Source organism: Peromyscus leucopus, chromosome 20 (assembly GCF_004664715.2).
Source record: "Peromyscus leucopus breed LL Stock chromosome 20, UCI_PerLeu_2.1, whole genome shotgun sequence".
NCBI classification, from domain to species: domain Eukaryota; kingdom Metazoa; phylum Chordata; class Mammalia; order Rodentia; family Cricetidae; genus Peromyscus; species Peromyscus leucopus.
In genome coordinates this window covers 6,350,083-6,492,880 of record NC_051080.1, presented here as the reverse complement: position 1 = coordinate 6,492,880, position 142,798 = coordinate 6,350,083, and the positions used below count along the sequence as shown (strand labels likewise).

The 142,798-nt window shown below is 48.2% G+C and overlaps 3 protein-coding genes, 1 long non-coding RNA gene and 1 other non-coding gene across 9 annotated transcripts; 2 read left to right on the top strand and 3 right to left on the bottom strand.

Moving 5' to 3' along the window:
- The first annotated feature begins 1,147 nt into the window (after positions 1–1,147).
- Positions 1,148–1,214, top strand: Trnan-guu. Its single transcript has one exon. It is a non-coding gene; the product is annotated as a tRNA-Asn (tRNA).
- A 35,134-nt stretch (positions 1,215–36,348) lies between these two features.
- Positions 36,349–70,454, bottom strand: Rpap3 (RNA polymerase II associated protein 3). 5 transcript variants are annotated; one of them, XM_028891880.2, is made up of 17 exons: positions 70,387–70,454; positions 67,487–67,645; positions 65,535–65,675; positions 62,663–62,785; positions 60,009–60,136; positions 58,211–58,332; positions 57,306–57,376; positions 55,443–55,568; positions 52,415–52,542; positions 48,435–48,556; positions 46,541–46,611; positions 46,330–46,431; positions 43,845–44,071; positions 42,257–42,443; positions 41,225–41,322; positions 40,753–40,853; positions 36,349–36,579 (listed from the first exon to the last, which is right to left on the bottom strand). In XM_028891880.2, the coding sequence occupies exons 2-17, from the start codon at positions 67,637–67,639 to the stop codon at positions 36,494–36,496; spliced, it is 1,986 nt and encodes a 661-aa protein (XP_028747713.1). In that variant the 5' UTR covers positions 67,640–67,645; positions 70,387–70,454; the 3' UTR covers positions 36,349–36,493. The 5 variants fall into 5 exon arrangements, with proteins under 5 accessions (XP_028747713.1, XP_028747712.1, XP_037053300.1 ...); XM_028891879.2 differs by having other exon boundaries at positions 70,361–70,440; XM_037197405.1 differs by lacking the exon at positions 70,387–70,454 and adding an exon at positions 69,998–70,084.
- A 5,483-nt stretch (positions 70,455–75,937) lies between these two features.
- Positions 75,938–95,842, bottom strand: Endou (endonuclease, poly(U) specific). The gene is made up of 10 exons (XM_028891941.2): positions 95,510–95,842; positions 89,874–89,996; positions 86,241–86,303; positions 85,636–85,773; positions 85,021–85,192; positions 84,423–84,622; positions 79,419–79,532; positions 78,666–78,772; positions 77,856–77,998; positions 75,938–77,075 (listed from the first exon to the last, which is right to left on the bottom strand). The coding sequence occupies exons 1-10, from the start codon at positions 95,562–95,564 to the stop codon at positions 76,955–76,957; spliced, it is 1,236 nt and encodes a 411-aa protein (XP_028747774.1). The 5' UTR covers positions 95,565–95,842; the 3' UTR covers positions 75,938–76,954.
- LOC114708575 lies at positions 85,927–94,504 on the top strand. The gene is made up of 5 exons (XR_005089603.1): positions 85,927–86,406; positions 86,935–87,134; positions 87,934–88,205; positions 92,939–93,958; positions 94,329–94,504. It is a non-coding gene; the product is annotated as an uncharacterized LOC114708575 (long non-coding RNA).
- A 9,595-nt stretch (positions 95,843–105,437) lies between the features above and the next one.
- On the bottom strand, positions 105,438–127,759 carry Rapgef3 (Rap guanine nucleotide exchange factor 3). The gene is made up of 21 exons (XM_028891908.2): positions 123,689–127,759; positions 123,025–123,237; positions 117,360–117,413; positions 117,170–117,276; positions 116,875–116,996; positions 116,527–116,695; positions 115,868–115,952; positions 115,037–115,097; positions 114,875–114,951; positions 114,554–114,700; positions 114,103–114,215; positions 113,766–113,854; positions 113,448–113,526; positions 113,086–113,245; positions 112,900–112,982; positions 112,277–112,316; positions 110,747–110,828; positions 110,218–110,430; positions 107,655–107,864; positions 107,489–107,560; positions 105,438–106,097 (listed from the first exon to the last, which is right to left on the bottom strand). Exons 1-21 carry the CDS (start codon positions 123,692–123,694, stop codon positions 105,979–105,981), a joined length of 2,301 nt encoding a protein of 766 aa, XP_028747741.1. The 5' UTR covers positions 123,695–127,759; the 3' UTR covers positions 105,438–105,978.
- Positions 127,760–142,798: the final 15,039 nt, after the last annotated feature.

Here is a 142,798-nt window from a genome sequence, read left to right as displayed (position 1 = left end):
TAAAAGTAGAGATGGAAATGGAAATATCACAATAAACACAGAGGAAAGAGAATCGTAAGGACATACTTTAAAATCTGTTCTCCACCAAACTGCAAAACCTAAGAGAAATGGACACATTTCTTGATCTCCGTGATCTATCAGAGTTAAATCGAGATAAAATCAACAGTTTAAACATCCTCTTGTGAAACAGAAGCAGTAACTAAAAACCTCCCAGCTAAAGCCACCTCAGGGCCAAATGGATTCAGTGCAGAACTAACATCAATACTTCTCAAATTATTCCACCAAATAAAAACTGAAGGAATGTTTCCTAATTCTTTTTACAAAGCTACTATTACCCTGAAACCAAACCACACACAGACCCCCAAAAACAAAATTGCACTAATATCCCTTATGAACATAGACACAAAAGTTCTCAATTTGGTTTCTTGCAAACCAAATCCAAGAACACATCATCAAAAAGATCATCTACCATGGTCAAGTTGGCTTTAACCCAGAGATTTAGGGATAGTTCAACATGTATAAATTAATAAATTTAATGCACCACATAAACAGACTGAAAGACAAAAACCACATGATCATCTCATTAGTTGCAGAAAAGGCCTTTGACAAAATCCAACATTTTTTCGTGATGAAAGTCCTAGAGAGACAAGGAATAAAAAGGCATATATCTCAACATAAAAAAGGTAGTTTACAACAAGCCCACAGCCAACATCATCCTAAACAGAGAGATGCTCAAAGCATTTTCACTAAAACCAGAAACAAGATCATGTTGTCTATTCACTCCATACATATTCAAGTCTTAGCCTGACCAGTAAGACACCTGAAGGAGATCAAGGGGATACAAGTTGGGAAGAAAAACAATCAACGTATTCTTACTTACAATTGATATTATTTTATACATAAAGGACCCTAAGAACTCTATAAGGAAACACATACAGCTAATAAACAATTTCAGCAAAGTATCAGGATATAACATTAGCACACAAAAATTAGTAACCTTCCTATATACAAATGACAGACTGGAAGGAAGAAATCAGAGAAACAGTGCCTTTCACAAGAGCCTCAAAAAAAAAAAATACCTTGGGGTAACTCTAACCCAGCAAGTGAAAGATCTGTATAATAAAAAATGTAAGATGGGAGCTGGAGAGATGGCTCAGTGGTTAAGAGCACTGGACTGTTCTTCCAGAGGACCTGGGTTCAATTCCCAGCACCCACATGGCAGCTCAAACTGTATGTAATTCCAGTTCCAGGTGATCTGACACCCTCACACAGACATACATGCAGGCAAAACACCAGTGCACATAAAATAAAAAAATAAATAAGTCATCCAAAACTGTAAGACACTGAAGAAAGAAATTGAAGAAGATATCAGAAAATGGAAAGATCTCCCATGATCATAGATCAATAGGATTAATATAGTGAAAATGCCTATCTACCAAAGGCAATCTACAGATTCAATACAATCACCATCAAAATTCCAACAATTCTTAATAAAAATCGAAAAGATAACAAAAACTTTCATATGGAAACATAAAGAACTCAGGATATCTTAAAAATTCTGAATAATAAAAAGGACACCTGAAGATTTCCCTATCCCATATTTCAAGTTGTGTTACAGAGCTATAGTAATAAAAACAGCATGTCATCAAAACAGACATGTTGATCAATGGAATCAAATTAATGACCCAGATGTAAGTCTACACATCCACAGACACCAGAGTTTTGACAAAGAAGCCAAAAGTACACCATGGAGAAAAGACAGCATCTTCGACAAATGGTACTTATCAAACTGGATGTCTGCATGCACAAGAATGAGAATAGATCCACTATGTACCACCCTGTACAAAACTCAACTCCAATAGAACAAAGACATCAGCATAAAACCAGATACACTGAATCTGACAGATGAGAAAGTGAAGAAGTCTTGAACTTACTGGCACAGGAAAGGACATTCTAAACTGAACACTGATAACACAGGCACTAAGATCAATAATTACTATATAGGACCTCATGAAACTGAAAATCTTGTACAGCAAAGGACATCATCATTTGAGCAAAGTGGCAGCCTACAGAGTGCTAAAAAACATCTTTACCAATTAGACATCTGAGAGGGTTAGTAGCTAGAATGTATAAAGGACTAGAAAAAAAATTGAACATTTCCAGGTGGTGGTGGTGCACACCCTTAATCCCAGCACTCGGGAGGCAGAGGAAAGCAGATCTCTGAGTTCAGGGACAGCCTGATCTACAGAGCAAGTTCCAGGACAGCCAGGGCTACACAGAGAAACCTTGTCTTGAAACACAAACACACACACACACACATACACACACACACACACACACACACACACACACACACACGCACGCACGCACGCACGCACGCACGCACGCACGCACACGCACACACGTACACGTACACACACCATCATGAAAACAAAAAACCCAATTACAAATAGGGTATAGAACTAAACAGAATTCCCAAAAGATGTAACACAAATGGCTGAGAAATACTTCTTAAAATGTTCGGCAACTTTTAAGCCATTAGGGAAATGCAAATTAAAGCTACTTTGAGATTCCATCTCACCCTAAATCAGAATAGCCAAGATTAATAAAACAAATGACAGCAGATACTGGTGAGGATGTGGAGCAAGGGAACACTCCAATTACTGCTGGGAGTGCACTTGTCCAGCCACTGTGGGAATCAGTGTGGCAGTTCCTCAGAAAGGTGAGACTCAACCTACCTCAAGATCCAGCTATCCCACTCTTGGGCATATACGCAAAAGGGTTGCTTCATCCTACTGTGGAGACGCTTGCTCAACTGTATTCATTGCTGCTCTATTCATAATAGTCAGAAACTGGAAACAACCTAGATGTCTATCAACTGCTGAATGGACAGTGAAAACATGGAATATTTACCCAGAGGAATATTATCTAGCTGTCAAGAAAAATGAAATTTACAGGTAAATGGATAGAGCTAGAAACAATCATCATGAGTAAGGTAACCCAGGCCCCAAAAGACAAACGTTGTATGTTTTCTATTATAATATGTGGGTGTTACTTTTTAAACTTTAGATAAATGTGTTTCAATCCAAATAACCGTGGAGCTTAAGTTGATAGCAAGGGACCAGGGATAAGATATTCCAAGGAAGGGGAAATAGAGTGTAGTGTTATAAAGAGACAAAGGGGGAAACGGAAGAATTAAGTAGGGAAGGGATGGGAGGACAGGGTAAAGAGGGAATGTGGAGAGGGACAATTAATACCAAAGGCTCTTTGGAAAGCCGTATGAGAACCTGCTATTGCAGAAGCTTCCTAAAATACACATAGATGAATGAAATTTAAATGGAGTCACCATATAACGGAGGAGACAACGCTCCAACTAGACATGCCACCAGTTCAAACCTCCAGTGCCAGCTTACTTCTTGTTGAGCCATTGGCCAAAGGGCTCCCATGGACCCCGCCACTGCCACCGCCCAGCATGATAAGCTACTGCCAAGGCTGTTGGATACTCTCTCCACTGATAGTGAGGCCCTAATGCTGAAGACACAATTTACTCATGTCAACGAACATGGAGAAATCAAGGTGGTACCTTTCTAGAAGCTTCACCACTTTAAATAGTATTCACGGTGCTGGAAAGTACTTTGCACACTACCAGAGGAGAACAGCAATCATCGGTTTCACCCAGAAACCAACCCTTGAATCAACAACAGAGACCTGCCTGAAAGATATATTGATGAAATAGTGGGAGCAGCCAACCATTTGTTTTGTTTTGTTTTGTTTTGTTTTGTTTTGTTTTGTTTTGTTTTGTTTTGTTTTGAAGACAGGGTTTCTCTGGTAGCTTTGCGCCTTTCCTGGAACTCACTTTGGAGACCAGGCTGGCCTTGAACTCACAGAGATCCACCTGGCTCTGCCTCCTGAGTGCTGGGATTAAAGGCATGCGCTACCACCGCCCGGCCCATTTTTTAATTGGACTTAAGACCCACTCCATGATATGGATGGAGCCTATACACAACAGCACCAAAGTGGCCAAGAATCTAAGACTAGATAGTTCATGAGCTTAGGGGGGAATCTACTACCATTATTCTGCTAGAGGAACATAGCAATAAAATGACTCTTAAGATATGTTGCTCTATTCATAGATCAAAGCTGTATTCTTGGAGATCAACCCTCATCAGAGAAACAACTTCTTGCAATAGGTGGTAATAAACACAGAAACCTACAACTTGACAACATATAGAGAGTCAGAGACCTTGGAACACTCAGTCCTAACTGGGATGTCTTCACCACGTCCCTCCTGAGGGTTCTGAGACCTATGCAGAAGAGAAGGCCGAGAGATCGTAAGAGCCAGCGGGGACGGATGGTACCAAGGAAACCGTGTCTTCCAGACACAACAGGACTGGCACACAGACGACCTCACAGAGACCGTGACAGCACACATGAGGTCTACACAGGTTCAAGCCAGACACATCTCACACTGAGAAGGGGAAGTGGACACAAAGTCCTACCCCTATTTGTAATGATACCTACTGGGAAATTAAAAACTCAGTTTTCTGCAATGGAGTGTTACTGGGTATATCAACCACACTCCAGAGCAGGTTCCATATCCAGGAGTAGTTGGCCAACATAAAACAAACTCCATATTTGTGTACCTGTGTATGCTTTTTGTTTTGTTTGATATTTTTTAAAATCATATTGGTTTCCTTTTCCTTTTTCAATTTGTTTTTATTTTCATCTTTAGTTTTCTTATTGTTTTTCCTGTTTTTTTTTTTGGGTGGGGGAGGGCTGGGTTTTGTTGTTTTGGGTTTTCTGTTTGTTTGTTTGTTTTGAGAGAGAGAGAGAGAGAGAAAGAACCTGAAGTTGGGTGGGTAGAGAGATGGAGAGGAGCTGGGAGAGGGGAAAGAATGTGATCAAAATATATTGCATAAAAAATTTAATGAAAAATATACCTGATAATCCTAATCAAGGAAGTAAAATATTACTACAATGAAAGAAATTGAAGACGACACTGGAAGATGAAAAGACCTCACATCGTTATAGATTATAAGAATTAATGTTGTGATAATGGCCATCCTACCAAAAACAATCTATAAATTCAATACAATCTACAATCCCATCAGAATTCTAAGAATTCTAATGCTACTCTTCACAGGTGAAAAAAAAAAATCTTAAAATTCACTGGAGTCACAATAGACCTTGAATAACCAAAGCATTTTGGAGCAAAAAAGAATAACACTAGTCAGGCAGTGATGGCACATTCCTTTAATCCCAGCACTCGGGAGGCAGAGGCAGGAGGATCTCTGTGAATTCGAGGCCAACCTGGTCTACAAGTTCCAGGAAAGGCTCCAAAGCTACGTAGAGAAACCGTGTCTCGAAAACCCCCCCAAGAAGAAGAAGGAGAAGGAGGAGGAAGAGAGGAGAAGAGGAAGGAGGAGAAGAGGAGAGAGAGAGGAAGAAGAAGAAGAAGAAGAAGAAGAAGAAGAAGAAGAAGAAGAAGAAGAAGAAGAAGAAGAAGAAGAATAGAGGTATTGCTATACCTGATTTCAAATCATCCTGCCAAGTCATACCAACAAAAATAACAGGGCACTGGTACAAAACAGGTCCCTAGAGCAGAGGAATAAATAGAAGACCCAGATTAAAACCCAGAAAGCTGCAGCTGCCTGGTTCATTTTTTTTGTTTTTGTTTTTGTTTTCACAAAGTTGTAAAAAAATATATATATATATATATATACAGGCCGGTGGTGGTGGTGCATGCCTTTAATCCCAGCACTCGGAAGGCAGACACAGGCAGATGTCTGTGAGTTCGAGGCCAGCCTAGTCTACATATCAAATTCCAGGCCAGCCTGGGCTACACAGAAAAACTCTGTCTTAAAAAAAAAAATGCACAGTGGATAAAGGACAAATCTCCAACAAATGGTACTGACAATTGGATATCCACAAGTGAAAAAAGAATAAAATAGTTTCCTACTTCTCACCCTGTACAAAAAAATCCACTCCAGCTGGATCAAAGACCTGAAAATAAGACTGAAACTCTGAAAGTGTCAGAGGGGGAAATAGGGGAACTGCTTCAGGATGACAGGCATTTTCTGAAGAGGACTCTAGTCACTCAGGAAATAATGCCAGCAAGTGACAAATGAGATTTTATGAAACTGAAAAGCTTTCACAGTGAAGGATGCAGCAGTTAACTGAGCAAAGAGACGGCCTACAGAATGGGAGAGAATCTTCGCTAGGCACACATGTGACAGAGGATTAGTATCTAGACTATACAAAGAACTCAAAAACTAAACAAGAAGACACGAATAACCAAAAAAAAAATGGGTTAACGACACGCACAGACAATTCCGAAAAGATGAAACACAAATGTCTAATAAGCATGAAAAATTCAAACTCACAAGCTATTAGAAAAATGCAAATCAAAACAGTGAACATATACAATAAAAACTTAAAAATAAAATGTCAATTGACTGACGCCAACTATGAGGGCTTGAAGCTAGGACCATGCTGCCGCTGTCCAGCACACGTTGGCCGTGTGATGCCCTCCGTACTGGACTCCCTAAGTGTGAGCCAATAATCTAAGTATAAGTCTCTCAGTCTCTGTGTCGCAGCAGAAAACAAAATAAGACAGGGACTCAGAGACACAGCAGCTGGCACAGGCTTGGGACTCCCAGAAAGGAAACACAGTGGCATCGGGACATGGACTCAATGTCATGTCACAAATGCCTGTTGGTCCAAACTCTGAACAAGGTAGCCAAAAGAAAGTGCTCACCCAGAGATCTGAGCTTCAGGGATTAAACCCCCCCCCATGTTAGCCAGGCTCACCACTATTAGAGGTGGCTGGGTGTGAGTGAGTTCTCCAAGGGAAAATCAAGTCGGAATACTAGTCCCGCCCCTTTTCCCCATCTGTGGGGTCCTCTCAGCCCCACAGGGGAGGTCTCTGCACGCGTCTGCAGAAGCACCGTTCCTCCCCACAGCTCCTCCAACCGGTATTACTGCTGGTGTCAGAGCCCAGGGTCAGGCTGGTAGCTGCTGGCCTTTCCCAGCATGCTCACTAGCACGTGCACATTGACCTTACAGTTCGCGCGCCTCCCCCTTGCAGGCCTTCCTTTATCGAGTCAATCTACTCATCTCCAAAAGAAGCCAGGAAGAGACTGACGCTGCTGTTATTGGGTCTGTGGCCTCAGAGTCTGTGGGGGCTGGGGGCAGGGATACCAGAACGCCTGCTGGGAAAGGGCTTGGCTTCAAGGCACCAAGTAGTGTCTGTGACTGAACAATTTCCCCATAGCAGGGGAGAGGAACATGAGCCTCGAAGCCGCGCAGATCTGGCTGAGTGTGCAGAGCAAGGGGAGCCTGGGGAAGCCCAGACGGGGCCCTGGAGCCTCCTTTCCAGTAGATTCAAACCTTGAATGCTGTTCCAAAAATAGGACCTAAAAGCCAGAGGGCTCCCAAGTGAAGGCGAGATTTAATTTAGATAGCACGGCAGAAAGGAGCGTGAAATTGGAACTGACAGCCGGCAAAGGGCTCAGATGCTTCCTCCAGGACGTGACCCGGACTCCAAATGAGAAGAGGCGATCCTCCGCCAGGACAGATTGTTGCACTCGCCAGCATCCCCGACCAGTGTGCCCACCACAGCATGGCCGCCGTACCCCCCCCCCCCCCCATGAGCCGCCGTCCTCTCGGCTGTAGGTCACGAACAAGAGCTGCCGTGGAGCAAGAGACACTTGGGGACATCCTTCCTTCTGGTGCCACATCAGTGAGGACCCTCGTCACCAAGGTCCTTCCTTCAGAACTGAGTGGCTCTGGCTTCTTAAGTCCGAGTCACGCTTTAGACATGTTCATCCGGGACAGCACATCCCCGCTCAACCCACCTACATCTCGCTGCGCTCCCCTCATCCTGGAGTGTGGACACATGGTGTGTTCCCACCCAGCGATAAGCCACGACTACTCTCATCGACTATCTTAGTTGCCTTTCTCGTGCTATGATAAACACCATGACCAGCAGCAACTTGAGAAGGACAGGGCTTATTTCAACTCACAGCTCACAGTCCATCAGGAAGGGAAGTCAGAGCAGAAACCCAAGAGGAACCTGGAAACGGGAGCTGGAGAAGGGACCACCGAGCAGTGCTGCTCAATGGCTTGCTTCCCCATGGCCCATGGGGTGGGTGCCTGCCCGCCAATGGCTTCCTCGCGTGGCTGCAGGCACAGGTCTCTCCAGTCTCTAAAGGACAAAACCTGTATAAGACACAGGAGGAACCCTCACACCTAGGAGTGTAGTCCTCATTTTGGGGCAACCGATTCTCAAATTCTCGGTGTTGCCAAGAGACCCGGGACTAAGCAGGTTCAAGAACCACGTCGCCTTCCGGATGATGGGCTTGCGCCAGTTTAAACTCAACAGTTTGCCCAATTCACGCCCTTGTGTGACAGGCCTTTCTGAATGGCCCCAAACACACATTCAGCGCAGGAAGTAGGCGCGCAGGCCAGTGTGTGCGTTAACCTCACCTTGTCTCAGCTCCCACAGCTGTCACTGTTCTTTCCAACAGCGAGGCTAATTTAGGAAAAGCACACAAAGCCTGGAAGAGCCCAGGAGCCAGAGAAAACTTCTACAGACTCTTGGAGATAGAAGTTCATTCAGTGAGAAAATTAAGCCTATTCATCCAGCTCTCTAGCCAAATTCGCTTTTATGCTAACATTAATATACGTTGTGACCGTCCGGCCTGCTCTCAACTAGCTGACAGTTCCGAGCGTGTCTCCCAGCCTCCCTCTGCGTTCCCCTTCCTGGCAAAGCTCTTATCTCCTCTCCTACACCTGGAAAGGTCCTATTCATCGTAGAAGGCCTCGTTCATATACCATCCTCCACATAAAGCTTTTCAAAATCTTCGTCCCACCCCCAACACGAAGTACATTTATTCCTTATCTTGACGCTTCGTTCCCTCCCACCAGAGGCTCACCACAGCGAATTCACACATCCTCCAAGGCCAGTGGCTCATGCTCCTGTCACTGACATGAGCTCGCGATCCGCAGGAAGGTAAGAAAAAGCCCTGCTTCGCTCATGCTTGTCACCCTGGTGACTCTGCCTGGCATACATGTGCCCTCTGGTACCGGATGACTTCCCAGCCTCACTTCCTCCTCTGTAGAGTGTCAGGGACATCCACAACTCAGCCCCTATCCCAACAGCTAGGAAAGGAGCTAATCCTGTAAGAGATTAGGTCCCCAGGATGGAGCCCTAGAGGGCTGCCTTGCTCCGTCCACACCACAAGGGGGCAGTAGGGATATGCCAAATGTGAAACACTACCTTGCCCTCCACAGACCACCTCGCTTGGAGTTGGCTTGATTCATCTCCTCAGCCTCCCAGTGTCCTAATGAACAAGAGGCAACAAACCAAATGTCATTGTCTTAGGATTTCTATTGCTGTGAAGAGGCACCATGGCCACAGCAACTCTTATAAAGGAAAGCATTTCACTGGGGCTGGCTTACAGTTCAGAGGTTTAGTCCATTGTCACCATGATAAGAAACATGGCAGCATGAGGGTAGACATGGTGCTGGAGAGGGAGCTGAGAGTTCTACATCTTGATCTGCAGCAGGAGATTGTGTACCACACTGGGCATATCTTGAGCATTTAATACCTCAAAGCCCGCCCCCATGGTAACACACTTCCTCCAACAAGGCCACGCCTACTCCAACAAAGCCATACCTCCTAAATAGTGCCACTCCCTAGGGGCCAAGCACATGAGTCTATGGGGCCATACCTATTCAAACCACCGCAGTCATCAAGTTTATACCTAAAAGGGGGAGCAGAGGCACATGCTAGCAAATAAGTAGCTATGCCAGAAAATACTAGAGACTTTGAAGGAAATGAAGCAATGTGAGTAGAGTTTCATGAGTAAGAGAAGTAGTTAGAAGCTTCCTTAGAGGAGGTGAGAAAGAGCAGGTAAGGGCAAAGGCCCCGAGGCAGTACAAGACAGGTAACGAGGAGGGAAAGGAGTATGTGGGGGCAGAGGGGTGATGCGCGGGAAGAACAGAAAAGAATTAGTGGTGGAAACAGACAGCAGGTAGATCATTGGAGACCCAGCAGACTATAATTAGGAAGCCATATTTGGGGGCTGAAGTGGTTAAGAGCACTTGCTACTCTTGTAGAGGCCCCCCGAGTTGGGGTCCTAGCATCCACAGAATGGCTCATGATCACCCATAACTCCAGTTCTAGGGGATCCAGTGCCCTCTTCTGGCCTCACGGACACTGGGTACACACATAGTATACATACACGCATTACAGACAGGCAAAACACTCATACACACACATACACAAATTAATTAATATTTAAAAAACTTTTAAAAGAAGCCATATTTTAATAAAAGTACAATGGCCTACAACTTTCAGATTCTTAATCCAGACCGTGGCAAGAACTGATTTGCGCTTTTATAGGTTTGATGATAAGTGGATTAAAAGGCGCTTGCCATGAGTTCTTTCTATCCCTCCTGGATGTGGAAGACTAACTCCATGGAGTTATTCTACGACCATGCATGGCACATTCTCTCTCTCTCTCTCTCTCTCTCTCTCTCTCTCTCTCTCTCTCTCTCTCACACACACACACACACACACACACCCCTATACATTGATAATGAATAATTTTTAAGTTTGCTCTTGCTATAGAGAACAGAATGTGGGGGGGGGGGGACTCCTAGCAGGGAGACCAAATAGGAGCATGCTGTGCCAGACTAGGGAGATTGGGAGCGCGACGGAGTGAGTTTCAGAGGGGACCCACAGGACCTGGGGCCAGGTAGGGGCTAAGGCGCCAAGGACAGCGAGGACCACCTCCCGCCATTTAGGCTGCCCTAAGGAAGTCCCGAGGCTGGGAAGTCCTAGCAGATTCAGTCTGGTAAGAGCCTGTTTTCTCGCATGGTGCCTCCCTACTGCCCCCTTGTGGTGTGGAAGGAGCAAGACAGCTCTCTAATGCTCCGTCCTTGGAACCTAACCTCTTTCTGGATTATCTCTTTTCCCAGCTGTTGGGATAGATACCCGAGAAAGCAGCTCAGAGAAGGAAGGGTTTCTTTAGAGGGGAGGCTGTCCACTGGGGCAGCCTTCACAGCCCGGCAGCGGGAACCTCGGGCATATGCGTGCTCCATGGCATCAACCAGGAAACAGCTGGAAACCTCAAGACCCATCCTTGAAGGGCAGTGGTTCCCAACCTTCCTGACGCTTCCACCCTTTAATACAGTTCCTCATGTGGTGACCTCCAACCATAAAATTATTTCATTGCTACCTCAGAGCTGTAATTTCGCTGCTGTTGTGAATCATAATGTAAATATTGGTGTTTTCTGATGGTCTTAGGAGACCCCTGTGAAAGAAAAGCTGTGCGATCCTCCAAAGATCGCGGCCCACAGGTTGAGAACCACTGCTATAGACTTTCAACTGTCAGCTAGGTGCAGTATCCAAAAAGATTCCATAACCTCTCGAAAAAACACAACCAAACGGGAGCCTGTGGGGGGCATTTCCCATTCCCGCTGCAGCGCTTCCAAAGCCAGCCTACCCCTTCGAGACTCAACATAGGCATGTATAGGAGACACAAACAATAACAGGCAGCTTTTCGTTAAGGATCAGTTCAGGAAATATTGTTAAATCATTAAAAGTCAGCACAGATTTGCATATTTTAGCTGCTAAGCACAACTGATAGGCCTGGACATTGTATATAGACCAATATAAGAAGACTCTAAAAGCCAGGCACAATGGCACGCACCTTTAATCCCAGCATTCAGGAAGCAGAGGCAGGCAGATCTCATGAGTTCAAGGCCATTCTGATCTACACAGTAAGTTCCAGGACAGACTGGGTTGCATAATGAGACACTGTCTTAAGATGAAGAAGGGAGGGGGAAGAGGAAGAAAGGAAGGAGAAGAGGAGGAGGAGGAGGAAGAAGAAGGAAAAGACTCCCAATGAAGTAGAGAAAAAGAGGCAGACTGAAAAGGGGGCCTTGGGATATAAAGAACATAGTGTTGAACTTTGTGTCGGCCTCACATCCCAAACAGCTCCAGAGGCCGGCAAGCTGGAAACACCGATGGGCATGTGTTCCAAATGAAGCACCTGCGAGCCAGTTCTCAGCCAGAAGACCAGGACCCAGTACCCAAGCAAGAGAGAAACTTCCAGAAGACACCCTCTCTACTCCAGTCCAACGCCACAGAAAGCTCTGTGGGCCTGCTGTCCCCCACACCAGCAGAGCTGGCGTAGACAGTGTGGACTCCTGCGCGGTAAGACTGTAAAGAACGCCAACACCCAAGCGGACCTGGGGAAGTCAAGTGAAGGACGTCGAGGAGCAAGCAGCGTCCGTACCAGCTGGTGAGAAACACTTCACCCGCGTCCGTGGAGAACCCACGGTGCACCTGGAGCTGTGTCTTCTCCAGTGAGCAACGAAGAACCTTCTCATCCCCAAATGGGGTGGCACCAGAGGACCAACAACCGAGACGCTGGCCACCACGTCAGAAATGAGATAAGGGATCTGGAAAGAGTAGGGGAAGGGGAAAGACTATGATCAAAACATTTGTATGAAATAAACGCTAACCCTCAGACCTGTTTAAAAGAAATAATAAGATCATCCCATGTCACTGCATCCTTGGAGACCACATGGGAAAACAGACACCTGGTTCCACCAATCACTGATGAGGAACCTATAGCCTCACCCACTCTCTCCAAGCTGAGTGGGATCGGAAACTTCCACTGCCATCTGGCAATTGCAGGGAGTGCCAACTCTTCCCTTGACCAAGAAATGGCACCTTTGTTGATTTTTACATTTCAGTACCTGTGTGTGTGAGCGTGTACACATCTGTTGTGTGAGCACACTTACACATGCCACAGAGAGTGAGGAGGGGGATCACTGACAATGTGCAGAAGCCGGTTCTCTCCTGCCATGTGGGTTCGAACTCAGGTCAGACTTCATTGGCGCCAAGTTCATTTACTCACTGAGCCGTCTCGACAGCCGGAAAACAGTTTTTTACATAAGATTTAAGTAAGTCTTTAAAGTAAAGTTTAAATATATACTATGAAAAAAATAAGCATATAAGGAATTTTTTCAAAATGTATGATGAAAAGACAATTAATAAATGCTAACTCTGTTGATTGTAGTCCTCGGGGGAGGATTTGCCCTGGAGGAGGTGGGAATGGGGGGTAGGCTGGGGGCAAGGGGAGGGTGTGGGAGTGGGGAGAATAGGGGAACCCGTGGCTGACATGTAGAACTGAATGGTATTGTAAAATAAAATAAAATAAAATAAAATAAAATAAATTAAATAAATGCTAACTCTGAGATGATGGAAATGCTGAAATGATCTAAAAAGGTTTTACAACAGCCAAGCTAAAAATGTTTCAACAAGTCAAAACTTGTATAGGGCGCGTGCCTTTAATCCCAACACTTAGGAGGCAGGGGCAGGAGGAGCTCTGCTGTGGGATCCTGTATGCTGTGAATATGTGTTATTCTCATTGGTTGATAAATAAGGTTGTTTTGGCCAATAGCCAGGCAGAATAAGGTTAGGCGGTACATTCAACCTGAAGACGAGATGAAGGGCGGAGTCAGGCAATACCAGCCAGCCGCCATATAGAAAATGGATAACAAGCCACGAACCACATGGCAAAGCATAGATAAGAAATATGGGTTAATTTAAATGTAAGAGCTAACTAGTAATAAGCCTGAGCCATCAGCCAAACATTTATAATTAATATAAGACTTTGAGTGATTATTTAGAAATGACTGTGGGACAGGAAAGAATAGATAAAAGTCTCCATTTACAGATCTCTGAGTTTTAGGCTTGGAAAAAACCAAAAGGAAAAAAGAAAAAAAGAAGTAAAAAATAGAAGCTATAAAGAACCAACTGTAAACTTAGAATTGAAAATAAAGTAGCTGAAATGAAGAGCCTGGAAAGATGGCTCAGAAGTTAAGAGCACTGGGTGTTCTTCCAGAAGACCTGGGTTCAGTTCTCCACACCCACCTGGCAGCTCACAACCATCTGTCATTCAGTCCTGGCCTCTGTGGGCACCTGGCACACACGTGGTACACAGACATACATGCAGACAAAACACCCATACACATAAAAGACGTTAACTAATTTTTTTAAATCTCAATGAAGTAGACCGTGGAGATTGGCTCAGTCAGTAAAGTCCTTGGCATGGAAACACCAGGTCCTGGGTTCAGATTGCCAGCACCCAGATGAAGGCTGGGGATGGAAGCACGTGATTATACCCCAAGAACCGGGGAGGCAGACTGGAGGAGCTCTGGGTGGGAAAACGGGTTCAGGAAAGTAAACAGAGTCCCGAGGACCTACAGGGCTTTAAGAAAAGAGTCCGGGGCTAGAGAGATGGCCCAGGGGTTAAGAGCATTAACTGTTCTTCCAGAGGTCCTGAGTTCAATTCCCAGCACCCACATGGCAGCTCAAAACTGTCTGTAACTCCAGTTTCAGGGGACCCGACACCCATGGCAAAACACTAATGCACATAAAAATAAAATAAAAAATATAAAAAAAGAATAAAGGTAAAGCATTTAAAAAAAAAAAGAAAGAAAAGAAAGAAAAGAAATGAGTCCTAAGTCATGTCTATGGGGTTTCAGGAGAGAGAAAGGTAACAAGACTGAGAAAATACTCAAAGCAATAATGGCTGAAATGACTCCAAATTCAAAAATATGAGCAATTCTCAAACATGATAAGGCATAAGAAATCAGTGCCAACATACATCATGATTAACTGAATTAATTAAACTTACTAAAAAAACAAAAGTCTATTGAAAGCAGCCAAAAAAAGACGGCAGCTCACCCCTAGGGGCAAAACAAGATTTCTCATTAGGTGCCAAGGCTCAGACGGCCCCAGGATGCCAACAAAAATGTTCAGCATTGAAAAAGAAAGCTGTCAATCAAGAATTCTGTATCAAATCAAAATATAATTCATTTAACACGTTTGTTTTGTTTTTGTGAGCCTTGTAAGTCCACATATTTTTTAAACTTTGGTGGCTTTTTAAGTTTCTATTTTGGTGCCTGAACATCTAGCATCATATTTGATTGATAAAAGTAGATCCTTGTATGTGTGTGTTTGCATAAAACACGTAACTGTTTTTCATTTTGTCTTGTGGGGTTTTTTGTTGTTGTTGTTGTTGATGGTGGTGGTGGTGGGAGTGGGGTTTTTTTGTTTGTTTGTCTGTTTTTGGTTTTTTGAGACAGGGTTTCTCTGTGTAGCTTTGGAGCCTTTCCTGGAACTCACTCTGTAGACCAGGCTGGCCTCGAACTCACAAAGATCCGCCTGCCTCTGCCTCCTGAGTGCTGGGATTAAAGGCGTGCACCACCACCGCCCAGCTTTGTCTTGTTTTTCAATACTCTTTAAAAACTGTAGATGAAAACACACGTTGATGAGATTGCATCATTGTGAACATTTTCACGATACCATAACCTTTCAGATTAAGTAGATGATTCTGTAATTTATTGGATAGTTTTAAAGCAACCACATCAGAATTTATGTATATCACATAAATATAGTAGTTTATTTACAAAATTTTGTCCTTACACACTCCCCCTTCAGAAAATGGAATTAGACAACTAGCAGTATGATTTAATAACAAGACTTAGGCTGGATGTGGTGGTGCATGCCTTTAATCCCAGCATGAAGGCAGACGGACCTCTGATTTAGACTAGGTCAGCCAGGGCTACACAGAGGATCCTTGTCTCTAAAAAAAAAAACAAAAAGACTTAAATGGGCATGTAAAGGTTCCTCTAGCGAACCATTCCTTTGTAGGAAGTTGAAATCTACTAAAAGGTTATGATTTGTGGTTTGCTATGGAAATGGAATTGTGGTGAGAGATGATGTTGGCAATTTTAGACCCGCTGACATAAATGAACAAAATTTGGTAGTATAAATTAATGACTCGCATGTTTTTTCTTTACCCTGACTCATTCCTTGCTGGTAGGATCAATCTTTTCAGTATTTGGGTTCTGGTTCAATGAGCCAGAAAAGTAACTTTGCAGTATCAGAATGTTATCCAACTGTATATTTACTTTGTTGTAAATAATGGTGAACAGTGGTCAATAAATAGTTTTATATTCTTTTAAAAAAAATAAGTTGATCCTTTTTCAGTTTTCCTAATGTTTTGATGTAGTGTAATGTCAACAGACAGTTATGGAATGCAGTTCACAGTGTACCTATGTACTCAAGAGTTTATGGAGTAAACCAACCAGATTAAATGAAATGCACAGCGCTATCTCCTGGTCAGAGGCGAACAGTGCAGCCGTTTAAAGGACACAATTTACTCTAAAGAAAACAGTACCAGAGTGATTGAATTAATCATGAAAATTAGAGTCTTTGATTTCATAATAGCGCAGGTAGAGGACAATGTAATTAAAATCAGTGTCTAAACTGAACCAAGCTCGTATAAACTTTAGACCAACCTCTGTGGCAGCTGCAAAGGACTGGACTAGACCCTCTGCATACGGGAGACAGTTGTGTAGTTCGGTCTGTTTGAGAGGCCCCTTGCATTGGGATCAGGCTCTATCCCTGGTGCATGAGCTGGCTTTCTGGAGCCCATTAGCTATGGTGGGATGCCTTCCTCAGCCTTGATGAAGTGGGGAGGGGCTTGGTCCTACCTCCCCATGGGAGCCCTTACCCTTTTGGAGGAGGGAATTGGGGGAGTGGGGGGGGGAGCAGGAGGAGGGATAAGACGGGGATCTGCGGTTAGTATGTAAAATGAATAAAAAAATTCTTAAAAAAGAGAAAGAAAGAAAAATCAGTGTCTATCACTATAGTATAAAAATCTCAGTCCTGAGTTCAGGGTGTCTTTAGCTAGTTCCATTAATCTGTTAATGTAGGATAAGATCCTCAGACTTGAATCAAATCCTTTGGTAACAGTGTGTCATAAGGTTGGCTCATGAAAGCTTTTTGCTGGTGCCTCAGACTATCTCTGTGTGTCTCTTTGTACAAATTAATAATAATAATAATAATAATAAATACTTTTAAAAAACAGGCCAGGAAAAATGGTTCAGCAATTAAGAACACTTTCTGCTCTTGCAGAAGACCCAAGTTCAGTCCCAAGCACCCACAATGAACAGCTCACAATAGCCTGTAACACCAGGCTGATACCCTCTTCTGGCCTCCATGGGCACTGCACTTACCCAAACATGGACACACATACACACACATAAACACAAACAATTACTAAAAGTAAATAAACCTTTAAAGAAAAAGTTGTCTTCTGACCATACATACACCATGGGACACTTGCACCTACAGCTCAAATACACATACATCTCACACACACACACACACACACACACACACACACACACACACACAAATAATAATAATAATAATAATAATAATAATAATTTAAAAAGAGGATTGACCATGATGCAATCAGAAAAGTCAGATCAATGACCACAAAATTCTAACATCTTTTTATTCTCTTTTGGCTGTTTGTAATTTTAAGTGACAACCTTGCCATAATTCATAACCTGCCTACTTATAATTTGGGTCTGATAAAACACATATTCAGTGATCTCAGTGGGGATAACAAGTAGCAAACTTATCGTATTTTATTATCTAAATGGGCCTCATAAAGTAAACATCACAGCAGTGTGCTGCTGGTAAAGTTGGGAGACAAGGGAACCAAAAGGGAAACAGGTGTTCCTAGGTGACCATAGCAAGGAAGCCCTGACAGCCACAAGAGACACTTGGCCACCATTCAACTCCACCACCACCACCACCACCACCACCACCACCACCACCACCACCACCACCACCACGAGAAGAGCCTCTTCCACCTGCTCCTTCCTGCCTGCCTTTTCATGATCTCTCTTCTTTTCAATGTTCAATCTGATACTTGTTTTAAATCTGAGGGGCAGAGCACACACTGAAATACTGGTGGGAGGTGGCTTCCTCTAAACTCCTTCCATGTCCTTGGAAAGCCCTGATACATGTCTACCAAAGAGGTGGCCTTTGGGGTGGGCAGATGGCATGCCACCCTAGCCATGGCTGGACACTGGCTGTGAGCTGTGCGTCTGTCTGGATATGCCACCATGAACCCGGCTTCTCCGTCTGACCTGCCTGAGGTCCAAGGACAGGGTGAATCCCACAGAGTGCTGACTGTTCACTCACGCCACGACAGTGGCTGGCGCAGAGGCAGCCTCCATGAGATGCCTCTTGTGTGAGAGAGTGCACAAACTGTGTCTGCCATAGTCCTCCCAGTCCCTCCACTCCCCATGTCCTCTTCCCAGGCAACACATTCAAAGATTACATCTTCATTTTTGCTATATACATGTGATGGCTAATCCCGTTTGTCCACGTGACTGCATCTAGAATCAGCTAACGCCCAGGCTACTGAGTACTCCTGTGAGGGAGTGTCTTCATCAGATTATCTGAAGCAGGAGGGCCCACCCCAAATCTGGGCCACATTTCTGGTGGCAGCCCCCACGAAGGACACGGGAGAAGGGAACTTGCTGTTTGCCTGCTTGCCCTCGCTTTCCCTGACAAGCTCACCTAGCCGTTTGCTGCTGCTATTAAATCCAACTTCTTTAGGTTTTCAACAAAGGCTGAAGACCAGCAGCTCTCCAGACCCTGCAGGACTCCAGCACCAGATCAGAACTGCAGAGACATCCAGCCGCCTGGACTGAATGACTGCGGATTTTCAGCCCTTCCATCAAGAGAGCCGTTGTTGGACTACCGGGACCACAGCTTAGTAAATCCATACATATATACTTTATAAGTTATCTTCCTTTAGAGAACCCTGACTAATGCAACACACTAAAGTACAGACCTACAAATACAGCAACCAGTATTTACTTAGAAATTAAATTCACTTTCACTGTCGCTATTAAATGTTGACATAATGTGCTGCTGTTTTCTGAAAGGCCAGCAGGTGGCAGTAGTGCCAATGGAATACCAACTGCCAGAGCGAGGGCTCCAGCCGACTGTGTCTGCGACCTCATGAAGGTCGTTTGTCACCCAGTGAAACAAAAAAAAAAAAAAGAATGAACACACATATCTAAATCACAGTAACCTCTGCTCGACCCCCAGGACAACCAGTCCCTCGCACTCTTTTCTGAGATTAGGTATTGTATGCAAAGCCCCGGGTACAGTGCCCAGCACACAGTTAGGGACTGTATAATGTCATCATTAAGCCCGTTTGAAGTGCTGTGACCCACGAAAGAGAGTTCCACGGAGAAAGTGGAAATGTAAATCCTCTTCCTTCTTACTCACTCGGCATTCAAAACAGGCTTGAGAGGAGCTCCCTGAGCACGATCTTGTAAAAGAGAATTGAACTAATATCCCTTAATGACGAGAAAGGTCTTTAATGTTCAGACAAGGGCTTCGAGTAAGTTCAAAGGCTCTCCGTCTGGAGACCTCATTCTCATTCTGCAGCGTTTCCATTCACTCGCTATTCATTTGTTTCGCCAATTGCTAACTCCAGATCACAGCTAAGCATTGCCCTGTGGAAGGCACCTTTTCTATGACTTTCTAACCACACAGAGAGCAGATCCGTCCTAGTTCCTATTTGCCTTAGCTTAGGTTTGCTTTAAAATAAATAAACAAGGGGGCTGGAGAGGTGGCTCAGAGTTTAAAAGCAATGGCTGCTCTTCCAGAGGTTCTGAGTTCAACTCCCAGCAACCACATGGTGGCTCATCACCATCTGTAATGAGATCTGGTGCCCTCTTCTGGCCTGCAGGCATACATGCAGACAGAACACTGTACACATAATAAATAAATAAATCTTTTTTAAAATAAATAAGCAAATAAGTGGCTTAAGAAGTGAACATTTTTTCCTCTTCTAGGGGCTGAGAAGGATAAGGATGCTGCGGACCCTGTGCCTGGTGAAGGTCCCCCTGGTTACAGTCAACCATCTCACTGCATCCCCACAGTGTAGAGGAGAGAGTGAGCACAAGAATGAGAGCAGAGAGGAAGATGTCTCCTGTCCTCCCTTAAGAACACTTAACGTCATCAGTCCCGTCTCGTGACAGGTTACCTCCCAGAGGCCCCATCTCCAAATGCCACGTTGGGGCTTTTGGGTTTCAACATACAGATCTGAGGTGAAGGAAAGTATTCAGTCCACAGCACCGCCCCCCTCACTCAGCAAAGCCGGTGTACTTCAGAGCCTATGAGCCGCCTGAAGGAGGTTTGCAAAACACAGAAACAGAAACTAAAGTTACTCGACTTTGAGCAACAGTTTAACTTTTCCAGATGTTTCCTGTGCGCATGGCAACTGTTGTAAATGCCTCCCTGGACGCTGCCAAGAGGCTAATAAGATACAGTGCCCGGTCTGAGGATTTGTCTGTTTGTGTGTTTGTCTGTTTGCACTCTCCAGCACAGAGCATGTGGTTGCCATCTCCCGCTGTGGCCTGATTCTCTGGGACGAACTTCCCACTGTAGTTCAGGGCATTGTGATTGTGTTCTACAAGATCTCAGTAGCCACGGAGACATCTGCATCTGGCTATGGAATGGTGGGGATTGGGGGGTTGTTTTGTTTTAATCTACTTTTTTTTTTAAAGAGCCAATTAATTTAGAATTCAAATCACGGTGGCGGCTGAGGTAAGCATTTCTTTCTGGTCAGTAAGTACGGAGAGTCCCCTACAGCTCTGCCTGGGCAGCTCGGTCTCCATGCTGAGGCTGAGAGGCAAGACTCCGTTCCAAAGGGCAACCAGGACCAGGACTTGGAGACACATCAAATATATTTCAGTAGCAGCTGAGAACCTTTTATTATTGATGACATCTCTACTCGGTCTTCCATTTTTCTTATAGTCTCACCCAACCTTCATTAATCTCATTTTCCCCCTGATTTTATCTTCTTCCTCAACCCAAGGATTGGCACAAATTTCATAAAATAACATTTTCCCTCGGCCTTGGGGTGATCGCTCATTAGTATGTTCTGTGTCTTGAGGGATTTAAAATGCCAGTTAGCAGAGCAGACCAGCAAGCAGCAGACCGAAACAGTCCTGGAACTTCGGCACACCCCCACCCGCTCTGCCAGAGACCGTAAACCCACAGGCCCAAATACCGACCTTTATCTTAACTGCACGAATGTCTTCTCTCTTAATCCCCACGCCAAGCCCTCAGTTTGCTATTTCTGAAACAGGAAGCTGAAATGCTGAAGTACCCTCACATAAAATACAAGATCCTAGGAGACAGTTGTGTAGCTGGGTCCGTTTGAGGGTACCCTGGCAGCGGGATCAGGATCTACCCCTGGCGCATGAGCTGGCTTTCTGGATCCCATTACCTATGGTCAGACATATTGCTCACCTTTGAGGCAGGGGCGAGGGGCTGGGTCCTGCCTCAACTGAATGGACCAGGCTTTGCAGTTCCCCCCATGGGAGAACTTACCCTTTTGGAGGAGAGGATGGGGGGGCGGGAGGAGGGATAAGAGGGGAATCTGTGGTTGGTATGTAAAATGAATAAAAAAATTTTTTAATTAAAAAAAAAAAAAAAAAAAAAAAAACAAGATCCTCCACCCGGGACTGGTAAGGCAACTCTGGGTAAAAACACTTCCCAGGCAAGCCTGGCCACCTGAATTCCACCCCTAGAATCCACATAAAGGTGGAAGGAGTTAAATTTTCCATAAAGTTATCCTCTGACCTCCACACCCACACTGTGGCACATTCACCAACGCCCCCTACACACACACACACACACACACACACACAATGTGCATGCACACATAACAATAATAATTTTCTTTAATCCTCCAGGAGACAAACCAAATGACCACTCTAGTACAGTTCTCTCCCCGCGATGTCTCCTGCGTGGACAGCCCTGAACTTTACTGCAGCTAGGGTGGTGTCCATCCCACCTTAGGATTGATCACACAAGAGAGAGGGGACCCCCTCCCCCCACCCACCCAGATCCTAGCTGCCCTTGCCCGCTCACACGGACCACCTCTTCTGTGTGTTTCCAGAAGCCATCTCCACACCCACCTGTCAACAGCCCTCCTCCATGAGTCTTTCCTCACACAGCCCAGCTTCACCTCTGAGATCTACCCAGAGCCAGTCCCTGGGAAGTGCCAAGACTACTGAACTGGTCTTCCACGGGAGCCAACCGTCTCCTGGCCCCAGCATTGATTGACTGGCTGTGACCAGAGAAATCAAACTAGCAATGGAGCATTCTCCTTACCTATGCTCCTGGGATGTGGAAGGCCAGGGAACTCAAGCTCCTGGAGCCCTCCCCGCTCCCCCCCCCACTGCTAATGGTAAAATCTTCTGCAGAGCTGCATGCACTCAGTAGACCAGCGCAGGGGTGCATCCCTTGATGTTCGCTCCGTTGGCCATTATAAAATATAGTTTTCTAGAATTATCTTTATCAGAGCGGCTGCTCTAACAAAATACCATAAACTGAGTAATTTAAGAGCGACGGAAATTTCTCACGCTCTGGAGACAGGGAAGGCCAAGCTCAGGGTAAAGTGATGTCAGGTGAGGGCCTGCCTTCTCTCTGTGAATTCACAGAGCAGGGGTAAAGCAGCTCTCTGGGACCGCTACGAGGACAGGAATCCTAATCCCGAACCCTGGTGACCCCGATGTTCAAGCTCTGCCTCGACCCGACTCCTCCCCATTCCAAACCCTGCCCCTCTCAGAAGACCCCCACCAAGGCGGTGGCTCCTCCCCCAGAGCTGTAAAAGACCACGCCTACAGGGTATTTAAGCCGCCTTCTTGTGAGCGGCCACGAGATTTTTCCGGTCCCCCACCCCCTACCACCATCTCTGGGGGTTGGAAAGGTCACCCAGAACAGTTTGCCCAATAAACCTGGTCTTTTATTTTTAATTTGTCTTGATTTGGCTTACTGCGTCAGTGGAGAGACAATATCGGGGTACAGAAGCTGTTACCAAGGTACTGCCACAAAGCACCTTCCTCACAAGAACATCACTTAAGTACTTGGTTTTCAATATATGGACCCGGGGACCCACAATTAGACCGTGATAAGCACATACATAGCAAATGAACATTGATTAAAATTAACTACAGACCTTGGCGGGGGGCGGGGGCTTATTTTTAACTGTTCCCACTCATTTTTAAGTTACCTTTTAGTTGGAATATAAAGAAATGGGTTTTCACACAGATGTGTCATTTATCGTCACACTGTTCCCGTCTGCTCCGCTGCCTCTCATCTGTCCTTCCCTCCACTTCTGCAGGTCCCTCTCCGCCCCCCTGACAGCTCTCCCTCCACTTTATGACATAACTGTCCCTACCCTCTCTTGTCCGAGCCTTCTCCCTCCCTTTAAACCTCTTTCCCCTTCCCACGGCCCCTTCCTGACTTCCACGTGTGTTCATTTAAGTCTAGATTCGGTAGACCAGAGAAAACACACAGGATTTATCTTTCTGAGTCTGACTTATTTCACTTAAAAGTGAACTACATACAGCTCTGGACAGTCACCGTGAATTTCACAACTTCAGAGGAATAAAATCCCCATTGTGCATGCGTACCACGTTTTCTGTATCTATCCACCTACTGGTGAACATCTAATCTGGCTCTGTATCTTGGCTACAGTGAACAGAGCGGCAGCGAGCATGAATGCGCAGTCTCTCGTGGTATGAGAGTGAGTCAGTCCTTGAGTGTATTCTAAGGAGTGAAGTAGCTGAATCACGGCTGCTGGCTTCTTGAAGAATTACCTTGCTGACCTCCACAGTGGCTGCACCCGTTTCCGATCTACCAGCAGTGAACAGAGGTCTCTTTCTCCACAGCCTCGCCAGCATTTATTGTCACGTGTTTTCTTGATGCCAGACGTTTGGACTGAGATGACATGGACTCTCAAAGTAGTTTGAATTTGAAATTTCTATGATGGCTAAGCATGTTGAATGCTTTTTCAAATGTTTGCTAGCTAAGTGTATGCCTTGTTTTGAGAGCTATTTAATTTTTTAGCTTTTTTTATTTGCTGGATAATTTTTTTTTTTTTTGGTTGGAGTTTTGATTACAGATCTAATTACAGATTCTAGCATTGATCCCCTTTTGGAAGGTACAGGTTGGGAGAGTTTCTCCCATTCTGTAGACTGTCCCTCTAGAGATGACTTCATGAAATCCCTCCTCTCGGATGGCTCTAGCTTGTGTCAAGTTGATGTAAAAACCAGCCAGGGCAACTGTCCTCTTGTCCATTTGATATACAATCACTGTTTAAGCCACAACTTTTCCTTTCTTATTCATCCCCTAAGTTAGGTATTAACATCGACATCACACTATAAAACTTTCAAAACTTACAAAGTCCCACGGTCTTTTTAAAATTCAACGTCTCTTTTTTTTTATAATTTAAGTTTTAAAGCATAAATACTTGCAGCTTAATCTGCACTGACAATGATTGTCGAAGCCTAGAATTCAACATTTACAAATTCTCATTCACACACACAAAACACACTATTATCACACAACTTGTGTCTTGAGAGAATCTTCTGCTTTTGAAATCTTTGGCCTCCCAGTCAATCCCAAGTTCAACCAACTTTTCTGAGTTCTGGTAGTTACCTGGACCACTGAGGCATTGCCACAAGACTTCTTCTCTTTTGAAACATCCTTTTTCTCTAGATATTAGGATAGCTACACCAGCTTGTTTCTTCTGTGGTGTATGTTGGTGTGGGATTATCTATTGCTTGATTTTTCATGGATGTGTTTAGCTTCTTTGGGTTGAATTTTCCCTTCTAGTGCTTTCTGTAGGGCTGGGTTTGTAGACAGGTATTGATTAAATCTGGTTTTATCCTGGAATATTTTGTTTACTCCGCCTATGGTGATTAAGAGTTTTGCTGGGTATAATAGTCTGGGTTGGCATCCGTGGTCTCTTAGTGTCTGCATGAGATTTGTCCATGATCTTCTAGCTTTCATAGTCTCTATTGAGTAGTCTGGTGTTATTCTGATGGCTTTACCTTTATATGTTACTTGGTCTTTTTCCTTTGCGGCTCTTAATATTTTTTCTTTGTTCTGTGTGTTTAGTGTTTTGATTATTATGTGGCGAGGGGAAGTTTTTTTTGGATCCAGCCTATTCGGTGTTCTGTAAGCTTCTTGAATCTTCATATGTATTTCTTTCTTTAGGTTAGGAAAGTTTTCTTCTATGATTTTGTTGAATATATTTTCTGTGCCTTTGAGTTGGTATTCTTCTCCTTCTTCTATCCCTATTATTCTTAGGTTTGGTCTTTTCATGGTGTCCCAAATTTCCTGGACGTTTTGTGTTACGACTTTTTTGTCTTTAGTGTTTTCTTTGACTGACGAATCTATTTTCTCTATCGTGTCTTCAGTGTCAGAGATTCTCTGTTCCATCTCTTGCAATAGGTTGGTTATGCTTGTTTCTGTAGTTCCTGTTCGTTTTGTCAGGATTTCTATTTCCAGCATTCCCTCAGCATGTGTTTTCTTTATTGTCTCAAATTCATTTTTCAGATCTTGGAATGTTTCTTTCATCTGTTTAATTGCTTTTTCTTGGCTTGATTTGATTTCTTCCCATTTTTTGTTCGTTTTTTCTTCCATTTCTTTAAGGGAGTTTTTTATTTCCTTTTTAATGGAGTTTTTCATTTCCTCTTTAAGGGAAGTTTTTATTTCCTCTTTAAGGCAGTTTTTCATTTCCTCTTTAAGGAAAGTTTTTATTTCCTCATTGAGGGAATGTTTTATTTCTTCTTTAAGGGCCTCTATCATCTTCTTAAAGTCATTTTTAGGGTTGATCTCTTCTGTTTCTTCTGTCATGGTCTTGCAGGTGTAGAATCACTAGGTTCTGATGTTGCCATATAGGTCTTTATGTTGTTGCCTGTATTTTTGCACTGGCGTCTACTCATCTTTTCCTCTGTGCGGTGCAGGTGGTGTCTGTGTCTGAGAGTGCCTCTCTTGTTCTAATTTTTAGTCTTGGTTTAGTAGGGGTTCTTGGTTAAATTGGTGCTATTGGGCTGTTTCTTCAGGGACAGCTGATTTCAGTCGGTGAATTATATACTTATGATTCTGGTGATCTGGTTTGGTGTCTGGGTAGCGCCTTCTTCTGTGTTCCCAGGTCACGTTTTGTTCATTTGTCAACTCCTCAGCTGATCTTGTTTCTTCAGACTTCAAACTGTAGGCATCTGAATCCTCTCCCAGATGGGTTTCAGCTGAGCAGGGTAGTCTCACCAACACCTCCAAGTTGTTGGGTTTCACAGGATCAGCAGCTGGCCCCTGGGCTGTCCCCAGACGGAGTGTCCAGACTCGCCCTGGTTCTGACCCACGGAGATAGCCACTTCCCCAGGCGTTGGGGCTAGGGGCGTCCCCGCTCCAAGCTGCGTCCACCCCTCTCCGTCCCCGGGCCTGTCCACCCCTGCGGCCCGCCGCCACAGGCCCACCTGGGTCCACTTGTCTCTGCCGCTGGGCCTGTATGTCCCTGTCAGCTACCGCTGGGTCTGTCTACCTCTGCGGGCGGCCAAGGGGCCTGTATGTCTCTGCTGGCTGCCACCATGGGCCTACCTACCTCTGCTTGTCACTGCTGCCGGGCCCATCCACCTCTGCGAACTGCCACCGGGCCTGTATGTCTCTGCCAGTTGCCGCTGGGCCTGTATGTCCCTGTTGGCCGCCGCCACCGGTCCCTTCCACCTCCGTGAGTCGCCAACCTGCGTCTGCCTGTCTCCGCCGCGTGGCCTGTCTACTTCTGTGGGCCACCGCCGCCGGGCCTGAATGTCTCTGTCGACCACCGCCGGGCCCGTCCACCTCCGTCTGCTTTTCTCTGCCGCAGGGCCTGTCCACCTCTGTGGGCCGCCGCTGGGCCTGAATGTCTCTGCCAGCTGCCGCCGGGCCTAAATGTCCCTGTCCTCAACGTCTCTTTTAAAACCTAAAATCTCTTTTAAAATTCAGTCTCTCAACTGTGGGCTCCTATAAAATAAAAAATAAGTTCAATACATCCTTACTTCAAGAGGGAAGAACCAGGGCACAGTCACAATCTGAACAAAGCAAAACTAAACTCCAACAGTGTAAATAACTCAACACCCAGTATCTGAGATCCACTCACAATCTTCTGGGTTTCTACAAAGGCCTGGGTCACTTCTCTGGCTCTGCCCTCTGCAGCACACGCAGCTTATCTTCTAGGTTCCAGCTGGCTGCACTCCACCAATGCTGCTGTTCTTGGAGGTCATCCATGGCACTGGCATCTCCAAGACGCTGGGGTCTTCTGCTGCAACTGGGCCACACTTTCACCAGTAGCCTCTCATAGGCTCTCTTCATGGTGCCAAGCCTCAACTTCTCTGCATGACCCCTCCAACCCTGGGTCTTCAACTGAGGTTTCACAGTCACCAAAGGCCTCTCCTGGCCTCTTACAGTGCCAAGCCTCAGCTGTTCTTCATGCCCCTTTCATGCCTTCAAAGCCAGCACCACCTGGGTGACTCTTGCACTACTAAGTCTGACGGCCAGCATGAGGTAGGACCTTGGCCACCTCTGGAACACAGCTTCTGTGTGCTCATTGTCTGGAAACACTTCCCAGAAGATTTCACCTTAGTAATGCTGGTCTCTTGTCAATCATGGAGAATTTCTTGGGTAGAGCTGACCAGCATCCATTCACAGAAAAACAAAAAAAAGGTACAGTCTTTACTTCCCTCTGAAACTTCACAAGCCAAGCCTCCATCCTCTGCATTGCTCTCAATGTTCTTATCTTCTAAGCTTCTACAGAACATCCACCAAACTCTCAACACTCAGTGACTTTTTTAGTCCAAAGTTCCAAAGTCCTTCCACAATCCTCCCAAAAACATAGTCAACACTGTCACAGTAATACCCCACTATGCTGGTACCAGCGTGTCTTAGTTGGGGTTCCTATTGCTGTGATGAAACACCATGACCAAAAGCAAGCCGGAGAGGAAAGGGTTTATTTGGCTGACATTTCCACATGCTAGTCCGTCACTGAAGGAAGCCAGGACATGAGCTCAGACAGGGCTGGAACCTGGAGGCAGGAGCTGATGCAGAGACCCTAGAGGGGTGCTGCTTACTGGCTTGCTCCCCCATGACTTGCTCAGCCTGCTTTCTTATAAAATCTAGAACCGCCAGTCCAGGGATGGCACCACCTACATGCAATAGGCTGGGCCCTCCGCCATTGATCGCTAATTAAGAAAATGCCTTGCAGCTGGAGCTCATGGAGGCATTTCCTCAACCGAGGCTGCCTCCTTTCTGCTGACTCTAGCTTGTGTCAGGTTAGCATAAAACTATCCAGTCTGCCCCACAACCTGAGTGTGACCCTCACACCAAAATGAACGAGGGCTCCTCCCTGCTCATTGACCTGGACCAGCCATCTCGGGGCTCTGAACAGAGTCCTGAGTGGGAGGCGGGGATAAAAGAGAAAGAGTCGAAAGCTGGGGCCAGGAGAGCTGAGGGGCTGATGATCCAGACCAAGTCTGTTAACGACAGTTCTTTTTATACTCCTCACATGGGGAAGCAAAATGTATGTGACTAAAGAGCATCAGACAGTAGAATTACAGGGAACTTAGAATATCCCAAGATTTCCCTTAGCAAGGTGCATTATGGGAAGGCAACCAAAGCATGTCACACCTCAGTATCTGGAACATTTAACCGCATGTATTCGAAGAAAACGTCAAGTACCAGTTCCCAGACGATTGCCCCCGCCCTCCAGGCTCTAGCATCAGTCCACAGCCAGCCTTGCACGGCAGGACTCTGGCTAGGCCAGGGCAAGATGCCCACAGCCCGTCACGAGGGCCTCTGGGCAGTCTCCAGTCCAGTCTAGGCCCCAACAGTTTACCAGTCCTAGAAAGGAAGTTGCTTTCCTCACAGTTCAAGGGATAGTCCATCATGAAGTAGTTAAGGCAGGGGGAGCCTGAAGTAGCTGGTCACGGGACATCCCAAGTCAAGAAACAGAAAGACAATGCGTCTGCTCCTTGAGTCCTCTTTCTCTGTGTCCACAGTCCAGTAGCCCAGCTGGGGAACGGTACAACCAAGAGCAGGTGGAGCTTCCCACCTCAAAGACTATAATCAAGATAATCCCCTTGGGCAAGTACCTGGTGATACGAGGACCTGGCCAGCAAGACCAAGATCTATGATTTTTTTATTTTATGTGTGTGTGTGTGTGTGTGTGTGTGTGTGTGTGTGTGTGTGTGTGTGTGTGTGTAGTGCACATGTGGAGGTCAGAGGTTGTCCTGTGAGAGTCAGTCCTCTCCTCCCACCACGTAGGCTCTGGGGATTGAACTCAGGTCGTCAGGCTTGGCGGCAAGCACCCTTACCCACGGAGCCATCTTGCCAGTCTTGCCTCCTAGGTATTGCCTTGAACAGATGTGGCCACGGATCCAGAACATCAAGTACTGAGGTCCTCCCACCGACCAGTGGCCGGGATCCCTGTTTGCTCTACTTGGAGAGAAACTGTAGGTAGACAGGAAACTCTTCAAATACGGACTTCTAGCACCTGTCGCCTCTATTAATGTTTGACAGCAGCGGGCAAGCAGATGTGGTAACAAGCAGTGCCCTCTATAACAGCCCCCGAAAGTCTGCAGCACCAGGACCCTTGGCCTGACAGTACTATCACTCTATGCAGGATTCCGGGGCTGGAACGCTTGACTACTGGTAACCAGTGATCCAGCGCTCAGTCTCGAGGGTGTGCCGCTCTGTGGACTGCTTCCGGCAAGAAGGGCTGTAGATTCTCTTCTCTGGCTCCTCAGTCTGCCCTCTCTTGTCATCTCCCATCTTCTGTTTGCTCTCTTCTCCCTTCCTGACCTCTCTTCAAGTCTACAAATGCTGTGCAGTTGCTAATGGCCACTGCCAAGACTTATGGGTACGTGCCTCTGTGGAGACAGCACAGGAGAACAAGGGTAGAGCTGGCAGGATCTGAGGCATCCAGGGGGCCGTTCAGGAACTGGATGATGGGTGCGGTTAGAGTCAGTCAGGCATCCTCTACCACAGTGAGCAGGAACCCAATGGACAGAAGGAATTCCTGGGAAGAATCATGTTCTTGTTTGTTTTTTCTCTTTTGCTCCTAGGCTGTTCCTTTTCTCTTACTTCTGTAAATCTTACTCGTACTCCGTGGCTTGCTGTGTAGCTGGGTGGCTGGCCCCTGGAGTCCTCCTCCTTCTCTGGCTACTCCTTTCTATCTTCTTCTCTCAGATTTCTCCTTCTATTTATCCTCTCTGCTCGCCATCCCCACCTATTTCTCTCTCCTGCCTCACTACTGGCCGTTCAGCTCTTTATTAGCCCATCAGGTGTTTTAGACAGGCACAGTAACACAGCTCCACAGAGATAAACAAATGCAACATGAACAAAAGTAACACCCCTGAAAATAATATTCTGCAACAGAATCAGAGTAGTATGAGGCAGCGGCAACACACAGGTGCCACGTATGGATTTGAGCCCGGGGGTATTTCTAGTACTGAGGCTTCTGAGGGCACCTGCTTCTGCTGTCACATGGCACATGGCCACAGGCCTCCAAGGACGCTGTCCCACCGCATCTTCAGCAGTTCAGCAGCAGTCGTCAGTCCTTTGTGCTGGAGAGCCCGATCTGAGGCTCCTGAGCTGGGCAGCATCACGTCCCAGAGCTGGGTCGGTACGGGCAGCTCTGCACCATTTTCAGCCGTCAAGTTGTGGGGCAGCGTGGTAGGTATCTGTGCTGTTAGGGTCACAGCGGCCCCTGCAGGACCCCCAGCTGTCAAGTCATGGCCCAAGGCCTGAGCTTTTCCAACCATCAAGCTGCTACCTGAGCCCAGTGCCAAGGCTGGCACGCGTCCTGTCCAAGCCATGCCTGCTGCCACCGTCTCCATGGCAGCCATCCTCTGCTGTTTCCTCTGCTTCTTGTTACCAGCTCAGCCCTCACGCCCAAAGGAGACAAAGAAAGGCCACTCGAGAGTAGTCTTCATTAGACCTGATGTTGCAACCCCAGGGGAGATGGTACAGGAGAGTCCCCAGCCGCCGAGAAGGGGTGCCGAGACAAGTCACAGCCTGATGCAGTAGCCCCTCCCCCAGGGGAAGGGCTCCCTCTCTGGACAAGGTGAGAGTGGTTAGGTAGGCTGGTGATGGCTGAACCCCTGGCCCACGCTGTTCCTAACAGCCTTGGCAGAGGCTGAGCCTTCAGGAGCCAGGGCAATCAGCGCATTGCACTCTCTTACCTAGTTGTGTCGAGGGATGCATGGAGCATTCCAGATGGCCAGTGCTGGCACCAAGGGAGTCAGGCGACTTACAGTCCTTCTGCGCAAGGCAGTTCAGGCTGCACAGGGGTACTAGACCTGCTCACTGGACAGTCAAAGGACCCTGTGCCTAGTGTGGGTGCTTGTTTATAGGAAGACAAACGTAAGGAGTGCTTACCAACACAAATAAGAGCTTAAACCAGCAGTGATTTTTCTTTTTTACATTTCAATGGTGTTTAACAGTACTTCAGATCTGTTGAGTGTCCAAGGACAGATGGGTCCCGGTCTGTCTCAGCCCAACCTGGGGCAAGCACATAAGGTACCATGTGCAACTCAGGAACCACAGTTGACTGAGAAATGAGACTGAGACTCGTGCATCTCATAGGGCACCAGTGGCCGTAGTCCCAAAGGCCTGTCAGCAGGTCCAAGCCCTCCCTGCTCAGCCACCGCATGGCTGCCTCTGGTGACTTGAGAGACAGAATGCTCCCCATTGGCTCTCATGTTTGAATTCTCGGTCCCTGGTAAGTGGTGCTGTTTGAGTACGTCTAGGAGGTGTGTGTGTCACTAGGGACAGGCTTTGGGATTTCAAAGACACACATCATTCGGTTTATTCTCACAGCCTCCTGCTTGTGATACCACGTCGGCTCTCAGCTTGCTGTTCCCACCACAGTTCCCTGCCGTGCGTACTCTAACCCTCTGGAGCTGTAAGCCCGAATAAATTCCTCCAGGGTAAGCTGCTTGGTCGTGGTGTTTTATCACAGGCACAGAAAAGGAACTAAGACAAGGTTTGCCTCCTCGAAGAAACCTGCCGACAGCGCGGTGGTGGAGCCTGTTACGAGCCAGGTGTGTGAACTGTTTTGATTACATGAGCCATTTGGAACTGCTGCTTTCTCCCCCTCCCCTCCCTGCACATCCCAACCCTTCTCACTATGTCTCAGTGAGAAATCACTGAGGCAGGGGGTTTGTGAAGTGGTATATGGCTCCCCCTCATTTTCACACATGGTGTTGGGCCTCTGCGTGGACCCTGCTGTCTTCAGACACCCACTCACACATTCACACATGTACATGAGAAGCAGCTCACCCCACACGCCTCTCAGCTTTGTGCTGTGGATATCGCTCTATATAAATAAAACACTGATGGCCAGTGACCAGACAGGAAGTATAGGCGGGACAAGGAGAGAGGAGAATTGGGGAAACAGGAAGAAGGAGGGAGAGACACTGCAGCCACCGCCAGGACAAGCAGCATGTAAAGACGCCGGTAAGCTACCAGCACGTGGCAAGGCATAGATTTATAGAAATGGGTTAATTTAAGATATAAGAACAGTTAGCAAGAAGCCTGCCACGGCCATACAGTTTGTAAGTATTATAAGCGTCTGAGTGATTATTTTATACATGGATTGTGGGACTGTGGGGCTTGGTGGAAGCTGGAGAGAAGCCCTCCGCCATGTAAAGATGGCTATCACACATAAAATCTGGATTATGTTGTCTTTGATATTCGTAACTAAAGAAAAACATTTGATTGTAAAAGCTGTTCACTTATGCCAAAATGTAAATTTTAAAGGTACCTTGACTTCAAAATTTGGATATAAGGATATGTTACTTTGGAAAAGAGGTTCTGCTTTTATTTCCACAGAAAGCCAGAGGCTGTGGATTTGTTCCAGATTAAGATACATCAGGTTTCACCAGCCAAGACCCCCTGAAAGGTCTCCGATGACACCATGGCCCAGATGATCCAACATCCAGAGCAGTTTCAAGGCAACTAGTTCACACAATACAGCCTCACAGACTACCCCATAGGCCTAAAATTTTCTTTGTGTCCCCATAAGATACAGCGCCCCCCTCCAGCAGGAAGTAGTAAGAGATGCTACGCCCAAATTCCCAAATATACCAAGCTGGCTTTAGAGATGGAATTGGCTCACTCCCCTCTAAACCCAGACATATTGCTTAAAAAAAAAAATGGTTAAGAGATTCTTGTGTCCCAAATCAGAAGAGCCCTCTGGTGTGGGACAGAGAAAAAACAGTATTTTTATTTAAAACATGTTGATTATAAATGTGATCTCTTTCTAAAAAAGAAAAGGGGATATGATATAGATATATAGGAGGATATAGAGATGATAAAAGGGTAGATTAATGAACCTACTTTTAAAGAACAACTTGTTTAAAATGTTTTACATTGGTATAGATTTTAGTTTATGTTTAAAATGTTTTACATTGGTATAAATTTTAGTTTATTGATACAAACTTAAAGCTAATTTTGTTATACTGTATATATATATATAAATATATATATATATATTTCTATTCTTGTTTGAGGTATTATGTTTATGTAACTCATTTAAAATTGTAATGGATAATTAAAAATAGATTAATAATTAGTCATCTATGATAATCATATTTATAGCCATGTTAGTTAAGTCTTCTAGGTATACATAGATATATTTCAGATAGATAGGTAATCTTCAAACACTTCATAGACCTGGAGAATATGGCATTTAAATAACTTAGAATTCTGTGGACGTGAGACACAATTGCTCCTGGCTGCACCAATTGATCTCGAGAGAATGTTGGTCTTCTAGACATTTCCATTTGGAAGTTTGTCTTTTTGGCACAAAATGGCCTACTGGGCAAAGAACTGCCCTTGCCTTGAAGGCTGACAGTACAAATGCAATGCTGCCCTTTCTGGACAAGCGGGACACAAGGAAAGCGGCCACTGTACTCTGCCAAGACAGGGTAAGATGGTCTCTCAGAATTCCTGCTTCTGAAAATGGTCTGTCAGATACTCTAGGCCTGTAGAAAATTTGAATACACCAACAATGCTGAGAAACATTAGGTGACTGTCCAGGCTGCCAGCTGTCTTGGTCTACTCTTACAAGATTCCCGAAAGTGGCTTGCATCTATCTACCATTTCTCAGGTACCATTATGTTCCTTCTCAGGTCTTTGATGTGGTTGAAAACTAGATAGTTGTAATTTCCTCAGTTATGATAAAAGATAAGTTAGATATAAAATCTTAAACTTACAAATATAAGATAGGACATCTTTAATATTGTAACTGTAATTCTTGCTCCATAATTGTTTTGTTATATGTTAAAAATTAAAACCTTCCTTTTTAAAAAAAGAAGAAAAGGGGAAGTGCTGTGGATATCGCTCTATATAAGTAAAACACTGATGGCCAGTGACCAGACAGGAAGTATAGGCGGGACAAGGAGAGAGGAGAATTGGGGAAACAGGAAGGAGGGCTAGACACCGCAGCCACCGCCAGGACAAGCAGCATGTGAAGACGCCGGTAAGCCACCAGCCACATGGCAAGTTATAGATTTATAGAAATGGGTTAATTTAAGATAAAAGAACAGTTAGCAAGAAGCCTGCCACGGCCATACAGTTTATAAGTATTATAAGCGTCTGAGTGATTATTTTATATGTGGATTGTGGGACTGTGGGGCGTGGTGGAAGCTGGAGAGAAGCCCTCCAGCAACAGCTTTGGGAATGGACGAGTGAGCAGTCAAGAACTGTAAATTTTGTACTGTCTTCCTTCTACATACTAAGAGGATTAAAAACAAGACTACCTCTCTGTAACTTAGGAAAGGGCTCTTCTATCGCTCCCATATCCCTGCCTCTACCCCAGACTCCCACTACCTCCCTTGGAGCAGAGACCGCCCTCCTCCCCACCCTCCCCTGCTGGTGCCCAGGTTCTGCTGAGGTGAATCTGGACCTTGTTTATTTCCCCATTGTGGTACTGCTGCATGTCCACCTAAATCTCTCCATGTCCCCATCCCAGAAACGTCTGATAAATCCCGGGAGTCTGAGTCATCTTGAAATCAGCCTGTCAAGACTTTTTATTTTGGTGCCAAGAAGAATGCTAAAATGAACATTGAAATGTTTTGCTTTCTGTAAATAAAAATGTGCAATAAAAGGTCAATTAAAGCCACAGAAAATGGCAAAACCAATGTGCAGCGAACCAGAGTTAAAAATCATTGAGGGTAAGTGTAGAAATTATTAACAAATGAGATAATGGAAGGGGCAGGGAAGCGAGGCGGAAGAGAATCAAAGCTAAAGGAAGGATGGGAGAAGCAGGATGTTGTGAAGAGAACAGAGCAAAAACTTAAATTAGAAAACAAAAATCACAATGAGAAAACTGGTAATCAGATAAATGAAGGGAAATTAAAAGTCAAAACAACAAAACCCAACAAGACAGTCAAACCAGTTCTGAAAGTATAAAAAATGGGGAAACAGAAGGGGTATGGGGGGGGGGGGAATGGCTGCTCAATGATTTAAGTGTAAATTCTTCAAACGCATGAAGGGGAGGGAAAGATGAAAGCATTTTTAATACAGTAAGTAAAAACACTACCAAAAACGTTTTGTTTGTTTTCAAGGAGCATCAATACTAGCTGAAGTAACTGGGGCTGCCCACTGTGTGCAGGGGAGGACCAGCTGAACTGTCTTCCCTGGACTAGTGTCTCGTGTCTGCCGGGCTGTCTTCACCCTGGGGAGCCCCTTGTGTCCTGGGGGCTCCTATTGGTTACACTCGGCTCTGTAGTGTGGGGGCTGAGCAGGCTCTCCTCCCTCCCAAGCAGCTGACCATGCAACTGGGGGGCCCCCAAGTATCAGCAGTGTGCGACCACTAAGATCAGTCAACACTTGAACCCCAGAACCCCACACACAGAAGAGGTTTTGCAAATAGGCAAGGGTTACAAAATGCAAAGGCTTGCTCCAGGCCTCACCACCAATACCCATCTATGCAACAGAACCGAAATTCCACAGCCATGGCTGGACTGTAACTGCCAAGTCTAGTACGTGGTGAGCATCACCAACAGGACCCCTCCGAGGAGCTGAGGACCCTGTCTCGGCCCCTTTGTTGATAAATGGTTTTTTTGCTTGGGTGTAGAGGGAGGAAGGGAAGGAGACAATTCTGGTTTCTATTCAATACCCTCTCCACAGAAATCACTTTATTCAAGTGGTAATGAAGCAGCTTTGTGTGTGGTTACAAAAATTCATGAAAATATAAAAATGTTACAATTATGAGACACTGACTGAGGAATGTAATGAAATATAACATTTAAAATTATTTATAAAACAAAATATTGACCCTTACAAATATATCTCATTACTTACATTTTTTATTTTCATAAAAACTTACTTTATTGAAACATTTCTCGCTAGTACACTTTACATGAATTAACACCATTGAAACAAAAGTCCTCTCAGATACAATTTCATTTTCTTTCTTTTGTTTTTTTTGGGGGGGGTGGTTGAGACAGGGGTTTCTCTGTGTAGTTTTGGTGCCTGTCCTGGAACTCACTCTGTAGACCAGGCTGGCCTTGAACTCACAGAGATCCACTAGCTTCTGGCTCCCAAGTGCTGGGATTAAAGGCGTGCGCCACCACTGCCTGGCCAATTTCATTTTCTTAAAAAGTCAAACAAAACACTTGATTTCAGTGAGAAAAATAATGTACACATCAAAGACAAAGACAAAGACCACCTCAGCCACCGTGATCAGCCACCATATCTTTTCTTGAGTTCTTCAACAGAATCCTCCTTCAATTCTGATTTTTCCAAGTGATTGAATAATACATTTGTGACTGAAAAAGAAAACAGATTGTATATCATTCTCATTTTAAAAAACCATGCAAAACATAAATTCAAGAGATTAATTTGACCTCTCAAATAAAAGCAATAATTAACATTTTTCATAAATTCTAGTTTGTGTATCTTACTACCATACACATTTCCCTGACACCCTAGGTGACGTCAATCTAAGCCGTCACACTCAACACTTGGCTAACACTGTGACAGCTAGCTCATGCTTCTCAGCACTAGACTGGACCAAACTGTCCCCGACAGTGGCAACAAAGCAGGTCCCTGGAGCTAACGTTTCTGAATGCTGTCACAGCAGAACGGCTCCACGTGTTCCTGTCTCACTCAGCAGACGGGGCCCTGCTGGAGGGTGACTTGAAGAGGCAGCTCCCGTCCTCAGAGTCCGCCCTGGACTTAGGCTACTGGAGGGAAAGACACTCATGTGCTATGCACCAGCACTAAGGCCTAGGGAAGACGGCAGAATTCCTGCTCTTATGGAGCTTTCTTTCTGTCTGAGAAAAGGAAATAAATGCATATATGTAAAAGTGTCATAACCATGTATTAGAAAGAAAACCAAAGCAGGGAGAGAAGACAGGGAAGGGGACGAATGTGGGAGGCAGGAAATAACTCTAACCAGAGTCTACAGCAATAAAGTGACAGCTGAGTGAAGCCATGAAGACACGAGAGGAGGTGGTCAAGACTGGAGACACAAGGCCCTGAGGGAAAGAGTTCGGCAAACAGGCTCGGCAGGTGAAAGTACCTGCTGCCACGCAAGCCAGATGAGCTGAGTTCAATCCCCAGCACCCACATCAAGATGGAAAAGCTGTCTTCTGACCTATACATGAATGCAAACCTGCGCACACTGGTGACTTTTAAAATGCAAAGCTAGTGTCGTGATTTTTAAAAATGTCAGAAAATGGAGTCAGAATAGTAATAACAGCAATACTGATTAGGAATTTGAGAGAAATGGTTTTGATGAGCTAACGCAGAGGGTTAGGGATGTGTTTCAGCTGGCAGAGTGCCTCCCATTCATGAAGTCCTGGGTTCAACACCCAGAACAGTGAGCCAACTCCAACACTCCCAGTGACAGGAGGATCAGAAGTTCAAGGTCATCCTTGGCTACAAATAAAGGCTAGCCTGAGATGCACAAAAACCTGTCTCAAAACAAAGGAAAAATAACAATAAAAACCTAAGCCAACGATGCATGATCTGTGACTCCATGACTCATGCTCTTTAGTGAATTTACATCACTATTTACTAGGCTCCATGAAGCTGTAAGGCCAGCTGGTCTCGACATACTTTCTCTTCACATGAATCCAGAATGACTGTCTATACCTAGGTGAGTCCTGAATATCCCCAGGTTTTTCTGTTTCCTATTCAGGGGAAAAAAAAAAAAAAAAAAAGGATAAAACAGAGTCTGAGGAGATAAAGAACTTGCCAGAGATGCCTGAGGACCACATCCCCGGACTCTGCAGAATGCTGGATACTGTAGTGAACACGAGACGGCAGAGGCAGGAGAATCGCTGAGTTCAAGGGCTGGTAGCCTAGTGTATGGAGTAGCAAACAAGAGACCTTGCCTCGAGCAAGATGGAAGACAAGGGCGGACACCAGAGGCTGCCCCCAGACAACCCGCATTCATACAAATATCAACACACACAGTAAACACACTCTTACACTAACATGAAAATATTCTCAAATTATTTAAAATTCTTTTCAAAAGATAAAAGAGAAACTTTTGAGTTAGATTCCTTTTTTTTTTAAGATTCACTTTATGTGTATGAGTGTTTTGCCTGCATGTACATATGTGCACCATGTATGCCTGGTCAGAAGAGGGCAGCATAGACTATCAACTGGAGTGCAGATAATTATGCGCCACCATGTGGGTGCTGGGAACTGCACCCAAGTCCTCAAGGGCACCAAGTGCCCTTAACCACTGAGCTATCTCTCCAGCCCTAATTACTTTTGAATCCCTGCCTGTATACTTCCTGATGTAAGAGACTCTTTCTCTTGCTGCTCTTAACAAAAAGGGTTTCCCTGTTGTAGTCTAGGCTGGCCTCAAACTCAAAATCTTACCTCATCCTCCAGAGAGCAGAGACCACAGTGCATGTACCACCACATGTGGTGGTATTGTGTTCCTCGAAATATTGTGCATGCTAATAAACTTATCTGGGGTCAGAGAACAGGACAGCCACAATATTAAACATAGAAATAGGCAGTGGTAGCACACGCCTTTAATCCTAGCATTCCAGAGATAGAAATCCCTCTGGATCTCTGTGAGCTCAAGGCCACATTGGAAACAGCCAGGCATGGTGACACATGCCTTTAATCCCAAGAAGTGAGCCTTTAATCCCAGGGAGTGATGGCAGAAAACAGAAAGATATATAAGGCGTGAAAACCAGAAATTGGAAGCATTTGGCTAGTTAAGTTTTTGGCTGGTTAAGCTTTTAGGCTTTTGAACACCAGTTCAGCTGAGATTCACTCTGGATGAGGACTCAGAGGCTTCCAGTCTGAGGAAACAGGATCAGCTGAGGAACTGGCAAGGTGAGGTAGCTGTGGCTTGTTCTGTTTTTCTGATCTTCCAGCATTCACCCCAATACCTGCTCCAGGTTTGTTTTTTATTAATAAGACCTGTTAAGATTCATGCTACAACCACATCCAGCTGAGTGTGCCTAGCGTGCTGACTGAGAACCCTTGTGTATCACAACTAGAAACAAGGACCCAAGAGGAGCTCCCAAATGCTTAGTGCAGGGAACATCTGAAATGGCACATTGAAGATTGTGCTGACTTTTTCCAGACAGGGTTTCTCTGTATGGCCCTGGATGTCCTGGAACTCACTCTGTAGACCGGGCTGGCCTCGAACTCACAGAGATCCACCTGCCTCTGCCTCCTGAGTGCTGGGATTAAAGGTGTGCGCCACCACTTCCAGCTTTTGCTAATTTTTAAAACTTAAAAAGTTAGCATTCTTAGCTATGCATGGTAGTACAGGTAGTACATGCCTGTAATCTTAGCACTCAGCACTCATGAGGGCTGCTTCAAGTTGGAAGTCAGCCTAATCTACCTGGTAAATTCTAGGCCAGCCAGAGCTACACAGTAAGACCATGTCTCAAAGATAAAACAAAAACATGGCCAGCAGAGATGACTCACAGGTTAAAAGGACTTGCTGCTCTTGCAGAGGACATAGGTTCGATTTCCAATGCCTACAAGGTAGCTCAAAACTGCCTATAACTCTAGCTCTGGCCTCCCCAACACCAGGCATACATATGGTGCACATATATAAATTTTAAAAACTTTTAAAAAAGAAATCTTGGTGGTACCCGCCTTTAATCCCAGCACTCAGGAGGCAGACAGAGGCAGGCGGATCTCTGTGAGTTCGAGGCCAGCCTGGTCTACAGAGCTAGTTCCAGGTCAACCAGGGCTACACAGAAAAACCCTGTCTTAAAAAAAAAAACAAAAAAAAAATTCTTTTAATTGAATGATTTACCTTTTGCCTAAAAATAGACCCCCAAACTCTGAATAACTGAAATTTTTACAGAGTTTGATTGTTGTGCCTCACTGTGGTATAATAAGGGCTAGAATTCAGGGTCATCATCTGCCACTCTTGACCCAACCTAGAACCCAGCTGCACTGCACTGGTAATGCTCTGGATGCTATGGGGTGACTGTCTAAACCTCCAGCACATGCTGATCCCTCGACTGGAGGCTTCTGTTCCCTACTCTGTCTAACCACCTTCTGCACTTAGAACTCAGCTGAAATCACTCAAGGATGAGACACACCCAGTACCCAGTTCTGTGGCCGGAGCCTCTGCGTGCTCCACAATGGTGGCATTCAATCTCTACATTCCAATGACTACATTCCAAGAAGGGCCCACACCACAACTGGACAGCCTGGGCTAGGAGCTCCAGCATGGTTTCCTGACTCTAACCTTGGTAAACACCTTTAAGCTCCCCACACCTTGGCTGCCTTCTCTTAGAGAATGGTAATAGTATCTACACTTGAAAATACTGCCAACAACCACAATACAATTTCAACTGCATGTAATCCAACTGCACATCAATGAACTTAATTATAAGTAATTTAGAGTTGATGGTGGGTATCTTGCACATAGTAAACAGCCAGTAATAACAAATCAGCAGAGGAGGGTGAGGAGGGGCAGGAAAGCTTGCTTTCTCAGAACTTACTCTTCCTCTCAGGTCCGGACATAAACATCACTGCCATGTCAAACCTTTTCAGCTGAGAAAGTCTCTGTAAGATTTCAAAGATGAGAGACGGCTTTTCTTTCCTGAAATAGTCCAAACATAAACACAAATGATTAGTTATAGACAGCCATATTTTTTCTCATAACAACAAGTTCTTCACTTTCCCCCGACTGAAGACATTCCAGTACAATAAACAGGAGCACAGCATGGAGTATTGCTGTCTCTCACACAGGGTACTTCATACACTACTCTTCTCTAAACAGAGGTCTTTCCCCATTTAGACGGTACCTACTTAATGGTTTGTTCTGGTCATCTCTTCATTTCAGTTAACAGTAAGTCTTACTAGGAACCTAATGCTGTTATGTACACAATATTAAGATCAAAGAGAATGAATTTTCCAAATCACTGGACATTACATTACAAAGTGAGAATACAATTAAAAAATTCAACTTACTCAATGTAAAAGTCATGCAAAATTTTAATGATTTGATTGAATACATCTGGATCTAGGTTTTTCTGAAACAACTTCGGATACAAAGACGGTTCGATTTTCTTGGAAAAATAAGAGAAAGTTGAATTATGACAACATTCATATTATATGTATTATATAATAACTGCTCAGGTAAAATATTATGAATAATTACTAAACACTAATATTTAATGAGAAATAGTGAGGTTTTATTTAGACACAACTCTGAAAGGATGGAAGTGATAGGGACATAAGATAGTCACAGCTCTTAGCTGGAGAGATACTCACAGTTAAGAGTGCTTCCTGCGAATGCAGAGGAACCAAGTTCAATTCCCAGCACCCCCATGGCATCTTACAGCTGCCTATGACTCCAGCTCCAGGGGTTCTGATACACTCTTATGTGTACACACACACACACACACACACACACACACACACACACACACATACACACACAATTAAAAATTTATAATTTAAACAGAAAAATCCATGAAGAGAGATGCACCCCCCCATAAGAGCATTCCCAAACTACAATTTTAAGTAGAGATAAAGGCAGACTTGATTGAGATATTACTTGAAGTAACTGTTCACTATAAAAGTATAAGGCAGTGTTATTACACTTAAAGACTACACTAATCTATGATTTGCTGAATTCATGTGATCTAACTTCTTTTCTTGAGGCAAACTAAAGCTCACTTTCAAGAAAATAAAGGCCCAGTACTGCAAGCAATGCCTGGCACACAGAAGACACTCTGGATTTAGTCCCCACTCCCTTGGAAGATGAATATTAAAGCTTAGGCTATAAAATGTGAATTAGACTTGAAGTCACTGTAGGCCCTGGAATTTCGCACACAGTTCACGTCCCTGATTACAGCACGTCCAGGAGTCTGTCCATGTACACATAAGCATTTTCTGCAGTTTCATTACACAAAAGGCAAATGTAGCACTGCTGTATTTGCAGCCAGAAGAAAGTCTCTGCCCTGCTCCCAGGAGCGCCGCTGGCTCCCTCCGGCCTACCTTTAAATACTGATACAACATATCTGGGAAACTTCTCAGCTGCCTGAAGTCAGACTCGAGCTGGAAGGAGTTAGCAGGAACTGGAGGCAGAACAGCCGTGGCAAACTGATCCGGTGTCTGCTCTACCTTCACAGAGATCTTCTCACTGAAAGACTGGCCCACGTCCTGCTTCAAATCGACCTGTGGTCTGGAGTATTTTAGAGCATTAGGCAATCAGTTAAAGAAGAAACAGCCAAAATCCAATAAAGAAAGAGCAATGGGAAATTTCTAACTTCGGACTACGTTAATATTCCTATCTGCATTCTGACAGTGTTCAATTCTTTCAACGTGTGTGTGTGTGTGTGTGTGTGTGTGTGTGTGTGTGTGTGTGTGTGTGTCTGTCTGTCTGTCTGTCTGTTCTTGCAAACAAATCTTCACTTTCTGGCTATGAATGGCTGGCTGCAGTCCCCTGCTGGGTGATAAGCTAGGCCACTCTTTGAGAGCATCATCTTTATCTAGTACAACTCAGCCTTTCAGAAGTCTGAATTAACACAGCTTCAAGATATTTTAAGGAGGAAGAAATACTTCACTGTAAAGCCACCTAGTCAGCATTTCTGAATAATCCATACACCACCTTAAATAAAACTACTACTAAAGGTCAACAAGTAAAACAGACAAACTTTGTGTTTACTGAGTGAGAATGTAAGACCAACAGTAGCCCAAGCTGACCCGGTGGGTTTGTGTCTTCTCTACCGACATCAGTAAGGAAACAGTGTGAAATTAATTTAAGTTAGAATACAGACAGGACCGATTCACTAAGGCATTTGCATACAGACATCATTACACTGTGTTCTAATTCACCCAGCTTCCACAACCACCCTATCCCTGCCTCTATAGCTGAGGCCCCTCGTCCCTGATATAGTCTCAGTTCTAAACTATATTAAGAGTATTCAACAGTCTTCAGTATTGATGGATGTAACAAATGGTAACATTTAAACTCTTCTTTTTTTGCTTTTTTGAGACAGGATCTTTCTGTGTAGCCCTGGCTGTCCTGGAACTCGTTCTATAGACCAGGATGGCCTCAAACTCAAAGATTAACTCTTCATTTTTTTATGATGCTGACTTGTATCAAATATTCATTCTCATATTCTCTCTCTCAATAGTAAAATAAATATATACTGAAATTCTAGAGAAGAAAATAAGCAAAATCAATTTAATCAAGAATCAAGTCAGGCAGTGGTGGCACACACTTTTAATCCAAGTACTCATGAGGCAGAGGCAGGTGGATCTCTGTGAGTTCGAGGCCAGCCCAGTCTACAGAGTGAGTTCCAGGACAACCAGAGCTACACAGACCCTATCTCAATAAAGTACACACACACACAAAAAGAATCAAGATACTTTGTTCTCCTCTAAATCACCTGTAAATTCCCTCTGGTAAAGGAATGATTGTTCCCTAAGCAAAACCTCACAGTGCAGACAGAAAAGCAAACTGGAGCCTGCAGACAGTCACCGCTCACACAGCAGTGGTGAGCTCAGTGATGAGCGCGAAGGAGAAGTCTTTCTGTAGCCAATTACTGTATTAGAGACTGGCATAAGAGGAGCTACTCACTGCAGGGCCAGAGTGTCACTGATCTCTTCTATTTTCAACACTTTGGCTCTTGGAGTATCGCCTGCGGGCGAGGCGCCCCCCTGGCCTGGGTTCTTCTTGCTCTCGGTGCCCATGGCCGCGGGCGCACCGGCTCCAGTGCTCCGCGGAGCAGCAGCACCGCCGTCTGTCGCATCAACGCGCTCTATCAACCTGCCCGTTTCTTCAATGAAAATCTTCTTGAGTGCTTTCTAAAACAATTAAGATCGATTCTTTAAATCAATGTATTAAAAGCGTTCCCATCCTAAGGTCACAAGTCTAAAAAGACTGCTGTGTTCTTACAGCTAATATTCCAGTTAAAAGTAAATCAATTTGCTGGCTAGACAGATTTAGGAACATAGTATGTCTGAGAATACAAACAATAAAAAGCTATTTGCCTACCCCGGGCACCTAAATGGGAAGCAAGGGATGTACATTATAGCAGTTACAAGGTGAAAGCTCAGGCTTCCAAGAGCAGGAATGGAAAGTAGGAAAAAGGCTGCAGGGCAGACATGGGGAGGGAGGGAGGAGGTGTGGAACAGGCCGGTCGGTCGCCTGGGAGGGGTTTGAGGACGGCCAGTACAGGACCCTGTGTGCGCACCAGTTTCGACGCTACCAGGGACCGTCCTAAGGGTGTCTGTGGGTGGAGGGAAGCAGCCCAGGGGCACACAGGAGCAGCACGGCATAGGGAACCTTAAGTACACGTGCAAGTGCATGACAGCTGGATAGACCCAGGCAGGACACACATCTGCCAAACCACATTTAAAAGGTTGGTAGGGTAATCCTAAACGGTCTTCCAGGTTAGTAACATTCACAACTGACCAAGGAAGAACCAGACAGGCCAAGCTGCTCCTGAGTCTGCTGCTGTACGGTGTTCTCCAGAGCAGCTGCCCAGGAGCTTCTGGACACTGTGTCAGGATGCTGGGACCACAGACGTGCACCCCCAGTCCAGCTGTGCACGTGGATTCCAGGGACTAAACAAGTCAACAGGCCTGCCCAGCTACTGCTTTCCCTGCCTAGCCATCTCCCTGGCCCGACTGCCCGTCCTTGTTTGCATTAATCTTTTATTACATTTATCTCCTGGGAAGGTCATGTGGAGGTCAGAAGACCACGGACAAGACAGTTCTTTCCTCCCACTCTGAATCCCAGAGAGCCAACAAGTGCTCTACCCACTAGGCCATCTTATTGGTGTTTTCTTTCTTTTTTTAACATTTGTTTTATTTTTTAATTTTTGCCTTTTTTTAGTATTTACCATCTTGTACTGTCAGTTACTCTGTAACGTGTGTCTCATTGGAAAGAGCAGTTATGTCTGTCCTTCTTTTCTCTAAACCTAACAGACAGCATTTTCTCTACTGCTTTCCAACCTCCAATATTCTTCCCCTCACTCTCTACCCCTCTTCCCTGCGTCCCCACTTCCCCTCATTCACTACTTAGATGCTGAGACCCTCGACTCTGACACAAGAATGCCATGAACTACGCTTTCTCTGCCAACACTAGTGCTCCCTGACTCTCAGCAGTGAAAACCACGTATGTCAGCTTTCTCCTGAACGTAACTCCAAGCAAAGACAATCCATTAGGACAGACAAAAGCAAGGGAAAACTAAAATCCACAGGACACATACATCCCAAATGACACCCAAACACCATAAAAGAAATACCAAAAACCGGGGCTGGAGAGATGGCTCAGAGGTTAAGAGCACTGGCTACTCTTCCAGAGGTCCTGAGTTCAATTCCTAGCAACCACATGGTGTCTCACAACCATCTGTAATGAGATCTGGTGCTCTCTTCTGGCATACATGCAGACAGAACACTATGTATGTAATAAATAAATTAATTAATTAAAAAAAAAAAAAGAAATACCAAAAACCGTGAGAGCACTCCACTATGGCGTACCCCAACCAAGATGACACTTCCTAGATAAAAAAATCAAAGATGCTGACGCACCTGAAATGCCAGAGAAACTTGAGTTCTACCCCCAAAAGGACCAATGACTATATAATGGACCCAAATAAACTGGCAAGGAAATCAATTCGGGACATGGACAAGAAGTTACCAAAGTGAGAGAAATAATCAGTAAAGGAAAAACTCAGCAAGGATCCAAACGGAAATTTCAGACATGGAAGAATCAATCGATTAAAAACACATCAGAAAGCATCATCAATGGTCAATACCAAACAAAATTTCAGAGATGGAGGACAAAGTTGAGCCGATAACAAAATATAAAACTGACTCAAATTCCTTTATATAAGAAAAAGTACATAAAAATGTGTAAATGAAATATAAAGTACTCTAGAAAGAATTCTCCCTAATTTTGTCAATGTGTTCTATGAAGCATTTGTTAAAAGAGTATTAAATAGGTACATCAAGAGTTTTCAATATCTTTTAAGTTTCCTAGTTCAAAGTTTGTCTCCAATGCTAATAACGTAACAATGACATTTAAGGACAGAGAGAAATGAGAGTGCTTTACTTACAGGTGACCCACGATGAGGCGGATTATCTACAGATTTTATCACATTGTGTCTTTGTGTGGAGTCAAGAAAGACATCATCCCAATGTCCTTTCTCAATTAATTCCTTGAAAATAAATGTGTAATAGTTATCAAAATATCCTTAAGCTAATTATGTAACTAACAAATTTATGTATCAGATGATATAACGATATTTTGGTGAAGAAATACGGTACCTTTTTAATTTTGGAAAGTTCGGTGATTGCCTGTGTATTTCCAGGTTCCAGAAGTAACACAGTTTCAAAGTCTAATGAGAAGTTTAAAACACAACGAAATAGTGAAATTACTTTTATGACATTCCAAACATGCTAGGTTAAACAGGCCAGACATAACAATATGGTTGTGAGTCCACCTATGTAGCATATCGAAGATGATCAAATGTGGTCCAGTGTGGTGGCACATGCCTGTAATCCCAGCACTTGGGAGGCTTAAGAGTTCAAGTCCAATCTGGCTATACAGTAAGACCCTGTCTCAAAAAAGCAGTAATAATGGTGAAACGGGTTAACGACACAGAAAAAGAGTGATACCAGGAGCTAGCTAAGGGAAGAGTGAGGTGAACATTAGTATCTGACACACGAAGTTTGAATGAAGCAGACAGAAGGTTGCACAACACTGACAATGTACTTTTCCTGAAAATATACACCTCAAATGGTAAAAATACCAAATTTAGTGTTGTGCAATCTTACCGCAACTTAATAAAACTAAAAGCAATGGGCTACAGCTAAAGCCTGGCTTGGAAAGCAATGCCAATTTAAATGTACATATCAGAAAAGAAAAAGCCTGAAAATTTATTCTGTAAATAGTGACATCATAAAGTTGGAAGAGCTGACTGGTGGTGGCATACATTTTTAACCCTAGCACTTGAGAAGCAGAGGCGGGCGGATCTCTGTGAGTTGGAGGACAGCCTGATCTACAGAGTGAGTTCCAGGGCATCCAGCATGGTTAGACAGAGAAACCCTGTCTCAAACACTCCCAACCCACTCCCCGCAAAAAAACAGTTTCAAGAAACACTAGCACAGGGCCTGGATTTCACCCCCAGGACTCTGCCTTGGGGTTTCTATTGCTGTTATAGAACACCACGATCAAATGCAAACCGGGGAAGACAGGGTTTATTTCAGCTTAAAATCCTCAGGTCACACTCCATCACTGAAGGAAGTCAGGGCAGGAACTCCAACAGGCAGATCCTGGAGGCAGGCAGTGATGCAGAGGCCATGGAGGGGTGCTGCTTACCAGCTTGCTCCCCACGGCTTGCTCAACTTGCTTTCTTATAGAACCAGGACCTTCAGGCCCGCAGGGGTGGTACTGCCCACAGTAAGCTGGGCCCTGACACATCCATTAACAATCAAGAAAATGTACCCCAGGCTTGCCTACTGGCCAATGTGGTAGGGGATTTTCTCAACTGGGGCTTTCTCTCCCCAAATGACTCTGGCTTGTGTCAAGTTGAGATGCCAGCACAGACTTCCAAGGAAACAAAAAGTGAAGAAGAACAATCCGAAGATGAAGGAGCAAAGGGCAAAGGCAACAAAGAGACGCAAGCAGCAGACAAGTCAGTGCTCTGAAGAGAGAACAGGACAAGATCGCAGGGGAGGAGAGGAGGGGCCTCAGGACAAAATCACAGAGGAGGAGAAGAGGAGGGGTGCATACGAGACTGAGAGAAGACAGCAGTGTGTGCAGGCACACGCCTTCCATCCCGCACTCGGCAGACAGAGGCAGGAGGACACTGGCTCCAGGACAGCCCACAGGGCTGTATCAAAGACCCTGCTTCAAACGTAAGCAAGCAAAGAGAATCACTATAGCCTTCATGTTCCTCAGTGCCGGCTGCTGATCCCTTTTCTCATCCTGAACTTCTCACTTCTCCTGTTCATCTACATTTCACATTTTCCTTCCTTTCAGGCGGTGATTGACCAGAGTAGGTTAGAAATAATCAAGCACACTATGGACGGTTTTCAAACTCACCTCGATCTCCAGTGTGCTTTGTGAAATGCAGCTTCCTTGAACTGTGGAAAGCTAGAGAAATCTTTGCGTCTAGGAGTCTTATCAGGGCGAGTGCTCGAGTTATTACAGTCTTACCTTGCTTGGCCTCATTCATCTTTCCCAAGTGTGTTCTCGCAGTTCCTCTCCTGGCAAAAGCCTTTGCATAGGAGCTGTCTAGTAAGATGGCTTGTGAGCAGTCTCTTTCAGCTTCTTCATACCTGTTGAACACGACAGAATGACTCAGTGGAAAATGCTGTAGATAGCACTCTATATAAATAAAACACTGGTGGCCAGTGACCAGGCAGGAAGTATAGGCGGGACAAAGAGAGAGGAGAATTGGGGAAACAGGAAGAAGGGAGAGAGACACTGCAGCCACCGCCAGGAGAGGCAACCTGTAAAGACGCCGGTAAGCCACCAGCCACGTGGCAAGGTATAGATTTATAAAAATGGGTTAATTTAAGATAAAAGAACAGTTAGCAGAAAGCCTGCCACGGCCATACAGTTTATAAGTGATATAAGCGTCTGAGTGATTATTTTATAAGTGGATTGTGGGACTGCGGGGCTTGGGGAACCTGGAGAGAAGCCCTCCAGCTACAAATGGCGCCCAACGGCTCGAGTTTCCACCTTAAACCTGAGAATATTTAATAACCAATTCTAAACAGAGCCAAAACCAGGTTCCTGCTTCTTGTCTCATACGGCAGCTAGACTCCGCAAAACGCAGGTTTGAACACTGGCGGGTTCCTGGCGTTTGCGTTTGCCCGGCAGTATGGCGGGGTGAGGCGTCTGCCAGCGGCATATTACGCTGTGTGGTAGATTTAGTCTTTACTAGTATTTAAAAAAAAAAAAAAAAAAAGAGGTTTCTGGGCTACATGCTGCTTTGATAAAAGCTTAGACCCACTATTTCTGAGACTTGATGACTCCCAGAGCTGGCGGAAAATGTACCACTGCCATGTTGGGAAGCTGAAGTGGGCGGAGCCAGCAGCCACAGCGCCTTTTCAGTCTTATAATGGTACAGTTTAAAGCAATAGGCTCAAGGTAATATAAAACATAAACCACATAAAGATGGCTACCACACAGAGAATCTGGATTATGTTCTCTTTGATATTCGTAACTAAAGAAAAACATTTGATTACAAAAGCTGTTGAGTTATGCCAAAATGTATATTTTAAAGGTACCTTGACTTCAAAATTTGGATATAAGGATATGTTACTTTGGAAAAGAGGTTCTGCTTTTGTTTCCACAGAAAGCCAGAGGCTGTGGATTTGTTCCAGATTAAGATACATCAGGTTTCACCAGCCAAGACCCCTGAAAGGTCTCCGATGACACCATGGCCCAGATGATCCAACATCCAGAACGGCTTCAAGGCAACTGGTTCATACAATACAGCCTCACGGACTACCCCATAGGCCTAAAATTTTCTTTTCGTCCCATAAGATACAGCGCCCCCTCCAGCAGGAAGTAGTAAGAGATGCTACGCCCAAATTCCCAAATATACCAAGCTGGCTTTAGAGGTGGAATTGGCTCACTCCCCTCTAAACCCAGACATATTGCTTAAAAAAAAAAATGGTTAAGAGATTCTTGTGTCCCAAATCAGAAGAGCCCTCTGGTGTGGGACAGAGAAAAACCAATATTTTTATTTAAAACAGGTTGATTATAAATGTGATCTCTTTCTAAAAAAGAAAAGGGGATATGATATGGATATATAGGATATGGAGATGATAAGATAAAAGGGTAGATTAATGAACCTACTTTTAAAGAACAACTTGTTTAAAATGTTTTACATTGGTATAGATTTTAGTTTATGTTTAAAATGTTTTACATTGGTATAAATTTTAGTTTATTGATACAAACTTGAAGTTAATTTTGTTATACTATATATATATATTTCTATTCTTGTTTGAGGTATTATGTTTATGTAACTCATTTAAAATTGTAATGATAATTAAAAATAGATTAATAATTAGTCATCTATGATAATCATATTTGTAGCCATGTTAGTTAAGTCTTCTAGGTATACATAGATATATTTCAGATAGATAGGTAATCTTCAAACACTTCATAGACCTAGAGAATATGGCATTTAAATAACTTAGAATTCTGTTGACGTGAGACACAATTGCTCCTGGCTACACCAATTGATCCCGAGAGAATGTTGGGCTTCTAAGACATTTCCATTTGGAAGTTTGTCTTTTTGGCACAAAATGGCCTACTGGGCAAAGAACTGCCTTGCCTTGACGGCTAACAGTATGAATACAATGCTGTCCTTTCTGGACAAGCGGGACACAAGGAAAGCGACCACTGTACTCTGCCAAGACAGGGTAAGATGGTCTTTCAGAATTCCTGCTTCTAAAAATGGTCTGTCATATACTCTAGGCCTGTAGCCAATTTGAATGCACCAACAATGCTGAGAAACATCATTAGGTGACTGTCCAGGCTGCCAGCTGTCTGGGTCTACTCTTGCAAGATTCCGAAAGTTGCTTACATCCATCTACCATTTCTCAGGTACCATTATGTTCCTTCTCAGGTCTTTGATGTGGTTGAAAACTAGATAGTTGTAATTTCCTCAGTTATGATAAAAGATAAGTTAGATATAAAACCTTAAACTCACAAATATAAGATAGATAGGACATCTTCTTTAATATTGTAACTATAATTCTTGCTCGGTAATTGTTTTGTTATATGTAATTTTACCATGTTAAAGTTAAAACCTTCCTTTTTAAAAAAAGAAGAAAGGGAAGTGCTGTGGATATCACTCTATATAAATAAAACACTGGTGGCCAGTGACCAGGCAGGAAGTATAGGCGGGACAAAGAGAGAGGAGAATTGGGGAAACAGGAAGAAGGGAGAGAGACACTGCAGCCACCGCCAGGAGAGGCAACCTGTAAAGACGCCGGTAAGCCACCAGCCACGTGGCAAGGTATAGATTTATAAAAATGGGTTAATTTAAGATAAAAGAACAGTTAGCAGAAAGCCTGCCACGGCCATACAGTTTATAAGTGATATAAGCGTCTGAGTGATTATTTTATAAGTGGATTGTGGGACTGCGGGGCTTGGGGAACCTGGAGAGAAGCCCTCCAGCTACAGGAAAACATGTCCTTACAGAAAACCGGACCCTGGGCCTGATGGGACGGCCCGGTGGGTAGAAGGGCTTGTTGCCCGAGGACCTGAGTCCATCGCCTGGAATCCACACGGCAGAGAGAAAGGATCACCAGCTCTCACAGTGGTCCTCTGACCTCCACGCCGTATGCCGTGGTGCATGCACACACACAGGCCGGCATGCAAGCACACCATAGATCGAGAGATACAGATAAATGTAATAAAAATATTTTTTAAATAATATACAACAGTATACTTATAAGTTGTACAATGTCTGTCTAATAACAATGTAAAGATAATAAAACTCACATGATATATACTATGCCACAAGTACACACATTCCTTGACTCTAAATTTAACGTTAATGTAAAGCTTAAGAATCAATCAATCAGCCGGGCGGTGGTGGCGCACGCCTTTAATCCCAGCGCTCGGGAGGCAGAGCCAGGCGGATCTCTGTGAGTTCGAGGCCAGCCTGGGCTACCAAGTGAGCTCCAGGAAAGGCGCAAAGCTACGCAGAGAAACCCTGTCTCGAAAAAAACAAACAAAAACAAACAAACAAAAAAGAATCAATCAATCAGCAGTGGCTTGGCTCAGCAATCGAGTACTTCCTAGCATATGAGGGTCCCGGATTCTAACCCTAGCACCAAGAAGAAAGAAGAAACTGGAAAGAAAGAAGGGGGAAGGAAAAGAATCAAATAAAGACAGATGGCAAAAATACTAAATCAGCCAAACTTTATTAATTGGTTAATTAAAAATGCACTCTAGAGCTGGAGAGATGGCTCAGCAGTTAAGAGCACTGGCTGCTCTTCCAGAGGTCCTGAGTTCAATTCCCAGCAACCACATGGTGGCTCACAACCATCTGTAATGAGATCTGACATGCAGGCAGAACACTGTATACATAATAAATAAATAAATCTTTAAAAATAAATGCACTCTATAATAAATTTTCATGCTGAAAGCAAAATCTAAGTAATACTTACTTCTGAATCTTCAGGTAGGCCATGGCTCTGTTAGCGGGAAGCAGGGCATTGGTATCATCCGCGGCTATTCCTCTAGTGTAGCACTCAATTGCTCTCTCATATTTTCCCTCTTTGAAAAATCCGTTCCCCTATTATTTTGGAGAGAGAGATGAAAATCACAACACGTTGAAAAATTGAAATCTTGAAAGAACGTACCAAATACCAATATTAAATCAGAAATTTTATTATATTCTCACTGTTGATAACCTAGAGACAGGAGACAGCCCAGTGAGTGAAGGCTTGCTGGGTGTGCATGAGGACCTGAACCCACAGAGAAGCCAGGGGTGACGGCACAAGCTTGCAATCCCTCCTGCGGGAAGTGGACAAGGAGCTCAGGGGCTTGCCTACCCAGGCCGTCTAGCCAATTCAAGCTCCAAGTTCAGAAAAGACCGTGTCTCAAGAATAATAAGAAGATAAAGAATAACAGAGAAAGATCATCTCTGGCCTTCACACAATCACACCTCTTCAAATACATATGCGCGTGCGCGCGCGCACACACACACACACACACTCACACACTTTAAAAATACAAACATAAATAAAAATCTAGTTCATGAGACATTTAGAATCTATTAACATGGACTTTTTAAATGACACTGTTCTCCTTTCAGCACAGAAATACTACTATATGACTCTACAACGTCATCACTATTCTGCTAATTAGTAAAGGCCCAAACGTTACACTAAGCCTTTACTTACATTAGAAACTGATCAGATACGGGCTGGGGGTACACTTAAAGACAGAGCGCTTGCTCTCATGTGCAAGGCCCTGGTTTTGATTCCCAGCACTGAAAACCAAGAAAGAAGAGGAGAGGAGGAGAGGGAAGAGGAAGGAAAAAAGGATAAGAAAGCAGCAAGGAGGAGGAGGAGAGGGGGAAACCACAAAAGAGTCGTAAATGCAACCCCCAAGGGGGTGGGGTTTGTGAGACAAGGTCTCAAATCACTAGACCATCTCAAAACTCACTAGGTAGATGAAGATAGCCTTGAACTTCTGACCCTCCAACCTCCACTTCCCAAGAGCTGAGACAACAGATGAGAACTTGCACACCCAGCTCCAAAATCAGTTGCTGGGAAAGAACACAGTCCTAGAATTACACAGCCCACTCTTAAGTGACACTAATATCCTAAACACAAGATAGATCTCTAATTTTTGAGACCCATTTGTATTTTATGTGTACAGGTATTTTGCTGCATGTTTGTCTATGCATCATGTGTATGCTCAACACCCAAGATGGCCAGAAAGGGGTGTCAGATCCCCCGAAACTGGAATAAAAAAAGGTTGCCAGCCATGATATGGGTGCTGGGAATCAAACCCAGGTCATCTAGAAATCCAGCCAGTGCTCTTAACCAGTGAGCCATCGCCCCAGCCCTAATTAATTTAAACTATACTGAAACAGAGCTTCTATTTATAATCATTCAAATAAATTACAACCAATGATTCCATAAGTACTTTTTAGAAATCCTCTATGGACCCACAAGAGGCTATAAATCCATTAATTAGGGGCTGGAGAGGCGCTCAGCAGTTAAACTGGCTGCTCTTGTAAAGGATCTGGGTGTGGCTGCCAGCACCCACATGACTCACAGCTATCTGTGACTCCAGATATAGGGGCTACAATTTCTTCTTCTGAGAGCATCACGCATGTATGTGATGCACATACACATACATGCAAACAAATATGTACTTTATGATGTTTATAAACATACACAAAAAATAAAATAAAAAGATATCTTTAAATGTTAAATTAATTTTTTTTTTATTTTCTTCTTTATTTTTTCCAAGACAGGGTTTCTCTGTGTAGCCCTGGCTATCCTGAACTCACTCAGTAAACCAGGCTGCCCTCAGAGATCCAATCCCAGCCTCCAGAGTGCTGTGATTAAAGGTGTGTGCCACCACACCTGGCTATTAAATTTTAACTAAAATATAAAATCACTTCATCCCTTGAGGGAGACCAGCTCCCACGTTTCCCCCCAGGGTACTCTTGAGGAGGGAGAAGTGATAAATATTTAGATGACAGAGAGAGACAGTTAGAAACACAGGATAGCCAGGAAGGGCCTTGGACAGCCCCTTCTGTCTCTGCTGAAGGGCTTTTAAAGGAAATGCCAAGGGGTGGAACAAAAGACCTCTCCCCAGCACAGCCAAGTGCAGACCATCCCAGACATCTGGTGACCATGTACGTGGTCAAGTCGTCCCCTAATGCAGCCCTGCTGGGTAAAGCAAGCTCAGATCTCACTAGGAAGCTTTTGTGGACTCCCACACTCCCTAAAAAATGCATTAAATCTTCTCAACTGAAAATAAAGAAATTTCGATCAGAAATTTTTGTATGAATCATAAGCACATTAAGAATGAACTGTAACTTAGTTCTATATTAAATCTGTAATTATCTACATATAAATAAATATAGTTTGTTCCCTAAAACTAAATGCACTTATAATTATTTTGTGTTGCTGGAGGGCTTCTCTCCAGGTTCCACCAAACCCCCGCAGTCCCACAATCCACTTATAAAATCACTCAGACGCTTATATTACTTATAAACTGTATGGCCGTGGCAGGCTTCTTGCTAACTGTTCTTTTATCTTAAATTAACCCATTTCTATAAATCTATACCTTGCCACGTGGCTGGTGGCTTACCGGCATCTTTACATGCTGCTTGTCCTGGCGGTGACTGAAGTGTCTCTCCCTCCTTCTTCCCGTTTCCCCAATTTTCCTCTCTTCTTGTCCCGCCTATACTTTCTGTCTGGTCACTGGCCATCAGTGTTTTATTTATATAGAGTGATATCCACAGCAATTTTGCACATGATTATTTTTATGTATGTCATCAATGACTCAAATTTTGAATTAGTAGCCACCAGGTTTTAGTGTAAATAAATTTCAACTTCCTATTCCAAAAAAATTTTTAATGTTACAGACAGAAACTGAACCAACACACAGGAAACTGGAGTAAACATTTTGCTGCACAAACTCATCACACATCAGAATCCCACTGATTACCAGATCTTTCTCCGAAATGGCCTTCTGCTTGTTCTGCTGTTCCTCAATCTGTTGCCTCTCCCCCTCAGATGGTTTAGTCACCGCAGCAGCTTCCTTGGGACATGAGTTTTCTCTGGATGATAAAGCCTAGGAGACACATCACTCAACTAAAATAAAACAAGTAATGCAGATGCATCTGAATTAGATTCAAAATGTAAACTACTTCATTCAATACAGTAAAATGTCTGCTACACTCAGAAAACTGGAATGCTTCCTATTCTGATTCACTTTCTATTTACTAAAATAAAAGCAATATATGTGTAAATATGTAAAACAAATTTAATACGCTGCCTATTTCGGCTGAAATAAGCAGTTTCCAGCAAATGTAATTGGTCATTTACTTAACTACAAATATTAGCCCAATTTCGACAGAGTCTAGGCCCTATTCTAGCTGCTGTTTTTCAAACATAAAATAACTGAGATCACATCACTGCACTTCCCAAACTTATCATTCAGTTATCACTTGACCTAATATATAAGAAAATACACTTTGCAACTATAATGAAGAGGATATCACCAATTTTATGTGCAGTAAATAATATTTAAAACCAGATTTCCTCAATGATGGTCACATTTTCTACAATGTGCCAAGACTGCAAAACAACTACAGCTTTAATTCAAGGCAAAGTAACAGGAGCATGCAGCTGCTCTCTGTCATCAGACCTCCGATTTCACATTTAAATGATAACCGCTGTCTTTCTTCCTGAGACCTTGGTTTCTGACTGGCCTCAGATCGTCGTGTAGCACACGCTGGCCTCAAATCCGGGCTCTCCGTCTCTCTCGTCCCAAAAGTTAGGATTTGGTTCCCAGGTTTGTTTCCCAGCACCCACATCAGTGGCTGACAACCCCCTATAACTCCAGCCCCAAGGGATCTAGTGCCCTCTTCTGAACACACACATGCACATAACTGAAAATGAAATAAATCTTTAAAATTATTTTTAACTATTTTCAATTAAAAACATTTTAAAAAAGAAATAACAATTTTAAAACCGTCATTTGCGGGGAAAAGAGGCAAGGGTTCTAGAAATCTCAGCCAACTTTTTTCTTTAAACCATACTTTATTTTATATAGCAATACAATTTACATATAATGAAATGATTTGATGGCATTTTAAACAGAATTCAAGGAAAAAAATTATTAAAAATCATTATTCCTAAGTGAGTTAGCCAACTTATAAAAAAGCTTACTAGTTAGGGGTCATAATCTACAGTACCTCTGCCTTACCAGTTAGGGGTCTTATCTCTACAATACCTCTAGTTAGGGGTCTTATCTCTACAGCACCTCTAGTTAGGGGTCTTATCTCTACAATACCTCTGCCTTACCAGTTAGGGGTCTTATCTCTACAGCACCTCTAGTTAGAAATTATAGCTCTACAGTACCTCTGCCTTACCAGTTTGGTTAAACTACATAGTACATGAAATAAAATTCTAAAATGTGTGTGTCATTCCAGCACTTGGGAGGTTGAAGCTTGCCTCAAGTTTGAAGTTAGCCTGGGCTACATGTTGAAATCCTGAAAAATAAATCTACTGGGGGTGGGAGGCTGATGAAAAAGCTCAGCAGTTACGAGCACTGTCTGTTCTACCTACACGGCAACTCACAAACACCTGCAGCTCTAGTTCTAGGAGATCCGATGCTCTTCTGACCACCACAGGCACCAGGCAAGCACGTGGTGCACATGTGCACACAGGCAAACTGCTCTCACACACAAATAAATAAATAAATGTGCTTGTTTCTAAATCTACAGTATATACAAAATCTAAGCAAAAAGTTTCACCTTCATGATACAAAAGTCAAACCCGATGCACTTAAATGTTTATAATTTACCTGATCAATTTTCCTGAGTTCATTTGTTGCTTCAAAGTTATCTGGTTCCAGTTCTAATACTTTTTCATAATCTAAGAAAACAGAAGATAGAGACATTTGAAAAGGAGGACAGTTTGATAACTTGTAGAAAACCATGGTCATCTGCTGCATGTGACACAGAAATGATTAGTCTGCAGTAAAGTGAACTATCAACAACAGGCTACTAAGCATGATTCCCTCTCTCTCGGGCCGACAAAACCATCTTCACCGGCTCCCAGGTGGCTACGTCATCATAAAGTGTCCACCACCAAACCACACAGAGCAAAACCCACTCAACGTCAGCTTTACTCACACTTTGTAATTATTACACAGGGCTTGTTATGGAGCAAGAAGACAGAATTTACTAATAAATAAGAACACTTTGTTCTAGGTCCTGCCTCACAACAGCCAACGAGATGGCGTGGCCTCTACTCTGCGGATGAGAACTGAAGGTGAGAAGACAAGTCACACGTGGTGTGCAGTGCACATCTGTGCCAGCATGGGACACAAGTCTGATCCCGGCCAACAGCGCACTCTTCTTCCCAAACTAGACAGGGTCTCTCAATCACCAAAAGGACTGGAGAGACAGCTCAGCAAGCCTGACAGCTGGAGTCTGATCCCTGGCACCTTCCACACCACGGCGGAGAGAACCGACTCCCTCAAGCTGTTCTCTGGCTTCCACTCACTCGCTGTGGCATGCACACAGCCAAACACAACTGCATTTTTTTTTTAATTGTAAAACAAAAATTTTTTAACTGAAGAAAAGAGAAGCTGTGTTCAAAACGTTACGTAGAAAGGGCACTATACTCACTTAGAATTCTCTGTATACTATGTGTTAACTGAATGAAGAAATGCTCGGGTGATGACCTGAAAAGATGAACGAATACCTTTCCTAGCCTCCTCTAACTTCTGCAGAGCAAACCGCGCAGCGCCTCGTCTGGCGTAAGCTTTGGTGTAACTCCTGCTTAAGGCGATTGCCAAATTACAGTCGGACTCAGCAACAGCAAACCTGCGATCCAAAGAAACATTAAAACAAATGAAGTTATAAAAATCGTTTAATCAACAAAAACTTATTTATTAAAGAAACAAAAATTCATTCAAAATTTATTTTGGAAATTCCTAAGAGGAGATTTACTTCACAATTACAGGAATATTTCCCATTTTCTTTTATTTAATTAAACTTAAAAATAATCTCCCCTCACCCCATCCCAGTACTGGGAATAAAACCCAGGACCTTGTATATATGCTACACACCCAGTCCATAAAAGCAGTAATTCTTTGTGTTTGTTTGTTTGTTTTGAGACAGGGTCTCGCTGTGTAACCCTGGATGGCCTGGCCTGGAACTCAACTTGTAGACTAGGCTCGCCTTGAATTCCCAAACTCACAAAGATCTGCCTACCCCTGCCTCCCAACTAAATCTGCTGGGATTAAAGGCATATGCCACCATGCCAGGCAATTTCTGTTTTTTTGTGGGACTTCAAGAGTCTATAAGGAAAGAAAAGACAAGCTACAAAACTGTCAGAAGACAAATGTCAAGCCAGTCATGATAGCGCACAGCGCCCTGGAGGCAGAGGGCAGGGTCTTTGAGTTCGAGGCCAGCCTGGTCTACAGAGGGAGTTCCAGGACAGCTAGGGCTACAGAGAGACCCTGTCTAGAAGAAAACAAAACAAAACAAAAAGTAAAATGAAAAACTCAGAAAGCAATGTAATTTCTATTTCCAAATAACTAAAGCAGAAAGAATGTCTTTCTTCTTAATATTTGTCTTTTAAAAACTCCCATGATAGGTCAGCTATGTGCATATATATTCCCCAACATTAACTATGTACTTAAGAGTCAGTAGAATCTAAAGATAAGCAAATACTGGAATACAATTTAAGTTTACCATAGAAAAGTTTGCAGACTAAATACATGGTTTTTCAAATACAAAGAAATTAACTGCTAAAAACTTTTCATTTTTTCTTTTCCTCTCTCTCTCTCTCTCTCTCTCTCTCTCTCTCTCCCTCCCTCCCTCCCTCCCTCCCTCTTGAGTTTTTTGTTTTGTTTTGTCTTTTTTTTTTGCTAGCAGTGGATGACTGAACCTAGGGGCCTCAAACATGCTAGCTAGCCAAGTAACCCTCAGCCAGAGCAACCATTTTTTTTAATGAATTAAGAATATCATTACTTGACTTTCACAGGAGGAAGTCCTTAGCATACCAACTTTGAACACACAGTCTAAAATCCAAATGTTACAATGGATTGAATAAATTACTCCATAAGGGAGTAACCTATAAGAATTTGCAGAGTAAAAGAAATTCAATGTTCTCATCTCTCTTGAGTTTATTACAAAACTCTTTGGAAAACCAATCTCCAGACTGGGTGTGGTGGTGCTGGCCTTTAATCCAAACAATCAGGAGGCAGAGACAGGTGGATATCTGGTCTACACTGTGAGTTCCAGGTTACAGAATGAGGCCTTGTCTCAAAAAAAAAAAAAAAAAAGAAAAGAAAAAAAAAGAGGGGGGGGCGCAAAGAATAGGAGAGCAGTGATCTGGATGAGCAGCGAAAGAGCTAGAAAGCAAAACAAAGAGAAAAAAAAAAAAAAAAAAAAAAGAAAAAAAAAGGAAAAAGAAACAATAAACCAAAGGGGAAAACAAACCAGAAGCCCAGCCTCCACACCCGCAGGACCCCCCACATGTACGCGGTCCTCACTTTTTCAGGCGAAAGTGAGCCGAGGCCCTGTTGGTGGGCAGCACAGGGTCGTACGGGTCCGCGTTCATGCCTTTCGTGTAGCACTCGATGGCGTCGTCGTATTTGCCTTGTTTGAAGTATTTATTGCCCTGAGAGAAAAGAGAATCAGGCAAACCGGGTTCAGTCCAAGAGCTCTGGCGGGGGTGAAAACAGTCGGCATCACACGCTCCCTGACAGTGCCAGCTCATGGAAACCTGACAAAAGGTAGCATCCTAACCCGGGAGGGAAACAAACGGAGCCTTCAAAGCCACTGGGGCCCCCCAGGGGCTAAAAACACAGCCGCTTCTGGACTCTGCTCCCAGGTGGGCTCCGTTCTAGGGGAGCAGGGGACAACAGGATGCCTCTAAGTGTCCTAAAGCTCCCTAGGTCACCTGTCCTCTTGGTCAGAGAGGTCACAGATTTGGAGTTGGACTCTAAGCAGTTCACTCTACAAAGAGGGTCAACACCAAGAAAACTGCCCTCGATGTTTCTAAGAGAAGTCATGTTCACAAGACCCTGACCTAAGCCAAAAGATGCCACAAGTGATAAAGGAGACTAGAGAGCCAGGGGACCTTAACGGTTGATGTCTGGCCGCCTGTATGGTCTTCATTCCCTAGCAAGAAGCAGAGCTAAGAAGTACAGTGACTTTCCAAAGGGACAGACAGTAATTCAGGCCTAAGTGTGGGCTGCTAACATGGCAGGCAGGACACTCACAGCAACCCTAGCAACAATACACAGTTACGCTCCATTTCCAGTTCATCGGTGGTTACAGCCTTACTTTAGGCTTTGGTTTGTTTTACTGTTTCTCTTCTAGTCACTGTTGATACGCATCAGTGATTAGAATCTCAAGTTATTTTCCTTTTCATTTATTCCACTTCTTAAAACCGTTCTTATATTTTGCTATAGTACTGATATGTAACTATCAATATGTTCTTTTTACAGTCCATGCGCTCTCACACTTAAAACTTAAGATGATAAAAACAGATGTACCACAAAACCCAATGGCTCTTAATAACCTGAATGCTATTACTAAAGGAGCGTGTCCTAACAACTGGGACAATATGTCCTCTAAGATTTGCACACCCTAATTAAATCTCTTCCAGATTCTGCTATTGCGCATTTAAAGATTTCCTAATATCTCAGTTCTCACAATAACAGGCCCTGCTAGTTTTAGTCCTAACCTTAGGAACAGCAATTCCATACATGCTTTATTACTTATATATAATTTGATACCTCAAGTAATGACATCCTCTCTTCAAATGACAACCACCAAGCTACAGCCCAAGTTCGCTCAAGCCCCACTTAGGGAACATGGGTTGAGACTTCTGATCCTCGGATAGGGAAGTGCTTCAGTATCAGAAGCCCTGAAGATTAAGGAATCCAAGTCTCACAGGGGTTAATTGAGGTAGGACAGGAAGACAGGGAAAATTATTGAGACATGGGAAGGAAAAGGAACCTTTCACCCCAGTGTCTCTAATTAAAGCCTCACACTAGCTGAGAAGCAAAAATTCTAGGACAATTAACATTTGCTGTGAAGGTTGAGAACATAAAAAATAATACTCTCTTATGTTAAATAGCAATGGCCCACACTTAGAGCCTGAATGTGTACGGCCTTGGGTAGGGCCTGATTCCTTCCCTAGGACACTCTTGAGAATCTACCAGTAGTTAGGGAACGATCACAGAGTTAGCAACAACTGCTCTGTTACAGTGGAAACGTCCCACCTCCTGCATCCCTGCGGTCCAGATTCTACCTCATCAACAGAACTTCTGTCAGGTGCCCTCCGGAACCACCTTGTCATCTCATTTAAGTTTCTTAGCAATCCTTCAAAGACAGCTTCAAAACCCATCCAACCTTACTTCTGACTGTTGACCCACACCCACACTCTGGACTGTCAAAACCCATCCAACCTTACATCTGACTGTTGACCCACACCCACGCTCTGGACTGTCTTTCCTTCTAAGCAACCCCTTCTCTTAATTCCTCTGCTTAAGCCTGAGTTAAAGTATTTTTATTAAAACCCTCCTCTCCGGGCTGGAGAGATGGCTCAGAGGTTAAGAGCATGACTTTCTTCAGATCCGAGTTCAACCACACCACATGTGCTCACAACCACTGCAATGAGATCAGGCATCTCTTCGTATACATAAAACATAAATAAATCTTTAAAAAAAAAAAAAAAAAAAAAAAAGATGAGAGATACTGAACATTACAAAAGTAATCAAAGATGGCCTGGGATGTGGAGAAGTAGAAGGACATATTTATTCCAGTCATCACACACTCATCCCACGCTACTTCTGTCCACCACTGAGAGCATAAATAAACCCGGATGCTGTCCAAGCACTTGGAATCAACTCACTGAACACATCAACCACTGAGGATTAGCAACACTTCTGTTCTACTGTACAGCTAAGAACGTGAGCTACAAGAAGCTGAGGACTTGTCACAGAGTAGAACCAGGTCATTAATCTGGCTCTAAAGAACATGCTCCTGGCTCTATACACACTCGATGCCACCCAACAAGGATATAGCCAATTACAACTTAAAATGCCAAGGTCCCCAAAACCATGCTAAGAATTTTAGAATTTGCATAATCTTATACACAGTGTTCCTCTCTAAGGAATCCAAAGCCTAAAAGTACCTTTTCTTTCAGAACTAGAGCCTTCTGGGAGTCCACGCGCACCCCGTCATCCTCTGACTCCGACTCCTGGGACACAGAATCGTGGGTACTGTCCTCTTTGTCAAGTTCATCAAGAATACTGTCCTGAAATCACAAGTAGAGCAGCTCATAATTATGTGGAAATTAAGAACACCAATTACCTTCAAAAGAACTTAAATTGTTAAGATCTAGGGACTTACATAAACATAAGCAAAAGCCAAATAATCTTCTACAATTAAGATTACAATCAGGGGGCTGGAGAGATGGCTCAGAGATTAAGAGCACAGACTGCTCTTCCAGAGGTCCTGAGTTCAATTCCCAGCAACCACATGGTGGCTCACAACCATCTGTAATGAGATCTGGTACCCTCTTCTGGACTGCAGGGATGCATGCAGGCAGAATACTGTCTACATAATGAATGAATGAATGAATGAATGAATGAATGAGTAAATGTTATAATGAGAGGGGGCTGGATATGCTCAGCAGCTAAGAGCACTAGATGCTCTTGCGCAGGACCTGGGTTCAGTTCCCAGCACCCACACCAGACAGCTCACAACCACCTGTAACTCCAGTTTCAAGAGATCTGACAACTGTGGTCTCCAAGGGCACCTGTACTCATGTGCGCAGACACACATACCTACACAAATTAAAATAAAAATGAATTTTCACAAAAAGAATCAACTCTGAGCCAGGTGTGGTGGCACACACCTTTATTCCAGCACTCAGGAGACAGAAGCAGGATCTCTTGAGTTTGAGGCTAGCCTGGCCCAGAGTTCCAGGACATTCAGGAATATACAGAGAAAAAAAAAGAATTAACTCTAGGGGACAGTGAGATGGTTCAGTGGGTAAAGGTGCCTGCCACCAAGCCTGATGACCTGAGTTCAATCTCTAGGACCTACGTGGTGGAAAGAGAGAAGAATCACAAGCTCTCCTCTGACCTCCATATGCATGATGGCATGTGCATGCCCACAAACATGCACATACATACATAAATAAATAATAAGTAGAATCTGACTTAGATGAAGCATAGTACAGTAGTTCACACCTCTAACCCCAGTACTCAGGAGCTGAGGCAGGATTACTGAGTTTTAAGACTGGACTGGCCTGGGTTACAGAGTAAGACCCCCCATCTTCAAGACATTGTCCCTCAAAATACATAATATCTATTATATATGACTTTGAATTCATAAAGCAAACTCAGCCAAAAGAATCTACATATCACAAATAGCAAGGAGGTATTATGAATGGCTTGACAATTTATAAATTTATATACTACTGTTACTAAGCACCCAGTAACAAAGAAAGGTTTTTTTTTTTCTCTTTTTCACATTTATGTAATGAGTTCCAGACTAGGAATAGCTACATAGCAAAACCCTCACCCTCCCCACTCTCCACCTCTCCCTCTCCCTCCCGTGCGCACACACACACACACAACTTTTGAGTCAATTAGCTTTGGTTTCATTAATAAAAACAACACAATTTATTGGGAAAACTGTTCAATGAAGAATGAACTACGACCAGCAAGTCTCCTCTTGGGGCGTACGTCCTTAAACCTGTGTGAGACTACTCACAGCAGGTTTATCCATAATGGCTCCAAACCGGAGACCCATGTGCACATTGACAGGAGAATGGACACATATTGCGATGAATCCACACAACAGAATGAACAACAACATAAGTACTGCCATACTGCACTGACACAGACCAACAGCAGACAGAGCTAACACAAGAAATCAAACACGAGAGTGCATACTGTATACTATATTTACATAAACGAGAGTGCATACTGTATACTGCATCTACATAAACTCTAGAACACAGGGCGAATCTACAGTATGAGAGATCAGCTGAGCTGCACGTTTGAGGGTCCTCTGTCAGATGACAGGGAGGCTTCTGGGATACTGAAATGTTTTACAATCGGAAAAGGTTATGGTTTTTCTATGTGTATAAAAAAGTAAAATTAGGAAGCTATTCACTTAAGATTGGGAATTTATGTGCACTGTACTTTAGTAAATATGTGAAACAGAAATACAAAGATACTAACCATAAAATTAATAGCAGTTACTGTCTCTACATGTGTGAGAAGGAAGAAATGGGAATAGAGCTTCCTAGCACAGGAAAGTCACCTTTAGACCGTGAGCTCGTGTATTAATTTCATATTGTACTCTAGGACATATCTCCACTTTCTTCAAATGAATAAATACTATATGATATATGCTATTTACCTCAAGCTAGATTAGAACCCTTGACAATCCACCTGCTTCACCTCCCAAGTGCTGGATACAGGTGTGCACATCACATCTCTTATATAATACTACTTTTTAAAAGATTGATTTATTTTAGCGTTGTGTGTGTGTGTGTGTGTGTGTGTGTGTGTGTGTGTGTGTGCGCCCCACGCATGCGGACGTCTGTGGACACTAGATGAGCAGGCTGAGCAGGCTACGGAGAGTGAGTCGGTGAGCAGCACTCCTCTCCGCTCCAGCTCCGCCTCCGGCCTCCTCTGACGATGCACTCTGACCTAGAAGATGCACTAAGCCCTTTCCTCCTTGAAGGGCTTTCGGTCAGTGTTTTATCACAGTCATGGAGAAGCAAATTGAGACCGCTACTTTCAGCTGACATGGTGGTGTGGACCTGTCTGTCTATGATGTGACGAGGCTCTCCTGAGGCTGAGGCAAGAGAATCACAAGTTCAAAGCTAGCCTGCACGACATATGAACAAACACCTTCCCTATCACAAAAAAAGAGAAAAACATAGGTGATACAGACACTATAATTTTTTACAGAACCTGTGACTAGTAGCTACGCCAAGAAATGTTTATCTAATTACTAAGAAGTACATAAATAGATAAACTTACCACATCAAGTTTTGCCCAGGCATCATAATCAAAAGATTTTATTCTGTTTTTTTTGTTTTCCTCTTTGGTTTTTTTGGAAGAATCTTTAGTTTTGCCTTTCTTCTTTTTCCTAAAATTTCCATTTCGAATAGGGGGTAAATTCTAGACAGGAGAAAGAGAAAAGAAAAAAAAAAAGCTTTGAGCAGTTTGACACTTTGCTACTTTTGTGTACTAACAATGTATGAAATTATCACTAAATGATATTTTCTTTTTCCTTTTTTCCCCCTTTTTGTTTTTTTAAGGCAGGGTTTCTCTGTGTAGTCCTGGTTGTGGTTGTCCTGTAACTCACTCTGTAGAACAGGCTGGCCTTGAACTCAGAGAGCCACCTGCCTCTGCCTCCTGAGTGCTGAGATTAAAGGCATTTGCCACCATGCTTGGCACTAAATGATATTTTCAAATATGAATTTTTTTTTTCAATTTAATTTTCAAGTGCTTTACTTTATAGTATTGATTATGGGCTCAGTGGATAAGAATACTTGCTATGCAAGCAAAAGGATCTGAGTCTGAATCCCCAGAACCCAGGCAAAAGAGGCGTGGCCACACATGCCTGTAATCCCAGTGGGAATCAGAGCCAAGCAGATCCCAGGAGCTCTCACTCAGGCCAGTCAGTCTAGCCGCCACAGGCACAGGGTATATCAGGGTCCATATACAAATGGCTCCAAATACAAGGTGCTGAGAATAGAGGAAGGCCTCTCTACATGCACCACATGGGCATACATGCCTCACCACCGCCACCGCCCCCAGAGATACACACACATACAAACACACACACACACACACACACACACACACACACACACACACACACACACGGGAAAAAAGCAGTGATTTTAAGTTCAACTCATGATTTGATGAATGTTGCAGATTGTTCAATCACAAAAGTATTAACATGAGCCAGGCGGTAGTGGCGCATGCCTTTAATCCCAGCACTCGGGAGGCAGAGGCAGGTGGATCTCTGTGAGTTCGAGGCCAGCCTGGTCTCCAAAGCGAGTTCCAGGAAAGGCGCAAAGCAACACAGAGAAACCTTGTCTCGAAAAACCAAAAAAAAAAAAAAAGTATTAACATGAAATCCAAATTATGCCTTTAAATTTACAACTCTCAATTCAAACTTCAAAAGCTCCCAGATTTTCAGTTAGCATGGTAAATGAGCAGAAGTTAAAGGCAACCTGGCATGCCTCCAACTGCTACATATAACATGAAAACCTAGCCAGATTTAAACACACTGGCTTAATACAAATAGCTCAACCTAGCTAGGTGTGGTGGAGCATGCCTTTAATCCCACCACTCAGGAAGTAGAGGCAGGTGGATCTCTGTGAGTTCAAGGCCAACCTTGTCTACAGAGTGAGTTCCAGAACAGCCAGGGAAACACAGAAACCCTGTCTCAAAAAGAAAAAAGTACTATCATACGACCATCCTTTCAATAAATATCCACTAAGACTTAGAATATCTTATGATAGTTAACACATTATTCAAACAGTGAGAAGCTGAGTTTCTGAAAATATTAATGGTAACGTAAACCACCCCAATCTCAGCATTTTCATGTTTTTGTTAACAAGATCTGATGTAGCCCAGGCTAGACTCAAACTCTCTATATAGCCACGGAGGACCTTGAACTCTTGCGCCTTCTGCCTCCACCTACTGAGTACTAGGATTACAGGCAATTTCAGGCTTTTTCACAACACATCTTACAAGGTCATACTTTAACTGTCTGGATCAGTCACACGCTCAGCAGGTCAAAGTGCTTGCTGCAAGCTTGATGACTCCAGTAGATTCCCGGATCCCACAGAGAGGACCAATTCCCGGGAGCTGTCCTCTGCCTCCTAACTGTGCCCACGCATGCTGGTGCGTGTGCACACACACACACACTGTATACACACTAATAATAGATTATCGTACCAGAAACCTTCCTTTACCTCTTCAGGAACTCCGCCTTGTCTTCTTAGTTCCATGTCCTTCTGTCTAATGTCATTTTCCCAGTGCTCTAAATCCCTCATGAAATCCTGCAATTCCTCCGCGTTTTGTTTCACTTGGAGCTGTAATTCAATTGCTTTACTTGTCGAAGCCATTCTGACCTGCAAAGTTTTGAGTACACACCTCTGATAAGAATTAGAATTTACAAGGGGGACACATCCCCCTAAACCCACTGGAACTTACGGGTACTTTAGAAAACTGCATTTAAACCTGGTGTTTAAACAGAGGCATGCCTGTGAGGCTAACCCTCAAAGACTGATGCAGCAGTGTCAAAGGTTCAAGGTCAGCCTAAAGTGCTCAGCAAGGCCCCATATAGTATTTAATAATGCCTACTCTTCTAAATGCAGTGACATAAGACACTGCCAGGTGCCAGCTGTTCACTATTATGATGGTGTGGCACAAATAAATACAAATCAGAGGGTAAAACATTAGAATCAACTAAGTGTTCAGACCTCAGCTGGGTTTCAAAAAGCAGACCAGTCAAATGAGTAAGAGGAGGAATGGGCAGCAGAGAGAATTCCGAGAAAATGAAGAGGTTAGAAGTAGACATGGGACAGATCTGAAATGCCAGGCTACTGGGTGTTGTATACATTCAAAAAGCCACATAAAGGTATTGATGGGTAAAATAAAAATAATGCAATGACTGCTTAGGTTGAGGCATTGGAAAGTAGAGATTTAAATGATGCTCTAGGTTTCTGCTTGGTAGAAACTGGTAAAGTTTTGAGTCAAGAAATGAAATCTGAGGGACTGGCAAGGTGGCTCAGTGACCGAGTGCTTGCCACTCAAGCCTGACAACTTAAGTCCAATCCCTGGTGCCCACATAAAGGTGCGGAGGGAAAACTGACTCACAGAGCTGTTCTCTGACCTGTGCACCATGGCACACGCATGCACCATCACGTCAAATGCACATACAGGAAAAATAAATAACATTTTTGAAAAAGGAATGCAGCTTTCAAAGAAAAGGGCTTATGTGAGAAGGAACAAATGAATAGTAGAATGATTTCAGTTAGGAATATGTTGAATATGAGTGCTTAGGGGCCATCAGTAGGTAGATAACGGACTAGAGATAAATGTGGATGACGCCAGCACTAATTTTGTTTGTTTTTGTTTTTCAAGAGTTTCTCTGTGTAACAGTCCTGGCTGTCCTGCAACTCGCTCTGTAGACCAGGCTGGCCTCAAAGTCACAGAGAGCCACCTGCCTCTGCCTCCCCAGTGCTGGGATTAAAGGCGTGTGCCACCGCCGCCTGGTGACACCAGCATTCACAAAGGTAGACACTCATCACGTGTTTGAACATGCTTAGCCACCATAACTAATAGAATACTGAGGAGCAAGAAGCTGGGCAGTGCCTGAAGAACAGTAATACTTAAGGAACAGGAAGAGATGTCAACATCAGGAAAACTAGGCATCAGGACCTAGGGAACTGGGAGGATATGAGAGCACTGTCACCAAAGATCCGAGAACATTAGTTTGCTAAGTGGGAAAGGTTAACAGTGCCAAATGCCACATGAGCGCACAGAAAAGAAAGGGCATTACATTAGGTTTTTTTTTTTTTCCTCTGTGTAGCTTTGCCTGTCCTGGAACTCACTCTGTAGCCCAGGCTGGCCTCGAATTCAGAGATCCGCCTGCCTCTGCCTCCTGAGTGCTGGGATTAAAAGCGTGCGCTACCACCGCCCAGCATAAGATTTTCTTAAGGGTAGAAATGAGTTAGATACTTATGTCATATGGGTCTAGGGAAATTTTGTCTTTAATAATGTCAAGACTTTGATCCACTGAAGGCACATGAAGAATACAGCTGGGCGCAGTCGGCCATTGCTTTTGAGTCCAGCTCTTCTTCAGGAGGTAGAGGGTGCACACAAATTAAGGTCAACAGGACAACTTAACAGACCCTGTCTAAGAACAATTGTTAAAAGGGTTAGGATATAGCATTTGCCCAACATGTGAGAAAGATGTTGCGTACTAACCTGAAGACTGCAAATAAAAATAAATCAATGAAAAGGGATAAAGTGGTTAAGACTAGGTACCTTAAGGTGGAGAAACTATGGGGGTGAGGGGTGTTTATAACATTTTTGTTTTCCACTAAAAGAAAAGACTGTTTAGGTGCAAACGGATCTTCTATCTCAGCCTCAACAATATAGTTTAAGCGTCAAGCAATGTCCATATTTGGCTATGAGCATGCATTTCATTCATGAACAAAACTAGTATAATGCTTTGCTGGAGACCAACCAGTACAAACCGAAACAAGACCCCGAAAGCCAAGCCGTGCGGTGATGCTGCACGCCTTTAATCCCAACACTCAGCAGACAGAGGCAGCCGCCGGTTCGAGGCCAGCCTGGTCTACCACAAAGTGAACCGCAGGGCAGCCAGGGCTACAGAGAAAACCAAAAATGAGATAACAACATTAAAAAGGAACATGACATGCTGTAGGGTCGAGAGCTCTTCCTCTGCCACCCACCCGCCCGCGCGGGTCCGGCAGCAGCCCGAGCCGAAGAGACGGGAGTCGTCCCGCGGGCAACCAGACTCGCAGCAGCCTGGGGAACACCTTCACACCCGGTATTCGAGCAAACCCTGCGCGGCCTGGCCGGTCCGCGGCCTTCCCCGGACGGGGGCTCCGAGCTGCACACCACCGCAGACGGCCCGGGCCGGGACGGAGAGCCGGCTCCCGGGCAGAGCCGAACGCGCAGGCCTGGGCAGCGCGCGGAGAGCCCCGCTGCACCGCCGCCGCCGCCCGCCTCCCGGGCAGACCCAGCCGGCCCCGCGCTCCCGCCCCGCACCCCGAGCGTCCCTGCAGCCGGCGGCAACGGTAACGCGCGCTCACCCACGCCCGGCCGTCACCACCCTCACCGCAGCCAGGGAGACGCGCGGCGTCACACGCCGCCGCCGGAGGCCGGAGCCTTCCCACAGGGCCCCGCGCGCCGCCCGCGCGTGCGCAGAAGGCTCGGCTCCCGCGCCAAACCACCTCCGCTAACTTCGGGAACCGGCGGACTCCTCCGTTAGCTGAGCGTGAGAACCCGGAAAGTGCACCGGTACTCACGTCTTCTGACCTCCCAAACAATAAGGCCTTTAATTGCCCTCGACTGGGTCTCTGAAGGCTGCCTTGCTTTCGGCTACCGAGACGTTTGTAGCTTCTGTATGGAGATCATTGGAGAAAGTTACTGTTACTTCTTTTTTCTTTTCTTTCTTTTTTTTTTTTTTGTTTTTTGTTTTGTTTTTGTTTGTTTGTTTTTGTTTTTGTTTTTTCGAGACAGGGTTTCTCTGTGTAGCTTTGCGCCTTTCCTGGATCTCGCTCTGTAGCCCAGGCTGGCCTCGAACTCACAGAGATCCGTCTGCCTCTGCCTCCCGAGTGCTGGGATTAAAGGCGTGTGCCACCAACCGCCCAGCAGTTACTGTTATTTCTAAGAACTGTCTGCACCGGTCAGCCTGCTGTTTTCCCTCAAAGGCTTGCATTTGGCTGCTTGTCTTGTACTTTTTTGCTCGTGGCCTTTTTTCTTAGAGTCTCTGTGGATCTCAGGCTTGTGTCCGTCTTTAGATAGACCCTGGCTTATCTAAAAGAAAGCGTAAAGCTTGCTTCTGCTTCCTTTGTGAGTGAACGTTTCCTGCTGTAACAACTCTAAAATTGTACGGTGAAACAAACATAATTTTTAAAGTCGACAAACACAAAACCAGTTTTTCAAGTTGGATCAACTTTATTATCCCAAATTAAGATCAGTTAGTTATTCACAAATCATCCAAGGAGGTGTGTGTGCGTGTGTGTGTGTGCGTGTGTGTGTGTGTGTGTCTGTGGTGTCCCACACAGGCTGATTTATGAATTTTATCCTAGAGGTTTGACATAATTAAACGGAAATCCAGCCTCAGCGTCAGACATTTTCAAAGCATGGGATACAGCTGTGCAATTCAAGCTGAGAGCCACTAACCCAGGCAGCAGTCAATGCAACACCACCGTAGATCTTCTCTCACAAGGTCATATCACTAGAACCTTCCTCCTAACATGTGACTGTTTATTTTAAATTCATTTAAAAGTAACGAGAGGCTGGAGAGATGACTCCATGGTTAAGAGTGTTGGCTGCTCTTGCAGAGGACTTGAGTTCCCAGCACCCACATGGCAGCTCACAACCGTCTGTAACTCCAATTCCAGAGGACCTGATGCCCTCTTCTGTCCTCCATCAGCACCAGGTGTGCATGTGGTATACATACACTCATGCAGGCAAGCACTCAGACACAAAAATAAATATTTACAAAAATAGAGCATTAAAGATTGTGTTGATGGTATTGTAGAGATAAACTGGCTTTTAGCAAAGTGTGACCAAAGCTGGCCTTGAACTCATAATTCTCTTGCCTCAGCCTCTTCAGCACATTCTACTGTGTACACAACACCACAACCAGGAGGAGTCATTGCAGGGAAAACTAGCTTAAAAAAAAAATCTTAATGTGGCTGGAATGATAGAGTACACCTTTAACCTTAGCATTCAGGAGGCAGACGCAGGTGGATCTCTGTGAGTTCAAAGTCTACATAGCAAGTTCCAGGTCAACCAGAGACATGTGGTGATACCCAGCCTAAAAAATAAAAATAGGGCTAGAGAGATGGCTCGGCAGTTAAGAGCACAGGCTGCTCTTCAGAGAACCTGGATTTGATTCCCATAGGTGACTCCCAACTGTCTGTAACTCTGATTCCTGGAGGACCAACACCCTGGGCATCAGGCACACACATCATACACAGACATACATGCAAGCAAACGCTCATACACATAAAACTGAAATAAAAATATTTGTAAAAATTAAAAATTAGGGGGCTGGAGAGATGACTCAGAGGTTAAGAGCACTGGACTGCTCTTCCAGAGGTCCTGAGTTCAAATCCCAGCAACCACATGGTGGCTCACAGCCATCTATAATGAGATCTGGTGCCCTCTTCTGGCGTGCATGGATACATGCAGATAAAGCACTCAAAAATTTTTTTAATAAATTAATTAAAAATTAAATAATCTAAAATAATCTTTATGTTTAAATTAATCATAAATCTATTTTAAATAGATATTGGTGTTCTTTGAAAAGCAACTACTTTTTTATTAATTCTAGGCAGAATTGACTGAAAATAGACAGCAGAACAGGGCCAATCAGTTGCTCCAGTAAAACTCCATAGCACCTCCTCCCCCCCTCTCTCCCCCACTTGTGGAATATTAGCTTAAGATGTGTTACATTTCTTTATGCCGTGGAACATTTGTTTAATGTTGCAAAGATGTGTTGCATTCTTCTATGTTGCATTTGTTTAACTCTGTAAAGCTGTGTTACTTTGCCTGCCTAAAACACTTGATTGGTCTAATAAAGAGCTGAACAGCCAATAGCAAGGCAGAAGAAAGGATAGGTGAGGCTGGCAGGTAGAGAGAATAAATAGGAGAGAAGAGACAGGGAGGAACAAGAAAAGGACAAAGAGAGGGGGATACCAGGGGCCAGCCACACAGCCACACAGCCACACAGCCACACAGCCACACAGCCAGCCATGGAGTAAGAAGGGAAGAAAAAGATATAGAATAAAGAAAGGTAAAGACCAGAGACAAAAGGTAGACAGAATAATTTATCAAGGCTGGCTAGAAACATGCCAAGCTAGGGCCAGGCCCTTGTAAGAGTACGTTTCAGTGTATTTATTTGGGTGTTGGGTGGCGGGCCCCAAAAGAGTAAGAAAAATAAAATAACAACACCCTTCCATGTATGTGCTGAATACAATCAAAAGAATCAGGAGAAACACTAATTGTAACTGAATGATCTCCACGGTCATTGCTTCCTGATTTTGAAGCACCATTGTCCCACTTATGACAGGCCTGTGCGCTCAGACGTGACTAGCTTCTCTTTAGATGTCATGCCTCTCTGCTCCCATTGACAATTGTCTTTAAATAGGCGTCTCTAAAACTGACAAACTGTGCCTTTCTTTCATTTATTTTTTTCTGTGAATAAACTCTAGTCACCTCAATTGAATTTATTGTTAATCTCTAAGCAGTTATTCTCAAAGAAACAATCTCTTTATGTGCTTTTTATGTTGAAATCGTAATGGTGGGTGGAAATAAACACATATTTATTACCGCAAAAGTGAAATGCTGCAATGACTATTGCAGATGCTATTAATTTCATGTCCCAGTAACTGAGCACTTTCAGTTAGGTGTGGAAGGGACTCTGACAACCATTTGGAGTCTTAAGAAAGGGTAGCCAGGCGGTGGTGGCACACGCCTTTAATCCCAGCACTCTGGAGGCAGAGGCAGGTGGATCTTTATGAGTTCAAGGCCAGCCTGGTCTACAGAGTGAGATCCAGGAAAGGCGCAAAGCTACACAGAGAAACCCTGTCTTGAAAAAAACAACAACAACAAAAAAGTGTTATTAATTAAGTAACTTCTTGATTTGTTGGTTGGGTTTGTTTATTTTGTTTTTGTTTGTTTTTCAGAGCACTGTGTAGCCAGGCTTGCCTGAAACTTAATCTGTAGCCAGACAAATCTTAAACTCATGATCTTCTCACCTCACTGATGCACGTACATGGCATTCGCTCACAGACTCTGGCCTCCCAAGTACTAGGGCTGTATGGATGAACCACCATAGCCGGCTCCTGAGCACCTTCACAAACAACATGGGAGCCTTGGGACCTGGTATACAGTACTAGGGCTGTATGGATGAACCACCATAGCCGTTCCTGAGCACCTTCACAAACAACATGGAGCCTTGGACGGTATACATACTAGCTGTATGGATGAGCCACCATAGCCAGCTCCTGAGCACCTTCACAAAGACAACATGAGAGCCTTGGGACTCTGTATACCATTCGTCTGTGTATGAAAGAAAACCTGGAGTCAGAGTAACTTAAACACGACAGGAGATATTTCCTTCTTATTTTTTGAAAGATTTATTTATTTATTTTCCAATGTCTGTGAGAGTACCTGCAATGTATATGTGTATCCTATGAGTGCCCGGTGCCTGTGGAGGCCAGAAGAGGGTATCAGATCCCCTTGGAACTGGAGGTGCAGGTGGCTGTAAGTCATCTGGTAGGGGTGCTAGGAACTGAACCCAGCCCTCGGCAAGAGCAGCATTTGTTCTTGGCTGCTAAGCCAGCTCTCCAGCCTTGCTAGCTCTCTCTTCTGTAAGACCAGACATAAACAGTCCAGGACTGGTATGACAACTGGTGTCGGACAGAGGGTCCTTCTACAATTGCTGCTCCCTAGGGAGCACATGGCTTTCCCTCACTGTACAATCTCAAGCTCAGCCGTCTCGTCTAAAATCAAGCCAGCAGGAAGGGACAAAAACAAGAGTAATACAACCCTCTGCTTCTTACAGACGCTTCCATGGGGAAAGGAGGGATGGCTCAGTAGTTAAGAGTGCTTGCTGCTTTTGAAGATGGCCTGGGTTTCATTCCCAGGACTGCGTGAGGGTGAAGTTCACAACCACCTGTAACTCCTATTCCACGGAATCAGACACCCTCCTCTGGCCTCCACAGGCACCAAGCAGATATACATGCAGGAAAAATACTCATATAAAATAAAATTTTCAAAAAGTGTGGTGGCATACACCTTTAATTCCAGCACTGGGGAGGCAGAGGACGGGAGATCTCTGTGTTCAAGGCTAGCCTGGTCTACATAGCCAGTTCCAGGACAGCCAGGGCTACAGACACCCTGTCTTAAAAAAAACAAACAAATAAATAAAGGAAGGAAGGAAGGAGGGAGGGAGGAGGAGGAGGAGGGAAGGAAGGAAGGAAGGAAGGAAGGAAGGAAGGAAGGAAGAAAGGAAGGAAAGAAAAGAATGCTGAGAAGAATTGCATGTTATTTTTACATTGCTAATTTCACATTGATAATTGGTAGCTTCCTCGTGTTACTGTTGAAGACACTAATCTGAATAAGAAATTTGCCCATGTGGTCAGACCCTAGCTAGACACGTGCAACCTGACTTCAGTCTCTGCACCTTGACCACTGTGTCCTTCTAACCCTCTCTTGCCCACTGGACCAGGAACACTCCTGAGGAGGGCAGGACATAGCCCTGCTGCATTCATCTAGGCGCTGTACCTCACAGGAATCAGTCCTGCCTGCTATCTTCCTCAAATCGTGGCCTAAATAATCTGTGAGAAGTCACTCAGGCATCTCCCCTTTCTTCAGCCTCTGTAGTCACAGAAGCTGCTTCCCAGCATCCTTCTGCTCCCCGTGTGTGTGATCAAGAGGACTCGTGCAGGGGCTGAAGCCACCAGTCTCCATCCCTCCCTCACACCCCACGTGTGATGCTCTTTATTTGTGTCCCAGGTGTCCCGGGAAGAAGTCTGTCTTCCTCCTGGTCACAGAGTCTATCCTGTGAGCCAGGCTGCAAAGACCTCCATGCCTGCTCCAAGGAGGAGGCCAGAAGACTGACAGAGTCAATGTATACAAGGATGAAACGCTTTTCAGAGGTTCTCCAGTGGCTTTAATTGGAAACGTGATGCCTCTAAGCTGCGGTACAGGCCTGGCTCTGTGGGGCCACATCTGGCTCCTGAGGACCAGTAGGGGAATAAATACATCATAGAGATTGAAATGGGAAACCCAGGGTCCCTCTTCTCCCAGCCTAGAATGTCTCAAATTATGGCAGCTGGATAAACATTAGTATGATTGTCAGCGACACCAACTTATAGGTTCTTTTCTTCCTTTGACGTTCGATCTCCCTCCTGTGCGGGGGTTCTTTCCAAACAAAACAAAGCACTATGTGGGATCAAAACACACATGTCTGTAACTGCACTAAACATCTGCAAGTGGGAAACTTCTAGAAACAGATGCTGAGGTGGCCACACAGACATCTAGGATGGCGGAGGCCGCCTGCCGGAGCCCACTTACCCCCAACCCCTGACTCTGCACTGTCACAGATTTGGTTCCCTAAGAATCTCGTGCTTGGGTCTAAGGCGGGCTTCTCTGGGGCCCAGCACAGGGCTGTGTCTCAGTTGCAGAGCTGTGAGCAGTGACAGCCATTTGGAAATCCCAAATTTCTACCACCTGTTCTTCCTACGAGCAGCTGAAGACATCGTCACAGTCATAATACTGTCTCATCACCCTCTCCCCAAGCCCCGAGCAGGAAAAGGGGAGACCCCTCCCCTTCACATTAGAGGGAAATGTGAGGCCAAGGACTTGCTCCTGGTCCCACTATACTGTAAAGAATTCTCCAAGGTTGCTACCTTTTCCAGACAGAGAGGGGCTCTGTTTCCTAGTTCATGTTGCTATGATACAGAAAGACAAAGGTTTGACTGATTCTCTACATTTTTCTAATTGTATCTTTTTTTTTTTCTCTCCCACACGGGCATTTCTAGATTTGAGATCTCTTTCATAAAACTGGGCTTTGGGGTTCCTCCCAGACTCCTCCCCAGTACAGAGCAAATAGCACCTGGGTCCGGCTTGGCCCTCTGCCCTCATAACCCATCTGGCCTCGAGCTCTACTGGGTGGAAGACACAATGTAGGCTGTGGCGATGTACTTCTTGCCGTTTCCGTAGGTGGTCTTATCCCAGGTGTAGGTCTGGATGGCCAAAGGATAGCCGCCCAGGCTTAAGTGGCACCTGTAGGGAGAGACGGTGCATCCAATCAGCGGAGCCCACCACTTCACCCACCTCTGTTCCAGATGTGAAAGACCTAGTCATCCCCAGCAGAAGGGTTCCAGCCTCCCAGACAGTCACCTGCATCCCGGAGCCTCTACCCCAACTCCCTGTGTTCAGCAAGCTTTCCAAATCCGGCCCTCGGTATCTCTCTGCTTATGGGACAGTGCTCCTCATCCTTCCCAGAGAAATACTCTGAACGCCTCAAGTCAAGTGCTGCAGAAATTAGGGGTTTGCTCTCTGCTTCGGAAGTCACAGGACCAGGCACTTTGGCACGTGTCCGTAAACCCAGCACTCAAGAGATTGTGGACAAGAGGATCTGTAACCCCGGCGACACAGTGAGACAAAGCCCCTCCCGCAAGAATAAATAAAGCATTAGGACGCAAACAAATTCTCAAGTGACAGAGGCCAGTTATTATCAACTGTTCCCTTTGGGACTCTGGTTCTCCCAGACAGCCAATGGGGGCCTCAGGGATCCAGGTCAACTGCACTGCTGACATCTCAGTAGCTTGCATCCTGGATGCTCCCCTTCCTTGGAGAGGAAGGAGGGGAGGTCGATGGTTCTGCTGTTCGGATGGAGACCGGCAGCTACCAGTCTAATGGCACCACTTCACTGCCGAAGGTCAGAACAGTAATTCCTCCGACCTCTTCCCAGCCAGAGTGGCGGACTCAAGACGCCATCCTCCATGAGGACGGTTGGCGGCTCCCCTACTGCTCTGGTCCCTTGGTCACCCCCATACTCACTTTCTGCCTGGCCTGGTGATGAAGCACAGGGAGTAGAGGGCAAACTCGAACTCAGGGCTGCTGCCAATGAAGGCTGAGCCCACTTCCTTGTAGTAGCCGTCCCAGCTGAACTGCATGGCTAGGACATCAGGGTAGGAATCCCACTGCAGGAGAAAGAATGGCAAGGGTCACGTGATAGAACCCGGCGCCCACAGTCAGCCAGTGTGTATGGGGGTCCTGAAGGAGCCTTCTGGAGACACTGGCTTCTTGGAAGAGATAGATGGGACAGCCCACCATGCAAAGTGTCCGAGTCCCAGTCAGACCCCCTGTCTGAAGCCACCAGTGGCAATGAGGTCGGAGTAACATCCGAGTGATCCACCCGGAGTGCAGGGACACAGCTGTTCCCTATGGCCCTCCACATGCAAGAGGCCGGTTCATTGCCCCAAGTCATTTCCTGGACTAGGGCAGCAAAAGTTTCATAGGAAACGTGCAGTTTAGCTCAGTTCGCCAGGGTGGACGTTCCTGCCACCCTCTAAGGTCGTTCAGGCAGGGGAGTAAATGCATGCTTTGTTCTCTGGTCTAAGAATCGGGCCTTGGCCTCCCACCTGGATGTGGTACCCTCTCTCTCCCGTCCCTGGCAGTTTTAGAGGCTTCACTGTTGGGGACTTGGGGTGCAAATCTGCTCTCTAGCAGATGAGGATATGGGATCCATGTTCACTCTTGGGTGGCTGTGGAGGGCCAGAGTGATTGAAGCCGGTCTGATGGCTTGGAAGCCAGAGGGAGAGCAGGAAGCCTGGGCACCCGCGAGCCCCCTCCAGCCCGGACACTCACAGGTCCATCGTAGTTGTGACTGTAATAGTCAAGCAGACCCTCCTTCTCCTGCAGGTAGAAGCGGATCCAGTTGTGGAAGCCAGTGACTTTGCCCTTTTTCACTTCACCTGTGATAAAGAGTCCAAAGGGGGTGCTCTGGGCCGCCTTCCCATCCCCCTGCCCCCCCCCCAATCCCATTTCTACCATTCCATGCCCAGCCTGTCTCCCATCTCCAGACTCTGACTCCCAGATGATTCAGCTGCTTCCTTGGCCCCTTGCCCGACACCCTCATATGTCTGTTCTCTCTTTTTGGCTCAGGACCTCAGGAGACTCCTCCTCCTAGACAATCCTCTGCTCTGGCATACTCCTCTGACTGTTTCTGCAGGATCAAGCTAGGCTCGGCGGGAACCTCAAGGGTGACGGGACACAATAGCCTCTGTAGGAAGCCCCTACCTAACCCAGCCACGGAAGCAGAGGACTGCTCGGAGGCAGACACACCAGCAAACCGCTCATACTAGACGGAACCCTGGGGGCACCAGGACTGGTTTCCTTTGCCTCTTAAGCACTCTAGAGAGACTGTCATCCCTCAGCGTGACTGCTCAGATGCCCTTCACGCCTGACCTGGTAGCCCCTCGCTGCCCGGTGCTCGTCTGCCTGTTCACCAATGCTCGTCCGCCTATTCACCGAGGCTCGGGGCTGACCAGCCCCTAAGCAGAATCATTCTCCTTCAATTCTGTCCCTCCCTCGCTTCTCTGCCAAGCAGAGCGAGCCTACCTGAGAAGACGTGTTCAAAGCCGCTCGAATCCCCTTCTTCACTGCCTCTTGAGTAGAGCCCAAACCACATGTTCTTCAGATCGTCCACGAATGCTTGTTCGGAGCTGTAGCGGTCTGTGGAGAGAAAGACAGAAGACTCTTTGCTGAGGAAGTCCTGGGAAGCAAGGAAGAGTACCTGCTCCGGTGCATCAGGAGAGATGGAGGGTCAACAAATGTGGCCAGATGCTCATTATACACAGTCAAGGGCCCGAGGAGTACACACACACACACACACACACACCAAAGACAGTCTGTCTCTACAGTTTGCATTTCAGGGAAAGGCATGAATAATAAACAGAAATAATAAATGGTATCTCAGATAAATATGAAGACTACCCCATAACAACTAGAGGAGGAGGTGGGAGCCAGGAGTACCGTGTGTTTTGGGGTTTAGGGTGTTGTTGGTTTTAGACAGGGTCTCATTAGGTGGCTCTGGCTGTTCCAGAATGTGATATATAAACCAGACTGGCCTTGAATTCATAGAGCTCTGCCAACTTCTGCCTCCCAAGTGCTGGGATTAAAGTGGTGTGCCATCACATCTGGCCTCTCTAAAGCTTGTTAGGAACTTGATAACTCCTATAACAAAATTAAGATGTAGGATCTCCAGAGATAATTAGGGAGCAGGGTGCTGTAGCACACACCTTTAATCCCAGCACTCAGGAGGAGAGGCAGGCGGATCTCTGTAAATTTGAGGCCAGCCTGATTGATATAGTGAGTTCCAGTACAGCCAGAGTTATAGAGAGAGACCCTGTCTAAACAAACAAACAAACAAACAAACAAACAAACAAAGTTATTGGGGTCAGTGATGGTGGCACATGCCTTTAATCCCAGCACTCAGGAGGCAGAGCCAGGAGGATCTCTGTGAGTTCAAGGCCAGCCTGGTCTACAAAGCGAGTTCCAGGATAGGCCCCAAAGCTACACAGAGAAACCCTGTCTTGGAAAAACCAAAACCAAAACCAAAAAAACAGTGATTGGGCTATGAGGTTCTGTCCAGTGACTGAATTAAGGCCATTCTGTGGGGGTCCTCACTAAGTGGATGGTTTCCTTTAAATTTTAAAGTTTAAAAAGATGAGTATAGAGCTGAGTGTGATAGTAAAGCCTGTTGTCCCTTGGAAGCTGAAGGTCACCCTCAGTATACAACGAGTTCAGGGCTAGCATGGATCACAAGAGACCCTTTCTAAAAATAAGCAACAACAAAAATAAACTCAGCTCTCTTTTGCCTTTCTCTGTCGCTCTCTGCATTCCTAAGGCTCTTATGAGATGATGCCCCACCGTTTCTAGAAACTATAAACCAATATATTCCTATGTGTTATAAATTTCCCCCAGGCTGATATTTTGTACATCAGCATAATTCACACTAAGACACAGGACTTGGAGAAGAAGGAGGCACCAGATGGGTGCTCACACACTCCTGTAATCCTAGTACTTAGGAAGTAGAAGCAGAAGGGTCATGAGTTCAAGGACCCAAGGCAAAAACTTGGGGAGGGGGGTACTGACCAGACACCCGAAAGATAAGGACTTCTCTACACAAGGATCTAAGGAGACATTTCCAGAGCATAGTGAGAAGGAGGGAGAAAGTCTGAGAAGGAGGCAGCGCTCAGAGCCTTCAAGGAGGTCAGACCCACTCCGACTAGTAATAATAGAGGAACACCGAGGCTCTGGGGAGCATCTGCTGCATTCTCAGTACGGTTTCAAATGCTTCTGCGCAGCGGTGCTGAATCTTCACGTAATGAATGACACTAAGCAACCTGAACTCAGAGACGAGGAAACGGAGTCAGACAAAATTTACAAAACTCATGCGAGAGGACACACGCTGTTAGCCTCTGTGCTTGGGCCCACGCAGTGTGGCTCTAAAGATGGACCTGTTACAACTCGATGGTCTCTTTGTGGTAGACAATGCCTGTTTGGGTTTTTGCCAATTCACACAAGCTGTAGAGTCAGCTGAGAAGGGGGACCACACCTGAAAAAATGCCTCTGTCAGATTGGCATGTAGGCAAGCCTGTGAGGCGTTTTCTATTTGTAGGTTTGTTTATTTTTCGAGACAGGGTTTCTCTGTGTAGCCCTGGCTCTCCTGGAGCTCGCTCTATAGACCAGGCTGGCCTCGAACTCACAGAGATCCACCTGCCTCTGCCTCCCAAGTGCTGGGATTAAAGGTGTGCGCCACTGCCACCTGGCTGCATTTTCTTAATTGATGGTTGATGTGGAAAGGCCCGGTCCACTGTGGACAGCGCCACTTCTGGGCAGGTGGTCCTGGGATGTATAAAACAGTATACACAATAGGTGAGTGAGCAGTGGTCCTCCATGGTTTTTTAGCCAAATCTTGCCTCCAGGTTCTGCCCTGACTTCGCTCAGTGATGGATGAGCTGTTACTTGAAGTCCAAGATGAAATAAGTTGTTTTTGGTTATGGTGTTCTGTCACAGCAAGAGAAACCTAACTAAGACAATGGAGATGAAGGGGTCTTGGGGGGTGAGGGGCAATTATGTGGCATGAACTTGGTTTAAAGGGCCACCCTGGCTGTGTATGTAACAGAGGTTTAATGGGGTCACACAGGCAAAAGCAGAGGGACCAGTTTTAAAGCAAATGGTCTGTCTGTAGTACGCTGGTGGTAACTCTCACCAGCAGCAGCAGAGAAGAGAGGGAAGAAGCAAGCACATCTGGACTATGTTTTGAAAGTGGAAGAGATGGACATTACAGACCGGGAAATGAGAGTCGGGAAAACAGAAAAATCAAATCTATCTGCTGGGCTGGGGTTGCAAGCTCAGTGGTAAACTGACTGCCCAGCATGCAGAAACCAATCTAGAGATCTAATCTCAGACACACACACACACACACACACACACACACACACACACACGCACGCACGCACGCACGCACGCACGCACGCACACAGATACACATACACACACATAAACACACCGACACAGACACATCCCTAACTCCTGGGCTTTTTGAATGAGAACTGGATGGATTGTCCTGGTGATTAGAGGATGAGCCAACCTAGAGAGGAGCAGGTCTGGGAATAGGAGGAACAGTGAGTTCTCTTTACACTGTGTTATGTAAGCAACAGAGAGCCGAGTGGGGCTGTTGAAAAGGCCACTGAGCCCCAAGAAAAGGTCAGAGCTGCAGTTTTAAATCAGGACTTCCAGAATTGTGTGGAGGATCCAAAACAGATACCAGGAATATTCTCTCCTTTCAAGGACTTAAAACACTGTTGGAAAACAAGACAGTGTGGACATGAAGAGAACCGTTTCACAGACCAAATAGTTACCCTTATTAGTACTTGCTGGGTGTCCTTTTTTGATGCTTTGGAAGCATTAATCTTCAAAGCCACAGATAAAGACCAGGAGAGGTCACGAACAGCATAGCCTGCTGCGTGTTGCTAAAACCACATCCCTGCAACCATGTAATTTATACTGAATACAAGTTTAGTTGGCTCACATTCTGGAGTCTAGGAAATCAAATATCAAGGGCTGGCATGTGAGAAGGGCCAGGCAAAGCAAGCATACTGAAGAGAGCCAGATTCTCTAACAGACTACTCTTGATAATCCATGAATCCGCAGTTAGAGTCACCTCCCAAAGTTTTCACCTCTAGCTAGCATTAACGCACGGCACTAGAGATTACGGTTTTGATACGTGACATTTGGGAGACGCCCTTCAACTATAACACCAGAATCACACCAGTGGTAACAGAACCAAGTGCCAAACCAAGTCTATCTGTCTGAGCTATTTTGGGCTGTGTTCCGATCTCTCAGACTCTGACGAGATGCGGCGTGAGCCATTGGGGCTTTTGTAAATGTAGCAGGCTAGTGGGATGTGAGGTGAGGGAGAGGGCATGAGTGCTGGGAAGCCTGTTCTGGGTACTGGAAGGCAACTTCCGGCTCCTTGCTCACTTAGGTCTTCCAGCCTGGCTAGACGTCTGTTCCCTTGCTGAAAACCAAGGGCTTCTAATAAAGTCCCCTGGTTCTCAAACTGTGGGTCGCAACCCCATTGGCAAGTCTCTATATCCAAAAATATTTACATATGATTCATAACCGTGGCAAAATTACAGCTATGAAGTAGCAACAAAAATGATTCTATGGTTGGGGGTCACCACAACATGAGGAACTAAAGGGTCGCAGCATTAGGAAGGCTGAGAACCACCTGTCTGTCTTGTGTGTTTAACACGGAGCAGACACCAGAGGGCATCACAGGATCGCATGTTTCTTAGAGAATCCCTCAGGCGGTTCACCTCTAACAACAACAGCCTTAGTAACTCTGTTGTTGTCTAAGGTCGCAGACAGAAAGTGGCAGGTTTGCCTGGATTCGGTCCCCAGGGATAAGGAGGGAGGAGACCTATACAGATCTGCCTCCGAGACAGAGTCCAGCTTGCCAGCGTTCAGGAAAGGAATCTGGAAGACACTAACAAACAGAGCCCAGAGCCAAGAAGTCCCAAAGCCAAAACCTTTTTTGGTCTGATTTGCATGGATCTGTGCCTGGAGGTGGTCCAGCCAGACCACTGCCTAACAGAATGGTACTCCTTGGGCTTTGCTGAGTCTCTGTTGATGCCCAGGAGGAGGAGGAGGAGGTGTGGAGAACTCCACTTGCTCAAATGTACGCCTTCTGACGTGTCTCTGGGATCCATGCGATGACTAAAAAGTGCCCAGAGTGGGGGTAGAGATGGGGTGGGGGGCCTGTGCCCTTCAGAAGGTAGGAAACTCACAAGACGACTGACATTCAGTCAAAGATGGGTGATCTAAGCAAGCAAGCCAGCCGGAAGGAAGGTCCCTCAGCTCCGGCTGGGGTCCCCAATCTCTGAAGCTTCCTTCTAGCCTTGTCTCTGACCCTTCCTGGCTGTTACTGGCTTCCATACAGTGCTCCATTACCTACTCCTACACCACCACCGTGGCCGCCGCCGCCACCACCAGAGACCTCTCCTGGAGACACACCTCATCCCACAGCCTTGTGCATCTGGGAGGCTCACTCACTTTGGTGATGGAGAAAGCCATAGAGTTCCTTCATGACAGCTGTCTTCATGACCTCCCTGAGGAAGACGGCCTGCTCCTCCAGCTGCTGGGCACTGAAGTGTTCCCCATGGCCTGTGGCCCGCTGGTAATTGTTGAGCAGGTTGATAAAAGCTGCGTAGGTGGGCTTGGAGAAGAGCTGCTCGTTGACGTAAGTAAAGAGCCTGCGGCAAATGGACGGAGACCCATTAAGAGGCCTGGACATGCAGTAGAAACTCTCCCAGCATCTTCTAGACAGGCAGGGGCAGCACCTAGAGATGGGCTCAGGGTTCAGGAGCAAAGGCAACTTGAGGTGCTTTCGAAAGCCAACTGTGAAGTCTGTCTTCTTCCACGTCACCCCTTGGAAGATCAGCATTATCCTTAGCCTAGCCAGCCACAGAAACCTTCTGGCTGTACACCCACCTACCCTCAAGATGATTTCTTTGTTTCTGGACATTAATTCCCCCCCCCCACCTTCTCCCTTTGAGCTTGCTTGACTTGAGGGGCAAGATCTGAGGCATCAAAGGAAGCGAGTGTGGAGGAGAGATAGGGTGAAGGGTTGGAACTAGTGAGGGGCACTCACGGCTCTGGGCAACGGTCCACTCTGTTTCCTGTCTCTGACGGGGAGACACGGTTTTGACTGTTGAGGACAATGTCTTCCTTCTGGGCTTTATTGGTATCTACCCTGTAGATCATCTCAGAGATACTCTGGAGTTCCTCGTTGGTTATGGCGTCGCTGCTGTGGGAGAAGCCCTCTAAGAGGAATTGGGAGAGGGAAGGTCTGAGAGGCAGAGGGAGGCAGGTTACCAACTGTCTGAAGATCAATAGCATCCACCTCTTGGCCCCTTCTGGAAATCTGCTCCAGGGAGGGGGAACACCACCCAAGACTTTGCAGTTAGAGGGCAGGACAGTAAAAGACCCTTAAGGCCAGCGCGTGCCGTTGCCATGGTATGCACAGAAAGTCCATATCGCCCTTTTGCACTAAGAAAGGTCTCGAACTGGGCAGGCATCAGAATCCCCTAGAAGGTGTAGAGCCCAGTCCAGAGTTTCTGAGCGGAAGGTCTGGGGCCCAGGCCTAGGTCTGCTCGCTCCTCCTAAGGGTTCTCAGATGCTCCAGTGTTGCGGGTCCGGGGACCACACCGGGAGAACTCCAGAGAGTTCCTGTGCGTCTGGGGCTACGCTGACGGAGCAGACTGACCGTGGTCACCACACAGGCTGTCAAAATCTTCACAGCAGTTCCCGAACTCTTGGCATCGGTCATTGCAGTGGCAAGGGTGGTGCCTGTCATAGGCTTCCCGGCAGCGGCCCTGGCAGGAGTTTGGTGCAGAGTACAGGTCTAAGAGGACAGAAAAGAGGGTGTGTGTGTGTGTGTCCCTGGCAACCTCTAGAGGGCGTGTTAGGAGCCTAAGGTCCAAACCTTCTACCCACACCCACAGCTGGGCTCCCTGCTAAAGGTCTCCTGGGGGAGGCGGGGAGGTGGGGGCGGGGAGGGCGGCGAGCTTAAGCCTCTGCACACCCTGCAGTCAGGAAGTCCTTTGCTTTCTGATGCAGGGCTCTACCCTCTGCCTCTTGTTTTTATGATCTCCCCACTCTAAAAATAAAACCTCTTCCACTTCCCTCCCCAGGCCTCAGACGCTTTCCTGGCCACGCCTCCCCATGGCGGCGGCGGCGGCGTGGATCACACCAGCGTCTCCCCTGGGCAGATCCAGCCTCGTTCTTCCGGCTTGGGACTGGGTCCTTGCCTCTGAGGTGGCACCCTCTCCCCTTGATACCCCTGCTGTCCTATCTGGGGTTCAGGCTTACAGCTGGCTGGGATCTCATCCTCTGGATCCAGGAATGCCTTGGGCTCTGGGGGCCCATCTTCAGCTGTAATGTAGGAAAATAAAGTTACCAGCCATCCCGGGAGTTCCCTCCAGCTTTGGCCCTGGTTCCGGGTTCCCACCTCGAGGCAAGCAAGTATATGGAAAGGGTATGTGGACAAACCCCTGACACTGAAGGCTGAGGGCTGAAAATGGAAGGTATTTCCAGGGTCAGATTACTGAAAACTTGGGAAAAACAAAAATATCCCCCTCACCCCGACAAATTTCCTACCATTTTGGCATTTGGTGGCTCACTGTGCTCAAAAGAACTAAAAAGAAAAGTGTGTAAAAAGAGGAGGAAGAGGCGGGGGAGTCCCTTCTGGACCCAAAACCAATTTGAGTTACCACATATGAATAGAGCATTTCAGCATTCTCCAAATGACAAGGCTCCCCGTTCAGAACATCCTGTTCCTATTAAGAGAGTTGAGGGGGGACCCACCTCTCCCTGGGGGTGGGCTGGGCAGGTGTTAAGTATTGTTGAAGCACTGTAAAAATCTGCTCAAAATCACTGCTAATGGTAGGGATATGTTCTTCTAGTTCTTACGGCAAGCAGTCCGTGGGATGTTTTCCTGTAAACCAGCGGGGGATGGGCGGCTTGACTCCCTAACTGGCAGCTGTTCGCTCTCTCGTTGTCTTAGATGCTCAGGTTAAAGGTTCATGAAACAGCTAGCCGCCCTAGCCCCATGCCAGCTCCAGCGTGTGGAGGAAACTACTCGATCACGGCAGCTACTCACTCCAGCTCCGGAAGCTGCTGCCCCAGGCATGACCATTTCAAAGAGAATTCACAAGTGTCCATGAACTCTAGCTGACTCTATCACAATCTCTCCCCAAGCCAGAGGTAGGCATTTCCCCTGCTGGCATAACCCAGCTTCACGGTGGGTCAGAGCCTGGGGTCAAACAGCTGGATGTGGGGTCATGAAGAATTTGCCAATAGTAAAATGTCTCTGAGCAGGCAATGGCCAAAAACTAAACCCCCAAATCAAACATGTAATGAATCTGAGGTGTTATGGCAGGAATCGTGTGTCATGTGACCTCTCCGCATCTTTGGTTCTGAACACACAGTACGCACTGCACATGTGGTCACACCACCCAAGGCCAACCATCACCGCCAGCACAGGTCTGCTCTGGTGAAGAACTGCGGTCTGTTACGAGTTGCAGTGTCCTTTGTTTGTTTTAATGTGGTGTGAGACAGGCCCTCAGGTAGCCCAGGCTGGCTCTGAACTCACTAGGTAGCTGAGGATGGTCTTGAACTCCTAGGCCTTCTGTTTCTACTTCCCAAGTACTTAGGGGTTACAGGCCTGCACCGTCATATGTGGTTGTAACAGTAAATGTTCGATATGTATACCTGCTTTTTATAGCTATGTGCCCAGAGTCACATAAAAGTCTCGCAGGTGTAAAGGAGTCCCGAGCAGAGGAAGGAATGACTGTAAGGATCTCAAAGGGACGATGCCATGTCTAGAGTAAACACCAAGCTTTAGCTGCATGGGAGGTTTGCATGGCTGGAGCCAACACCCCTCCCCTCCAGTTATAACATCGGGCTTCATGAGCTAGGGGGAGACACCTACCCCGGTGTCCCGGGGCTGTGACATTAAACCCAACAAAATGCCTCTCCTGAGCATTTCCTTTTCTACTTTTAGGAGAGGGGCTGAGCTGAACCCAGATCAAAAGGCAGCAGCAACTGGACTGGGAAAAGAAGCCATCGCGGCGGCGGCCAAGCGGCCAGGCAGGCCGCAGAGGCAATGGCAGAAGGGAACCATGGGAAACGCGCTAGCCTTGAGACAGGCATTATTAGCTCCTGGAAGGAAGGAAAGGCAGGGCCCATTGTGGACCATGAGACATGCGACCGCTCCCTTGATTGGACCATGAACACAGATTACCTTTCCTGTCGGGCCAAAGAACCACGCATAAGGTATGGGAACTTCTCACTGGTTGGGCCTGCCATGCGCTCAGACCTACCCGTCTCAATAAAAATGACCTCAGTTCCAGTCTACATCTCATAAAAGGTCACCAATAGGGCAACAAGGCAACATGGTCGTATCCCTGATCCGTGGAACCCCTCCCGCTTTCTAGAGTCATTCTCACCTTATTTAATTTCTCAAATTAAGAAGTTCACATTCCTTTACGGTGCTGGCCCCTTATCAGCCTTTCCTTACTCTTCTTGGATGCGAGACAATGAACTAAAGGAGGAGCCCATTAGAAAATGATTTTTCAAGGGCTGGGAGACGGCTTGGCGAGAGTTAAGAACAGTTGCACCTCCAGGGGAAGGTGGGTTCCCAGCGTCAACTGGTTTGTGGCCGCCCATATCAGTGACAGGGGAGCCAGCACCTTCTGGCCTCCTTAGCTACACACACACACACACACACACACACACACACACACACACACAAAAATAAATATTTAAAAAATGATTCGTCAAATATTCCCTTCGCTGGGCCTGAGCATAAATAAGGGCCCGCTGTCCTAGGTACTTGGCTAGGCTAAAGTAGGAGGAATCACAAGTTCAAGGACAACTTGTGTTATGTAGTGAGCTCCGAGCTGACCTTGGGAACTCAGTTATATCCTGTCTCAAAATAAAAAGCAGAAAATGAGCTGGGAACACAGCTCAGTGGAGGAGTGCCTGCCTCGCATATCTGAGACCCGTGGCCCGATCCCTGGGACAGAGGGGGAAACACATGTCTGTGCCTGTGGAGAAACAAATGGCCGTTTGGGGAAAGGCATGCCTTGTTGTTTGTTTTGGTTTGTTGTTATTTTGAGACAGGTTTCTCACTGTGCATCCCTGGCAGTCCTGGATCTCACTCTGTACACCAGGCTGGTCTGGAACTCGCAGAGATCCACCTGCCCCTGCCTCCTCGAGTGCTGGGATTAAAGGTGTGCGGCTCCAGTCCTGCATGGGAAGGCCAGTGTAAAGCAGTGGCTGCTCAGTTCCCTTCCTGGAGAGGCATGGTCTGTGCTGTGACAGTCACAGCAGCCACACGCTCTTCCCCATTCATTCACATCGTGAGTGCTGCTGAGTGCTGCCTACCATTTACGTACGTGTCTTCTTTCCAGTGTGACTAAGAGTGAACGATATCATATGTACTAAAGTATCATTTTGTTACTTAAACTTTCAAGATATTGCTCTCCGTTTTGTTTTAAGATTTATTTATTATGTGTACAACGTTCTGCCTGCATGTATGCCTGCAGGCCAGAAGAGGGCGCCAGATCTCAATACAGATGGTTGTGAGCCATCACATGGTTGCTGGGACTTGAACTCAGGACCTCTGGCAGAGCAGCCAGTGCTCTTAACCTCTGAGCCATCCCTCCAGCCCTGCTCAAGATACTGTGAATCCTGATTGTTCCCTCAGATCCTCAGGTCAATAGCATCTGCCCTCCTTTAATTTAGGAACTTCCTAGAAGACCTGAGACTAGCGACGACCAAATCCTCGACCTTTGTCTCTGCCCCCCACACTCTCCTACTGAGACCTGGAACCCTCTCCTCGGTCACCGGCCTTGCTCTGGATTTCTGGACACCCGTCCAGACTTGCACACAGCCTGGCCTGCCGTGTCTCCCAAGCCGTCATCCCACAAGCTACCTCACCATTGCACAGACGTCCATAGTCATCACAGCAGTCGTCATGTTGGGGACACCGGCGATCGCACTGGCAGGCAGCATCCCGGTCAAATTTCTCATTGCAGCGAGATGCACATGACTCCAGGTTTCCTATGAGGGTCAAGACCGCCAGTTCAGCGCTTCAGGGATCCCAGGCTTTACTGAAATTGCCCGTACAGGAGGTCTCAGGGGAGGACAAGGCAGGTCATTGCTGCCTACAGGACAAGCATGCCTCCCAACTCAGTATAGGCCTTCCCCACTCTTAGCCTGCCTGGCAGGACCTGGGCTCAGAGCACCCACAGGAGGACCTAGGCTCAGAGCACCTACCAGCAGGACCTGGGCTCAGAGCACCACCAGGAAGACCTAGGCTCAGAGCACCCACCAGGAGCTCAGTCAGACTCAGGCACCTGTTGGAGGGCCCAGTGACGGAAACAAGCAAAGAAGCATCGTGTGAGAAATAAAAAGATTGTCACAAGCTCAACAAGGATAGCCTGACTGGAGTTCACAGCCGCTTCCCAGCCACAGGAGATGTAGCCAGAGCCTCCAGACTGCCAAAAGGAACCTTCCTTGGGGGGTGAAAATGTCTCAGATTTTAAACTCCCAACAGGCTGAAGAAAGAGGTCAGCGGCCAGGACGAGGGTCCTGCCTGACCTGCAGAGGAAGAGTCCCGCTGCTGCAGTAGGGGTCCCCCACTCCCTACGCCAGCCCTCTCTGCTCCTCCCCCCCTTCTTTGCTCTCCCCTCCTTCACCCTTTCTTCTGCACCCGGATTTCCCCAGTCACAGCTCTGCTCCTTCAGCCTCTGGAATGCATTTTGCGCTTGGGTGGGGAATGAGGGCGATGTGGGTGAGAACTGGGCTTTGGGACAGGATTCTGTTATGCAACCACAGACCACATCCCTCGCTCCAGACAAACCGTTTACAGAAGCAAGCTTTTGGTCACAAGGGGCATATGACCAGAACTTTTGTTTTGTGTTTGGTTTGGTTTTTTTGTTTTGTTTTGTTTGTTTGTTTGTTTTTTGTTTTGAGGCAGGGCTTCTTTGTGTAGCCCTGGCTGTCCTAAAATCACTCTGTAGACCAGGCTGGCCCCTGAACTCAGAGATCCTCCTGCCTCTGCCTCCCAAGTGCTGGGATTAAAGAGTGCATCACCATGCCTGGCAATGACCAGAACTTTTGCAGAGAACAATACAATATAAACACACTGCTACTCTAAAAGAGAAACCAGGTCCCACCGTGCCCACAACAGCAAAGAGAGTGCAGGGCAGGAGGTGGGAGAGGGGTCTTCTCCTCCTTGACTTGGGGGTGTTTTCATGGTGGCTCCTGAAGCCTGGGTGTCTAGAACACTGGGGTACGGGGTCAGGCTGAGGAGTGCACAGAACGTCAGGGTCAGAGTCGGAAGCCAGGCACATGTGTGTAATGCCAAGACTTGTGAGGTAGAAGCAAGAGGATCAGGTGTTCAAGGTCAACCTTGGTAGCAAAGCAAGTTCAAAGTCAGCCTGGGCTGCATCAGATTTTGTCTCAAAAGAAGCAAAAACAAAAGAGCTACAAGAAGCCATGCAGAGGTGGCGCACGCCTTTAATCCCAGCCCTCAGGAGGGAGAGGCAGGCAGAGTTCGAGGCCAGCCTGGTCTACAGAGTGACTTCCAGGACAGCCAGGGCTACACAGAGAAACCCTGTCTCAAAAATAACAAACAAATCGAACCAAACAAACAACAAACAAAAAAACAACCACAAGAGTCAGAACTGCCATGAACATCTGGATTGGGCCAATGAGAAAATACAAACCTAACTTAGACCAGGGCTGGTATTGTCCTTGAATATAGAGCGACAATGAGGGGGAGTTTGTGCTAAGCTGATCGACAACGTAACAATTTTGTTTTGCTATTTGGGTAAGGAATAGAGTAAGATTAAACTCGACTTAGAGCTGAGCATGTACCAGCACTAAATCTGAATTTTGTCTCAGGTTAGACTTGGGGTTGGGATTATGTCAGGCCTAATGAGGGGTACACAGCAAGAGAAGCTGGACTCTGGTACCCAGCTGCCTGAGTTGAAATTTTGGTTATAATGGTATTCAGCTGTGTGATCTTGGGCAAGTTATTTCACTTTCTGTGCTTCTGTTCCTTTATCTGCAGAAATAAGAAAAAATTAGCTGGGCAGTGGTGGAGCACACCTTGAATCCCAGCACTTGGGAGGCAGAGGCAGGATGACCTCAGTGAGTTCGAGGCCAGCCTGGGCTACAAAACGAGTTCCAAGACAGCCAGGACTACACAGAGAAACCCTGTCTTGAAAAACCAAAAAAAAAAAAAAAAAAAAAAAAGAAAGAAAGAAAGAAAGAAATAGGAAAAAATGATATATATTTATCTCACAGAATATGCATAAGAAGTAAATGAGTTAACCTTGGCAAAGCGCTTCCTGTGGTGTGTGACACAGAATAGAGCCATTTCCGTCTTTGTTATGTAAATAAACAGTGGCCACATTCCATGTCCATATTGGAGATGGCAAATATCCAGACTCCAGACTGGCTTCAGCAATCATCCCCAGTCAGGGAACCTGTCCGTAAACTACATTGCCTGACTCCCTCCCCCAGTTCAGCTGGGCCATGCTGTGAGCTGGGTTGTTGTTAGCACACGTGCTTCGGGGTGGTTTACCAGCTGACATCATCCGTCATTATTAGTCTATTCTTTGCATCAGAGAGGTGTCAGGTCAAGGTTAAACCAGGTCCTGAGGCCATCGCCTATTGTGTGCAGGGCCTCCAACATATCCAGAAAGACAGGGCCTTGGTCCGGAGATTGTCCTAAAGGAGGCCAAGCCCAAGGCCACTTTCCCATCCAAGCACACAGGGAACCCATCATGAATCTTAAGTCGTCTCGCTTGGCACCTAAATGCTAAGGTCTTAAGAAAAAGTGTTCCGTGCAGAAGGAAGGCTGGGTCAGCTGCTTGCCTCACCAGCCTGGCAGAACACCCAGAGTCCAGAGGGAGAGAATGGAAGCAAGTGGGAGCCTTGTTCTTAATGGGCCACCGAGGCAGAGTCCAAGGATGGAATTCGCTCTGTTTTAGGCCTGGCAGGGATTGAGAAGGACGAGTGAAGAATAGCTTGCCTTGGAGTTCAGGAGAGGCCTCCCACTGGTCCATGCTGCAGGGATTTGTCATCTCTGCCTCGGAGCTTTGTCCCCAGTAAGAACCTGATGCCAACAGGTCTCACATTCCTCCGTGGGTTTGTTTTGCCTCAAGGTAACCTTGGGACATGGGGGTGGCAGGCGTGGGTGGGAGTTTTCATTACAGGAACCTCGCTGTGCTGTCCTGGCGACACCAGATGACTCCTCATTCTGATGCCAGGCCCCTACCCAGTTCTCCCTTTGACACGGAGCCTTTGTATAGGCCTCGCTCACCAGGCCAGGGCCCTCATCCCTGCTCCAGCAGCCTCTGCCCCCCGCGCCTCCGCCCCATCTCTCCCTCCCCTCTCAGCCTCAGATTTTCCTACCCCTCCTCGTTCAGAGCTCTGGTTCCTTCCCCTGTGAAAAGCTACATTTCTCTGCATCCTCTCAGACCTTCACACTCTTTCCCCGCCGGCCATCAAGAAAGGCTGGCACCAAGCCTGGATGGACACAGGATCCCTGTATGTCACCTCTCGGGCCCTTTGACAACTGAAGCATCCTCACACGTTTGTCTCTCAGGGAAGCCCAGATGTTATTTCCATGGAAACCTAGTGAACCAAAACCTTCGTCTCCAAGACCAGCTTCCTGCCTCTGTTCACTGGAAACAGCCAAGGCCCTGGGAGGCACCTGGCTGACAGATGGTGGCCTGCACCTGTGACTCCTGGTGTGGCTCATCCTTGGGTATCCAAGTCTAAAGATGCTGGATGCTAGGACAGAACAGGAATGTTGTTTTTAACAACATCTCAATCATTCGATTTTACCAGTAAAGACCCGGGAGCCAGATGCCGGGGTGAAAGCCTGCTAGCTCGGAGAGGCAGAGAAAGCACCCAGCTGACCTTCTCCTCCACCGATGTCCCTGAAGCCTTCCCACGCCATCTCAAAGAAGACTCACGAAACTCAACTGACTCCCGAGTCTTTACTGGTAAAATCATCAAAAGATTGCGATTTTGTTAAAAACAACACAGCACAGAGATTCTCTCCTACCTCCTGGTGTATCTGCACTCTTCCCTCACTTCCCATCCCCCTTATAGCAGAGGTTAACCAACGCTTTCACCCCAGTAGCCCAGGCTTGCCTGCACCCCTGAAGCCGCTGTAGCCGCGCCCTCAGGGACCTCCTCCGAGGACCCGATGTCTCCTGTGCGGTCCTCTCCTGGGGCTGGCATATCCCAAACCCTCTGACCACCCCGCCACACTGGTCAGTCCCACACACCCTCCTCCATTCCTTCAATGAGCAGGCCTGAGGTAAGGTCCCATGCCTACCTACCCTTCCCTCTCCTCCTCTTCCTTTCCAGCCCCAGGACCCAGGCAGAGCGGAGTCCTCAAAGAGGTGCATGCAGTGTGGAGAGCCATGGGAGCAGCTTTTTCCTCAATGGCTTTTCTGTTTAGAAATCACACTTGGGGGGCTGGAAAGATGGCTCAGTGGTTAAGAGCACCGACTGCTCTTCCAGAGGTCCTGAGTTCAATTCCCAGCAACCACATGGTGGCTCGCAACCATCTGTAATGAGATCTGGTGCCCTCTTCTGGCCTGCAGGGACACATGCAGGCAGAATACTGTATACATAATAAATAAATAAATCAAATAAATAAAAAAAAAAAAAAAAAAAATCACACTTGGGGTCTCCCTGCACACACCCTGACAGGGAATGACACCAGAAGCCAGCCCCTCCTACAAACAGTCGTGTTAAAACCCTGACAAGTTCCAATGGGCCGAGCCCTGGCTTGGTTCTCTTGCCTTTCAACAGTCCAAGGCAGGAACACCCTGGGAGGGCGGAACTGCAGGAACTCTGACTCTCCTGGGGCAGAGGAGGATGCTGCCCACACCCCTCTGCTCAGCCCTCTCCTTTGCCCTCCTCCGACCACCCACTAATCACTAATTAACACAGCAGCAGCAGCAGCAGCAGCTCTTTTGCACAGTTGCTAACAGGAAAGCATCCCTTTCCTTTTCCAGCACCTGCCTCCTTTCCCGGCACTCCCCGAAAGTGCAGGCCACATCCCTTCTCTCGACTAGTCAGCTCCCCTAAGCTGGGACAAACCCCTAACCATTTGTGTAGTCCCACATGGGACAGGGTTCACCTCTGAGTCAGGGCCTTTGGTCTCCTCCCGAGCCCACCCACCTCCTGACGCCTACCTGTGGCCAGGCAGCAGAGGAGGGAGTCAAGAAGGGTAGCCAGGCAATCCCGACTCAGCAACCTCCTTCCCTCTTACATCACGCTGTGGCCCCAGGAAAAGAAAAGCTCGGCCAAGTGTGGAGTCTGGTTATTCTAGTGATGGTAGCTCTGATCCCCCCAGGCCTCAGCTCTGCAGTTCCTCACATCACCAGCCAACCTCAGAGACACAGATCCTGTAACCTCAACCAAGGACAGGCCAAAGTGGTCCGGTGGGTGAGGACAGCATTTAACCTCTGTCAAGTGCCGCAGCCCTCGGGCCTTTAAGCAACCCATCCTACACCCGTGCCCGCCAGAGAATGACTTACCAGCCCAGGCCAGGCCACAGAGCATGGCCACTAGCAGGGAGACACAGGCCTTCATGATGCCAGCTGCCGCAGACTGGCCGTGGGACTTCCCACTCCAATCAAGGTGTCTGTCACAGTACTCAGATGAACCTTATTCCCCAGGCAGATCCTTTTAAAGACATCAGGACTTGTGGATCTGGTGTGTCCAGATCCCTCCAGGAAGGAAGAGGGGAGGGAATGGATCACAGATGGATGGGAGGTGGAGAGGAGGTGGGGCCCCACAGCTGTTTGAAGCCAGAGAAAAAGGTGACTAAGCAGGCAGGTAGTGCCAGATGTTTAAAACAGGTAATGCTTGCTATTTGTAGCTAGAAAATAGGCCACACTAGCAGACGCAGCAAGATGGACCTAGTTTGGCAGGTTCTTTATTCAAGTTAGGGACACTGATGTGCTCATCTTCGGGTGGCCTACACCCACCTACCTCCAATCACAGACCTGGCCTGCCAGGAACCGCAAGTCTAGATTGAGATTCGTTGGGATTCAAGGAACTACTGTGGTCAAATAATTCCATGTCACACAGTGTAGAAACCCCTTCCATGATCCCAAGTGCTTACTGGACTTACACTTGAATGTCTTCACCACTGGGGAGGTTGAGGAACATCCTCTTCAGACTGCTCATCTCTCCCAGACCTCATTCCCATCCCTTAGGACTTTACAACCTAAGATGGGCTGGTATAGATAAAAATTGATAAGGAATATGGGGGGCGGGGGTATCAAGTCACTAATCGAGCGTTCATCAACTCATTCATGCAGAGATGATTAGTGGAGGAACTCAGATTCTGTGCTGGCTAGTTTTTATGTCAACTCGATACAAACTAAGGTCATCTGAGAAGAAGGAATCTTAATTAAGAAAATACCACCATAGATTTGGCCTGTAGGGAAATCTGGAGGGCATTTTCTTGGTTGATGATTGATGTGGGAGGGCCCAGCCCACTGTGGGCAGTGCCACAGTCAGGCAAGTGGTCCTGGGTTGTATAAGAAATCGGGCTAAAATAGCCATGGGCAGCAAGCCAGTGAGCAGTGTTCCTTTACGGCTTCTTCTTCGGCTCCTACCTTCAGGTTCCTGTCCTGACTTCCCTCGAGGATGAATTGTGACCTGAGAATTCTAAGATGAAATAAACCCTTGCCTCTTCAAGTTGCTTTTGGTTGTGGTGTTTTATCATGGCAATTGAAACCCTAAGACAGATGCCCATATATCCTTATATATATAAGCACACAGAGAAAGCAACGCATCTCCAACAGGTTTCTCTATCTGCTCGCCCATCTGGACAGGAGCCCCACTGCTCCTCGTCCTTGGTTCTCCCTCAGCTAGATGCTCACATAGGCTTCCATCTTGACAAGTGCTTTCCAGGGAGCCACCGTGGGGAAGGAGCGCAGGAAGGTGCCTGATAAAGGCTGATGGGAAAAGAGTGTCACCAGAGATGCTGAAGTGGAGCTGGCAGAGTGTGGCCTTTGTGGTGGTGTGGAGGAGGGGGAAGAGGCTGAGTCCGCCAGGGCCAGGGCCAGGGGTCAGGCAGCTGTCAGAGATGTGGGAAGTGGGTGTTCTGTTAAGTGATATTTTTTAGATTTTTTTTTTTTTATTTTTTACCTTATGTGCATTGGTGTTTTGCCATGGGGGTTGGGTCCCCTGGAACTGGAGTTACAGACAGGTGTGAGCTGCCAGGTGGTTGCTGGGAATTGATCCCAGGTCCTCTGGAAGAGCAGTCAGTGCTCTTAACCGCTGAGCCATCTCTCCAGCACTGTGTTTTCCAGGATGACCATCCTATGAGCTTCCAGGGACTTTCCTGTCTGTACCACCTCCCATTATCCCCAGAGGGGTTCTGGAGTTGCAAATTCAGACACTAACCGTGTTTGCCTTTCCATGCATTCTGGGGATCCTAACTAAGGTTCTCACGTCTTCACAGCAAGCCATCTCCCCAGCTCATGGGCTAGGGCCTTCCTGAAACTATTGACTTCTGCTGGTACTGTGGACTCATGATCCCAGATGTAGTTCATTCATCATTGGGCTACCACTGGGAGCCATGACCTGGCAGGATCTGAGGGTTGAGAGAGAGAGAGAGACTGGCCCCAGGAATATAAAAGGATATATGCCCCCAGCCCAGCCTACTCCACCATGTTGGTCCTGTGAAACCAAAACCAAATAACATCAACAGGGAGCAGAGCCTGGAAGAACTTTCAGCTGGGCCAGCTCCAGGAGGTCTGGATTACATTTCCAAGGGCGCCCCAGGTCTAGCTTCCAAAGGGACCCCAATACCTAAAGATGCCAGCTGTCTAGGCTGCAGCCCGAGAGTGTTCTGGCCCCAGAAGGAAGGCCCAGCACAGTCACCCACATCTGATCTCATTCACTATGGCTCACCACGGCGCACATGTGGTTTCTCTCCTACAGCAGTTTGAACGTTACGCAGCACACTCGGCCTTCCACTTGTTCCTTTGAAGTTTGGGGACAGCCCGACTTTCAGCACCACACTTACCGCCTGGGCACACTCATCTCAGAGTCCTGGTCTGTGCATTTGGTTCAGCTAGCCTCACCCACGCTGACCTCTGCTAAAACGCCCTCGGCTCACTGGCTGTCCGTCTACCGCTCATCCTCCAATCTCCAGGGACCCTCCTGCCATAGACTGTTCCAGATGTGCCTTTGGCACATCAGTCACCTCTTCCAGGGTACCAGTTAACCCCTGCGCTGCCACCTAACCTTTCACCCCTCCAGCTGTTTCTCTCGCTTATCTCTGAAATTCCTTGAGATGGGGATCCCAAGTCTCCTGGGCAGCTCGGTACAGGCATCCACCCCACTTGCATTAGCTAGCTGTCAATATGTGTCCAGGAAGTCACATATCGATGCATGAAGGACCTAGGCAGACTTCCACCTTGTCCCTTGTCACTAAGGACTTGGGGGGAGACATTAGCAAAACAGAGGCAGCAGGTGGATTGTCCCGGGCCGTGAAGAGTGCAGAGTCTGCACTGAAAGGACTGGGTGGAAGTGGGGTCCAGGCATCCACGCTGAAGCTGTATTTTTATAAGAAAGAACTTTCTTGGCTATTGCGTGTGCGTTTGTTTGTGTGTAGTGTTTTTTTTTTGACCCAGGGTCTCCTGAAGCCCAGGCTGACCTTGAACTCACTGTGAAGCCAAGGATGACCTTGAATTCCTGATCTTCCATCTCCCAAGTACTGGGGTCTATACGCCCGGGGAGAGCCTCCTGGCATATGAATTTGTGGCCAATGGAAATCGTGGGTGGAACCTAAACTCTCAAGCCCCCTGCGATGGCTGGGCTGTAGCATGTCCCTCGAGGGCTAGCGGTGTGGAGGTTTGTTCCAGGTGTGTTGATGGAGAGGTGGTGGGCCTTTGAGAGGCAGAGCATGTGGGAGGTCACTGGGACGCTGTCAGCAGAAGGGATTAAGGGAGTTCCGGAGGACCCTGATGGTTAGTTCCCCCCGGGGGGAGGGCTGTGATACAAGAAGCAAGCCTGGCCTCTCCACCTTGTCTAGAGCGCAGATGTCTGGTCCCTACCATCTTCCTGATGATGCCCTGTACCACTGGGTCCTCACCAAAGACTGAAACAACGGAACCACTCCATCCTGCACTTCTAGCCTGGAACCTCTTTCCTAAGCCGGACATGGCATGCCTAAAATCTCAGCACTCTAGAGGTTGAGGCAAGAAAATGTAAGTATCAAGAGGAATGTTTGTTAAAACGTGCATAGTGAAACTTGGTCTCAAGACAACCAAAAACAACAACAAAAATCGACACTTCTTCTCCTTATAACCTTACCCATTGTCCAGGGCTTTGCTAGAGCAACATCAAACTAACCAACACACCATTCGTGGATTAGCTTTGGCACTAAAGTTTCAAGGAGTGGCTGACACAGGGATAGACAGAACCCAGGATCCCAGTCGCTTCCACATTTATGACCTACGTTGATACACTTTTTTTTTGGGGGTTCCAGAGTAATGACTTGCAACACTTGCAGGATGGGAGGCGACTGTGCCAGTGTTTGTATTTCTACTCCTCAACAGTGATGATGAGGTGAAATTGCCATTACAGGTCCTCCGCCCGCTTTGGAAAGCGCCTAGGCTCAGCACACACAAAGACGTGGATGGGCCGGGCAGACAGAGATAAGCGGCCTCCAGGAGACAGCGAGGCTGTGAGCAAGGTGAGACAAAGAGAGGAAGAGACGTGCCCTAGGCTGAGCAGGAGCCAGGTGCTGGCAGGAGGCACCACACCGCTTCTTGCCCTAGGTGTGTTGGCACAGGGGAACTGCTCCGCTCTGGCTTCTTGAAGACGGTGATGGTACACCGGACTGGCAGGAGCGGTTCCTGACCCGCGCATGAAGACCTACTCTGTCCAAATGACCGTGATTATTGTGCTAGGGAGTCAGGTAGTCATCCGTCCGTGCATGCACCCAGCAGATGGTAAGAATGAAGTGCCAGACATGTCGGCACTGCAGGTACAAGGTGAGCTGGCTGGCATCTGAGAGATGGGAGACGCTGGGATAATGGTATTTAAAGCTCTGATTGGGACCACCAGGACACAGTTTGAGGACACTGATCCTGAAGCCAGGTCACCTCTGCAAACCCAGCTCTGCCTTTCGCCCCATGTAAAACAACCCTGGGCAATTTCCCCGACCTCTCAGTCCTCAGTTTCCCTTACAGATGCAAAATAAGGGAAGCAAGACCCTGACCAGGCTGCCATCCAGACTGGATGACTTAATACTTGAACCTGCAGGCCAATGCCTAGCATGTAACAGAACTAGATAAGTAATCTTTAAAGAATAAGGTAGGGGCCGGGGATGTGACTCAGTAGGCACAGGAATCCTAGAGCCCATCCTAAGCACCTCATAAACTGAGCACAAGGTGAGTGCCCGTGAGTCCAGCAGTCTGGAGGCAGCGGCGGGAGGATCAGAAGTTCTAAGTTTAGTAGGAGTGAAAGGGGAACAATACAGGGTAATGGGGGTGATTATGATAAAAAAATACATTATATATACATATATATATATATGAATGAAAATGCCATAATGAAACCAATTGTTGTATATGATTAATATAAGTTGAGAAGAAAATGAGAAGAGTGTTTAGTGTTCTTGCAAAGGACCTGGGCTTGGTTCCTGGGACCCACATGGTAACTCACAACTGCCTGTCACTCACCCCAGCTCCAGGGGATCTGATGGCCTCTCCTGACCTCCATGAGTTTCTCTGGGCACATAAACTCACACAAGTGCACTTATATACAAATAAGAAACACACAAACAAATCAATCCTTAAAAGAAATTTGAAATCATCCTCAGCTACATGTCAAATTCAAGGCCAGTCTAGAATATTTGAGACCTAGTCTCAAGTGAGAGGAGACTCAATTTATACAGGATGATTAAGGAAAGCATCTGAGAGAGAGAGAGAGAGAGAGAGAGAGAGAGAGAGAGAGAGAGAGAGAGAGAGAGAGAGAGAGAAGAGAGAAATTTAAAAGAGACCTAAAGCGTGATATGTATTAAAAAATACATGTGAATTTTAAGTGTAAAAATGAAGCCTCTTTCTTGTATTTTGGTGTTGGGGTCCAAGGGCCCTTCAGTGAGTCACAGTGCCTCACTCACCTGCTTAGAGCCCTACTTCTGACCTCCGAGGTGCAGCCCGCAGCCTTGGCTCGTTCCCTGGAAGGCCACTGTCCCTCACACTGCTGTGACACACCACTAGCTGTAGTCACCTGCAGCTGCTTGGTGTGAAGACAAGACACAGAGAGGAGGCACCCTAGGGGCCTTTCCACCCCCCGGACTCTCCCTGCAGAACACTGGGGGCATCTCGGGTCTTCCTGGCAGAGTCCAGTGAGCCTGGCTCTGCCTTGCCCCCACCCATTCCCATCCTGTGATTCCCCAAGCTGCTGCAGCACCCCCTCTCTCCAAGTAACACCCTGGGCCTCACCCCAGGACCCCTCTACTGCTATTGCCTAGGAGCGATTCTGTTTGTCCCCAAGTGATCACTAGAAATATTCCTTAGACTGTCCCTAGGCTATACATCTATATAATAAGGCTTTCTCCAGATAACCCGGATCAAACAGTAGAAAAGCAAGCAGTCACCTACCCACCCATGCACACAGGCAGACTTGGAGACCCACCCACGAAGGAAGGCTTTGGGGAAGGACAATACCTAAGAGGTAGCAAAGGCTGTGGGCTCTTTAAAAACTTAGCTTGTAGGAGACAAAGGACACTTTGCTTATCAACTGCATCACTTCTAGGGTAGCAGAGCATATAAGAATGTGAGGTTATGGCTGGGCGTTGGTGGCGCACACCTTTAATCCCAGCACTCGGGAGGCAGAGCCAGGCGGATCTCTGTGAGTTCGAGGCCAGCCTGGGCTACCAAGTGAGTTCCAGGAAAGGTGCAAAGCTACACAGAGAAACCCTGTCTCGAAAACCAAAAAAAAAAAAAAAAAAAAAAATGTGAGGCTAAGCTCGGACCTCTCAGAGTAAAGTACAGAACCCCTTTGTGGGAAGAAAAACTCGGCAGGACTCCTACTCGGTGTGCTCTTGATCTGGGGCTACGCACCCTTCTGTGGAAGTATACTGTTTTCAAACAACTCATCTGGGGGCCACACTGGCCAGCCTCCACCTGCAGAGCGAGCAGAATCCATAGCACCCGGCGGCACACGGAGCTCAAGCTTTCTTCTTGCTTCTAGGGGTCCCAAAGCTCCGCCCTCTGTGTTCCGTCCACCCCTTCTGCCCTGTCAAGACTCCTGCTCCTGCAAGGAAGTCCCCTCAGGCCTGGGAGGGATAATGCTCCTGAGCAGCTGAGCTGGCGTGGCTTCCCAGCATAGTCCAGTTTCATCACCAGTAGGAGGGACACAACTACCTGCCTGCCCTGGGCCGCAAGCCTCACCTTCAGGTGCCACCAAGTGAGGCTACAGAAGGACTACAGCTTAGGGGGGTGGGGGCGGGGTGCCAGGATCTGAAAGAGGGATCCCCGAATCAATGGGGGTAAGTAGACAGGCCTGGGTGAGCAGGCCCATGGCCCTGGCAAATGTGAGAAGACCAATTCTTCGTCTACGGGGTAGAGCTTTGAAATACATATGTGCTTTCCGGTCTATGGACGTGCGGAAGTGGGGGAATTATGAACAGCAAGATCAGAGTTGGCTCCAGCCACTGGCAGCCACGCCTGTCTGAAACTCAGGCAGATCACACTAAGTGGTGCACCCAGAGCATCCTCAACAAGAGGCAGGGCTCTGCAGGCCGATGCAGGGAGGAGCCCTGTGAGCATGTATTTAACGTGAGAGCAGTTCTGGGCCTCAAGTCTTCTTCTGGTGGGTGAGAGCTGAACTTGGCAGCCCAAGGCTTTTATTACCCTCTAAATTCCTCTTCTGATGGGTTTGGTGGATCCATCCACGAAGCACAGCGGATCCCACACACAGACCCCTAACTCCATGTTTGAAAGCCAGATCCTAGCAATAGAGATAGGGAGAAAGCACTCCACGCCTGGGCTGTTCTTACAGGAGAAAATGGGATTCAGGGAGGTGACAGGCCAGGGACATAGCTGATACTTAGGCAGTCACTGCATGCAGCCACCCTGTCATTAAGCCGTTAGGTGACCTTAGGCAAATCTCTCCGTGCCTCAGTTCCTCTGACTCTGAAACGAAGTAAAAAAATAACCTGTCGTTCCTAATCTGTCATCAGGATAAAAATAAGACCATAGATGTGAAAGTGTGATGAAGAGAGGCCAGAGGCACTATTCAAATCTCAGACTATTATTATCCTGACGAATCTCATGAATAACAGCAACATCAGAATGTCTAATTTTTGCTACTTGGCAAGCAGAATGGTCTCCGGTTCAGGGGTGTTGGGGGACACAGAGTCAAGAAACCTGTGAAAGCAGGCCTGTTCCCAGCTGAAGGCTGAGCTGGCTCACAGGTTTGTGCCGATCCTCCTCTGATGGGTGATAAGGATTGAAGGAGAGGCTGGCTCCAGCCTCTCTACCCTCTCACCAGGCACTGCGCACCCCTAGAGAGGCGTACCCTCCCCTGGTGAAGCCCAAGCCTGATCTAGCCCGTGACTGGAGCCCTTTTAGGGACCAGAGGAAGAGAGCCACAGACATGTGCAATGACCCTTCTGTGCTGCTTTCTCTCACAAGAGACAGACAGACAGACAGACAGACACACACACACACACAGACACACACACAGACACCCAGACACACACCCCTCTGTTCTACCTCTTTAGGTGACAAGTTGGATAAAGGCTAGATCCCGGGCTTTCTCTCTCGTTCAGTCTCTCCCAACTGGCCTCCTATTTTGGCCTCGGGAGCCTCCACCACCCACCCACACACAGACACAGCCTGTGAAGCCAGGGAGCCGGAGCAGCCTCCCCACCCGCTGCCTGGACATCGGGAGGAGGCTGCCATCAGGAGCCCGTACTCTTCCTCAGCACCCCACCCCAGCCCCACCCCAGCCCCACCCACGCCCACCCCAGCCCCCAGGTGGTGACCTGGCTCATACATCCACTCCCCAGCCTGCACCCCCGGTGTGTCCAGGACATCGTTCCTCCTGCCAGACTCTTCCCCAACAGGCTCAAAGAGGTCCAGCCTGAGGTAAGAGTGCCTGGGAAGCTGCAGCTTGTCTAAGCTGGAGGACTCACAAGGAGCCCAGAATTTTGGTCAGCAGGTAAGTGTGACCAGGGGGAAGAAATGAGAGCAGGTGAAGGACACAGTCTGCCTCATCGCCGGGTTGGTTTCACCCTGGGCAAAGGGCTGAGACGCACTGGCATGGCCCCGACGGGAACACTCACTGGCAATGGGCTTAGGAGACAAGAACGCTTTAGGGACTCGTGACTCACTGAGGCTTGGGCCTGGACTCACGATTGCTCAGCTCTGGACGCTTCCCTCAGGTCCCCCCTCCCTGCCCACAGGCCACGGAACTGGTTTGGTCATTCCACCAGTGGATTCCATCCTGAAAGCTGTCTCAGATTCTACTCCAGGAGATGCAGCTGGTTCTCCAGGTCACAGACACAGGACTGTGACAGTCACTCTGGAGGAGGCAAGACATGTGCCTTGTTCATCACCAACAGCCATACGTCACACACACCCACCTCACAGATGGGCAAGTGGAGGCAAAGAGTGCACCTTGGCATGCTCAGGCTCCTTAGAGCAATATCCCCGTGCTGACGGCCTCCTTGCCGACAGCTTGGATCTCTCCTGGGAGCAGCCGACAGGGGCCTCTGTAACCTGGGGCTGAGGAGTCTGGCAGTGTGGAGGCAGGGGGAGGGTGTCAAGTCTGAGCTGGCTGCTACACCTGCAGGACAAGCACAGGGCTGCCCCAGCTGCCTCTGGCCCTTCTGCTCCGAGATACCTCCTCCAGACACCTGAGAGTGCTGCTGCTGCCCTGGAGTTACCCAAGGTCATGGTGGAGGCTGTGGGTTTTCTCTCAGATCAGAAAACACGTCTAGAGCTGCCGGGCTCCCAACAAGGAGAGCAGAGAGGGTAGCATCCTGGCATGGGGTTTCCAGGCATGAAACGCTGCCCAGGCAGGTGCTGAAGAGGCAAGGAAGCGGGGTGGGGGGGGGGGGGGGGTGTCCTTAACCGCCACAGAACGTGCGCCTGTGGGGGTGGGGGTGGGGGCGGGGAACTCAACTCGTAACCCAGGTTAAGTTTGTATTTTCCAGGACATCAGTTATGCCTCCATGTCCTCTGCCCATATCTCTTCGCTCACTCCCTTGAGGCCTCTGCTCGGCACACACACACCACCCACCAGGATCAAGGGCAGATGGGAAGAGCTGAAGGTTTCCAGAGTGCCCGGAACAGCACCGTAGCCCATCTGGGCATCAGTCAGCTTTCCTGGAGCCCAGCTCAAGGTGGCGGGGCAGCTTTCTGCACCCAGAGAGCAACCTCCTCCATCACCGGCTTGCCCTGCCACACACCCAGGCTGTAGAACACACACACATCTTTGTTAATTTATGGGAACAATACAGCTCCTCAGGGACCCACCACTCTAGGCAACCACCCTGCCTACACCCAGCTGTTTATCTCAGAAGTGTGGAGAGAAAAGCAGAACTCCCCACCCTCTCCCGGGCAAGGTCCCACCCAGTGCACACCCATCATACAGATGTGAGCTCTCTGACCCCTGTGGAAAACAAGCGCGGGCCCTGGCGACCACTGGGCGGCACAGTTGTACATACAGCCTGGTGGGAGAGCTCTCTATGGAACCACAGAGTCCTGCACCTCCCAGCTCTCCTACCCACGCCAGGGCCTCAGTGGCCCCTCTTCCTTGGCCTTGTGGCCAGCTCGGTTCCACATCAAAGATCTCCTTCGCCGACGGTCATCACGGGACAGCTGCCTCTACACTGCCCACTCCAGGGCCTTGAGTCCGATCCATGGAGAGCCCTGCCCAGCTGTGGCTGGCCTCTGGACCTCTCGGGGGGCCCCACAGGCTCTGGCTTTCTCTGAGAGACGTGCCTGCTCCGCCCAGTCCCTCCTCACGGCTCCAGCTCCCGGGAGAGGCGGGACAGTTCCCGCTGGTTGTCGATGACCTTCAGCTGCTGGACATAAGCCCAGGTGCTGGCTGGACTCCGGGTGCTCAGGGACTGCTCAGAGCCTGGAGGAAAGGAGAGCCATCAGGGGGGTACCACGGCCACTTCAGCAAACCCACCCTTGCCCTCTCCAGGGAGCAGCCTCGGCTCTGCATCGCTTAACACGAGCCCCTCCCCCATGGCTGTCCTTGTATCTCCACCAGATGCGGGAGGGCAGTGATTGCAAAGTCTGAAGAAAGAAGACAGCCCCCCCCCCCCCCCCGAGATCTCAGCAGAGTACCCCTTCTCTAGTTCAAAAGGAACTAAAACAGGCTGGGTGTGGGGGTGCATGTTTATAATCCCGGGAGCTTCAGAAGCTGAGGCAGGAGGATGGAAAGTTCCAGGCCCTGTTTAAAAACAATATCAACAAAAAATGGCCAAGCATAGTGGTGCATGCCTTTCTTCCAGAACCCAGGAGGCAGAGGCAAGGTGATCTTTATGAGTTTGAAGCCAGCCTGGGCTACATAGCAAGTTCCAGGCCAGCAAAGATTTTGGCTCAAAAAAGCCCCAAAACAAACAAACAAACAAAGTCTAGGGGGATAGTTCAGGGTGTGAACTGCTTGTCTTGGTAGCATGAAGACCCGAGGCCAAACTGGAGAACCAGCAAGTGCCTAGGATTCCCACACTGGTGAGGTAGAAGCAAGAAGATCTCTGAGGCCAACCAGCCAGCCTAGACTACTTGGTAAGTCCCAGGCCAATGACAGAGCTTGTCTCACAAAAAAGAGAGGGTGGGTGCCTGAGGAACACCACCCAAGGCTGGCCTCTCACCACAACATACGTGTGTCCACATATACATACATGTGTGCATCCATCCCTACACACCTGTACATGTGCATACGGACATAAATAAAATAAAAATAAAACCTGAAAAATGTTTATTGTACTATGTATGAAGCATGTGGGTATGAGATAAGGCTATTTAAAAAACAACGACAACAACAAAAACCACAGGATACGGCACAAGCTTGGAATCCCAGGCTTAGGCTATGAGGTAAGACTGTCTCAAGTATCAATCAGTCGATCAATAAACAAAATATAAAGTAAAAGACAGAGTGAGTAATTCAAAATCCACCCTAGTGGCAGCTGTGGGGGTCGAGGCAGTGGGCAGTGGAGAACCAAGTTATCATCTGTGTTCTCCTACGTGGCCTGAGCCAAAGGCTCCATTTATTATCAGCACGAATGCATCTGTGAACACAGGATGGGCATCGTGATACCAACCCCATGTTAGGACTATTCCCTAACCACACGGAACTCATATCAGATAAACACGGAGGCTGGAGTTGGCACCCAAGCTCCACCTCCGTCACTGACTTCCTCTTGGGCTAGCAGTGGCATCTGTGCCCCACAGGTAACAACGGACTGTACCTAAGTCCCTGGCTGGGCCGACTACTGCCAGTAGCCCTGTTCCATCACTTACATGTGGAGATCCTCGACGCCTGACTGTCCTCGTGGATGTGGGAAACTCGGCTTCTGAGCGGTGACAGAGGCACTGGGCAGGGTGAAAGGGGCGAGTCAGGGAGATGGCCACGCTGAGCCTCCCTGGGAGCACCGAGGGACTCCTACCCAGGGGGACCACCTCTTACCTGTGCTGTGACTCCGGCACTGGTGGAGCATCCGGACGGCTCTGGCCATCATTCGCTGTGGGCAATACAAAGACATGAGACCCGGCCTGTGAGCCCAGAGCCCGGCCTGTGAGCCCAGAGCCCGGCCTGTGAGCCCAGAGCCCGGCCTGTGAGCCCGGAGCCCGGCCTGTGAGCCCAGAGCCTGGCTGCGATTGGTGTTGCTTTCATCAGCTGTGAACTGGACAGAACTTTGAGTCTTCAAGTCTCCTCGATCTCCAAGATCAAGGTGGATCTCTGTGAGTTCGAGGCCAGTGGCTTCCAAAGCACGGCATACCAGACCACCCGTGTGTCCAGAGACGTCGGTCATCTATTTAATTAATCCATGTTCTCACCTGTTGTGCATTTCTAGTTTGCGTATAGCTTTATGATCGCATGTCGATGATGTGATTTTTCTATGTAATTTATAAGCAAATGTACACTTGGGGAGATCTGTAATAGAGCATGGGTCACTGGCATAGATGTTCATCTGTGGTCTGAAAAGGACTGCCACACAGTTAGGGTCTCAATAAACGAGGACTCTGGCCAGCGGTGACTCACCAGGTAACCACCAGAGGGCAGTGTTCCCCAGAGCCGAGCACACAGGTGTGCTCCAGTTTCTGCTCGCTCCTGAAGGGAGGGGACTTTCTGCCTCACCACCCCTGCCACAGGTCCCTGGGGACCCCAGTTCCTGACTGCTGGGCTCTGGCCATCAGGCCCAGGCTACACTATTCAAGGATAACAGTGGCTTTTTTTTTTTTAACAGCCAGGACTTTTTTTCTTTTTTTAAGATTTATTTATTTATTATGCATACATCATATGGTTGCTGGGACTTGAACTCATGACCTCTGGAAGAGCAGTCAGTGCTCTTAACCTCTGAGCCATCTCTCCAGCCCCAACAGTGGCTTTTTAACATACCAAATTCTCCGAAAGCAGGTCCTGATAAGTTAGATGGTAGTCTAGGCAGAGATGCTCTAGACTCTGGGCTACCTGCCTTATGGGTGGGTGTCTGTAGATTAACAGCTACAGCAATCTCTCATAATAGTACAGGAATGATGCTCACTGGACAGACAAGGCAATGGAGGCTCAGAGAGGCCCAGGGTCCCTCAGCTGGGTAGAGGTTAAATTGGAATCCTCACATAGCTCTGGGAGTCCAATCTATGTGGTTACCGTCCGGCTGATCTGTGGTAGTTTCTATAGTAATCCTAGCACCTAACACATTGCTGCTATACAGATGACCCTCAAAAACGTTTGCTGTGGGAGCCGGGCAGCGGTGACGCATGCCTTTAAACCCAGCACTCGGGAGGCAGAGCCAGGCGGATCTCTGTGAGTTCGAGGCCAGCCTGGTCTATAGAGATTCAGGACAGGCGACAAAACTACACAGAGAAACCTTGTCTCGGGGGGAAAAAAGTTTGCTGTGGGGGCTGAAGAGGAGGCTCAGTGGTTAAACACACTGGTTACTCTTCCAGAGGACCTGGGTTCGATTCCCAGCACCCACTTGGTGGCTCACACTGTCCATACCTCCAGTGTCAGGAGATCCAAACCCTCTTCTGACTTTCATGGGACTCAAACACATGTATGGTGGTGCACAGACCATACATTTGAGGCAAAACACCCATACATACAGAATAAAAATAAAATTATAAAAAAGAAACCAATTTTAAAAATGTTTGCTGTGTTGGTTAGTTCGTCACCTTGACACAAGCTAGGTTCATCTTGGAAGAGGGAACCTCCTTTGAGAATATGCCCCTGTCAGACTGGCCTGGAGCAAGTCTGAGAGGGCATTTTCTTGATTAATGATTGATCTGGGAGGACCCAGCCCTCTCTGAGCAGTGCTACCCTGGGCAGGTGGTCCTGGGTTCTGTAAGAAAGCAGGCAGGCTAAGCAAGGCATGGGGAGCAAGCCAGTGAGCAGCACCCCTCCGTGGCCTCTTCTTTGGTTCCTGCCTTAAGTCTCTTCCCCGACTTCCCTTCACAATGGGCTGTTAAGCTATAAGATGAAATGTACATTTGCCTCCCTGGATTTCTGTTGATCATGCTCTTTATCACAAAAAAAAACAAAAACAAAAACAAAAACAGAAAGCAAAGTAGGAAATCTGCGGAATGACTTAATGAATGAGGGCTCCCTAAAACCAAAGGCTAGACACATGCTGACTGACACCGTTAGCTCGGGGAATACGCCGAATTCTCTTGAGCTCTGGTCTCCACGGTTGAAAAACAGAGTAAAATTTCCTCTTGAGAGCTCATGACGAGGAATAAATGAGTACACGAGACAACACACATCAGACACCAGCTTAACTCTTTCCTCCTTTAGTTCTCTCAAAGCTCCAAGCGGCACAGCATCTCATCATCTGCGCTTTCCAGGTGATGAGCTCAGAGAGCTCACGCAACCCTGCCCGGGGACTCACAGCCAGTGAGAGAACCGGCTGGGCCTTGAGCATTGCTCCTGGAGCAGCCGGAGGAGATGTGGTCATCCTATCCCCTACACACACACACACACACACACACACACACACACACACACACACACACACACACGGTCTGAATTCAAGGGTGCGGGCGTAGAGCTGAGGGCGCCCTCTCAGGGCGAGAGTCGATCCAGAGACGCAACTCACCGCCTGCGGAATTGACCTTCACCAGCACCTGCCCCTTGGTCCAGTGGTCCTCGTGGGCCAGGGCCGCCATCACTTCTCTCACGGAGGCGGTCACAGGCAGCTGCAGGGTCAGCACCGTGTGGTCGGGTCTGCAGATGTCGTAGGGGACTGGAGAGGAGGAAGGGCTGAGCTGGAAGCCAGGACCCGGGTCTCCCCACCCCATAAGGAGCAGGACCGTAGATCAGCAGTAGAATTCCCACAGGCCAGAAAAGGGGGTGTAAGGAGAAGTCTACTAGGCCAGTGGGAAGGCCCTGTGGGGAGCCCTGGGGCTAGGGAAGGAGCACAGGGGGCCCACCCACCCGCTTGGTGGCTATAACAAAGGCCCTCAGGACGACCTTATCCTCCCCTGGCCCAGGGCAGCAACAGCCGGGCAAGGGAGACGGAGTCCGAAATGCTGATGGCGGCAGTTTGCTCAGTCACCCACCTTTGTCCCCGACTCGGATGGCACCGGTGCTGCTTGGGAGGGGTTCCTCCTGGCCAGGAAGCCAAACAGGTGTGTTCCGGGCCTGAGAGGGAAAAGGATCAGGCTCCGGAATCCAGAGACAACATTCAGGGAAGGGACAGGAAGGGCCTTTGTCACCGCCAGCAGGGACCCCAGAGCATCAAGGGGCTTTGCTGGAATCCAGGGAGGGCAGGGAGCCAGGAGACACAGAGGTCAACTGCAGGCCAGTCATCTACTGGGGGTAAGGGGGGGGGTGTTCAGCCACCTCCATAAACAGGGCCAGAGCTGTTCTGGGATAAAAATGCCTGGGCCCAGTTTCTCCTCTCCTTCCCTCAGCATTTGCTACAAAGTGGGCATTGTTCTGGGCACCAAAATAGTCACAGCAGTTCTTGCAGGAAAGTATTTTTAATCCTCAATTTTATGGGTGTGATAAACGAGGCTCAGAGAAGTTAAGGAATGTGCCAAAGGCCACACAGCAACCGCTACAGAGCTAGAAATGTGCTGTGCTCTTGCTCTGTGCCCTTGTCCCTCAAGAACTGCCCGACAGAGCGGGCAGGGATAGCCTCCGTGATGGGCAATCCTACCATGAGCTCATCCAGCCTCAACACTCTCTCCAAATCTGATACTTTCTAGATGCCTCTAAATGGAGCCGGTCCCCTGCTCCCTGCCCCTTCCTAGACAGCTTCCTCAGAGTCCCCACGAGTGTCACGGACAAGGCTCAAAACGCTACCACCTGCGCTGGGTTCCCCAGGACCCTGGCCTTAAAGTTACATCCCCATCCCTGACTCATTGCCCCTGACTTCTTGCACCCAGGGGTCCCCTCATTCTGCCTTCACTGCTTTTTTCTTTCTGCTGCTCCGGGCTCAGGCTCCTCCTCACTCCCCAGAGCTTGTCTGTTCCTTCTGGGTTCTTCATGTCAATGGGTCCCGGTGCCCTCTCTCCCACCCAGGGGGATCTCTTAACTGCTACAATAGTTCACTGCCTCTAAACTCACCCCACCCCACCCCTCAGGTGCAGCCCACTCACTTCCTCCAACCCACCTGAGCAGAGCCACACTGAGCCAGGGACAGAGTCATCACTGTCCCTTCCAACCTCTCAATGGTTCATAGCTGGGACCCTGGGAGGAGACACTCTGGCCCCTGTCACCCCCTCTCGCCCCCTCTCCTCCTCCAGTGCTGCCCTGGGGCCCTCTTTGTAGCTCAGCTCAGCTCAGCTCCCGGGACACTTCTCGAAGCCCTCATGGTAAGTCAGTAAGTAGGCTCTTCTCCTCAGGCCTTCTCAGGCTCCGCCAACTTCACACACTGGGACTTCACACACTGGGAGACTATTTCACAGCTCTGGCCCACTAGTGACTGTGAACCCACAGGCCACATCACCCAGCTCGTAGCTCTCGAACAGGACCTGCACTGATGCACCCGTCACGGGTCAAGGACCCTCTGGGTGTGGAGGCAGGAGGGGCAGAGGGAAGAAGCTGAGCCAGGCAGAGGGAGAAACAAGAGTCAGGGCAGGCACCTTGGTCTGAGGAGATGCATTCCCACAGCCGTTCTCCAACCTGCAGAGAGGAGGGAGAGAGAGGGGGTGAGAGGGTCACTGAGAACCGCTGCAGGCAGGACACCTCTCAGGGTCAGTGGCCACAGCGGTCTGGGTCCCATCTTGCCCTCCCCAGAAGCTCCAAGGGATGTGGTGAGGCGTGTACACAGGGCAGGGGGCAAGGTGCGCCTAAGACCTGGGTTGGCTTCTGTGATTTCCGGAGACCAGGAGGGAGTGTGGGGGGGGAGCAGGAGGGAGACCCGGGCTCCGGGGCTCTGAATGAGCTCTTGCCCTTGCACCCCAGCTGCCCCCCATAGATGTCTGGGGAAGCAAGGTAAAGTCGAAGGAGTTGATGGGCAGGGCGGCTGGAAAGCGGCACCGTAGTCCATAGCAACCGGTCAAACGGAAGACGTGAGAATGCGGAGGCAGTCAACGTATAGCATGAGCACATGAATGACTGCAGCGTGTGTGGAGACAGAGTGGGAGCTGACAAGAACGCCTGGCATAGGGCAAGCGGCCTAGACTAAAAGCCCTGGATGGCCCTGTGCCAGCCGCTCAGCCGGTGCGGCACAAAGGGGACAGACGAACTGCAGTCAGAGGGTCACCTGTGGTGCCGCCGCCTCTCCGGCCACTGTTCTCTCAGCAAGTTGCTAAGTCGGGCATCCCTGCTCACCAGGTCTGAGAGCTTCTGTGGAGGGCTGAGAGTTAGCCCCTGGGCTGGCAGGCTGGCTGGCTGGCTGCTGCTGTATCTTCACGGGCACCCCAGCCAGCCCAGCTGCATTCCCAGGTACCTGGAGGAAGCTGGTGGCCACCGGGTCTGAGTGGAGCATGGGGCCGTACAGGGCCACCCACCGGCTGACCAGCCGCAGAATCTGCTGCCTCTTGTTACAGACGTAGCTGCTCCGGTCCTGCTCGCTGCCTCCAGCGGGCTCTGCTGGCTCCACGTGGAAGGTGGGCACCGGTCAAGGGAACTACAGCAAGCCACCGAGGCCGCCCGCCACACCTGAGCCGAGGAGGGGCAGGGCCCGGCTGGACCAGGCATGTGCAGGGCACCAGGAAAGGGTCACAGCAGTCGCTTTGGTAGGGACTCCTTCCCTCACCTCCACACGCCAGCCCATCCCCTACCCACATCACCCCGGGGCTCGAAGGATATTGGTGCAGGAGGGCAGTGAAGAGCTGGGTGCTGGGCATGAAGACACTGTGGGTCAGCAGGAAGTCACTGAGGAACGTCTCTGTTGGGCAGGGTTAGGGAGGGGAAGGGACTTCAGAAGCCATGCTATATGAGCAGCTGGAGCACATGTCCCCAAGTGCCGCACAAGCCAGCAAAAGAATGCCCAGCCCCTATGACAGTGTCCTCCACCTAGGCCAAGAGCACTTCCTGCCAACTGCCTGTATGGACCAATCCAGCCCCCGATGAGGTCAGGCCACAATGACCTCCTGATGACTCAGAGAACAGGTAGTGTCTTCTGACCTGTTGGGTCATGAGCACTGGAATCTGGTCGCATGGCTTCCAACAGGAGTTCTAGGATCTTCTCTGGGGTGCCAGACATTACTGTATACCTGGAGGAAAAACCAGTCCATCTATAGCACGTGCCCTTCCATCATAACTCCACACAGACATCAATAATTGATCCCATCATGCCTCCTGATATGCCCGCCCTACCGATACATCCTCCCAGCCCCTCCATGCCTCCCACCCCCAGAGGGCCAGAGGACAGGAACATGGCGTGGGAAAGGAGCAAAGGCTGGAAGTGGGAGAGGTATGTAAGTGTGGAGCTGTGTAGGGAGAGAAACGGAGGGCTTGTTACCGGTTCCTGCCTGGGGTTGGGGGGCGGGAAGGGCCGGTGCCCTGAGAGCTCCTCTCCAGAACCAACACCACTTTGCCATGTTCTTCCAGCCTCATGGTTTTTGCTTCCACATCCTGGAGAAGGGGCCACACGGGCGCTCGATGCCCTAAGCTCCTCTAGACTTTCTGTACCAGTTCCCTTCCAAACCCTGAGCCCTACAGGCTCCTAAGGACCCTCGGCGCCTCTCTAGACCCACCTTTACCAGACTTCCCGGCCTCAGCCCCTCCAGAGACCCCAACCCCACCCTCTGCCACCCACCAGTCCCTGGTCTCTCCCACCAAACTGAGGGTGTCCACTCCCAGCCAGACCCCAAGTCTGCTTACACCAGTCTCAGACACCAATGACTCTACCCCCCACCACACCACGTCCTCATCACCCCCACCCCACCCCCACCCCCGCCACTCTATGGCACCTTGATGATGCGGTTGAAGTCCTGCTTGTCCACACGCAGAAAGTGACAGTTATTTTCTCTGAGGATGATGGTGGCTGCCCGAGGCGCATCGTTCACCAGAGCCAGCTGTCCAAAGTCATCTCCCTCGTGCAACGTGGTCACCAGCCCCTGAAGCCAGGACTCAGTCACAACCTACCCTTACCACCAGCCCTTGCTGGGACAGACTCAGACACGTGTGTGGCATCGGCGGCCTTGGGACTATCCAAAGGAATGTCCATGGGGACATGAATCGGAGAGCATTGACACTCCAGGGGACCGTGGCGGGCTGGAGGGAGAACTCACCTTGCCGTGAGTCACCACATTGACAGATCCCTTCCAGATAATGTACCACGAGGTGCCTTTGTCCCCCTGGCTAAACACTGACAGAAGCATGGATCAGATATGTCCTCTCTGGTCACCCACCACTGCCCTGTGGCTCCTGACCCTGTGGCCGACCCGACTTACACACAGTCCCGGCCTTGCTGTGTGGTTCAAAGAGCAGAACAGCCGCTAATTCCCGCTTCACCTAGGGGTGGAAAGAGGAATGTCAATAGCGTCGACCTGGGGGAAGAGAAAGACAAGCCCAGAGGGTAAATCCAGGGACAAAGCACCGGAGGATACAGCCATGGCCAGGCTGGCTGGACTCGGAATGTGGCAGAGACCAAGTAAGGGAAAGAAATGGCCAAGAGAGGTGGGAAAATATTTAGTCTGAGGGCTAACGGTGAGAATTAGGTAGAAAGCCTGGAGAGGTGGCTCAGTGGTTAAGAGCACTGGCTGCTCTTCCAGAGGACCCGTGTTCGATTCCCAGTATCCACATGGCCGCTCACAACCATCTGTAACCAGTCAGCTCCAGGGGAGCCAAGGCCCTTTTCTAGACTCCACAGGCACCAGGCATGCATGTTGTATACAGACGTAACATGTGGGCAAAACATCCATACAAATAAAACAACAAAATAAAATTTTAAACCATAATTTAAAAAAAAAAAGAAAAAGAAAAGGAAGCCAGGCTGTGTGGCTCACACCTGTTATCCCAGCACTCTGTGAGTTCGAGGCCAGCCTGTTCTACAAGTTCCAGGACAGCCAGGGCTGTTACACAGTGAAACCCTGTCTCAAATGCACCCCACCCTCCCAAAAAAGGAATTTAAAAAAGAAATTAGATGGAAATCTTCACGCCACAGACAAAGGGGGGGGGACCCACTCTCCCCACTCCCAGCCCCCATTTAGCAGCAGCAGCTCCAGGGCTCCTGGAGGAAGCGGCCTAGCTGAAGGGCAAGCCTGCTTGCTGTGTGTACTGACGGAGTTGGAGAGGTGGGCCACCGCCTTGATGTGCAGCAGCTCCTCGAAGATGAGGTCCAGTTCTTCATCTGTTCGCTGACCTGGGCTGCAGGAGCAGAGGGAGCCCTGAGAACTGGGGCCAAAGCCAGAGAGGAGCCACCCTGCCTGCCCGCCCGCCTGCCTGCCAGGCCTGGGGCCAGATGGCGACTCCACAACTATCAGTCAATCCACTGTTAATAACAGGCTTTGTGGGTGAGCCCCGGGTACCAGGCACCATGCTGAGCACCTTTCATGCATTATTTCATTCCATGCTCACAACTATGACGTGGGCATATTATCTTCCCTCGACAGAAGAGGAAGCTAGCTGAAGAGGCCCAAGGTCACCCAGTGAGTAGCTGGTTGGGCTAGAAGGTGAACCCTGACCTGCCTCTGTCCAAAATTCACATCCTTTGCCAGTGGGGAGGGTCTTCAGACCCTCTGGCCCAACACCCTCAGGAATAGAAGGAGAAATGGTCTGGGATGTGGGGGCTGAGATCACATGACAAGTCCAAGGTCGACGGAGAGCTGAGCTGGGTTTCTAGCCCTGCCTAGGTCCCTTCCTCCAAATGACTCTGGGAGCCTCTGAGGTCTAACTGGAGGCTGTGTGAGCGTGGGGGCAGAGGGCAGGACTCTCCACTCACGGCTTCCGGAGCGCCACAGTGAGTAAGGCATCGGGCCCTCGCTGCGAGAGCAGGGCTGTTGCCTCAACAAGCTCCTCTTCCACATCCTGAGTTCCCGCGGGCTCTGGCTCTGGTCCAGGGAACCTGTAGAATTGGGCATCTCGGTCCTGGAAGGTCCAGTCATGTTTTACTGGGGAGCCAAGGCCCAGGCATGGCAGAGAAGAGAAAATTAGGACAGGTATCAGACTTCCTACCAACACCGTCCACAATGCCTTAAGCCCCTCCATAGCTCCCAACGGAGTCCAGTCCTCAGGCCAGCCCTCCCCCTACCCCCACCCAGTCCTAGTGCCCAACCTGAGCTCGGCTCACCATGGCAAAGGGCACCCTCATCCAGCAACACCTGGCAGATGCCCACAGCTTGGCTCCGTGAATGGACGCCAAGCCCCAGAGCCAAGATCCCATCCACCAGCTCCCGGCCAGAGCAGCATTGTCTGTGGGAAATGGAAGGAGGCCAGAGAATCAAAGTGGAGGGTGAGGGGGATCTCAATCCAAAGTCACCATCCGGGCCCAATCCCAGTTCTTCCCCCACAAAGCAGGGCTGGGCCCCAGTGCCTGGAGGAGAGCAGGGAAGGAAAGCCGACCCCCACTGCCGCTCACCGCTCACCGATAGAGTCGGAGATGGTATTTTCTGTCTCGGATGAGGGTCGGGTAGGTGGCCAGGAGATGGCGGTGCAGGAGTTTCCCTGCCTTGAGCACACGCTCTGTGGTGGCCTGGGATGAAGCGAGGGAGGTCAGGGTAAACTGAGGCCTGCAGCCTGCAGCCCACTCCCAGCCCTGCTTTCCGCTGCTCATACCTGCTCCAGGCTCACACTGAAGTCCAGCGACTCCTCACTGTTGGTAAGTGGTGTCTGAGGGCAGGAGGGAGAATTTGCCGATCAGCGGAAGGCCTTCACGCGCAGTGTGGGACCCTTCCCTGGCCTACTCACTACTGCCCCTGCCCAGGTCTCGGCCCCAATGCAGCCTTGCAGCCTTTCTGCCATACATAAACACGTGTTGCTCGCCCTGTGTGCAAGACACCACCTGTTCCCCATGACGCTGCCCCTCTCAGAAGATAACTTTTTCCCACACCGGTGTGTTGCAGGTGAGGCCCCCAAGATCCACGCCGCTCACCCAGCGGGGTCCCCACATGCTCAGGCTACCAAGCACACAGGCCCTGTGTGGGGTTGGTTGGAGTGGAGCTGGAGGAAGTGGGAAGACATGATACAAGATGCATGAGAGGCCAGGGCACGGACATCTTGGGAGGCCCGGGAACACCAGCTCCCAGCTGGGACTGCAGGCTTGACCCCAAGCTCAGGTCTGTGCCCAAGCACAGGGCCCTCTGTAAGGCTGGGGCTCAGTTAATGAAAACACTAACCCTGGAGCCAGGCTCTGTACTAATGGTGTGACCCTGAACAAAATCTCTATGTATGAAATCTCTGAGGTGCGAACCAAAGCAACTCATGGAAGGCCCCCAGGAGCCGACACAGATCGCATGTTTAACCATTGCCAGGCGTACGGCTGTACATACGTCAGCTTTGGTTATTCAGTGAGGCACAGCAGGGACGGACTGCGGCTGGGAGGCTTGTTTCTACGAGATTCTGCAAGCCACAGCCCCGTAAGGGTGGGTAAGGCCTTGGCAGCCCATAAGACTGGTTTACCATAGACACATTGGTTAACAAGGCTCTTGGGAGCAATGTCACTACCAAGGACTCCAGGACACCTGTGCCCTGGCATATCAACCACAAAGGCCCCCTCACAACCCTCTTTTCCAACCGTCTGAAAACGGAGAGTTTATGAACAGCTCTGGGTAGGCTGCCCTGATCTCTACCAGCCCTCCCCCAAAGCACCCTTGACAGCTCACAGAGCATATCCACCTCCCTGATAGCACCCCATCCTAGGTGCGGCAGGCAGACCAGAGACTGTCTGTTTCCTTGTGACTTACAGGGAAACAAGTCTTGAGGTGAATTCAAGTACCCCACGTGAGGCCGCCACGCACGCGCAGGACTGCCAGCCAGCCTTGGCTAACCCGGAGCTCCCACCCAGATGATCTCCCTTACCAGTCCCATTCCACCCACCACACCTGCCTGCCCTCAAGGACCTGGGAAAGCATTGGCTGGGGAGCTGGCATCCAAGTCCTCTCCCCGAGCCTGGCAGGTCTTAGGCACAAGCATTTTGTCACTAGACCCCGGCAGAGGTTGAGAGGTCTGGCATGGGTGCCTAGCCCAGCATTCGGCGGAAGTCACTAGGTGTCCCAAGGGTATCCCTGCCCGGGTCATCGGGCCTAAGCCGGTGCCAGACACACAGCCCTAGAGACTTAAGGACAGGAAATGAGGAGGAGGAGGAGCCAGGAAGGGAGGAAGGGCAGGAATGCTATCCAGCCAGGCCCTGTGTTGGAACAAACAGTGCCCGAGTGCTAATGACTTCTTGTTATTCATGTCAAAATGCCCGAGTCTCTAGTTCCTGCCCCAGCTCCCATTGGTGCCCACAGTCCAGGCTCTAGCGTGAACTCTGTTATTACTGTTGTTAGATTTGTGTGTGTATGTGCACACACACGCGTGTGCTCACATGTGTGTGCTCATAGAAGTCAGAAGAAGGTGTTGGATTCCCTGGAACTGGAGTTACAGGAGTTGTGAGCTGCCTGACATGTTACCAGGGACCAAACTCAGGGCCTCTGCAAGATCAGCAAATGCTCTTATCCACAGAGCCATCTCCGAAGCTTTGTTTGATGTTTTGTTTTGGAGGCAAGGTCACTTGCCGTCCAGGCTGAAGTCACTAAGCAGCTGAGGATGACCTTGAACATCTGATCATCTTGCCTCACTTCCTCGGTGCTAGGACGTGGGGAATTGTCTCCTCACAGGGCTCCATGCCTGCTAAGCAAACGCTCTGCCCATCGAGCTGCATCCCTAGCCCACCCTTCCTGGAATTATCCTGACCTCAGAGGCCACATGACCAAGCTGGTCACTTCCTGCCCTACCCCAAGGGATGGGCATGGGAGTCGGAGAGCAGCAGCTTGAGAACGCAACCATAAGGCATTTGATCTCGCTGGAGAGAGCTGAAGCCCTGAGCGTCAAACTCACCGCCTAGGGTCACACAGTTGCCCAGAAAGGGAAGAGTCTAGGTGTTGTCGCCGTGCGAAGCAGGTGTTTGTATTCCATTTCACAGCCAGAGAAAGGTTACATAAGCCACCCTAACAGGTGGCAAACAGCGTTCACACCAGAGCCTGCCTGACTCCCCAGCCCATGCTTGCTTTCGGCAGCAACCCTCCCTCTCCCGTGAGCTGCACCACCCCTGTCCTCCCTCAGGGCAGGTCACAGCCCCAGAAAGAGCAGAGGCATTCCGCCCTCGGGAACATTCTGTAGGCAGAGCAAGGGGCGCGCTTGTTACCACAGCCTTCCGGTGCCCCTACAATGCTCCTGCGGATGGGGACCTTGGGAATGGGCAGGGAGGGGACCGTTAATGAGCAGCGCGGCAGGGGGCACCTGTGTGGCCTCCGGAGCCAGATGCCTGGGTTCAAATGCTGCTTTTGGAATGGTGGCCAGGGGGTGCGTGACCTTATGCCGACTTAAGCTCTCTATGGACCAGCTTCTTGTCTGGGAAGGGGAAACCTACCCCAGAGAGTTATTATCGTATTATTGAAAGAGGCTAATAATCTCAAGGCCATGGAATGGTGCCTGCCTCACAGAAACTGTTTGGCAAACGTTAATGCCGTAGTCCAGCTTTCTCACTTATGTGTTCCCGCCGCCTTGACGGACGGGCTGTGGCTGGCCCTGGTCTTGATCTCATGACCCTTGAGTATCATTTTGAGGTTCTCAGTTGGAAAGTAAATGGCTGGTGTGGGTCAAGTGATGACCTACCAACCAACGCTTCTCAGCTGAGGGCAGGGAGGATTGGAGGTGGGAAGGGGCTGCTGACAGTAGTCTGATGGCCTGCCCCACCCCTTCCTTCCCTGTCACTGAGAATCGGAGCTTGGCTGGAAGGACAGTCAGTCAGGGAGCCAGACCTCGTGGAGACCCACCAGACCAGTTCCTTCGGTCCCCGCTAAGGTCCTAGGCCAGGGTGTGCATGGAGCAGGGACACAGAGGGGGTCAAAGCTATTCTGCAGGTAGATCTTGGGTACGAAGCCCAGCTCGGCCACTCACTCGGCAGCTGGGCAGCCCTTTGCCTGCTGCGTGACCTCTCTGTGCGTCCCTTTTCACATCTGTAAGATGAAACCACTGGCATTGATCCCACCAGGCTGCTGAGTGTATTTAATGAGACCAAGATGTAGCTGGTACAGGGCACGGGACACAAGGAGTGTGACTCTTAGCCACCGTCATTATTTGGATGGATTTGTTCTGGGGATAAAGCTACGTCCCCCGTCCCCCCCCCAAATTGTCATACGAATAGAATCATTCCAAGCTTTCCTGAGTCTGGGGGGCTCACCCAAGGTCACGCTCTTTCTCCTGCTCTCTCATATAATACAAGACTTCATCTCTCCCTCATGTTTTTCAGAAGTGTTTGTCACCCCGCGCTGTATCAACACGGCTGTAGTTGGTAAGTCCTTTCTGCATCTAATTGAGAGCTGCCCCCCCACCCCCTCCACCCCCACCCCCCGCTGTGTGTACCCGGCTTTCATCCCCTCTTGTCCTGGTCTCTGATGAACTCAACTTCAGAAAGTTGAAACCCACTTTCTCCTGGGCTTTCTAAAGAGGTGGGTGTAGCCTGAACAGCCCAGCCCTGTCTTCCTGGGCTCTGGGCTCACCTTCTTCACCCTGGACACGCTCACACCCTGCTGGGGCTTGTTCCCTTACGGGAACACTTCATGAGCCAAAGGAGCCTTAAGAGAGTCAAGAGGTGCAGCCTCGAAGGAGGCCAGAGAGCTCCTAAACTCAGGCAAAGGTCGACTGGTCCCACCTCGCTCCACCCCTCAGGGATGAGCATGATAGAGAGTTGGGGAACCATGGTCTCTAGCCCTAGAAACCTAAACACTTTAGTTATCAGCCCTCCCCCCTCGCCCCCATGAATGGCAGAGGTGGGCCTTGTCTCTGGACCTTTGACCCTGTTTACATTCCAGCAGCCCCCACTTTCATGTTTCCAGCTTCCCATGCAAGCTTCTCCTTCCTTTCTGAAGTCTTGGGGGAGTTAGGAGACTGGCCGGCGACTTCCTCCACCCTCTCCCTGGCTTTGGATCCCAGGAGATTCCCCAGTGACCTCATTGTCCTGGTAACTGACCTTCCCCACCTCCTACCTAGCTTCTCCAAGCTGGGAAGGGGACAGGAAACGCACAAGTAATTATAGCCTGAAGGGGAAGGCCGGAGGGAGGGTTGCAGGCGACTAGAAACCAGCAGGAACTACCACTGTGGCCCAGAGCCTGCGTGGGGAGGTGGGGTAGAGGCAGCCCCCCAACACACACACACACACACACACACACACTATTAGAAAAAACCCAGGGAGAGAAAGGCAAGTACGGAGTCAACTCCAGTGCAGAGGGGCTCCTCCCCTAGACCCACCTGGGGCTCCCTCAACCCAGCCCCCTTTATTCGAAATGGAAACAGTGTTTGGACGAGGTAGGAAAAGGAGGTGATGGTTTTGCTACTCAAAGGGACTTGCTGGTGAGAGAGGACCCTTTCCCAGTTTGTAACCCATTCCTGCTTTCTCTCAAGCCTTCACTAAGTTCAGTACCCTCTGCCCCCTACACACACACCACACACACACACACCACACACACACACCACACACACACACACACACACACCACACACCACACACACACACCACACACACACACCACACACACACACACACACACCACACACACACACACACACACACACCACACACACGGATATACACAGCATACAGATAGGACCGTCAAGCCTGGTGGCTGGGAAGAGAGAAGAGACTACCTCTCAAGACTGGCTCCTACCACCCCACCCCACCCCACCCCACCCCATCCCACTAGCCCCTCTCCTCCCCATCCCCTTCCTTAGGCAGTCATTAGCCACTCCGAACCCTCTTCAGTCCCCGTGGTGGCCCGGTGCCAGGCTTTATCCACACAAATGCCTCACCCCAGGAGAGAGGGAGAAAAGAAACAGATTCAGTCCAGTTCAATTGTTCACTAAAGGAGACCGTTGCCACGGTGATGTGTCAAGAACAGTAACCAAGCTAATTTTACCCCCACTTGACCTGGCCGCCCATCTCCCGCTGCCACCCAGAGAGAACTCACAACACCTAAGTCAACGCCTGGCACACGGAGGCGACGGATAAACGATAAAGCCCTACTGGGGGGTACAGCCCAGCACACCTCACACACGGGGCACCCTACCCACAGACACACAGGCTCCAGTTCCGTGATCAGCCACACACACGGCCACCAAGCGGCCCTGCCTTCTTCTAAGTACCCAAACGTTTTCCTCTGCACGCCGGCAGCAAGCTGGCGGGCCCCCCAGCACGGCAGCCCAGCCCAGCCCTGGTTCAGCCTGGCCGCTGGAGGGTACTCACCCAGCGAAGTCCCTGGATGCAGCTGGGCCGCCTGTGCTCGAACACCAGCTGGTAGGAGCAGCGCCGCGGACGGTGCATTCTCTTCAGCACCATATCGAGCAGCGTGCCCTCGGGGACCACGTCAGGGAGACTTCCCACCGGCGGCGTCCCCACCGCCGGACTCTCCACCACAGCCGGGCCCACCTGCCAGTGGTTCTCACCTGGCCAGCTGACCTGCGAGGTGAGGAGAAAAGTCGACAGCCGGTCATCCGGCTGGAGGAGCCGAACCTCCACCCTGCCAAGCCCAGGCTTAGCGTCCTCTGGACTTGGACTGCTCAGGCGGAGGTGCGGCAGAGCCTGCCAGGAGCCGGGGGAGGGACAGGAAGACCTGCCCCGGGTCCTGCTGGCTTGGCGCACCTAGGGGTCTCCAGCTGGCTCACAAAGACGGGGCCCTTCTCAGTCTCGCTGGAATTCTGCCCCGCCTCGCTGCCCGCGTCCTGCAGGCATGGCCACCTCTCCCGGCTTGAGAGGCTGGATGCACACCAGCCAGCTCCCCAGAAGCAGCTTCGCCTCAAACTCTCCTCCCCGCCACCCTCTCCCACCCAAACTCCCCCACGTGTCGGCTTCCTCTCCCGCCCTTTCCAGCAGCTTTCCTTGGCCCTAACCCCGGCCCCACCTTACCCACCTTCATGTTTCTTCTCCAGCTCACACAGCGGTGCACGCTCTTAGCAAGAGGCTGGAGGATCCCTGGCGCGCTCCAGCACAGCTCTGCCCCGGGAATCCTGGAGGGGTGTGGGTGCCAGCGACACCCGGGCCAGTTCCCAGCAGGACAGGTCGTCCGGAGTAGCAAGACGCCGGGCTAGGCAGAGGGGCTCGCCCTGGGTGAGTAGAGGGCTGGGGGGTGGGGTGGGGGGCGTGGGGGAACCCCCACCCCTCCCCAAAGACTAAGAGCGTCGAGCCTCCGCCTCCGTCCCAGATGTAAGAGCCAGCTGGCACAGGGCGTTCAAGCGAAGCTGCAGCTGGCACTGATCCGGGCGGGAGCTGTCACACCCCCTGCGCTGCCCGCCCCTTCCCCTCCCCGGGACAAGCCGAGGGGGCGGGGAACAGGCACCGGCTTTACGGTAGGGGTGGACATCGGGGAAGGGGCCGGACCCACAGCTGATGGAGTCCCTACCTGGGACTGCGTCAGTGGGTTCAGGGCTCCGGACCCGAAGCCCCAGCGGGTAGGAAGTGCCTTCGGGTGGAAGCCCCTGTCGCAGCCCCGGTGCGGGGTTAGGGGCCCGTGAAGGCTGCACCCGCCGCCACGTGGCCAGGAGGAGAAATGCAAACAAGGAAACTAGGGAAGGGGGAGGGAGTGAGTCATGGCCGCCCCACCCGAGAGGGAAATCCGGGCTGGGGCTGCTTCCTGGCCAGGGGCGTCCGGCCTCCCGTTTGGATTCAGGGTCTCCGGCAGCTCGGGGTTGGAACTAGGCAGCCTTCCTGTGGGGAATCCCGCTGCCTGGCTTCCCACCTCTGCCCTCTCGATCTTGCGGCTTGGGAAGTTGAGGCTGGAGGGGAGCGACCGCATTCCAGATGGAGAGAGGGTCGCGTGGATGCGTGGATTGGCCAGGCTTTGGATTTGTGGCAGGCTGGACTTCAGAGGGCCACGCCTCTCACCCCCTAGTGCTCCCCTATGCCGGGCTAGGTAAAGGCAGAGGCCCCCACACCCCCTGGGTCTCACTTCCACCGACACACAGATGGCGGGCACTTCGCCTCACTCACGCCTGCTTCCGAGTGGACAGAGAATGTGACCTGGGACAGCGATTTCCGTGACGCCTGGTAATTGCTCAGGACATTAATGAGGGTTTAGCAGAAGGCACAGGTCCCGCCCCCAGCGTTCTAGAACTCTCCCTCGCCCCTTCTCTTCTCCTTCCCCGCTGCCATTAAATCTGGGGGAGGGGTGGGGGCTAAATCCAGCATAGAAGCCCATTTCCACCCAGAACTGATTTCTTGATGTAAGAATTTTAATCATCATTAAAAACCTGAATTTTAGTGGGTATGTGTCTCTCAACAATTTTTCTCTCCCTGGGGCATATTAGCATGGACGTTTTAACTCCTCAGATTCTGATTCCATCTTACTGGCATGAAACAGAAAATCTGTACCTTGGACAAACATTTTCAGGTCATCTGTGGTGCCCACCCTTTGAGACACACTAGTGAAAATTTCCCTGCTCCTCTGAGCAAAGAAGGGAACCTGGGAAGGAGTCCAGCCCACAACTCAAGTTCCTAGAACTTAGAGAACGGCTTGGATACTTGGCCTAAAAGGATAGGAAATGGGTAGCATTTCAGGGAAAGAGTTGGGGTTTGGGGGGGTTCCGTGGTGCCACTCAGGATGCCTAGAAGGTCTTGCAAAAGAGTTCCCTGGAACTGACTGTGGAGTAGGAAATTCCCTCTTTCCTATTCCTGTTGCCCCACTTAGGGCAGGAGGGAAAAGACGCTGAGAGAGGAGATAGGACACTTGCTTACCTGTTGATCTAACCATGCTCCTGGCTCTGTTCCCTACCCAGTGACAATCCTATCCAGGCTGTCTGGCTCTGCTTCGCCCCCAGGATGGCCTGCGTATGCTCTCTCTGCCATATTGTCATTCTCTAGACCGCAATGCCTTGTGAGCAGGTACTAAGATGCAAGAAGGGACAGTGTGTGTGGCAGCCAGGGCCGGGCAGGGTAAATGACACTAATATTCATTATCCATCTGACAGGATTCAGAAGCACCTGAGGACAAACCTCTGGGCACCTTTGAAGGTGTCTTTAGAGAGAAGACCCACTGTGAATGAGGGCAGCACCGTCCCCGCAGACCAGGGTCCCTCCGTGAACGAAAAGGCCAAAGTGAGCTGAGCGCCACGTTCACCCTTCCTGGCTGCCAGTGCGAAGTGACCAGCTAATGCTCCTGTCACCGCGCCTTCTCCTTGGTGGCCTGGACCTTCACACTGTGATTCAAACTCTTTTTCTCATGTTGCCTTTGTTTGTCACCAGAGAAGTACTGAATACACAGGAAGCAGCCGAAGAAAGACGTTCAAATGGGCAACAATGACAATGACTGTCCCAAACTTATTGGCCCCATCCTGCCCTCATCCTCTCCGTCCTAGGAAGCCACGATGCTGGTTTTTGGGCTTACCTCGTCACTGCTGGCCAGAGCCACCCAAAGGATTAGATGTCCCTTCTTAGCGGGAGTCAGGTTTCCTGCCGCCTGCCAGTGCTGTGGGTCTTCTCGGGATTGAGGGGAGGGACCTAGCCAGTGCAATTACTGCTCATTAGATGTTCCATTGAGGTTGAGACCCACAGGGTCCAGGGATGGGGAAGGAGGTCTGAAGAAGACGCCCAGGCCAGATGGCTCATCTTGGAGGTGATCATGCCGTGTCCTGTGGCGGCATCCACCCTCCCCAGCTGTCATTACATGCCCGGCAGGTGTCTTTGACAGATAAATAATAATTAGAGTTAGCGTGTACTAGGCCCTGTTCTTAATACTTCATATACATCCACCTAATTGTCCTGTGAAATGGCATTATCATTGTCCCATTTTTCAGATGGGGAAGCTGAGGCTCCAAGATGTTAAATAATGTGCTCAAGGTCTTCCAACTGGAGAGCAGTAGGGCACTGAGTGATTCTACCCAAGGGGTCACTGAATCTGTGCAGTCCGACTTTAAAGATGAGAATGCCCTAGGCCTTCTGGCTCTGGTGCTCAGAGAGGAACAGACAGGTGATGTGAGTGAGAGGCACATCAAATCCACTTGATAACAGGCTGTCCCTTCAGTGAGCTTCAGCCTGAATACAGGTCCCCTAGGACCCTGTCTGTCTCTTGAGGTGAATGTGGTAGCTCTCCTGGGTACTGGGCATGGAGGTGGGATTGCTGAAGGAGGCTCTGAGAACCGGGCTCTGACTCGAGACTGTGTCTCTTCCCGCCAGCCCTTTTGGCTGACTTTGCACACACTGAGCCCACAGCTTCCTGGATTTGTGCTGGAGCCTCAAAACTCCACGTGTCCAGCACTCCCTTCCTGCCCCAGGGGGCTCCTCCCCCTGCTTGGGCCTCTCAGCTCTTGGAGTCCTGCCACTGTCTAAGCAAGAAACCTGTAAGGTAGCGCCCTTCTCCTCCAGCCAATCAGGCACCTGGGTGGTTGGTTCAACCAATAGCACGCCTCTCCTTTCCCCAGGGCGGCTGCTCCAGCCCAGTGGTGGTCTCAGCAGTTACTGTGGGCAGCCCACTCATCTTAGAGGTAGCTCTCGTAAATGCCATTTTCTTTCCCGTACAGCTTTTATTTGCAAGTAAGGGAAGTGGAGCACAGAGAGGTGAAGAAATGTGCCGAAGGTTACCCTGATGGCAAATTGTAGGGACACCCTTGGGTGTGTATTCAACTCCTCCCCCCCCCTCCGCCCCGGCGCGGCGCGTGCGCTTGATGGCGATGGCTACCCCTGCCTCGCCTCCCTCATCCTTGCCTCCCTCATCCTTCAGTGTCGTCCCTCAGGGTCATTAATAAAAATCTCGAATCCATTTGACATTTACCACAGTTGCCAGGAATGGTGCTGTAAGTCTGGGTAGCAGATGCCACCCCCAATCGCTGGGAACAGGCTGGTGGGCTATCCCAGTTGATAGAGCACTTGCCCAGCATGCACAGAGCTCTGGACTCCAGCCCCAGCACCGAATGCATGAGTTGTGGTACATGCCTATAATCCCAGCACTGGGGAAGTGGAGGAGGCAAGAGAATCAAGGATCCAAAGTTGTCACCAGCTACATAGCAAGTTCAAGGCCAGCCTGGACTACCAGAGACCCTGCCTCAGAGAGAGAGACAGACAGACAAAAAAAAACCCAACCAACCCAGGTTTTGGGAACATAAAGTCCAGTGGGGTTATCCTTTCATCTCCCTCCCACACTAATCTGGTCGGTCTCCCTAATCAGCATAGCATCTGGAATAAAGAATTGCTCGCTTTGCTTCGTGATTACAGATGGAGATGAAGTCAAGGGGAACCCTGGAAACCAGGCGCTGCCTGCTGTGGACCTGCAGATGTGGGGCAGTGAGAAGGGCTGATTCAGTCCGTTTGTTTTCAAGGTGTTCTCTTCCTTCATGCTTCCTTATTCCCTCCTCTCCCATGTCCCGTGCTGCTGACGTCACTCACAAGCTTAGGCCACATCATTTGAGGGTGGAAGAAGTTGTTAACTGTTGGCCTTCAAAGGGACTGCAGAAAAGAGGCAGCTTGGAGAGCAACCCTAAATAAACAGTAGAGGAGTTCATGCCCGATGCCAGCCCCCTCCCAGGGTCTCTGGACTTCTGCCTTGGCTATCGCTAAGCTATCATGGGGAAAGATGAAGACAGGCACCCAGGCCCCCCTTATCTGGACTCTGCCTCCTGGCTCTGTAAAGTCCTCTCAATCCTTTCCTAGGCTCCTTCTCTCAGGAGTGGTTCCAGTTCAGTTACTCCTCTCCTCTCCTGCCCATTCCTGGGGTGGGGGGCAGAAGCAGGGAGCTGGAATGTCCATGGGCGCGAAGCCAAACCTTCCTAGGACTAACAGGTCAGAGCCAGTCACTCGTGGGCCACTTTGGGCAGTGATGTGAGCAGAAGAAAGCTGGCCGCTGCCTTCCCTAAGTTGGGGAAATGGGCAGGCAGGGTTTACAGGCAGGTCTGGGGACTGGACATGCTTCCAGCTGGTGCTCAAGATCCTGGTGGGTGAGAGAGGGGCAGGGAAACCATCACTGAAAAGACCTGAGATGAAGACCAAAGGATGGAGAGCCGGTGGGAGAGGACAGGCTCACGGAAGACACAAGGCTTAAGTCTCGAGGTGCCTGCAGCAGAGAGCAGGCCAGTTACTCAGAAAACTTGTGTTACGTGAATATGCAGAAGAGAGCCACCTCTTCCTAGTCCCGGCTTTTGCTTCTCAAGGAGGAGGGGAAACGGAGAAAGGGGACACACACACACACACACACACACACACACACACACACACACACACGCCAAATGCTCTGGAGACATCCTGTTTGACCTTGAATGGTCAGTGCTCAGAAATGGCCACTCCAGTGGTGGCCGCTTCCCCTCCTTCCCGTCCCTTCTGCCTTCCTCGGCTGACCCGGCTCCCCTTCTCCCCACAGCTGACCACCTGGTCACCTGCAGACCACCCCCTTCTCCCAGGGTCCCTCCCCCAGTGTTCCCAGACTTTCTTAGCCTGTGGCTCAGCTGTTCCCGTCCTCACCTATGCTGAGCCTTTGGACTCTGCCCAGCCTTCCCTGCTGTCTGCTTTTGGCTGCTGGCAGGGTGGTGGCTGCAGGACCCAGGAGAGAAGTCCTGTGAGGTGGACCTCATGAAATACCCTGTCCTGTGTCACAGGCCGGCCTGCTGGGTTGCTTCAGTTGTCCCCAGAGTATTGGCTGGGGTCAGGGGAGGGAGGAACAGGGCAATGAAGACAAGTTGGCATTCAGGCCAGGAATAGAATCTCTTTCCAGCACCAGACCTGCCCCAGTCCTGCCCCCAAATCCCACTCAGGAAATGCTGGGGCCAGAGAGGAAGTTGCACAGTCCAAGACTTCCTGGCACCAGATCCACTGCCCATTTCCTCCCTTCAGAGAGGCCCTGATCAGAAACCAGGGGAGGTGCAAAGATGGAAGCCAGAGAAGGAAGCAGAGAGCCAAAGGGAAGTCTGTAATTCCGACGGAGAGACCGCCTGGGATGGACCACTGCAGAAGACGACCATGCCTGGGTTGGACCGTCACAGAAGACCATGCCTGGATTGGACTGCCACAGACGACCACGCCTGGGATGGACTGCCACAGATGACCATGCGTGGGATGGACAGCCGTCTCAGCTGTTCAGACTTCCCAAAACCTCAGGACTACAGGGAGTTCTCTCTGCTCCCCAGCCTCACCCTCTTCCTCCTCCTCTTCCTCAGGGTTCTTCTTCAGGGGGAGGGGGCGGGCAGTCACATGCTCCATGTAGACACATTGCAGGAGTGGCTGGAATGCTAGCCTGACCTCCTTGACTGCCCAGACTCTTCAGGCTTTCACAGACGTGCCCTAATGGGCCTGGGAGCCATTACAGAATGCAGCCAGGGCTCACTTGCTTCCCCTGCAGGTGTCCTACCCGCATCAAGCTTTGTACGGACTGGTTCCCTGGGTCAGCTTGACACAAGCTAGAGTCATCAGAGAGGAAGGAGCCTCAGTTGAGGAAATGCTGCAAGGGATTTATTTTCTCATTTAGTGATCAATAGGGGAGGGCCCAGCCCATGGTGGGTGGGGCCATCCCTGGGCTGCTGGTCCTGGGTTCTATAAGAAAGCAGGCTGAGCAAGCCAAGGGAAGCAAGCCAGTAAATAAGCAGCATCCTCCATGGCCTCTGCATCCGCTCCTGCCTCCAGGTTCCTGCCCTGTGTGAGTTCCTGTCCTGACATCTTCATTGATGAACAGCAATGTGGACGTGTCAGCTGAATAAACCCTTTCCTCCCCAGCTTGCTTTTTGGTCATGGTGTTGCATTGCAGCCGTAGAAACCCTAATTAAGACAGGCTCCCCCTGGAGCTCCATAGTCCCTGCCCCGTTCCTGGAACTCAGCCTGCTACACACTATTCCCAGGGTCCTCTGGGGGAGAAATCAGTGGTCACTGAGCAGGAAATGGCTTACGGAATCGCTGCAAACCTCTTACCTGCTACAGTGATTCTGCTGAATCCATGCTTTGTATCGCTTATGCTCAAAGCAGTGTGTGTGTGTGTGTGTGTGTGTGTGTGTGTGTGTGTGTGTGTATGTGTGTGTGTATGTGTGTGTATGTGTATGTGTGTATGTGTGTGTGTGTATGTGTGTATGTGTGTATATGTGTGTGTGTATGTGTATGTGTGTATGTGTGTGTGTATGTGTGTGTGTGTATGTGTGTATATGTGTGTGTATGTGTATGTGTGTATGTGTGTGTGTATGTGTGTGTATGTGTGTGTATGTGTGTGTGTATGTGTGTATATGTGTGTGTGTATGTGTGTGTGTGTATGTGTGTGTATGTGTGTGTGTATGTGTGTGTGTGTGTGTGTGTGTATGTGTGTGTGTGTGCACGCGCGCGCTCTGATGTGAGAGGTGACAGTGAGGTTCCCTCTTTCCTTCCACTGGTCCCTTCCACCTCCCCTGTGGCTCCCCCATGGGTCTATCTTTGTTCCTTCCCACCCAGCTTATGGCATAGCTGTATTTCTATTGCCTCCCCTCCCCCAGCCCCCAAATCGCTGGCGCATCCTTTCCCCCTCCAGAAGGGGTCATCAAGCATGGCCACTTAGACCTCCCTCAGGTGCCATTCTCGGGTCCCTACTCTGGAAGAAGCAAGAGATCAACCAATGTCTAGTCCTTGACTCACCCCTGCCCTCATGACCAGGGATCTGCCTGCTCTTGTAATGAACCCATCCCAGATTCCAGTCTCGGTGGGTGTGAGTCCTCATCATTCCGTGTGCCAGGCTTTGGTGACTGTCCTTCCACCTCACAGCTACAGCCTGACTCTTCCTCCGCCCCCTTCAGCCTCAGGGGACTCACCGGACTGATTCACCCAAGTGAATCAGCGCCATAGGTCCCAGGCCGCAGTCCATGTTGAGGCACACACAGGACTTACCTGCCCTCTGCTTCCCATACGTCAACATTCCATCCTCCCAAGGAAAGGGAAGGGGAGATTCAGACGGGTCCTGTGGCTGGGGCCTCACCATGCTCTCCCTGGGTGGCTACCGTGGTTGTAACATCATCCCCTGCCTTCTGATGCCCTTTTAGCTTCGGTCAGAATGACTGTGGCTTCTGACTGGCATCTTTTCACTCATCCTCCCGGCCTCTGAAGGAACCTCTAGGCTGATGGCTCCCAACCCGTAGGTGGCGACTCTTTGTAGGGGTGTGTGTGTGTCAAATGACCCTTTCACAGGAGTCACCTGAAGACCACCAGAAAACACAGGGGAAAAATTACAGTTCACAGCAGGAGCAAAATGACAGTTATGAAGTAGCAATGAAAATGATGTGATGGTTGGGGTCACCACCACATGAGGAACTGTATTAAAGGGCGGCAGCATTAGGAAGGCTGAGAACCACCACTCTAGGTTGAGGTTGAGAACAGAGCTCTAGGCTCCCAGGCAGGCAGAGAAGTGAGGCCTCATTGTGAAGAGAGACTTCAAGTAGTTCCAGTCCAGCTCTGAGATCCTGTTCTAGGAGCAGACGGTCACACCAGCCCTGTGGGGCCGCATTCTAAGGCCAAGATATTCCTCGAGCCTCAAAAGCTGGGGTGCTCAGTGACTGGGACCCTCCCTGCGAACAGCTTCCCACAGCTTCCTTTCTGAGCCAGTTCTCTCTGAAGTTCTCTGGTCCACAGGCCTGACCTCAGGACCAGGATGGCGATACAGAAGTGGAGAGAGATAGACAGGCATGGTGGCACACACCTTTAATTTCAGAACTCAGGAGGCAGAGGCAGTCAGATCTCTGAGAGGTCAAGGCCAATCTGGTATACAGAGGGAGATCCAGGACAGCCAAGACTACACAGAAAAACCTTGTCTCAACAAACAAACAAACAAACAGAAGTGGAGAGAGAGGAAGCTAGGTTCCCCTTCCCTGAGTCAGGCACAGCATTGGGTTGCCATAGCCAAGGCCTTCAGTTCTGAACTCCTTGGGGATAAGGGAGGACAGCGTGATGAGGTAAGAGATCTGGGCAGAAGAATCTAAGAAAACTCACAAGCTAAATTTAGGTCTACAAGGTTTTAGTGGACCTGCGTAGCTGAATATGAAAGTTCAAGGCTGGGGAAGGTTGCCCCCTAGAGCCAGGATGGAATAATTCTGTATGGACAGCTAGTCTGTCTTTCCCTTAGTTATTGCCGAGTTCCTCCTACCTAGGCCCCTGGGAAACAGGACTAATCATTATGGCTTGTTCTAGCCCAGGGCTCTCAATGCTACAACCCTTTTAACACAGTTCCTCATGTCGTGGTGACCCCCAGTCATAAAATTATTATTGTTGCTACTTCATAACTGTGATTTTGCTACTGTTATGGATCAAAATGTAAATACTTGTGTTTTGTTTGTCGTAAGTGACCCCTGTGAAAAAGTCGTTCGACCTCCTCAAAAGGGGTCGTGACCCACAGGTTGAGAACTACTGCTCTAGACTGACAGGCTTCTTGGGATGTATGGCTTTTATTTGTAAAGCAGGAAAAGTCAGCCCTCAAGATGCCTTAGAGATTTAAGATGCTTGCTGCCATGCCTGATGACCAGAGTTCAATCCCTGGAACCCTTAATAGAGTGGCAAGTGTTAGAGGGGTATCCTGTTTTAGAGAGGGGGTCTGAAATAGCCTTTCTGACAAAGGAACATTTGAGTTGAGCCTTGACTGTGTTCATTCCAAATATGGGAAGAGACGACCACCAACTCATGATGGCCAATTAATTAAAGCAAGCTGTTAATTAAAGCAAGCTTTTTTATTCATATACAAAGGCTGCCTCCCCCTAAGGCAGGGTTGGAGAGGTCAGCATTGGATGTGAGGAAGACAAGGCTTTTATAGCTCAGGGGTGGGGAGTTTACAAATGGGAGGTTTGGTGGGCAAAATAGGCGGGGTTTCAGGAGCAGAACACAAGCATAACAAGTTAGTCATAATGACCTCCTGAAACAAAGACATGGTCGCAAGGTGGGCATAACAAGGTAGTCCTAACAACTAGTCATCATAACAAGCTCGTCAGAGGTGGACAAATAACCCTTTGAAACAAAGGTCGGGTTGCAAGATGGTTATAAACAACTTTTGGAAACAAAGACATCATTGCCATTTCCTGGAACAGACAGGGTAGAACCATCTGTAGTTAAGGTTATAGGTGGGGCACAGCCCAATCCTTGAGAAACAGAGTTAATCATAAACAGGAATGAACGTAGTTTTCCCTTCCTATAAGATGTTTTTTAAGCCTAAAATGGGGGCAAACTGGTTCTTCAGAATGATGACCAATATTAGAAGCCTTCAAAGAGCTTTCTGGACACGCAGTGCCAAGGCTTCAAGAAAGGTTTAAAGAAACCTCAGTGAGCCAACAAAGCCGATAGGAACTGACAAGGTGTTTATCTATGACAATCAGTTTATTTATGAGCTATGGGAAGCTACGCAAGGATTGAGGGCAGGAGTACTATATTGTGGTACTGGGCAGAAACAGGATTTAAAGGGAAATGAGCAAACTGGGGTCAGCTAAGAGGCTGTGGTAGGTGGTCATGATGTTGGCCCTGGGATGCGAACAGAGGACAGGGTAGATTCAACTAGGTTTGCTAAGGTGCTGCAAGAGAGAGTGAGGGACAGAGGAGGCTGGTGAGTAACACGAGGTTGGAGCCTCGGGAAACAAGGATGTGCCCCCAGAGAACATCAGAGGTTCCTCCGTGAGGAATTCAGGTAGAGAGGAGGAGGCCATTAGCTCAGTTGTCTGGAAGATGGCTCAATGGGTGTAGCCCTAGTACTACAGAGGAGGAAAAATGTCTGGTATGTGCCTTGGGGGCGGGTAAGGAAGGAATTTCTTAGGAGGCAGGATGTCCGCAAAAGGGAGTTACTGACATCGGTGGGAAAGTTCAAAAGTAACTTTAGAGACCAGAGGTCAAGACAAGTGTTCTTTAGATGGCGGAAGTGGCATGATGATAAGACCAATGGTAAAAGCGACCCCCAAATCTCAGCCGTGCCCCCAATAAAGATGTACCACAGTCATTGTAGGATCCAGTGAAGACCTGGGGAGACAGAAGGACTGCATCTGCCCAATCTCCTGACCTACAGAGTCAGTCTTTCAACACTTAACACTTTTATACAGCCTCTGGGGTCATCAGTAGAAGGAGGGAATTCAGGACCTATAGGAGATGTTTATGAGTCTTGCCTAGAAATGGCACATGCTGTTTCTGCCTGCAGTCCACTGCTCAAGAATCCGTGGCATTCATTGATTCAACTCAGATGCACCTAGCAGGTCATATAGCATATATATATGACAGTATCTCTATGTATGCCTGGCTGTCTTGGAACCTGTTATGTAGGCTGACCTAGAACTTATAGAGACCTGCCTGCCTCTGCCTCCTGAGTTCTCTCCTGCCCGCCTGTTCCCTAACAACCAGTCAGAGGCTTAATATTAATTACACACTGTTTGGTCTATGGCTCAGGCTTATTGCTAGCTAGCTATTACATCTTAAATTAACCCATTTGTATTATACTATATATTGCCACATAGCCATGACATTATCAGTCTGCTGACATCTTGCTCCTTGGGCAGCTGGATGGTGTCTGCCCTGACTCTTGTAAGGATTCTGTCCTTAATTATGTCATCAGCTTGGGACAGTGTCCCAGCCTAAAAAGCAAGGGGGCCCTCTGTGAGTCCCTCTCTTTCCTTTCCGCTCCTTCCTTCCATCTGGACCTCCTTCTTCTCTTCTCTCTCTCTCTCTCTCTCTCTCTCTCTCTCTCTCTCTCTCTCTCTCTCTCTCTCCCTCTCTTCCCCCCTTCCAATAAAGCTCTAAAAAGGTAACCATGGCCTGTGATTCCTCCTCCAGCACTCTCCTCCGTTGGCATGGCCACTGCGGGTGGCAGCCAGCCAGGGGCAGCGCCGTTTAGCCAACATTGGTGCCGAAACCCAGGCTAGACCACCAAGGACCTGCTGACTACTGCCGCTTGCCACCTCCTCCCCCATCCAGTGAGACCGCGAGACCACAAGCACACATGCGTCCCTCACCTCCGCTGGATCCCTACACAGCTTCCACTGCTGCTACCGCCATGATTCTTCCCCACAGTGAGTCCGCCGTTCTCGCGGCTGTAGTCTGAGCTATATTCTTTGCGACAGACACCCTGGGGGTTGTCCTCGGGCTGTATTGGCAACGGCAGGCACATTTTCGCTCCTGATGAGGGGGGTCAATGCTGTCTCGGGTCTACCGGGTGGATCAACTGCAGTGCAGCCGCAGCCCTTCCCATCCCTTGATGAAGAGGATGTCGAACTTGAGCTGATTCTTAGATCTCTCGTCACTCTCGGGGACGCCCGAGATAGGAGTCTGATCCCGGTTTGTTATTTTAATTTTTTATTTTTCTCTCGGCTACAGCCATGGGACAAAGGGGCAGATACGATACATTTACCACCTACATTGGCAGATAGGGGCGGGCACAGTGTAAACCTGGCCACATAACAGCGTCATGGGAACTTCTGCCAGCAAATGGGCAAATAAGAGTTACATTATCTCCAAGCTTTCTGCTAAAGCTCTAAACCCTTCTCCTTCTCCACTTCTGTGTTTGCCACGTGCAACCTTTTCTGTCTGCCTTCCGCCGGCAGTGGGCGGGCTCAAATGGGCATATAGATGTAACTAACCGTCTTATTAAATAAGAAACACAGAAACAATGTAAAGGAGAAAGCCGAGAGGTCAGAGCTCAGAGCTAAAATCTCACCCTTCCTCCTGCTGTCCCAGCTTCACAAAAGAGACCTACTTCCTGTCTGTTCATTTTTTTTATAGTATGTTGTTCTGCCTTCTCATTGGTTGTAAACCCAAACACGTGACTGCCTCGTCACTGTCTGAATGTACAGCCCCCTAGGTCTGAAAGGCATATGTCTCCAATGCTGGCTATATCCCTGAACACACAGATATCTATGGGATTAAAGGTGTGTGCCACCACCGCCACACTCTTGCTATGGCTCTAATAGCTCTGACCCCCAGACAACTTTATTTATTAACATACAATCAAAATAATATTTCAGTACAATTAGATTACCACCACATGGGCGGGCTTAGGTGGTTTCTTCAACTCGCCCTAACTCACCTTAACTCCATCCACTCATTCTCATGTGCATACAGACAGGGCCCTGATCTTTGCCTTGTCCCTAATTCCAAAAAATAAATTCTCACATACCACAAGCTTTTCACTTCCCAGTTCCCTGTTCTAACTCACTGTTCAGCTAATGGTACAGGACCACCACAGAAACGGAGTCCAGAGATCAACATCTTGTCAAACAGCAAGTTCCCAGCCACAGCCAAGAGGGATACATGTCTCCAGAGCAAACAGATGACAGACAGCATTCCACAACGCCTGTCTACCTCAGAAAACTTCCCTTCTCCATTCCCCCCAGAGTCAACCGACATCCAAAAGTCAGCTGGAAGCAGTTTTGAGAGGAACAACGCCCCTATTCCCATCTACCTGCTTTTTTTTTTTATAATAAGTGAAAGTCTGAGATGCAAGGATTCTGTCCTTAATTACATCATCAGCCTGGGATGGCGTCCCAGCCTAAAAAGCAAGTGGGCCCTCTGTGCATCCCTCTCTTTCCTTTCCGCTCCTTCCTTCCATCTGGACCTCCTTCTCTTCTTCCCCCCCCCCCCCCCGTCTCCCTCTCTCCCTGTCTCCCTCTTCCCCACCCCCCAATAAAGCTCTAAAAAGGTAACCATGGCAGTGATTCTTCCTCCAGCACTCTCCTCTGCTGGCATGGCCAGCCAGCCAGGAGCAGCACTGTTTAACCAACAATTCTTCTCCCTGTATCTCTCTTGGATATCTCACCTGGCTATAACCTGCCTTACCATAGGCCAAAACAGCTTCTTTATTAACCAATAGTAGCAACACATATTCACAGTGTACAGAAAGACTATCCCACAGGACTTCCCCTTTTCTGTCTAATAAAAAAGAAAGGTTTTAACTTTAATGTAGTAAAATTACACATAACAAAACAGTTATCAAGCAAGAATTGCAGTTATAATACTTAGTCTATTTTTATTTGGCAAAATTAAAGAAAATATTCTATCATCTATCCTATCTTTGTGAGTCTAAAGTTTTATATCTAATTTACCTTTTACTATAACTAAGGAAAACTATAACTAGCTACTTTTCAATTCCATCAAAGACCCCAGAAGGATATAATATTACCTAAGTAAACAGAAATGCATTGCAAGCAACTTCCAAAATTCTAGAAATGACAGAGACATCTGGCTGCCTGGACAGTCACCCAAAGTTTCTCTATATGTTGGGGCATCTATCTTCAGCCTATAGGCCTAGAGTCTCTGGCAGACTTCAGTGAAGCAGGAAATTTGAAGGACTGTTCTATTTTGGCAAAATTCATCAGTCACTTTTCTCTGTGTCCTGCAGAATGTCTGGCAGTTTCTTATGTGAAGCAAAAACCTGAAGGACCATCCTGCCTTGTTTTGACAAAGTTCAGTGGTCATTTTCTTATGGGTCCTGCATGTCCAGTTTATACAACATACAGTTAAGCAGTCCAGGTAAGAGCAGTTTCTTGCTCAATTGGCTAGCCTTTTCCACATTGTAAGCAAACTCCTTAACAAGTTTCTTTGATGCCCGTCATCCTCTTTGAAGTAATTGGTGCTGCCAGGAGTAGACATGTCTTATTGTCTAAGTTCTTAAACATTTTAAATGCCATATTCTGTAGGTCTTTGATGTGTCTGAAGATTATCTATCTGAAATATACCTCTGTGTATCTAGAAAACCTAATTAATATGACTAAAAGTTTGACTATTATAGATGACTATTAATTTGTATTTTTTACTATATATTACATTTTAAAATGAACTGCATAAACACAATAACTTAAACAAAAGTAGAAATATCCATACAGTATAACAAAATTAACTTTAAATTTGTATCAATAAACTAAAATCCATACTGATGTAAAGTATGAAAGATTAACAGTTATTTTTTGGATTAAAGTAGACTTAATAATCTACCTCTTTTTCATCATTTCTGTATCAGCTCTGGGATTAAAGAGTAGGTGATGTGCCCTGAAGAGGCATTTGGGTATTGGTGGTCTCTGCTGTAGACAAGGAGAGTGACTGTTTTATAGGGGACCAGGGCATCTGTCCTGGTTGGGATGGGCGTCTGCTCTCTGACACAGAAAGAAGCTGATGTGGGAAGACAGGCGTGTGTGTGTGTGTGTGTGTGTGTGTGTGTGTGTGTGTGTGTGTTACCCATGTGCTTTGCGGTTCCACAGGCCTTCCTTTCTTCCTCTTCAGAGCAGATCTCAATTATCCTACACTTCACTGCTTGTCTCAGTTAGGGTTACTATTGCTAGGATAAAACACCATGACCAAAAAGTTGGGCAGGAAAGGGTTTATTTGGCTTCTAAATACACATCACTGTTCATCGCTGAACAAAGTCAGGACAGGAACTAAAGACTGTACAAAAACCTGAAGGCAGGAGCTGATGCAGAGGCCATGGAGGGGTGCCGCTTACTGGCTTGTTCATCATGGCTTGCTAAGCTTCCTTCCTTCCTTCCTTCCTTCCTTCCTTCCTTCCTTCCTTCCTTCCTTCCTTCCTTCCTTTCTCTTTCTTTCTTTTTGGTTTTTTTGAGGCAGGGTTTCTTTGTGTAGCTTTGCACCTTTCCTGGAACTCACTTGGTAGCCCAGGCTGGCCTTGAACTCACAAAGATCCGCCTGACTCTGCCTCCTGAGTGCTGGGATTAAAGGTGTGCACCACCAACGCCTGGCCCTCAGCCTGCTTTCTTATAGAACTCAGGACCACCAGCCCCGGAATGGTACCACCCACCATGGGCTGGGCCCTCCATCCTTAATTAAGAAATTGCCCTACAGGTGGATCTCATGGAGGCGTTTTCTCAATTGAGTCCCATCCCTGCAGATAGCTCTAGCTTGTGTCACGCTGACATAAAACCAGCCAGCACACTGTGCGGTGTGCCTCTTCTACAAGAAGCTTTTTGTAATCTAGTTGTGACAGTCTAACTCATCTCCTCCAGGCATAGCTCATGCCTTGTGACCCTTTTCTAATAGTGACACAGACAGTCTCTGCCACAGCATTAGTGACTTGCTTGTACATTGCTGTGTTGAGCTCCTTAACGTGAGAGTTGATGACAGACCCAGGAGGGGTCATCGTCCTTCCCTCTAGAAGCATGGAGCAACAGCAGTCCTGAGCATCTCAAGCAGTGTTCTCTCATGCTGTGACCCCTTAGCCATGTGCAGCCATTTTCCTTAAACTTAGACGTAAGTGGAAGCCCCGTGGTCAGACTAGCCGAATATCACACACTCAAAGGGAACATGTCACTAGGGGCCCCCACTGCACAGCACAGACAGAGACTTATTTTCTGTGCGGCAGAGAGTTATTTTGGGTAGCTTTGAGTTAGGAGGAGGACCTAGACCCTGAGTTAGCGTCTCCAGTCTTTTAATCGCCCCCTTACTTTCCCCACATTCGCTATACACATATACACTTCAGCCGAGCTTTGCCCCCTTTGGACAGCCTGGGCCCAGGCCACTGTTACATAATCATCTTATTATTTTCTTGCACAACTTCACTCTCCATACAAGCTACTCACCACCCTCCGACACTCACAGGACTTCTGCCCTCCTTGTTCCTGCCTACCATGCAAATGAATTAACACCTGATCTTCTAGGTTAAAGTGACTTAACTATTTCTAGAACCAATCGGTTCCTTCTTTTCCTTCTTCTCTGCCCGAACCAGCTCTTGCCAGGGCCGCTTTTGGCTGCTACTAATTACGCTTTCTGGCTTTTCCTGAGAACCCACGGTGTGCCAGGGAGTTGGCCAAGCACCAGCTGCTCCTCAGAACTCTTTGAAGTGGGTATGGCGGCTGTCTGTCTCCATTTCACAGACCCAGTAACCACGGTACTGAAGTGGGAAGGGCATATCCCACTGATCTTTCTGCTTCCAGGCTTTCTCAGGCAGTCCCTCTCCACAGTACTACCAGGCCATATTTCTAGAACACAGTTACTCCAGGCCATGGGAAAGGAGGCAATGTTGCAAGGCTCTGCATATTCAGTCTCCAAGCTCAAAATCCACCACTCCCCCTCAAATCCAACAGTCCAGCGACAAGCAAAACAAACCAAACCAAAACAAAGACCTGTTGCTGCTTTCAGAACATTCCACTGTGCATGCTTCCCTCAGGGCTGTCTTCATGCAGACTGCTCCTAATTCCCAGGATATTGTCCATCCCGGCTAGCCCGGTGGCCATCTCCGGCAGTGCTCTGGACCTCTAGGCTCCGTTCCTCTGAGCAATGAACACTTCATCTCCACCTGCCGCCCACAAGAGGGTCGAAATGGACTTGTGCATCAAAACCATTCCTTGTTAAAAAAAAAAAAAAATTCTTCAAGCCAGGTGTGGTGGCTCACGCTGTAATTCCAGTACCCCGGAGGCCGGGCTGGAGGTTTTGACTTTGCAGCCAGCCTAGGCTGACAAAGCAATGTCAAATCCAGCCTCGTCTGCACAGTGGGACCTTGTCTCAAAATTCAAAAGGCACCTAAACCAACCACTCAAAACAAACAAAAGCACTTCAACATTGGAATTTGAGTAAGCAAGAAGGGCACTGGGATTACTTTGGATATGTTTTCCTGGAACTCACTCTGTAGTCCAGGCTGGCCTCGGACTCACAGAGATCCGCCTGCCTCTGCCTCCTGAGTGCTGGGATTAAAGGCGTGCGCCACCACCACTGCCCAGCCCCAGATTATTTTGGAGCCAGGCAAATGCGGCTTCCACCACTTGCTTGGCCACTGAGCATTCCTACGTGGGCTGCTTGTGTGTGATACACTTCCTTGTTCTTTACTGCTCACCTAAGTCATTCAGAGGGATCTGTTCAACAGATGTTCATTAAGGGGGTTTGGGACACTCCACTAGGTGTGGGTGCCCACGAAACTGGCACCACTGCTGATCATGAACTTGATATTCTAGAAGGGCGAATCAGGCAGAACAGCAGCCCTGAAGACGTCTGCATCTGAGTCCCTACAAGCTCCTGCAAGCTGGGAGTACCTTGCAGGAGTTTTGCTGAAGTGAGGAAGTTAAGGATCTTGAGTTGGAGAGATTAGCTTGGATTACTGTTGTCCTTACAAGAGAAAGGGGCGGGGGTGGAGGGGTGGGGGTGGGGGGGCAGTCTCAGCGCTCTGCACTGCCCAGAACCTGGAACAGCAGGCAAACAGCTGCTCCCTGCCACCTCCCTGGGGAGTCTCCTTGCTTTTAGTCCAGTGACACCTCTGTTTGGACCCTTGACCTCTGGTCTGTAATACATTTGTGTTGCTTTAGACCACGATGATGTTTGTAGTAACTGTTGCAGTAGTGAGAGGAAATGTTTGCAAGGAACTCTAGTTTCTTACACTGAGGGGGGTGTAGGGGTGTGGTTGGCCCCGCCAGAGGATTCTGGGTCCTGGGGTGCAGAGCATGGCTTCTGCTTTGACTTTTCCTGTTAGCGGCACACACTTATGAAGCTGGGCTAGTGGGAACCGTGGGATTCTGCCATGGATGCCCTGCAGAGGCTGGGACAAGCTCACAAGGAATTTGGGAGTGACAGTTGTGAAGACGAAAAGGAAAAGTGAGGAGTGTGTGGAGCAATGTTGTGTGACGTGTGTGACTCTTGGGGGAGAGGACTCACGGGTTAGGAGTATGGGCAAAAAGAATTTTTTGTTTTGTTTTGTTTTGTTTTTGAGACAGGCTTTTTCTGTGTAGCCCTGGCTGTCCTGGAACTCACTCTGTAGCCCAGGCTGGCCTTGAACTCCAGAGATCCGCCTGCCTCTGCCCCTTGAGTGCTGGAATTAAAGGTATGTGCCACCACCTCCCGGGCCGTGGAAAGAATTAATATCTTAGTTGTATACTGTATTATTTTAGATTTTTTATTTTATTTTACTTATTAATTTAGGGGGAGCCAGGGAATCAAACCAGCTGTCCAGGTTTGGTTTGGTTTCCCCTCCCAGACAGAGTCTCCCTTGCCTTGGCCACTTTTTTCCCAAGTGCCAGGATTATATGTGTGGGCCATCACACCCAGTTGATGGTTTTTCCTTGTTGTTTGTTTTGGTTTTGTGACTGGATCTCATTGCCTAGCTCTGGCTGCCCTCGAACACACAGAGATCTGCCTGCCTCGCTGCCTCTGC

Excerpts from the sequence above, each read along its gene's own strand:
- Endou (XM_028891941.2), bottom strand. The coding sequence starts at position 95,564 with ATGAAGGCCTGTGTCTCCCTGCTAGTGGCCATGCTCTGTGGCCTGGCC. Across the intron at positions 85,774-86,240 it reads GGATGAGATCCCAGCCAGCT|ACCTGTACTCTGCACCAAAC; the intron begins GTAAGCCTGAAC and ends CTGTCCTCTTAG. Across the intron at positions 85,193-85,635 it reads CAGCCTGTGTGGTGACCACG|AGGGCTTCTCCCACAGCAGC; the intron begins GTCAGTCTGCTC and ends AATTCCTCTTAG.
- Rpap3 (XM_028891880.2), bottom strand. The coding sequence starts at position 67,639 with ATGGCTTCGACAAGTAAAGCAATTGAATTACAGCTCCAAGTGAAACAA. Across the intron at positions 60,137-62,662 it reads CTCTAGTTCTGAAAGAAAAG|GGCAATAAATACTTCAAACA; the intron begins GTACTTTTAGGC and ends CTTTTCTCTCAG. Across the intron at positions 55,569-57,305 it reads AACTCAGGAAAATTGATCAG|GCTTTATCATCCAGAGAAAA; the intron begins GTAAATTATAAA and ends TGTGTCTCCTAG.
- Rapgef3 (XM_028891908.2), bottom strand. Across the intron at positions 116,997-117,169 it reads TACCATCTCCGACTCTATCG|ACAATGCTGCTCTGGCCGGG; the intron begins GTGAGCGGTGAG and ends CATTTCCCACAG. Across the intron at positions 107,865-110,217 it reads AGCTCTACGCCCGCACCCTT|CTGATGAAAGCAACACCAAT; the intron begins GAATTCAGACCG and ends TCCAGTTCACAG.